At 40.3% G+C, this 144,179-nt stretch overlaps 1 non-coding gene across 1 annotated transcript; it reads right to left on the bottom strand.

Moving 5' to 3' along the window:
* Positions 1–104,362: 104,362 nt before the first annotated feature.
* Positions 104,363–104,469, bottom strand: LOC145103513 (small nucleolar RNA R71). The gene has a single exon (XR_013706600.1). It is a non-coding gene; the product is annotated as a small nucleolar RNA R71 (small nucleolar RNA).
* Positions 104,470–144,179: the final 39,710 nt, after the last annotated feature.

Here is a 144,179-nt window from a genome sequence, read left to right as displayed (position 1 = left end):
TCATCTCTTTCTGAAGCTGCCTTTCAGAAGATTGTTGATGCCTTCTCCAGGGCTCAGCATGATTCAGTCGCTTCTGCCACTGCCGCCATTGACGCCTCAACGAAAGCTTGTGAGGCTGCGACCGAAAAAGTCGATAAACTATTCTCTGATGCCTCTACCCTATTACAATCTTTACAGGAGAGTGCTGCTGCAACCAAGACAACGTTGGAACCAATTGTTCAACAGTTGGCCACGTTCGTCTCCACATAGTTGAAGTCCTTCGCCACCCTTCGTCAAACTTTAACAGACGACAACTCTGCCCTTTGGACCTCTATCGACGAGCGCATCTCTAAACTCCAAGAGGATCTAGCCTATGACAACTCGTTGATGGACGCTCTAGCAAGGAAGACCACTGCCCTAAAGGTCACGAGTGCTCAGCTTTCCAATTCTCAGCAACAAATTGACGCTCTTCGATCCGAACGGGAGGTAATCAAGACGTGTGTTTCGGATGTACACTAAGCTATATCCAACGTCCTTGAAGCACACAATCCGATACTGAACCATTTTGTGAGGCGAACCCTTGCAGAGAAACTCGCTCCTGCCCTGGACCTACTAAGTAAAATTGAAGGGCTACCTAGTTTCGTGTCCACTCTGAAACAAGGGGGAGAAAAGGAGTTCGGATCACAACCCCCTCATTCCTCGAAGGCAACTCACACAACCGAACCTCCTCCTACAGGCCAAGCCTCTGGTTCGGGTGTGAAGGACATAGGAAAGAAACTTGCTGATGATGAAGAGGAAGATGATCAAGAAACTATTGCCGACTTGCTGAAACGCAAAAGTCATCGCAATACTGAAGATGATAATATTCGTGTGGCGCGAGAAGCTGAAGAAGCTGAACGCAAACAAAAAGAAGCCCACGACTTACTCGAGAGCAGGAAGACTCTTTTCCCTGCTTGGACTCTCGAGAGGATGATTAAGGAGGCAATCGATACTCCGAATATCTTTTGGCTTGAACCGGTAATCTCCTTTGACTGCTACAATTCTGTCGACTCTCAGTTCGACATGCCCTTAACCCGAAAGGCGTTCATCTTTCACGCCTTCGCCAACGTTGCTGAGATTCCTCATCCTCATCCGGAGGTTGATCAGGAATTTATCGAGTTCTATCTGAAGGCCGCTCAACCCCAGTACCAAACCTGGAGCGCTCAGAAGATCATCAACGTTCGGTTTCTGAAGCCATACACTGTAGGGAGATTTATCAACGTTCGGTTCAAAGTGCTTAGAGGGTCTGCTAAAACCGAACATGCCATATCTTTAGCAGATCTACCGAACCTCAACCCCCATGACTGGATCGTTCCACACAACATCCTCTTGACTAATGAGGCTGAATATGGTCCGATAATTGACCATCTCAAAAGGATGTTGGTGTGCTATATCATGGAGGTCGCCCTGATGGATCAGGAGATTGCAAATGTCTTCAAAAAGAAACCGAAGATCTCTCCTGTTGGCTCGGCCAGTGATCTAAACCAGATGAAGATGGGAAAGATTGACCCAAGGCGAAACTCGGTCATGTTCACTAGGGCTGAAGGACATAAATGTCTCTTTGCCTTAGCGGATAAACATCTTTATACCACTGCTTGTCTTGAGCATGTGCTGGGGATCATCCACAGGTGTAAAGAAAATACAACGGATGATATCAAATACTTTGATGATATGATACAGTGGTACATCCGATTCAGACAGACAATCCTCGCCCTTATTTCGCGTCTGTTTGATACTGTAAAGAAGAAGGCTCCTGCTGCTGGCCCAAGTAAGAAGACAAAGTGATCTCGCTCCAATTGACGCAAAGGGGGAGATTGTTGGTGTTGGGCTGACGATTGTTTTTTTGTTGCGGCTTTTGGGCTTGTTAGTATTAGCCGTGTATACTCCGGTTTGGGCCTGTCCAACCGAGAGCCTTTTATGTATTGTATATAAGTTAATGCTTGCATGCATATTAGGTGAACAGCGAGATAGAGGTTTACGATTATAGAGATTTACGAATAGCAATTCATCTAGTGAACAGCAGGTTTCTTAATCGTTTTTGTAACCTTTGAATCCTCTACAGTTGATGTTCTTTGTAACATCCAAAATTTCAAAACAATTAAAACTTTTCAAAATCACCCATTTTATTAACGTTGTTACAAAAAGGTTTTCAATACATTATTAAACAGAGTAATTTCCCAGGTTCATATCATAAAACACCAACGCGAGGAACGGTACGATCACGCCTTTGCCTTGCCACAAACTCTTGAGAACCTGAAACATAAAACCACAACTGTAAGCCCGAAAGCTTAGTGAGATACCCCCAGAATACCAACCACATATACGCCTTTCCAGGCCCTGACCTTCCGGTCCATGTGTCTCAGGGGACTTCCGTCCCTGCTGGGTAAACCTTCCGGTCCTACCCACGCCGACCTTCCGGTCCATCACACAACATAATCTCCTTCCGGCCCATAACATATTGCCTTCCGGCCCATAACATATCGCCTTCCGGCCCATAAGCATATAATGCATATATAAAATAACAAACAATCATATAGCAGTTCATAGACAACAATCGATCAACAGATCACATATCATAGCATTACTCTAACAAGATACCGGTCTAGCCGGTCACTATCATAACATTACCCTATCAATCAGTCAACATACTAAATGCATACATACGCCTTTCCAGGCCATGACCTTCCGGTCCACATAGTAATGCCTTCCGGCCCATAACATATATTGCCTTCCGGCCCATAACATATAACAACTGACAACTACCCGGATTTCCATCCGCTAAAAGGGTTGGCATTGGTGCCATAAACCCTAGCGATATAGTGAGGATAACTCATCTCGAAACTGCCGACTGAACAGATAGCTCAAGCTGCTCCGATCACTGACACGATCTCCACCTCTGGATAGCCACCAATGCACTGAACTCAACGATAAACAACAATTACCAAAATACCCCTGGAACCACTGGTCCATCCTTGATCAAAGACAAGGTCAAAGTCAACCCCTGACTGACCCTACTCGCCGAGTCAACCCTATGACTCGCCGAGTCCCCATACTCAGAACTTCACTTAACCCGCGACCTAACTCGCCGAGTCACCCCAAGACTCGCCGAGTTCAACGACTCTGAGTCCACTCGCCCTTGACTCACCGATTCCTTAAGATTCCCTTTCTACACGTCGAGTATCCCCTTTTTACTCGACGAGTTCCTCCTGGAAGAATCGCGGGGCCACCCCGACTCAACTCGCCGAGTCTGAAGAACAACTCGACGAGTCCCAGTTATTCTTCAAGCTACTCGCCGAGTCTGTTCATCAGACTCGTCGAGTCCATGCGATGCAGTCGATCAAACTGCTTCCTGAGATAAGTATTGTCCCGAAATACACAAGCATGGGACCTTCTGGACCTCTAAGGTCCTAATACAGGGTTATAGTCGTTTGGGGAACTAGGGTAACACTTAATCTAATCACAAAGGGGTTCCATAAACCCTAAATCCATGCACACATCAACATAACAGAATAAGATCCGGAATATTACCTGAATAACGCACTCTCTATGTCCCCAAACCTCAGAACGTGACTCCCTTGCTGTTCTTGTAGCCAAGCCCTTCTCTTCCTTGCACCACAACCCTTCCAAGATCAACAATGGCCCTTAAACTTTGCTCCAGATGCACCCAATCGATTTAGGGTTCTTCTCAGAAGGCTAAAAGGAACAATGTCGGCCAATAAGTGCCTCTTATACATCCCAAACCTGAACGGTTAGGGTTTTCGCCAAACAGCGCAGACTCGCCGAGTCCAGTCGCGAACCCGCGACCCGGTCTGCGATCCTACTCGGCGAGTCTAGGCTCCAACTCGCCGAGTCTCTTCTTAAAACACCCCCAAATCATAATTATATCGATATTTGAAATTCCGGGCTGTTACAACTCTCCCCCACTAGAACTAGACTTCTCCCTCGAAGTCTCACTCTGAAAATAGCTCCGGATGCTGCTCCCGCATCTCACGTTCCAGCTCACCGGTCATTTCCGGCCCATCCGGTGCTGCCACCGAACTAATACTAGAGGTATCTCCTTATACCTCATAGCCTCGATTTTCCGATTTTTGATGACCACTGGTCTCTCCGCATAATTCAGGCTCGCATCCTCCTGAATATCCTCTAATGGAACCACTGCCGACTCATCGGCTATACACTTCCTCAGTTGCGACACATGAAAAGTGTCGTGGATCTGCCCCCACTCCGCTGGCAACTCAAATCGACAGGCTACCCGGCCTATCCTTGCAATCACCCGAAATGGCCCAATGTACCGGGGGCCCATCTTGCCCTTCTTCTTGAATCGAATCACTCCTCTCCGAAGAGAGGCCTTCGGGAGTACGAAGTCGCCGACCCGAAACTCAAGCTCGGATCGGTGGCTGTCTACATACTTTTCCTGTCGGCTCTGGGCGGTCAATAACCTCTGTCTCATCTGCTGAATCTGTTCAGTCGACTGAAGCCCGATCTCTGTACTGTCCATCGCTCTCTGTAACCGAAAATTACCCAAGATGCAACTCTGCTCCAAACCTCAACAATCACTCGACCCATAAGGGTTAGGAAACCATGAACCACCGGATCCCCGATCCAAAGCTCACTTTGTCCATTCCGGACCGACTGAGAGATCCATTCTCACTCTCAGAGCAACTCTCATAAGTTCTCCTCTTGCCATCACATACACATGCTGAACTAACCCCAACACCCGCAGGGTGGAAGACCCGATACACTGATGATATCCTCGAACATCTCCCCAAAATGAACCACTACATCCACCCTACACTCTGATCAGAATCACACTGAGAATTTAAGATTCTCTCTCCCCCTGCATCCCTTCTGAGCCTCAACAGACATCCCCAAACCGGATGGGTTCCTACTTCGCTGCCGCGAACACGATGCTCGAAGCCATACTCGAAATACTTTAACCATAACTCTGCTCTGTAGCATTCATTCTTGTGAACTTGCACTCCCCTTCGGAGTTACACACCTTTCTCTTTTCCTTCCAAGGGACCCTCTTGGCCATAATGCCACTCCCACCGGTGCCACGGTGCTTGCCCCAAGCGACACCACCCTTTTTCGTAACCGCTATTCACATACTCTGGTTATCATTGCAGGGGCTCTCAATCCCATGCACTCTCTTCACTCATCAAAATCACTGCCTCAGCTAAACAAGATTACTAACCCGGGGCCAGACCTTCCAATGCAATCACATTGCAACATACACAATCCGCAACCTCAAACTGATCCAGCAATACCAACAGAGTCTCCAGCATGACCGGACCGACTCTCATAACACATACTAGCCACTCGAGGCTATATCTCTATGGGTCCGTACACCCAAACTCTGCGAACCCTCAGGTTCTAACTCTGGGAACCTTCCGGTTCCGGCTCTAAAAACATGCACAACCTAATCCCGTGGGATTAATACAGTACAACCCATCACGTACCTCAAACATACTAATACTCTGATCGCATAACCTCGATTACTTACTCAAGCTTGATCCCGGCCTCCTCTCAGGCCTCCACAATCAAATGCCCTAGGTCTGTATCCCGCCCCGCATACCCGACACCCGCTCTCGTCGGCCTATACTCTGAGCTGACAAACACTGCTGAATCCCTAACAGCTAAGCACCCTCACATACTCATCGATCTCCTGGAGAATTCTCCAATTCTCCCCCACTATAGCACTGACTAACTGCCACCGATCGTCATTAATGACCTTTCAGAACAATCCTGCACAGAGAGAACATTTACACACTGACTGTTTCTCACAAGCATAAGCAACCCTTAACAAAACACATCTCCTCCCTGATCAGTCCACTCAAAGAATCCGATCTTTCAATTATCCACTCTACGACTGCAGATGCTACCCGACATTCAACCCAGTGCCGCATCTCCACTAACCACTCTCACGAACGATAACCAACGGAATTCCCAACAATAACCCGTAACCAAACCCACAACCTGCCAAAGGATGAATACCACATCGAAAACCGCATGAGGCTACCGGCACCACAACACCAAACTATAACCATACCAACCCATCAGAGAACAACGAATGCCAAAGCAAAAACCTGAAGCACCAATCCATAACCATGCCCAACCCGCGAAATAACGAATACCGCATCGAAATCCACACAAGATACCAGCACGAACAATACACCACAATCAACGCAAGGCAATCCAGACATCAAGAAAGCCTCATACCCGCAGCTGCCTCCGGCACTGCTCCGTCTCCCTCTGCCGCAAGCTAATAAGCACGACCCTGAGCCCTTGGGGCTCCACTCCATCCTGTCCTCCTCCTGAACTCCTCAAGGTGGCTGGTGCTAGAGCCTGCACCGGTCCTGCAGAAAGCTGTGGACAGTTGACCCTCAAATGTTCAACCTGCCGACACTGATAACAAATCCTCAAATCCCGAATTGGCACTGACTGCCGACAATCCCGTGCACCGTGCCCCTCCTTTCCGCACTTGCGGCATGCTCCACCGGACCAACAAGCTCCGGTGCCATCCCTCCCACACTTCCAACAAGTGTGGCCGCTCCGATTCTCCCATTCTAACATCTATGGTCCTGGACCGTTTCGGCGCCGACTGCGACTGCATCGGGGCCTGCCTCAGCTCACGCAATTGTAACTCAACCTCTAACTTATGCCACATGGCGGCCTCCTGCAACTCCAACAAGGTTTCACGAACTGTCTGATATCTCTCTTGAGCATACTCAGATATCAGGACATCTAAGCCTGCTCTGAAGCGAACTTCAGGGTAAAACATCGCCCTCTCGATAAACATCCTGGTGATCTCAGTCACCGACTCCAAATCCTGCTTCAGCTCAAGGAACTTCCGAGTCAATTTCTCCTTTTCATCCCGCGGAACATAGCGAGTACTGAACATCTCTCTGAATTGATCTCATGAAACCGCAGCCCTCTGCGCATCGGAAAAATGACCTCGTGGTCAATCTCCACCAATCCTTCGCCCCGAGCCTCAACCGGTTCATAGCACACCTCACCCTCTGGTCAGCAGGGCATAAACTCGTGGAGAAATACCCCTCCACGTCTGATAACCATCTCATAGCAACAATCGGGTCCTGAACCCTATCGAATGTGGGAGGCTTCTTATAATAGAAGTCCCGATACTGAAAACCCCGACTAGCTCCTCCCCTTGCCGCTGCTACAGTCGTTGTAGCCGCCGCGGCAACCGTCTCTGCGAGAGCCGCATATCGCTCGTCGAAATACTCAATCATGGCGGTCTTGATCGACGCAAACAACTCCGGCAACTCAGCCCGGAACAATGCAGCAACCCCATCACGCAGGATCTCATGAATCCTTGCATCCCGCTCGCTCGTGCTCGTCCGATCGATAACCTTCGACGGCACTGATCCACCCGGAACTCGCTCTCCATCTCCCGATCCTGATCCGGATCCGCTATCATCATGCCTCGAGATCTCCATAATGAAGACACCTTACCAATCCCAGACACTTCCCAAAATCCTGGGATCCAACTCTCGCAACCCTACCCTAGAGACCATGGTTTCCCTGATACGCGTATGGGTCCTGTGCTTTCAGTAGTACGGGCCCATACTACCTTCCACACCTACCCATATTTGTATGAAGTACTACCACAATACCCTAGGGAACATGCATAACAACTATCAACCCTCACCACTAGAGGAACACTGAGAACATCCCATAAGGGACCCTAGGCTACAGGCATCACATATCAGGCAACATTATCATGAATTCCTGAAGATCCCTAGCCTAACTCTAGCATGCTGTTCTATCAAGCTCAAATAAACAAATATCATGTATGGTATCTTGGGGTTACTTACTGGCTCTGGCTGATCGTACCTCCGCGTCCTCCTTTTACCAAATTTGAAAACCATTTTAATTTCTTATTTTAAAATCCTCCTCGATTTGAGACTGGAGTCACACGAGTGTTTCCCCAATTCACTCAAACCAAGGCTCTGATACCAACTTGTAACATCCAAAATTTCAAAACAATTAAAACTTTTCAAAATCACCCATTTTATTAACGTTGTTACAAAAAGGTTTTCAATACATTATTAAACAGAGTAATTTCCCAGGTTCATATCATAAAACACCAACGCGAGGAACGGTACGATCACGCCTTTGCCTTGCCACAGACTCTTGAGAACCTGAAACATAAAACCACAACTGTAAGCCCGAAAGCTTAGTGAGATACCCCCAGAATACCAACCACACATACGCCTTTCCAGGCCCTGACCTTCCGGTCCATGTGTCTCAGGGGACTTCCGTCCCTGCTGGGTAAACCTTCCGGTCCTACCCACGCCGACCTTCCGGTCCATCACACAACATAATCGCCTTCCGGCCCATAACATATTGCCTTCCGGCCCATAACATATCGCCTTCCGGCCCATAAGCATATAATGCATATATAAAATAACAAACCATCATATAGCAGTTCATAGACAACAATCGATCAACAGATCACATATCATAGCATTACTCTAACAAGATACCGGTCTAGCCGGTCACTATCATAACATTACCCTATGAATCAGTCAACATACTAAATGCATACATACGCCTTTCCAGGCCATGACCTTCCGGTCCACATAGTAATGCCTTCCGGCCCATAACATATATTGCCTTCCGGCCCATAACATATAACAACTGACAACTACCCGGATTTCCATCCGCTAAAAGGGTTGGCATTGGTGCCATAAACCCTAGCGATATAGTGAGGATAACTCACCTCGAAACTGCCGACTGAACAGATAGCTCAAGCTGCTCCGATCACTGACACGATCTCCACCTCTGGATAGCCACCAATGCACTGAACTCAACGATAAACAACAATTACCAAAATACCCCTGGAACCACTGGTCCATCCTTGATCAAAGACAAGGTCAAAGTCAACCCCTGACTGACCCTACTCGCCGAGTCAACCCTATGACTCGCCGAGTCCCCATACTCAGAACTTCACTTAACCCGCGACCTAACTCGCCGAGTCACCCCAAGACTCGCCGAGTTCAACGACTCTGAGTCCACTCGCCCTTGACTCACCGATTCCATAAGATTCCCTTTCTACACGTCGAGTATCCCCTTTTTACTCGACGAGTTCCTCCTGGAAGAATCGCGGGGCCACCCCGACTCAACTCGTCGAGTCTGAAGAACAACTCGACGAGTCCTAGTTATTCTTCAACCTACTCGCCGAGTCTGTTCATCAGACTCGTCGAGTCCATGCCATGCAGTCGATCAAACTGCTTCCTGAGATAAGTATTGTCCCGAAATACACAAGCATGGGACCTTCTGGACCTCTAAGGTCCTAATACAGGGTTATAGTCGTTTGGGGAACTAGGGTAACACTTAATCTAATCACAAAGGGGTTCCATAAACCCTAAATCCATGCACACATCAACATAACAGAATAAGATCCGGAATATTACCTGAATAACGCACTCTCTGTGTCCCCAAACCTCAGAACGTGACTCCCTTGCTGTTCCTTTAGCCAAGCCCTTCTCTTCCTTGCACCACAACCCTTCCAAGATCAACAATGGCCCTTAAAGTTTGCTCCAGATGCACCCAATCGATTTAGGGTTCTTCTCAGAAGGCTAAAATGAACAATGTCGGCCAATAAGTGCCTCTTATACGTCCCAAACCTGAACGGTTAGGGTTTTCGCCAAACAGCGCAGACTCGCCGAGTCCATATTTGGACTCGTCGAGTCCAGTCGCGAACCCGCGACCCGGTCTGCGATCCTACTCGGCGAGTCTAGGCTCCAACTCGCCGAGTCTCTTCTTAAAACACCCCCAAATCATAATTATATCGATATTTGAAATTCCGGGCTGTTACATTCTTAATCGAACTCTTCTGAGGATTATGTTTTAATCATTCGACTCGTTTGATTCAATCTTATCTTGTTCTTTTTATTGCGTTCTTACTGTTTTTATATTCATACACTTGTTCAAGATCTAATCGATCTTCATAGATTAAAAGTTATTTTAATCCCATCAATTGGTATCAGAGCAGGAGGCTGTGTAATCGATACACATCTTTTCTGTGAAAAAGATTTCCATTACGGTTTTCCGCAATCATCGATATTTATTGAGCCGTCATCTTAATTGACGTATCTTAATATTTATTGTTTTGCCCTAATCTGCTTTATTACAAGTCTGATCTTTGAACAGGTTTTTACGATCATAATGGACGCGACGCAATCAAACCCTATTAATATTTCCAGCAGCATCGGTTCGACGACAAAGATTCCAATCTTATACACCCATGACTATGAAGTATGGGCGCATCATTTTGAAGATTACGTGATTGGATCGGAGGACAATGGTTACCTCATATGGGAAGCCATCATCAATGGACCGTTTTCCCATTCTGCAACATCCAGAATCATCAAGACACAAAAAGAGTACAACGATCTGCTTAAGGATGTGAAGGATATTGCACAAGATGAAAAAGACAAATTCCAGTGCAATATAAAGGCGTTAAGGTTGATCAGATTCGCCCTTCAGTCAGACACATTCAGACTGGTCAGCTCATGTACTACGGCGAAGGAAGTATGGGATAGACTTCGCGAACTGTATTCCACAGACGAAGATCTTGAACATTCTATCCAAACCTTGCTTCTATCTGAGTTTGGAGAATTCAGGCAAGGGGCCGAAGAAACGGTGACCCAGACGTTTGATCGCTTCAATCATCTTCTCAGCAAGATGATCAAACACGACATCGAAAGGAAGCTTATCGAACAGAAGGTTACTTTCTTGAACGGACTGAGGTCTGAGTGGAGAGCAGTGGTTTCCACAGTCAAAGCCCATGAGCAGTTTAAATCATATTCTTTGGCGAAACTGGTGGGTATTCTAAAGTCCCAAGAGAAGATTGTGGTACAAGAGAAGAACGTTGTTACTAGTCTTGTTTCGTTGGCCCTCCTATCTAAAAGTAAAGCTGTGATGGAGGATGAAGAGCTCAACTTGGAGGAATATGACCTCACGTCTGAGGATTATGCCATGATGGTGTCCAATCCTAAGAGGTTCATAAAGAAGAGATTCCCCAACAACAAAAACCGAAACTGGCAGGGGAGTTACAACTCTGAAAAGGTGAATAATGAACTGAAGGCTGAGGAGCCCAAGAAGGAACCGAAGGCAGATGGCGATTCCGGAGTAAGCTGTTTCTACTGTGGTGGCAAGAACCACTATGCTAAGGACTGTGTTCTTAAGAAGATAGCCGAAAAGGACGATGGAAATGATGAGGAAGCCTTGCTGCAGAAGAGACTGGATGAGTTGAGAAAGAAGAAGTCTACCGCTAACCCTTCTATTAATGCTCTTATTGTGCAGGGTTCGGTTAATGACGATGAGTTCGGTAGCACAGAAGTTTGGTCTACTGACTCAGAAGACGAAGAAGTGAGGAAGCCTACCCATGGAAAGGCGTATGTGGCTAAGGAGGAAAGCAGTGGAGGAAAATGCTTCATGGTGACTGACGTATCTCAAATGAGGGGATACAACACCGATGGAGTAAGCGATGGACCGAAGGTACAGGAGGATATGTGCTTTACGGCCAACCCACTCAGCCGGCAGTTCAATGAGCTCGATGAACTGATAAAGAAGGTACAATCTGTTTTTATTTCATCTAAAGTACCACCATCCTCATATGAGAAAGAACTAAAAAATGTTAATACAAGAATTTCTCATTTAGATAGTAGCTTAACTCAAACTCGAGTCACCAATTCTAACCTGACTGATCAATTAAGCAGGGTGGCGTCGAAGAGTGAGGAGCGGCGAATGTGGATTGAGTTAAAAGAGTCGGAATTAGTTAAAGTTAAAGACGAAAACATTTATTTGCAGAGAGACAATTTAAAATTGTTAAAACAACGAAATGTTTTTTGTTTAATTGCTAAACGTTTATATTCCAATATTACTCAACTTCACTTGGACTGTGAGATAGGTCAAAAGATCCATCGCATGATTTTGCCCTTCCTAGAGTTTAAGGAGGATGAAATCGATGCCGAAGCCTACAATTGTGAGAGTGTGATATCGTCTGATGATGTCAATCCGACCTACATGTATGGACTGGACAAAATTGAGTCCTTCATTAAATCCAAAGACCACAAGGACATGCTCAAAAATCTTTTGGACGAAAATGACAGACTTAAACTGAGAACCGAAACCATGCAAAAATTTGACTCTCTAAACGCCAACGTAAGCTTAGAAAACAAAATCGATGTTGAAAATGCATCTGAGCTTAACGAGGACGAAAACATGAGTGAAATTTCTGTAGAGGATACGGTTGACTGCTCAGAATTTGTTAAAAGCGAAACTGAAAACCACAAAAATCTAATTTCTGAAAATTCTGTGGAGTTCGCTCGATTGTCCCAACAAAAGTCCCCGAAATTAGTAGAAAAAGCTGTTGTGTATCAAAAGGTCAGGACCACTCCGAATCAAGTATACAAGGTGACTGGAGTATCCGAACATCAAACAGCTGAACTCACAGCTATTGTTAACGAAGACAATGCTGATGGTTGTGATGAATACTTCTGGGAAGCTCCGATTGATAATGCAAACGAAACCGTTGGCTTGTCTGAAAGAACCTCCTGGATGAACAAAGGAAGATACATCCCTGAACCATTGAACAAGCCGGATAATTTCAATGAGACAAGCACCAGTGGTACGAAAGATATTCCTCAGGAGGATGATCGTTCAGCAAAAGAAGACATTCCCTCTACTCCAACAGCTCAAAGTGGAACTTCTTCAGATATTCCTTCTACTCCCTCAGTGCAAACTGGATCTTCTTCGGATATTCCCTCTGCTCCCTCGGTTCAAAGTAAAACTCCTGAAGTTCAAAAGGAACCAGCCAAGGAAACAACAAAAACAAAAGCGAACGTTCATCATCAACCTAAGCAGATGAGGGATAAGAAGATAGAAAGGAACCAAAGATACAGGAAAAACCTTTCTGAAAGGAAACAATTCTGGCACTCCCAGAATGCATACTACTCACACCAAGACAAGAATCTGAAGTATGAAAAAATTCCAGAAAGAAAGCCTGAAAGTTTGAACAACCGAAAGCCAAGGTTCGGTTCACAAGAAAATACCAACCGAAAGCCAAGGTTCGGTTCACAAGAAGATACCAACCGAAGGCAAAGGTTCGGTTCTGAAAAGAACTTCAACTGAAACCAAAGGTTCGGTTCCAGGAACAACTCCAACCGAACGCAGAGGTTCGGTTCTGAAGTCAAAAGAGAACAAGACTCTAAGGTCAGTCCCTCCAATGATCAAAAGCAAAAGGGTCACCTAGAGTCACCAGCCAGGAAGTCCTCTCCATCCAAATCCTCTCATTCTAACTCTTCTCGTTCTTCTAATTCTTATACATCCACCAATTCATCTCCATCTTGCTCTAAAGCTATTTCCGCTTGTTCTCAAAAACCTTATTCATCAGCTGAACAAAAGGGAAAGCAGAAGGTCAATGAATCCAAACCAGAGACCAAAACGAACACACCCAATCCTAACAAAATAAAAGTCTTTACCATTAAAAAGAAAGATGAAACAACTCTAATAAAACGAACATATCTAGTTGACATCTCTCTTACTATTCCCGTTCCCATGAAAAGCTCACATGGACCCAAGAAACTTTGGGTTCCTAAATCTGCTTAATTTTTGCAGGTTATAAGTGACGAGCAGTTTGACGAAGAATGGTACATCGATAGTGGCTGCTCGCGTCACATGACAGGGAGGAAAGAGGAGCTCAGGGAATACATATCTCTTGCAAATGGTGGCAACGTCAAGTTTGGCAATAACTCTTTCGGCACCATAAAGGGATATGGAATGATAACAAATGGAGACTTCACTATAAGGAAGGTGGCTTATGTAGAAGGACTCCAACACAACCTCATCAGTGTATCTCAGCTTGTTGGAGGTACAGGTCTCAAAGTCTCATTCGATGATGAAGGTTCTGAAATCATAGAGAAAAAGACAAAGAAAGTGATTCTAAAGTCAGAGCGAAAGGGTGAAATGTTTCCTCTGAACATGAAACCCATCAAAGGAAACCCAGCCATATGCCTGTTATCAAAAGCTCAATCCGACGAAAGCTGGTTGTGGCACAGAAGACTCTCTCATCTCAATTTCAAGGATATCAACCGACTTGTCACTGGAGGTCATGTTAGGGGTCTTCCATTGCTCAAGTTCGACAGAGAGCATCTGTGTGCTGCATGCGAAATGGGAAAGCAGAGTCGTCAAAGTCACCCATCTGTAATCAACACAAAAGTTGTTGAACCACTCGAATTGCTTCATATCGATTTGTGTGGTCCTTCATCTATCGAAAGCGTCGGTGGTAGCAAGTATATTCTTGTTATTGTTGATGACTTTTCACGATTTACATGGGTGTTCTTTCTAAAGCTCAAATCTGAAGTGACTCAAAAGCTGAAAGTGTTTATCAAGCAAATTGAAGTCCAGCTCAAGAAGGTCGTTCGCAACATCAGGAGCGACAATGGTCTTGAATTCAAGAACAGGGAGTTTGAAGAGTTTCTTGTAGAAAAGGGAATTAGTCACAATTTCTCAGCTCCCTACACACCACAACAGAACGGAATAGTCGAAAGACGAAACTGATCCTTGTGTGAAGCTGCCCGAACTATGCTAAGTTTCGCTTCCTTACCTCTTTATTTTTGGCCTGACGCTGTTTCTGCTGCTTGTTTTACACAGAACAGGTCATATCTCAATAAGCGCTTCACGCTCACACCATATGAGATAATAAACAACAGAAAGCCCAATGTGAAATTTTTCCATGTGTTTGGCTCAAGGTGTTTCATCTTTAACTCTAAAGAACACCGCAACAAGTTTGATGTCAAAGCCGACGAGGGAATCTTTCCGGGTTACTCACTCACATCCAAGGCGTACAGGGTCCTAAACAAACGTTCAAGAAGGATTGAAGAGACATACTATGTGACCTTTGACGATAGCTATGTCAAGAAGCTACAGGCCATAGAAGACACTGCCGGTGAAATCTTTCCTCAAACTGGCCAAGTCACAGTCTCGATCGCCAATTTATACGAGAAATTTCTGGAACTCTTTGACGAACCGGAAAAAGCTTCTCTCTCAGAAGCAAGTGCAGCTGACAACAAAGTTGATCATATGAAGCAAATTGTCGAAGATGCTGCAAGAAGAATGCATGAAGGAGCCAAGCTCTCATGGCGAGGGGGAGCCAAGTTCTCATGGCGAGGGGGAGCCAAGCTCACAAGTCCAGGGGAAGCCAAACTCTACGACTTCAACCGAAGGTCCTTCACCAACCGAAGGTGCCTCTCCAACCGAAGATACCCCTCCAAACGAAGGTGCTTCAACGCCTGAAAGTCAAGCACCACAAGAAACCCCTGAACCTCATGTTTCTCAAGACTCATCAATTGAGGGGGAGCATGATGATATGACGCTTGATTACGATAGCCAATCTGAGCCAGAAGAAATGATCGACGCTGAACTAGATCCAACCTTCGATCCGAATTACCCTCCTTTTACCAAATGGACCAGAGATCATCCTATCTCTCAAGTAGTTGGTGATGTCTCTGAAAAGGTTCTAACCCGATCTCAACTGAAGGCAAAACAGACATCCTTATTTTCAAAGGTTGAGTTTTGTATGTTTAACTCATTCGTATCAAAAGTTGAACCGAAGACAGTGAACACTGCCCTCGATCACTCTGATTGGGTTCAAGCAATGCAAGACAAACTGAACGAGTTTGAAAGGAACAGGGTCTGGCGCCTCATTCCAACTCCTCTAGATGCTTCAGTTGTTGGTCTCAAATGGGTTTTTAGGAACAAAATGGACAAGGAAGGTAATGTCATAAGGAACAAGGCTCGTCTGGTGGTCAAGGGATACTGTCAGGAGGAAGGAATAAATTACAAAGAGACGTTCGCTCCAGTAGCTAGGCTAGAATCTGTTAGAAAATTTCTGGCCTATGCTGCTCACAAAAACTTTGAGGTTTTCCAAATGGACGTCAAGTGTGCATTTCTCAATGGAGAACTCGAAGAAACTGTGTATGTGGAGCAACCTCCTGGGTTCGTGAACGAAAAGTATCCAAATCATTGCTATATTCTGGATAAAGCTGTGTACGGCCTCAAACAAGCTCCGAGAGCCTGGTATGAAACGCTTACAAAATTTTTAAAGATGTCCAAATTCAAACAAGGTTCGGTTGACCCAACCTTCTTTCGCAAAAAGGAAGGTAACCACCTTATGATAGTTCAAATTTATGTCGATGACATCATCTTTGGCTCCACGAATCCCAGCTTAACAGCTGAATTCAGAAAGTTGATGGAGACTAAGTTTGAAATGAGCTCAATGGGTCCTATTAATTTTTTCCTTGGTTTAAATATAAGACAGGGACCCGAAGGCATCTTTATAAATCAGGAAGCTTACACGAAGACTCTCCTAGCGAAGTTTGGAATGATGGGCGACTCAAAAGTGAAAGTCCCAATGGCATTCGGCACCAAGCTTACCCTATCTCTAGACAAACCAGCTGTCGATATCACGCTCTATCGTCAAATGATAGGCTCACTGATGTATCTAACTGCTAGCAGGCCTGATATCATGTTTTCTGTGTGTTATTGTGCTCGATTTCAGGCTAACCCTCGCGAACCTCACATGCTGGCAGTGAAGAACATCCTACGCTATCTCAAGCGAACCACCTCAATAGGTCTATGGTATCCATCCAATTCAGGCTTCTTCGTTCAAGCCTATTCTGATGCCGACCTTGGAGGATGTGGACTCGACCGTAAAAGCACAACTGGTGGCTGTCAATTCCTTGACGGGAAGTTGGTCAGCTGGCAATCCAAGAAACGAACGTGTGTGTCGCTGTCTACTGCTGAAGCGGAGTACATTGCCGCTGCATCCTGCACATCGCAAGTGATTTGGATCCAAAGTTAACTTCGAGACTATGGACTCAATATGAAGAAGATCCCACTATATTGTGACTCTGAAAGTGCAATTAGGATCTGTCATAACCCAGTGCAACACTCTAAAACCAAACACATAGCACTGAGGTATCACTTCATCAAAGATCATGTGGAAGATGGAAATGTCGAAGTTCACTTCGTAAGAACCACTGATCAACTGGCTGACGTCTTTACCAAAGCTCTTCGTGAAGCATCATTCAATAAAATATTGCAAGGGCTAGGTATGATGGAATCAGAGTCAGTACCTCACACTACCTCTCAACCTCAAACGTAAGAAGTGAAACCAACCGAACGTTCGGGTTCGGTTCAACCATCTGACTCGCTCATTACTTCAAAGGTAGTTTTTCTGAGTTGTATAATATTTGTACAAAATTTGTTTTTCTTTGTGTAAAAAGTTTTTCCAAATTGCATATCTAAACTCCTTGGTTTCTTAAAGTTTTCCAAAACCGAAACCTCCAAAAGGGTCGGCTTCGGTTTTCCAAAATTTTGTTGAACCGAAACCAACCGAAGGTTCGGGTTCGGTCTTTCAAAATTTTCCTGAACCGAAACCAACCGAAGGTTCGGGTTCGGTTTTTCAAAATTTTCCTGAACCGAAACCAACCGAACGCTCGGGTTCGGTTTTTCAACTTTTTCCCAACCGAAACCAACCGAACGTTCAGGTTCGGTTTTTCAATTTTTTTTCCAAAGTTTTTTTTAAATCGTATTTTTTTCTTTTAACTCTTTTATAATTTTTTAAGTCTTATTTTTTAATTTTTATTTTTATTTTTATTTTCAATTTCAAAAACTCCAAAAATATTTTATTTCTTTTTGTGTGCTCATTCGTTTATGGGGATATATTTGATGACTTACTTAAGTGTCCCTAGAAGCATGCTGCTGTATGTGTCCCAAGCCTCATAAGATTTTGAATAATAGCCTTCATGACCTGGTATACACAAACCTTGTCTTCCCAATAAGGCTAACACATTTATTCTAATCGTGAGCTACCTCATTCTCTTCTCACATGAGTTAAGAGTTTCCTGCTTGGTCCTTATGTTCGCAGCAGAGGTACTATGTTTTCTTACACCATCCCCATTACACTTCTCCATTACATTCGTTTCATCAACGTAACCCTTGAGACTCTCAGAAACTACCACTGAGGTTTATGGTTACACAACATCTGTGTTTATGATCTTAGTTTCGTGCCACTACGAGCTGAGTGAAACCCAAAATTCAACACCAACGAATTAACGGTGACCAATTAATTTGATCAAGTTTTCACCAATGAATTGACGAATGTACCTTCATGGAATCTCAATCTTTCTTTTGCGTGATTCCAATGAAATTGTTAAACACCATAACATTTCTTCCCAAGGGATCCAGTTTTAAATTTTTATCTGAGATTTCATATTAATCCAAGCCAAAACAAAATCAACTCCAACCTACTTGTTCAATAGACTACACCGGTCTCACAAGTACTTTGTTCACTTTCTTTCTTATATCAAGAATAGAATTGATGAATCAAAGCGAAACCACCCTTAATTAGCCTAATTAAAAGAAGCCTTTCAACATTTATTAATAAATATTTGATCGTAATTCAACGGGATTCCACACAAACACTTTGAGGTCTCTCTTGACCTTGAAGGAAGAGATTCGTGCCCGGGATCATCAGTTTCGTGTCATTATTGACATCACAGATTATCCTAAAAAGAGTTGATTTAATTCTTTTTCTTTTACACTCTTTGCACGAAAATCCTAGATTTTCAAAAATTCTGTTACTAATTATTTTACAGGCTGGATTATTACTGGATGGTTAATAATGAAGTTGTGGTCAAAAACTATCCACGTGGGTCATTTATTCTACAATGCCGTTTAAAAGGGGATAAGACGAAAGGTTGCTGACTCGGCGGGAGTTAAAAGAATAAAAAATTCAAACGACGGTAAAAAGGAGGGCGCGTGAATTTGAAACGGCCGCGCTTTTTCTGACACTTAAGGACGCGTGTGCGATATTGAAGCGTCATCACTCTAGCATTGAAGGCGCGTGTGGAAATGGAAACGGTTCCTTTCTCTGAACCGGCGCTTATTGGGCGGCGTAATCCTAGGAATCTGACACTCTCTCTCCTACGTGATCATCGCACGCCCCAACTGTCACCAATCAGTCACTCAAAAAAACCCGCTTCGTATTTCCATAAGAGATTTGAAACGATTTTTCTCTCTCCTATAACCCACTATAAAAAGCCGTCAACACCACCTTTTACCTCTTTACTGCCTCCATAATTTCCAAAGCACAAATACTCCCAAACACTCTCCTGTTTATCTTCTTCTCCAAACCTGCAATAATGGCTGACTCTTCTTCTGTTCATGCAACTTCATAGATTCTTCCCATCCGGCCCCAGCAATGTCTAGTCATTGATCTCAACCCACTGGCGTATGATTCCTACATGTCGCCGATCATAGAATGCTTGAAGTACTCCCAGCTTGCACCTGCACTATCCAGACTTGAAACTGTGCCTATGGTGGCTTTATCACAGGTCTACGCGACGACTTACTACGACAAGGCCGTCGACCGGGGATTTTTCGAAGTGGCAGAACACAAGACTTCGATTTCTCGCCCCCGTTTCTGCACTATGCTAGGGTTTGCTGCTGACCCATCGCGAGTTCACCCGGAGACGATTCCGTTTGGGATGTTGTACAGCATGTTTTACAACATGGGCTACACAGAGGTTCTCACCTCCGTCGCCAAGTTTAAGAAGTCCTGCCTACCGCCCCAGTGGAATGGTTTATTTACAGTTCTTTTCAAGGGACTGTCAGAGAGGAGCTCAGGATCTGACGTTGCAAGTCGTCTTTTCCTTTCAATAATGTATGGGGTGTACAATGGGATAAACCTGGACTATGGGTTTGTCCTATGGCAACAGCTGATTCAGAGCCTCTCTTCCTCATCCCGACACTCTGAGGTGTCGTTGGCCCGTTTCTGGATCTTGATAACAAGATGGGCCATGGACAAGTTTAATGTTCCAACTGCCGATGGTGCATCGATGTCTTCTATTGGTACGTTCCATACCAAGAAGATCATCGTATCCGATGCATCAAAATTTTCATTCATTGGCTCCATCCCGGAGTCGATGTATGCCGATGTGCCCGCCGATAGCAGACTGATCTGGACGATCAAGGAGTTTAGGCCAACTGGTCCAAGGGAACTGACACCGGACATGCTACGATCGATTCATGATGCCGACAAACCGGTGGCCAGGGGCAAAAAGGCAGAGAAGGGGAAGCAAGTGTCAAAAGCTCCAAAGGGACCTTCTCCCAAAATAAGGAAACAACCAAAGGCTGCTCAGTCCCCACAGCCGAAGAGGCGGAAGACCCAACAGAAGCGAAAGCTACTTATTCCCTCCTCTTCGAGCGAATCTGAAGGTGGAAGTTCGGACTATGAAGGATCACAAGGAGACGAATCTCCTCAACGAGGCAACACACCACCTCGGTCCCCAACCCCAGAGATGGAACTTCATCAATCACCAGTTCCTTCACCTCCACCAACAATTCCTATTTCCATTCCCACCATAAACCTCACTATTCCCCCAACCTCATACCCTATACCTCCACCCATATTCACCACATCAACCGAAACACCACCAGTTACCGAAACCCCTCTAGTAACCGAACCACCACAAACCGAACCTACCCATACACAACCACCACCCGAAACTAATCCAACACCCACTCAACCTGAACCCATAAAACCCACAACACCCCCAGCTTCACCACCACCTCCATCTCCAGAAGACGCCTCCGATGGCGACGATCAATACCTTGGTGGTGATCACATGAACTTCGATTCGGTCTACTATAGTCCGTTTCAAGTTCAGAGTGATGAGGAGGATGATGCTCCAGTGACAAAGAAGCATCTCCGCGAGCTTAACGAGAAGGTTGATCAACTTCTCGCCTCCTCTTCCAACCAGCAGTCATCTTTGTCTGAAGCTGCCCTTCAGAAGATCGTTGACGCCTTCTCCAGGGCTCAACATGATTCAGTGGCCTCAACAACTGCTGATATCAATGCCTCCACCCGTGCCTATGAGGCTGCGACCGAAAAAGTCGATAAACTATTCAACGACGCTTCCATCGTCCTGAAGTCCTTGCAGGAGAGCGCCGACGCCACAAAGACGACTCTGGAACCGATTGTTCAACAATTGGCCAATTTTGTCTCGACGGAGCTGTCTTCGTTCGCTACCCTCAGACAACATATTAGCGACGACAACTCGGCACTTCGTGCCTCCATCGATGCCCGCCTGGCAAAGCTACAAGAGGATCTTGCGGCTGAAAATTCTCTGATGGACGTCTTGGCGAGCAAGACTACCGCCCTTAAGGTCAAGAGCACGCAGCTTTCCAACTCCCAACAACAATTGGAAGCTCTTCGATCCGAAAGGAAGGTCATACAGACGTGTGTTTCGGATGTCCACGCAGCTCTATCAAACATCCTGGAAGCACACGACCCCATCCTAAACCATTCGGTGAGGCGCACCCTCGCTGAAAAACTCTCTCCGGCCATGGACCTTTTAAGCAAGATTGAAGGCCTACCGAGTTTCGTGTCCATTCCAAAACAAGGGGGAGATGAGAAGAAAGGATCGAAACCACCTCCTTCCTCCAAAGCTACTCACACAACCGAACCAACCCCAACTGGTCATGCCTCGGGTTCGGGTGTGAAGAACAAGGGCAAAAACATAGCTGAGGGAGGAAATGAAGATGAAGATGAAGATGAAGACAAGGAGACCATTGCCGACATGTTGAAAAGAAAGAATAGTCGCAATGCTGAAGACGATGCCAGTCGTGTGGCGCGTGAGGCTGAAGAAGCCGAACGAAAGCAAAAAGAAGCCCACGATCTCCTTGAGAGCCGAAAGTTGCTCTTCCCTGCCTGGACCAGGGATCGTATGATAAAAGAGGCCATAGAGACTCCAAGCATATTATGGCTCGAGCCGGTTATATCATTCAACTGCAACAACACTATTGATTCGCAGTTTGATATGCCGCTGACTCGAAAGGCGTTCATCTTCCACGCCTTCTCTAACATTTTTGAAGTCCCGCATCCGAACGATGAACTTGACAGGGAGCTCATTGACTTTTACCTGGAGGCCGCTCGCCCTCAATACCTTACCTGGAGCGCCCAAAAGATTGTTAGCGTTCGGGTGCTGAAGCCTTATGCCGTGGGGAAATTCACAAACGTTAAGTTCAAGCTCATTCGTGGATCAGCAAGAACTGCTCACATTATCTCCCTGGCGGATCTGCCCAATCTAAATCCTCATGATTGGATTGTCTTATACAATATCCTTCTGACAAATGAAGCCGAATATGGTCCCATCATAGACCATGTCAAAAGGATGTTGGCTTGCTACATCATGGAGGTTGCCCTAATGGATCAGGAGGTCGCCACAGTTTTTAAGAAGAAACTGAAAGTCGCACCTGTGGGATCGGCCAGTGATCTAAATCAAATGCAAATGGGCAAGATTGATCCGAGGCGAAACTCAGTGATGTTCACTAGAGCCGAAGGACAAAAATGTCTCTTCGCTTTAGCTGACAAGCACCTTTACACCACAGCTTGCTTGGAACACGTCTTATCAATTATCAAGCGGTGTAAGGAAAATTCCGCTGATGACATCAAGTACTTCAATGATATGATCAATTGGTACGTCCGGTTTAGACAGACCATCCTCTCCATAACCAAGTGTCTGTTTAACACCGTGAAGAAGAAGGTACCAGCTTCAGCTGCCGGCCCAAGTAAAAAGTGAAGGTCTCGCTCCAAATTGACGCAAAGGGGGAGATTGTTGGGCTGAAGATTGTTTTGTTGTTGCGTCTTTTGGGCTCGTTAGTATTAGCCGTGTATACTCCGGTTTGGGCCTGTCCAACCGAGAGCCTTTTATGTATTGTATATAAGTTAATGCTTGCATGCATATTAGGTGAACAGCGAGATAGAGGTTTACGATTATAGAGATTTACGAATAGCAATTCATCTAGTGAACATCAGGTTTCTTAATCGTTTTTGTAACCTTTCAATCCTCTACAGTTGATGTTCTTAATCGAACTCTTCTGAGGATTATGTTTTAATCATTCGACTCGTTTGATTCAATCTTGTCTTGTTCTTTTTATTGCGTTCTTACTGTTTTTATATTCATACACTTGTTCAAGATCTAATCGATCTTCATAGATTAAAAGTTATTTTAATCCCATCAGTTGGGTAGCAGATTTATTTTATGTTGCGTCATTGGGCTCGGTTAATAGTCCAAAGTTTTTTTTTTGCTCCGGTTTGGGCCTGTCCAACCGTGAGCTTGTAGGGTTTACTATATAATCATGTGCTTGCATGCATATTAGGTTAACGATCTGGAAGACGATAGCGATTACAATTGTTCTTAGAATATTTTCTTCATCGTTCTTGTAAGCCCTTTAATCCTCTACAGTAGAAGTTCTTTATCGAGCTCTTATGAGGATTGTTGATCAATCATTCGACATTATTCGATCCATTCTTGAGTTATTTACTGTTTTTGTGTTCTTTGTTTTACCTGTTTAAGATCTAATCGATCTTCAAGTTTAAGTTTTAAACTTAACACAGCGCAGACTCGCTGAGTCCACCAAGGCAACTCGCCGAGTCCGGGCATCAATCCGGGTGAAAAATTGCGTCTCAACTCGGCGAGTCTACGCACCAACTCGCCGAGTCCTTCCACAAAACTCAAAATAAAAAGAATAATTAATATACCTGAAATCCCGGATGTTACAGATAAATTAGCTAGGATCACATCTAGGGCATTGGAATGGATTTATCACACATATGGACCATTTATTGGAGTTTACGGCCGTAAACTCCCCCTCACACTAACTCATTGATGTTTGGGTTGTGACATCCCCAAAATCTCGGCCAGAAAAGACCGATTTTCATTTATGCTTTTAAATATTTTCAGAGTAAATCCTTTTGATTTCAAAGAGTTGCGGAATTTGTTCCCAAAAACAAAACATGATAAAACAATGTTTACCGAAGCATTTCATAAAAGAAATGTATTTTCATTATAATCAAAACTCGGGGTGTCATGTTCCGATACAGACCAATAAGCATAAACGAATACATTACAAGTCATATAACAAATATAAACATATGCAGACTTGTTAACAAAACAACTTGATGGTTCATCCATCTCATGCCCTTCCGCCACTTCCTGTAATACAATTTAAAACTGAGTGGGTCAGGCTTGGGAGCCTGGTGAGCATATAGGGTTTTCAACCCACAATAAATATCATATTTAATTTTCACCAACCAACAATAACCCAATTACCCATTCCCGTTATTCTCACTTTAATGTCCCTAAAACAACTAACATAAGGGACCTAGTCTAAGAATATTTCATCGGGGCGACAACACATGCTTCGGGGGTACCTCAGCAATATAAGTCAAATAAGGCAACCATGAGGGGAATGGAGTACAGCGAATGAACACCCAAGTTCATTAACACCTACAGGTGGCGAACCTGCTAATGTTTCCACAAGACTGTCTAGAATAGCCAGTGGTCGTCATCTAAACTCCGCTAGATGACTCAATCAAACAACAACGAGGCCTCTCATCTGTTTATTACACACCAACTGTCTACCCATGTTCTACCCAACATATTAGTAGATAAAAATATGCATTTGTATACATAGTTTAAAAACCTGTATAGCATGCTTTAATCAACACATATATATCACATAACAGATGAGGCACACACACACATAACATATATCTCATAGAGAAATAATCAGATCTATAAGATAGAAGAGAGTGAATACACATTCACACGTAACACAACCAAATATATAAACATAGCACGTATTTCATAAAAAATACTTCGTATTATTGTATTAGAAGAAAATAACTACACACTCAATTGATCAGAAGATGATCCGATAGCACTACGGTTTATAGAAGTAGTAATCCACAGCAGATCTGAAAGATCTTCACAAAAATCGAACTTCTCGCGGGCAGAGGTTCGACTCAGGAACCGCACTTCTCGGGATCTTCGGGATCTCGGATCTTGCTTCGGGACTAGAGTATGATACCGGGGCTTCGGGGTATTTCTGGCATGCAAATCGATGCAAAACGGGAGAGAGAAGAGAAGAAATGAACAAAACTCTCGGCTGCCTTCGGATCCCTTTTATAGAGGCTGGAGCCTCGGAGTACGCGAGGCGTACTGCAGTACGCAGCGCGTACTGCTTCCGAAATCGTCACTGCATGCGTCATCCGAAGTGTCGACACTATGCTGAGTACGCGGTAGCGTACCCTCGTACGCAGGGGGTACTCCGGATCACACCGGTGACTCGTCTTCGGATAAGGCTTCCGATTTTATAATTAAATTTAAATACAAAATGATTAATAAACTTCGGAAATTCATAACTTCTTCATACGAACTCCGTTTTCGACGTTCTTTATATCCACGGAAAGGTGAGACCACGCTCTACAACTTTCGTTTAGACTCCGTCGGCTAATTTTGAATTTATTTTTATTAATTATTTTTAATAGGCCGCGACAGAAACTTTCGTTATAAATTCATAACTTCTTCGTTTGACGTCCGTTCTCGCCTAAGTTTTTATCGCTTCGATACCAACAATGAGATCTTCGATTCTCATTTACATTGCTTCGGCTAAAAACCGCTCGATCTCAAATTGAGTATTTCAGGCTGCATACCGCTAAGCCGGAACTTCGATAAATCATAACTTCCTCATACGAAGTCAGATTTGGGCGTTCTATATATATTCGGAAACCTCGTTTCAATTACTACAACATTAACCAAAGATATTAAGTTTATTTTACACTTAAATTTTGACGCTTATTTTTATTCTTAATTAATCAAACCACAAAATTAAGCACTTAAGCACAAAACACATAATACTCAAATAATACAATCTCATTATTTCAAAACGGGTTACAAAGGTTAACCTAGACTATTATATTGCTACAAATGGCAAGCCCAGAAACACAGGCGTTACAATTCTCTCCACCTTAGAATGATTCCGTCCCCGGAATCACACATCGACAAACAAATGCGGATAGCGACTCAACATGTCACCCTCCGTCTCCCAGGTGAGATTCGGCCCATTCGCGTGTTTCCATCAGACAAGCACTAACCCGACCATTTTGCGTCGCAACTTCTTAGTCTTTCGGTCAACAATTTCCTCTGGTTCTTCAATCAACCTTTTGTTCTCATCAATTCTCAATTCAGAAATTGGAATTATATCGGGAACTTCTCCCGTGAACTTCCTCAAATAACACACATGAAAGGTGTTGTGAATTCCATTCAGTTCTTCGGGTAATTCGAGCTTGTAAGCTTGGTTCCCAATCCTCTGAAGGACTGTAAACGGTCCAATAAACCTTAGACTCAACTTTCCCCTTTTACCAAATCCTATAAGTCCCTTCCACGGCGAGACTTTAAGCAAAACCGAATCTCCAACCTCAAAAGTCATCGGTCTTCGCTTCTTGTCAGCATAGCTCTTTTGACGATCTTGAGCTGCTAACATTCTTTCCCTAATTATTTTCAACTTTTCAGCAGTTTGATGAACCATCTCCGGTCCCATAAACTACTTTTCCCCAGCCTCAAGCCAACAAGACGGCGTACGACACTTCTGTCCATACAAAGCTTGATAAGGTGCCATTTTAATGCTCGAGTGAAAACTATTATTATAGGAAAATTCTACCAACGGTAAATGTTCATCCCAATTACCCAGGAATTCCAAGGTACATGCTCTCAGCATATCTTCAAGTGTTTGTATTGTTCTTTCACTCTGACCATCAGTCTGCGGATGGTAAGCTGTGATTAAACATAACTTGGTACCCATTTCCTCTTGTAGACTTTTCCAAAACCTTGAGGTGAAACGGCTATCACGATCCGATACAATCGTTAACGGAATACCGTGAAGCCTCACAGTTTCCTTCACGTAAGAATTCGTAAGCTTTTCCATAGACCATTTCTCCCTGGCCGCTATGAAATGCGCACTCTTAGTGAATCGATCAACGACCACCCAAATCATGTCGTGACCATTCTTTGTTCTGGGCAGTTTAGTGACAAAATCCATAGCAATGTCTTCCCACTTACCCATAGGCACAGGCAATGGTTCTAAACTCCCGTAAGGTTTCTGATGTTGTGTCTTGACTCTCGCACAAGTCATACACTCGGCCACATACTTTGCAACATCAAGCTTCCTCGTCGGCCACCAGTAGTAGGGTTTCAGGTCCCTATACATTTTAGTGCTACCCGGATGAATTGAGTACATGGTTTTGTGAGCTTCTTCCATTAGAAGATCCCTAATTCCTCCTGACTTAGGTACCCAAATACGATCTTGGAATACCTTCAGTCCATGACCGTTAGTACCAAACACCAACGTTTTACCCAAACGTTCCTCCTTTCGGTCATTTTTCTCAGAAGCTTCCTCTTGAGCTTTCTTTATACTTTCCACAATGGTCGAGACAACTTCAATTCTCATCGCTCTTGGCCTCTTCCTTTCAAGATTGACCTTCCGACTGAGAGCATCAACAACAACATTAGCTTTACCGGGATGGTAAAGTATCTCGCAGTCGTAGTCTTTAAGTAATTCTAGCCAGCGTCGTTGCCTCATATTCAATTCTTTCTGATTAAAGAGGTATTGGAGACTCTTATGATCAGTGAAAAGTTTGCACTTCGTGCCATAGAGGTAATGCCTCCATATTTTCAGAGCGAAAACTACCGCTGCCAACTCCAAATCATGAGTCGGGTAATTCTTTTCATGCTCTTTCAGCTGTCGAGACGCATATGCTATATCACCTTTTCTCTTTGGGTCAAAACACAACCCAATCCAACACCAGAAGCATCGCTATAAACAGCGAAGTCTTCAACTCCATCGGGTAGAGAAAGTATCGGTGCCTCGCATAGCTTCTTCTTTAACTTCTCGAATGCTTCTTTAGGCTTCTCACTCCAAGCATAAGTAGCTCCTTTGTGGGTCAAAGCTGTCAATGGAGTAGCAATCGAAGAAAAGCCTTGGATAAACATGCGGTAATATCCGGCTAATCCCAAAAAGCTTCGAATCTCCGTGGGACTTTTCGGTTGTTCCCACTTCGTCACAGCTTCGTTCTTCGTTGGATCAACCATTATCCCTTCTTGGTTGACCACGTGACCCAAGAATTGGACCTCACGAATCCAAAAATCACATATGGAGAACTTCGCATAAAGCTTCTCCTTATTCAAAACTTCTAACACTTCTCGCAAGTGCCTGCCATGCTCCTCCTAGCTTTTCGAGTAAATCAGAATGTCGTCTATGAACACTATCACAGATTTATCAAGGAACGGGTTACAAACCCTATTCATCAAATCCATGAACGCTGCTGGAGCATTGGTTAGTCCAAACGACATAACCAAGAACTCGTAGTGTCCATATCTAGTTCTGAATGCAGTCTTCTCGATATCTTGCTCTCTTACTTTCAGCTGATGATATCCTGACCTAAGATCGATCTTCGAGAAATAGCTCGAACCTTGCAATTGATCAAACAGGTCATCAATCCTCGGCAACGGATATCTATTCTTTATTGTTGCCTTGTTCAGCTCTCTGTAATCGATGCACATTCTCATACTTCCATCTTTCTTCTTTACAAATAACACCGGAGCTCCCCAGGGCGATGAACTAGGTCTAATGAAACCTTTGTCCAATAACTCCTGAAGTTGCATCATCAGCTCCTTCATCTCCGTCGGTGCTAATCGATAAGGTGCTTTTGCTATTGGCGTGGTTCCTGGTAACAAGTCTATTCTGAACTCCACTTGTCTATCAGGTGGTAATCCAGGAAGATCCTCGGGGAACACTTCCGGAAAATCACACACCACTGGAATGCTCTGCATCACCTTCTTTTCCTTCTTAGCATCAATCACAAATGCTAAATATGATGTACATCCCTTGGTCAAACACTTTCTGGCTTTCATTAGAGAAATGATCCCAGAATTCACTCGTCGTTTGTCCCCATACACCATAAACGAATCTTTTCCAGGTGGGTTTACTTTAACTATCTTTTTCTTGCATAAAATTTCGGCATCATTGGCGCTAAGCCAATCCATTCCCGAGACGATGTCGAAACCATTAAGTTCGATAGGCAATAACGCCTCGTGAAACTTATTCCCATTAAGGTCGATCAAGACGTTTTTCATACGATGGCTAACAGGTACAAACTTGCCACTAGCTACTTCGACTAATAAAGCATCATCTAGTCTATCAATAGGCAAAGCTAGCTTTCTACCAAACTCATGCGAAATAAAGGAGTAGTTGGCTCCAGAATCAAACAATATATGAGCAGGTAATTCGTTTACGAGAAAGGTACCTGAAGCGACATCAGCTTCATCCTTCGCAGCCTCAAGTGTCATCTGGAAGGATCTCGCCTTCGGCTTTGGTGGAATGTTGGGCTTTGCTGCCTCCTTCTTCTTCGGACAATCTTTCAAAATGTGCCCCTCTTCATTACAACCAAAACACATCCTTTTGTTGTTCGGACATTCATTGGCAAAATGTCCAACCTTTCCACCCTTGTAGCAGGTCACATCCTCGCTACATTTCCCAAAGTGCTTTTTCTTACACTTATCACACCACTTTGCTTCGCCTCCTTTTCCTCCAAACTTTTTCGAATCAGATTTTGAAAATTTTCCTTTCTTACCGGAACTAGATGTTCCCTCAAACTTTCTTTTCTCACCAACATCAACCTTGTCGGTGGTTCTCCCCTTGATCATGTTCTCCACAGACTTGGCAGCCCAGATAGCTGCCTCTAGGGTAAGTGTCTGACGTACTGGCACCTCGTACTCCCATGGAAGTCCCTTCGCATACCGATCCACCTTTGTCAGCTCGTCTGGAACGATACGCAAGGAAAACTCCATCTTATCGGTGAAGTTATTGGTGTATTCATCAACTGACATGCTACCTTTAGTCAATGTCAGGAACTTGTTCTCCAACTCCAACAGATTTTGAGCCGAGCAGAACTTGCGCTTGAACTGCACCAAGAACTCTGCCCATGACAATTGCAGTGGCTCATTAGGTCTTAAGGTCTTCCCTAGAGTGTTCCACCAACGAACGGCTCCACCTCGGAATTGACGCACGGCATAGATAGTCTGCAATTTACCTCTGCAGCCACAAGTCATGAAGGCTAGCTCCATTTCGGAGATCCAATCCATAACCCCAATCGGATCCTCCTTTCCATTGAAGGTCGATGGTTTGTAAGTCAAAAAGTCCTTGTACTTGCATCCCATTCCATCATTCCTTCCTTCATGGTTATCTTGCCTAACTATCGGTGGGTTGGCTGGACCAACAGACCCACTGAAGTTTCCACCTTCCGAGTGCCCTTCATTCAATTCAGGCTCTTCCACACGAATCGACAGTTCTTCACGATTTTGCTGAAGCAACCGTCTAGTTTCATCCATCTGACGATCCAACATCGTATGAATCATCAATTGCACACCAGCCATGGTTATTGGCTCAGGTGTTGCTGCTACGACAGGTATTGGCCCAATCACTGGTGGTTGATTCCTATTTTCGTCAGCATTTCCAACTCCACTTCTTGTTCTCACCATTTTGATCTACACACCGAATAAGGTGAAATTGGATCCTCAATCATGATAGATAATCAAATCATCATTATCACTCCGAAACGTTTACATGCTAGTTCTAATATCGTAGACGTACGCTTAGAATAATACACACATAAGGTTTCTAGATCCGGTCGGCAACAGACCATAAATCTGAACAAATAATATCATATATGGCAACATATAACATTTAGCACATAAAGCATTTTAGGCAACTTTCCTAAAATAAACTAGTGCTTGTGTCTAAATCACAACAGACACACATCTCAAAATTTCACTTAGCATTCTAAGTTTAAGTCTAGAAATCCTACAAATCCCTAGTTCGCTTAAACTAATGCTCTGATACCAACTGTGACATCCCCAAAATCTCAGCCAGAAAAGACCGATTTTCATTTATGCTTTTAAATATTTTTAGAGTAAATCCTTTTGATTTGAAAGAGTTGCGGAATTTTTTCCCAAAAACAAAACATGATAAAACAATGTTCACCGAAGCATTTCATAAAAGAAATGTATTTTCATTATAATCAAAACTCGGGGTGTCATGTTCCGATACAGACCAATAAGCATAAACGAATACATTACAAGTCATATAACAAATATAAACATATGCAAACTTGTAAACAAAACAACTTGATGGTTCATCCATCTCATGCCCTTCCGCCACTTCCTGTAATACAATTTAAAACTGAGTGGGTCAGGCTTGGGAGCCTGGTGAGCATATAGGGTTTTCAACCCACAATAAATATCATATTTAATTTTCACCAACCAACAATAACCCAATTACCCATTCCCGTTATTCTCACTTTAATGTCCTTAAAACAACTAACATAAGGGACCTAGTCTAAGAATATTTCATCGGGGCGACAACACATGCTTCGGGGGTACCTCAATAATATAAGTCAAATAAGGCAACCATGAGGGGGATGGAGTACAGCGAATGAACACCCAAGTTCATTAACACCTACAGGTGGCGAACCTGCTAATGTTTCCACAAGACTGTCTAGAATAGCCAGTGGTCGTCATCTAAACTCCGCTAGATGACTCAATCAAACAACAACGAGGCCTCTCATCTATTTATTACACACCAACTGTCTACCCATGTTCTACCCAACATATTAGTAGATAAAAATATACATTTGTATACATAGTTTAAAAACCTGTATAGCATGCTTTAATCAACACATATATCACATAACAGATGAGGCACACACACACATAACACATATCTCATAGAGAAATAATCAGATCTATAAGATAGAAGAGAGTGAATACACATTCACATGTAACACAACCAAATATATACACATAGCACGTATCTCATATAAAATACTTTGTATTATTGTATTAGAAGAAAATAACTACACACTCACTTGATCAGAAGATGATCCGACAGCACTACGACTTATAGAAGTAGTAATCCACAGCAGATCTGGAAGATCTTCACAAAAATCGAACTTCTCGCGGGCAGAGGTTCGATTCGGGAACCGCACTTCTCGAGATCTTCGGGATCTCGGATCTTGCTTCGGGACTAGAGTATGATACCGCGGCTTCGGGGTATTTCTGGCATGCAAATCGATGCAAAATGGGAGAGAGAAGAGAAGAAATGAACAAAACTCTCGGCTGCCTTCGAATCCCTTTTATACAGGCTGGAGCCTCGGAGTACGCGGGGCGTACTGCAGTACGCAGCGCGTACTGCTTCCAAAATCGTCACTACATGCGTCATCCGAAGTGTCGAAACTATGCTGAGTATGCGGTAGCGTACCCTCGTATGCAGGGCGTACTCCGGATCACACCGGTGACTCGTCTTCGGATAAGGCTTCCGATTTTATAATTAAATTTAAATACAAAATGATTAATAAACTTCGGAAATTCATAACTTCTTCATACGAACTCCGTTTTCGACGTTCTTTATATCCACGGAAAGGTGAGACCACGCTCTACGACTTTCGTTTAGACTCCATCGGCTAATTTTGATTTTATTTTTATTAATTATTTTTAATAGGCCACGACAGAAACTTTCGTTATAAATTCATAACTTCTTCGTTTGACGTCCGTTCTCGCCTAAGTTTTTATCGCTTCGATACCAACAATGAGATCTTCGATTCTCATTTAGATTGCTTCGGTTAAAAACCGCTCGATCTCAAATCGAGTATTTCAGGTTGCATACCGCTAAGCCGGAACTTCGATAAATCATAACTTCCTCATACGAAGTCAGATTTGGGCGTTCTATATATATTCGGAAACCTCGTTTCAATTACTACAACATTAACCAAAGATATTAAGTTTATTTTACACTTAAATTTTGACGCTTATTTTTATTCTTAATTAATCAAACCACATAATTAAGCAATTAAGCACAAAACACATAATACTCAAATAATACAATCTTATTATTTCAAAACGGGTTACAAAGGTTAACCTAGACTATTATATTGCTACAAATGGCAAGCCCAGAAACACAGGTGTTACATGGGTGGTCCTTAATTAATCACAAGTGTTTTCAAGCTATTTTACAAGTCTAGGGGTAAAATTTGGGCACCATTTGACATAGTTTTAGGCGTTTACGGCCCAAGACTCCACCTTATCGCTATGAACTCCTTAGGGAGTTGTTTTCCTCATGATTTAGGCTCCTAATTCGTTTGTGATTGCTTCTAGATTTTTGTTCAAGGCTTAGGAGGTGTGTAAGTGGCAATTTAACACCTTAGAAGGAGTTTACTCTCCATATTAATGAGTTTACGGCCCAAGCATGTTCTTGGGCAGTAAACTCATGTTTACTCCTCTAAATTGATGTTCAAGGTGTTCCAAGTCGAATTCCATAATTCTATAAGCCATATCTAAGCCTCAATGGTGTTATGGAAGGGTTTAAAGGCATAAGAAAACCCCTTTAAGTGTGTTTACGGCCCAAGCATGCTCCAGGGCCGTAAACACATAAACATGGTCCTAAATCATAGATAAATCACGAATTTGAAGGCTAAGGATGATATAGTAGGAGTTGGGGAAGATACCTTGATCATTTGGGGCTTAAATTTGATGTTTTTAGACCTTAATCTTTAGTTAGAGGAGAGCGGTTAGAGAGAGAGTAGTGAGAGAGAGGAAAGGCTTCAAATGAAGTCTTTTGAACTTTAAATAGGTCCTAAGTTCGGAACACAGTGGAATTCTACCCGATACCGACGTTAAACGGGGCTTTTGGTCGCACCCGATTAAGTTATTGTAATCTGGCGGGATAGAATTTAGAATTTTTCAATTTAATTATTTTGGGCCATGTTCATGAGTTTTTAAGGGATTTGAACACTCATGAGATTATAATAAACATATAAGTTTAAATAACTCACTCCAAAAACGAGATCGAATGAATCGCTATAGACGGGTTGTTCGGACGAAATGGGTTTTGGTGATGGACAACTTCAGGTTGTCACACGGAGTGTATTTTCTATTCTAATTAGTAGTTCAAAGTCTAATTAGATAGAATTATGTATCTCTTCATATTACATAGGAACCTCGTACGTGTTCAAGCCATGAACTGACACTTAACATCCTAGCCGACACAATTATCGACTGGTGAGTTCATACCCCTATACCTTTTTCCGTGTTTTTCAATGTTTTTAGGGGGTGAATACAAGCAAAAGTACAAGGAAATCTTGTACTCATACTTATTCTTTCTTTTGAAATGTTTCACATTCCGTATGCATTTAACACTGAAACTGTATTGATCAACCATTTAACTTGCAGACTTAGCTTTCAGATTAATTGTAGATCTCATTATAAAATGTTATGATCTATGTTATATTTTATAATTGATGAAGGATTCATGCAAATCATAAATTAGGATTATTACTAATAAAACACGCCTTTGGATAGTACCAGAACTTTGAAAATACGTCTGAAACACGCCTTTGGATGTCACCAGAATTTCGAAAATACAGCTAGTGTACGTCTTTGAGTGTCACCAGAGTTTCAAAAGTAAGTCTAAAGTACACCTTTGGATGTCACCAGAACTTCGAAAATACAGCTAATGTACGTCTTTGAGTGTCACCAGAGTTTCGGAAATACGTCTAAAACACACCTTTGGATGTCACCAGAATTTCGAAAATACATCTACTGTACATCTCAGAGTGTCATCAAAGTTTCGAAAATAAAATTTTGGATAAGTATAGTAGATATTCGACAATCTTTTTTTAGGATAACCAGACTTTCAGAATACTTATCTAATACTACAAGTATGGTAGATACTAGTACATTGAATTCCCAACCAAGAACCAACCACACCTTTTAGGAAAATAAGGGTTTCTCCTGGGATAACATAACTGCTCTTAAACAAACTATGTAACAAATGGATAAATAAACTTTCCTTATAAGAAAATATGGTATTTTCTTGGATATCAACTTTTTCAGAAAACCAAAGGAAACTTGCTCTTTTACGAAAACAACCCGCTTATGAACTCACCAGCTTTATGCTAATTTTCAAACAGCTTGTATTCTCAGGTCCGCATTAGACAAGTACCCCGCGATCTTTTGGAGAAGACGGAGCATTTTAGCAGTCTCGTCTTTACTTTTGTTCAGTTTGGATGTATATATCTATAATCATGTATCACTTTACTTTCAAACAAATGTAAATACTTCTATGTAATGTAATGGTTGTGCTTACTACGCTTACTATGTACATTGGTTGTGATACTTTACCTGACGTCCTCACCCCACGGAATGTTTCCACCATCAGTTTCGGGGTGTGACAGATTAGTATCAGAGCCCTTGTTTATAGTGAACTAAGTATGCCAAACCTTACATGGTATAAGACTATAAACACTAAGGGGCCGAAGCGCTCTGAACTGAAAGTATATTTTAAAATATAAGTATTTTTCAAAAAGTATACAAGTATACCTAACCGCCGGAATCCGTAACTACGAGTAGAACAAAACATAAGTAATTGGCTGCTGTACGCTGCAGTTAAAGCTGGGCAGTTATGTAGTTGTGTCTAGCTTCAATATAGCGTGATCAACTATATTCATTCGAGGCACGGCCAACATGTGCTTGGGAGTGACTGTGGTGTGCAGCATGCCTAAAACTTACCTAATACCCAAACAATGAGTCGTCGTCGCAGCGAAGCATAAAATACTATGGGAGTATTTTAGCCAGATACCGAATACATTGTAGAAATTCATTACGAGTATTTCTACTCGTTCTGTAACGCCTGTGTTTCCGGGCTTGCCACTTTTAGCAATGTAATAGTCTAGGTTAACCTTTGTAACCCGTTTTGAAATAATAATAATGTATTATTTGAGTATTATGTGTTTTGTGCTTAATTGCTTAATTATGTGGTTTGATTAATTAAGAATAAAAATAAGCGTCAAAAATTTAAGTGTAAAATAAACTTAATATCTTTGGTTAATGTTGTAGTAATTGAAACGAGGTTTCCGAATATATATAGAACGCCTAAATCTGACTTCGTATGAGGAAGTTATGATTTATCGAAGTTCCGGCTTAGCGGTATACAGCCTGTTTTACTCGATTTGAGATCGAGCGGTTGTTAGCCGAAGCAATCTAAATGAGAATCGAAGATCTCATTGTTGGTATTGAAACGATAAAAAGTTAGGCGAGAACGGACGTCAAACGAAGAAGTTATGAATTTATAACGAAAGTTTCTGTCCCGGCCTATTAAAAATAATTAATAAAAATAAAGTCAAAATTAGTCGACGGAGTCTAAACGAAAGTCGTAGAGCGTGGTCTCACCTTTCCATGGATATAAAGAACGTCGAAAACGGAGTTCGTATGAAGAAGTTATGAATTTCCGAAGTTTATTAATCATTTTGTAATTAAAATTAATTCAAAAATCGGGGGTATTATCCGAAGCCGAGTCACCCGTCTGATCCGAGGTACGCCCCGCGTACGCGAGAACGCCCCGCGTACTCCGATAGTGTCGACACTTCGGATGACGCATGCAATCACGATTTCGGAGCCCTGTACGCCCCGCGTACGGGCGTACGCCCCGCGTACTCCGAGGCTCCAGCCTCTATATAAAGGAATCCGAAGACAGCCATATTCTTGTTCATTTTCTTCTCTTCTCTCTAGTCTTTTGCATCGTTTTTCGTGCCGAAGCTATCCCAAAGTCCCGGTATCATACTCTAGCCCCGAGGCAAGTCCCGAGATCCCGAAGATCCCGAAAAGTGCGGTTCCCGAGTCGAAGCTCTGCCCGCGAGAAGTTCGATTTTCGAGAAGATCTTCCAGATCTGCTAAGGAATACTACTTCTATAAGCCGTAGTGCTGTCGGATCGTCTTCTGATCAAGTGAGTGTGTAGTTATTTCTTCTAATACAATAATACGAAGTATTTTATATAAAAATACGTGTTATGTGTATATATTTGGTTGTGTTATGTGTGAATGAGTATTCACTCTCTTCTATCTTATAGATCTGCTCATTTCTTTATGAGATATGTGTTATGTGTGTGTGTGCCTCATTTGTTTTATGATATATGTGTTAATTAAAGCATGCTATACATGTTTTCTTTAAACTATGTATACAAATGTATATTTTTATCTACTAATATGTTGGTTAGAACATGGGTAGATAGTTGGTGTGTAATAAACAGATGAGAGGCCTCGTTGTTGTTTGATTGAGTCATCTAGCAGAGTTTAGATGACGACCACTGGCTATTCTAGATAGTCATGTGGAAACATTAGCAGGTTCGCCACCTGTAGGTGTTAATGAACTTGGGTGTTCATTCGATGTACTCCATCCTCCTCATGGTTGCCTTATTTGACTTATATTGCTGAGGTACCCCCGAAGCATGTGTTGTCACCCCGATGAAATATTCTTAGACTAGGTCCCTTATGTTAGTTGTTTTAGGGACATTAAAGTGAGAATAACGGGAATGGGTAATTGGGTTATTGTTGGTTGGTGAAAATTAAATATGATATTTATTGTGGGTTGAAAACCCTATATGCTCACCAGGCTCCCAAGCCTGACCCACTCAGTTTTAAATTGTATTACAGGTAGTGGCGGAAGGGCATGAGATGGATGAACCATCAAGTTGTTTTGTTTACAAGTTTGCATATGTTTATATTTGTTATATGACTTGTAATGTATTCGTTTATGCTTATTGGTCTGTATCGGAACATGACACCCCGAGTTTTGATTATAATGAAAATACATTTCTTTTATGAAATGCTTCGGTAAACAATGTTTTATCATGTTTTGTTTTTGGGAACAAATTCCGCAACTCGTTCAAATCAAAAGGATTTACTCTAAAAATATATAAAAGCATAAATGAAAATCGGTCTTTTCTGGCCGAGATTTTGGGGATGTCATAGTTGGTATCAGAGCATTAGTTTAAGCGAACTAGGAATTTGTTGGATTTCTAGACTTAAACTTAGAATGCTAAGTGAAGTTTTGAGATGCGTGTCTGTTGTGATTTAGACACGAGCACTAGTTTATTTTAGGAAAGTTGCCTAAAATGCTTTATGTGCTAAATGTTATATGTTGCCATATATGATATTATTTGTTCGGATCTATGGTCTGTTGCCGACCGGATCTAGAAACCTTATGTGTGTAGGATTCTAAGCGTACGTCTACGATATTAGAACTAGCATGTAAACGTTTCGGAGTGATAAGGATGATTCGAATATCTATCATGATTGAGGATCTAATTTCACCTTATTCGGTGTGTAGATCAAAATGGTGAGAACAAGAAGTGGAGTTGGAAATGCTGACGAAAACAGGAATCAACCACCATTGATTGAGCCAATACCTGTCGTAGCAGCAGCACCTGAGCCAATAACCATGGCTGGTGTGCAATTGATGATTCAGACGATGTTGGATCGTCAGATGGATGAAACTAGACGGTTGCTTCAGCAAAATCGTGAAGAACTGTCGATTCGTGTGGAAGAGCCTGAATTAAATGAAGGGCACTCAGAAGGAGGAAACTTCAGTGGGTCTGGTGGTCCAGCCAACCCACCGATAGTTAGGCAAGATAACCATGAAGGAAGGAATGATGGAATGGGATGCAAGTACAAGGACTTTTTGACTTGCAAACCATTGACCTTCAATGGAAAGGAGGATCCGATTGGGGTTATGGATTAGATCTCCGAAATGGAGCTAGCCTTCATGACGTGTGGCTGCAGAGGTAAGTTGCAAACTATCTATGCCGTGCGTCAATTCCGAGGTGGAGCCGTTCATTGGTGGAACACTCTAGGGAAGACCTTAAGCCCTAATGAGCCACTGCAATTGTCATGGGCAGAGTTCTTGGTGCAGTTCAAGCACAAGTTCTGCTCGGCTCAAAATCTGTTGGAGTTGGAGAATAAGTTTTTGACATTGACGAAGGGTAGCATGTCAGTTGATGAATACACCAATAACTTCACCGATAAGATGGAGTTTGCCTTGCGTATCGTTCCAGACGAGCTGACAAAGGTGGATCGGTATGCGAAGGGACTTCCATGGGAGTACGAGGTGCCAGTACGTCAGGCACTTACTCTAGAGGCAGCTATCTGGGCTGCCAAGTCTGTGGAGAACATGATCAAGGGGAGAACCACTGTCAAGGTTGAGGTTGGTGAGAAAAGGAAGTTTGAAGGAACATCTAGTTCCAGTAAGAAGAGCAAATTTTCGAAATTTGATTCGAAAAAGTTTGGAGGAAAAGGAGGCGATGCAAAGTGGTGTGATAAGTGTAGGAAAAAGCACTTTGGGAAATGTAGCGAGGATGTGACCTGCTACAAGTGTGGAAAGGTTGGACATTTTGCCAATGAATGTCCGAGCAACAAAAGGATGTGTTTTGGTTGCAATGAATAGGGGCATATTTTGAAAGACTGTCCGAAGAAGAAGGAGGCAGCTAGGCCCAACATTCCACCAAAGCCGAAGGCGAGAGCCTTCCAGATGACACTTGAGGCTGCGAAAGATGAAGCTGATGTCGCTTCAGGTACCTTTCTCGTAAACGAATTACCTGCTCATATATTTTTTGATTCTGGAGCCAACTACTCCTTTATTTCGCATGAGTTTGGTAGAAAGCTAGCTTTGCCTATTGATAGACTAGATAATGCTTTATTAGTCGAAGTAGCTAGTGGCAAGTTTGTACCTGTTAGCCATCGTATGAAAAACATCTTGATCGACCTTAATGGGAATAAGTTTCACGAGGCGTTATTGCCTATCGAACTTAATGGTTTTGACATCGTCTTGGGAATGGATTGGCTTAGCGCCAATGACGCCAAAATTTCGTGCAAGAAAAAGATAGTTAAAGTAAACCCACCTGGAAAAGATTCATTTATGGTGTATGGGGACAAACGGCGAGTGAATTCTGGGATCATTTCTCTAATGAAAGCCAGAAAGTGTTTGACCAAGGGATGTACATCATATTTAGCATTTGTGATTGATGCTAAGAAAGAAAAGAAGGTGATGCAGAGCATTCCAGTGGTGTGTGATTATCCGGAAGTATTTCCCGAAGATCTTCCTGGATTACCACCTGATAGACAAGTGGAGTTCAGAATAGACTTGTTACCAGGAACCACGCCAATAGCAAAAGCACTTTATCGATTAGCACCGACGGAGATGAAGGAGCTGATGATGCAACTTCGGGAGTTATTGGACAAAGGTTTCATTAGACCTAGTTCATCGCCCTAGGGAGCTCCGGTGTTATTTGTGAAGAAGAAAGATGGAAGTATGAGAATGTGCATCGATTACAGAGAGCTGAACAAGGCAACAATAAAGAATAGATATCCGTTGCTGAGGATTGATGACCTGTTTGATCAATTGCAAGGTTCGAGCTATTTCTCGAAGATCGATCTTAGGTCAGGATATCATCAGCTGAAAGTAAGAGAGCAAGATATCGAGAAGACTGCATTTAGAACTAGATATGGATACTACGAGTTCTTGGTTATGTCGTTTGGACTAACCAATGCTCCAGCAGCGTTCATGGATTTGATGAATAGGGTTTGTAATCCTTTCCTTGATAAATCCGTGATAGTGTTCATAGACGACATTCTGATCTACTCGAAAAGCCAGGAGGAGCATGGCAGACACTTGCGAGAAGTGTTAGAAGTTTTGAAGAAGGAGAAGCTTTATGCGAAGTTCTCCAAATGTGATTTTTGGATTCGTGAGGTCCAATTCTTGGGTCACGTGGTCAACCAAGAAGGGATAATGGTTGATCCAGCGAAGATCGAAGTTGTGACGAAGTGGGAACAACCGAGAAGTCCCACGGAGGTTCGAAGCTTTTTAGAATTAGCCGGATATTACCGAAGGTTTATCCAGGGCTTTTCTTCGATTGCTACTCCATTAACAGCTTTGACCCACAAAGGAGCTACTTATGCTTGGAGTGATAAGCATACAGAAGCATTCGAGAAGTTAAAGAAGAAGCTATGCGAGGCACCGATACTTTCTCTACCCGATGGAGTTGAAGACTTCGCTGTTTATAGCGATGCGTCTGGTGTTGGATTGGGTTGTGTTTTGACCCAAAAAGAAAAGGTGATAGCATATGCGTCTCGACAGCTGAAAGAGCATGAAAAGAATTACCCGACTCATGATTTGGAGTTGGCAGCGGTAGTTTTTGCTCTGAAAATATGGAGGCATTACCTCTATGGCACAAAGTGCAAACTTTTCACTGATCATAAGAGTCTCCAATACCTCTTTAATCAGAAAGAATTGAATATGAGGCAACGACGCTAGCTAGAATTACTTAAAGACTACGACTGCGAGATACTTTACCACCCCGGTAAAGCTAATGTTGTTGCTGATGCTCTCAGTCGGAAAGTCAATCTTGAAAGGAAGAGGCCAAGAGTGTTGAAAATTGAAGTTGTCTCGACTATTGTGGAAAGTATAAAGAAAGCTCAAGAGGAAGCTTCTGAGAAAAATGACCGAAAGGAGGAACGTTTGGGTAAAACGTTGGTGTTTGGAACTAACGGTCGTGGACTGAAGGTATTCCAAGATCGTATTTGGGTACCTAAGTCAGGAGGAATTAGGGATCTTCTGATGGAAGAAGCTCACAAGACCATGTACTCGATTCATCCGGGTAGCACTAAAATGTATAGGGACCTGAAACCCTACTACTGGTGGCCGACGATGAAGCTTGATGTTGCAAAGTATGTGGCCGAGTATGTGACTTGTGCGAGAGTCAAGACACAACATCAGAAACCTTATGGGAGTTTAGAACCATTGCCTGTGCCTATGGGTAAGTGGGAAGACATTGCTATGGATTTTGTCACTAAACTGCCCAGAACAAAGAATGGTCACGACATGATTTGGGTGGTCGTTGATCGATTCACTAAGAGTGCGCATTTCATAGCGGCCAGGGAGAAATGGTCTATGGAAAAGCTTGCGAATTCTTACGTGAAGGAAATTGTGAGGCTTCACGGTGTTCCGTTAACGATTGTATCGGATCGTGATAGCCGTTTCACCTCAAGGTTTTGGAAAAGTCTACAAGGGGAAATGGGTACCAAGTTATGTTTAAGCACACCTTACCATCCGCAGACTGATGGTCAGAGTGAAAGAACAATACAAACACTTGAAGATATGCTGAGAGCATGTACCTTGGAATTCCTAGGTAATTGGGATGAACATTTACCGTTGGTAGAATTTTCCTATAATAATAGTTTTCATTCGAGCATTAAGATGGCACCTTATCAAGCTTTGTATGGACAGAAGTGTCGTACGCCGTCTTGTTGGCTTGAGGCTGGGGAAAAGCAGTTTATGGGACCAGAGTTGGTTCATCAAACTGCTGAAAAGTTGAAAATAATTAGGGAAAGAATGTTAGCAGCTCAAGATCGTCAACAGAGCTATGCTGACAAGAAGCGAAGACCGATAACTTTTGAGGTTGGAGATTCGGTTTTGCTTAAAGTCTCGCCGTGGAAGGGACTTATAAGATTTGGTAAAAGGGCAAAGTTGAGTCCAAGGTTTATTGGACCGTTTAAAGTCCTTCAAAGGATTGGGAACCAAGCTTACAAGCTCGAATTACCCGAAGAGCTGAATGGAATTCACAACACCTTTCATGTGTGTTATTTGAGGAAGTTCACGGGAGAAGTTCCCGATATAATTCCAATTTCTGAATTGAGAATTGATGAGAACAAAAGGTTGATTGAAGAACCAAAGGCAATTGTTGACCGAAAGACTAAGAAGTTGCGACACAAAATGGTTGGGTTAGTGCTTGTCCGATGGAAACACACGAATGGGCCGAATCTCACCTGGGAGACGGAGAGTGACATGTTGAGTCGCTATCCGCATTTCTTTGTTGATGTGTGATTCCGGGGACGGAATCATTCTAAGGTGGAGAGAATTGTAACGCCTGTGTTTCTGGGCTTGCCACTTTTAGCAATGTAATAGTCTAGGTTAACCTTTGTAACCCGTTTTGAAATAATAATAATGTATTATTTGAGTATTATGTGTTTTGTGCTTAATTGCTTAATTATGTGGTTTGATTAATTAAGAATAAAAATAAGCGTAAAAAATTTAAGTGTAAAATAAACTTAATATCTTTGGTTAATGTTGTAGTAATTGAAACGAGGTTTCCGAATATATATAGAACGCCCAAATCTGACTTCGTATGAGGAAGTTATGATTTATCGAAGTTCCGGCTTAGTGGTATACAGCCTGTTTTACTCGATTTGAGATCGAGCGGTTGTTAGCCGAAGCAATCTAAATGAGAATCGAAGATCTCATTGTTGGTATTGAAACGATAAAAAGTTAGGCGAGAACGGACATCAAACGAAGAAGTTATGAATTTATAACGAAAGTTTCTGTCCCGGCCTATTAAAAATAATTAATAAAAATAAAGTCAAAATTAGCCGACGGATTCTAAACGAAAGTCGTAGAGCGTGGTCTCACCTTTCCGTGGATATAAAGAACGTCGAAAACGGAGTTCGTATGAAGAAGTTATGAATTTCCGAAGTTTATTAATCATTTTGTAATTAAAATTAATTCAAAAATCGGAGGTATTATCCGAAGCCGAGTCACCCGTCTGATCCGAGGTACGCCCCGCGTACGCGAGAACGCCCCGCGTACTCCGATAGTGTCGACACTTCGGATGACGCATGCAATCACGATTTCGGAGCCCTGTACGCCCCGCGTACGGGCGTACGCCCCGCGTACTCCGAGGCTCCAGCCTCTATATAAAGGAATCCGAAGACAGCCATATTCTTGTTCATTTTCTTCTCTTCTCTCTAGTCTTTTGCATCGTTTTTCGTGCCGAAGCTATCCCGAAGTCCCGGTATCATACTCTAGCCCCGAGGCAAGTCCCGAGATCCCGAAGATCCCAAAAAGTGCGGTTCCCGAGTCGAAGCTCTGCCCGCGAGAAGTTCGATTTTCGAGAAGATCTTCCAGATCTGCTAAGGAATACTACTTCTATAAGCCGTAGTGCTGTCGGATCGTCTTCTGATCAAGTGAGTGTGTAGTTATTTCTTCTAATACTATAATACAAAGTATTTTATATAAAAATACGTGTTATGTGTATATATTTGGTTGTGTTATGTGTGAATGAGTATTCACTCTCTTCTATCTTATAGATCTGCTCATTTCTTTATGAGATATGTGTTATGTGTGTGTGTGCCTCATTTGTTTTATGATATATGTGTTAATTAAAGCATGCTATACATGTTTTCTTTAAACTATGTATACAAATGTATATTTTTATCTACTAATATGTTGGGTAGAACATGGGTAGATAGTTGGTGTGTAATAAACAGATGAGAGGCCTCGTTGTTGTTTGATTGAGTCATCTAGCAGAGTTTAGATGACGACCACTGGCTATTCTAGATAGTCGTGTGGAAACATTAGCAGGTTCGCCACCTGTAGGTGTTAATGAACTTGGGTGTTCATTCGCTGTACTCCATCCTCCTCATGGTTGCCTTATTTGACTTATATTGCTGAGGTACCCCCGAAGCATGTGTTGTCGCCCCGATGAAATATTCTTAGACTAGGTCCCTTATGTTAGTTGTTTTAGGGACATTAAAGTGAGAATAACGGGAATGGGTAAATGGGTTATTGTTGGTTGGTGAAAATTAAATATGATATTTATTATGGGTTGAAAACCCTATATGCTCACCAGGCTCCCAAGCCTGACCCACTCAGTTTTAAATTGTATTACAGGTAGTGGCGGAAGGGCATGAGATGGATGAACCATCAAGTTGTTTTGTTTACAAGTCTGCATATGTTTATATTTGTTATATGACTTGTAATGTATTCGTTTATGCTTATTGGTCTGTATCGGAACATGACACCCCGAGTTTTGATTATAATGAAAATACATTTCTTTTATGAAATGCTTCGGTAAACAATGTTTTATCATGTTTTGTTTTTGGGAACAAATTCCGCAACTCGTTCAAATCAAAAGGATTTACTCTGAAAATATTTAAAAGCATAAATGAAAATCGGCCTTTTCTGGCCGAGATTTTGGGGATGTCACACGTTCCTTCTTTAGCGATAGTTCATCTGCTTTGATAACTCTTTCCTGCTTATCGCTTATAGAACCCTATGTCTGTCATAATGAGATATCTATTGTTCCATATCTCTTGATCCAATTCACAGAACTTATGATCCTCTCTTTCCTGCCTATTTTAGATCAAGATGCCTCTAACGAAAAGACCCAGCTCAAAGAATTACAATCCTCCTCTGCCGCTGTAACAACCCAAAATTTGTATCACTGCTTGTAACCCTTTTCGTAACTCATTTCGATAATCCAATTGCCGCTTCCAATTTCGTTTCTGATTCCATCATTTAATTAAGTCATTAATGTGTATTTTATATTATGACTTAATTGGTGCCCTAATGCCTTTAGAACTTATTCTAACACCTCATATTAGTGATCAGAACATTTCTAGAATCAACCATATCGAGTTACGACAACTTGATCGGGTGCGACCAAAAGCCCCGTCTAACGCCGGTATCGGGTAGAATTCCACCGTGTCCCGAACTTGGACACTATTTAAAGGAATCTAAGCTTCCATTTGAATCTTTTTCCCTCTCTCCCAACTCTCTCTCTAGCCTCTCTCCTCAAACAAGATTCAAGGTCCAAAAACATAAAATTAAGGCCCCAAATCTTTAAGGTAACTTCCGTAACTTGTTATACAACCCCTCTAGCCTTCAAATTCGAGTTTAAACCATGGATTAGGACCATTATCATGATTTTACAGCCCTAGAACAGTCCTAGGACTTAAACTCATATAAATGGGGTTTTTGAGCAACAAAACCCTTCCAAACCACAATTAGACCTTAGATATGGCCAGATGACTTAATGGAATGGACTTAGAATGCCTTAAACATGGATTTTGAAGAGTAAACATGAGTTTACTGCCCAAGAGCATGCTTGGGCCATAAACTCCTCATTCATGGGGAGTAAACTCTTTTTCTAGTGTTAAAAATCCATGTAAACCCACCAATAGCCTTGGAATAAATCCTAGAACCAACCAAAATTAGTTTGGGGACCTTAAACACAATGAAATCCTTCCATTTGAGTGTTTACGGCCATGACTCCCCAAGAACAAGTTCCAGGACCATAAACTCCTTTATATAGGTCAAATGGTGCCTAAAATTCATCCCAAGGCTTGGAAAAATAATTTGAATCACATGTCATTAATCTAAGGCCATTAAATCATCAATCTATGGGGATATAGGAGCTTACGGCTGTAAACTCCATGTTTAGGGCCGTAAACTCACTTAAGTGTTATTAACCATTTTAGCACCATAAAGCACCCAAACATGAGTTCACGGCCGTGAACTCATGTGTGTATGGTATAAGAGGCCGAAAACTCCTTAAGGAGTTTAGTCTTGAAGAGTAAACTCATTTCCCTAGTCCCACACGTCCGTAAATGTCACCCGGGTCACTCCAAACACTTGTTTTGAAGTGTTTTCGCTCATTGGAGTGTATTATCATATCTAATTAGTGTTTTAAAATCTAATTAGATACATTTGGATACCATTTCATATTACATAAGAACCTCGCGTGTAATCAAACCCCGAACCAACGCTTAGCATCCAAAACGTTATGTTTTCTCGTCTGGTGAGTTCATACCCCTACCCTTTTTCAATGGTTTTTAAATGTTTTCATGGGGGAATACAAGCAAAAGTACAAGAATATTTTGTAATTAAATTCATTATTTCATTTAAATGGTTTCATAATTCGTACACTTTTAAGAATTGAAAACTTACTAACAAACTGTTTTTAACTTGCAGAGTTGTTTGTTCAAACGATTTCAATTCTTATTAATTACTGTTATGTTTCACAATTGATTGTTCACACTTATATTGATAGAGATCATAAAATATTTGTAATGTTTGTAATAAAACACCCTAGGCTCGAGTGTAAAAGACAGACACCATTAGAAAACATAAAACATTTGTAATGTCCTTAGTAAAACACCCTAGGCTCGAGTGTAAAGGACAAAAACCATTAGAAAACATAAAACATTTGTAATGTCCTTAATAAAACACCTAGGCACGAGTGTAAAGGACAGATGCCATTAGAAAACATAAAACATTTGTAATGTCCTTAATAAAACACCTAGGCACGAGTGTAAAGGACAGATGCCATTAGAAAACATAAAACATTTGTAATGTCCATAATAAAACACCTAGGCACGAGTGTAAAGGACAGACACCATTAGAACTTAACTAGTTATAGATACTACTTCCCCAAGGCACGAGAAGTAAAGAGTAATCTTAAAGATTGGAGACACGTCCTCTGTAACACTTCCTTGGCACGAGAGAGTGGAGGACTACCCATGTAACCAGAATCTCCGATCAGAGGAGAGTGTGACTTGAGTGTATAGATCTATACGGGACTGACAATCCCGCACCTGGCTGCTAGCTACAGCCAAACCGAAAGGTTCAAGGGTGACGAAAGTCATAAAAAGGATATTGCCCCGACCCGAGTCATATCTAGTCCGAAGTATGGTTAGGGACTCGCAATCAAGATTATGAACACTTTACACTTAATTATTAGTTTTATATATGTGTTAAAGCTAATGTACATATAAGGATAAATAGACTTTCAGGAGAATTCACACACACACATTCAGGAAAATATGGGGTTTTCCTGAGGATAACATTGAACATAATCAGAATCGGTAACAATTCACACACACACAAACACAGGTAGGAAAATATGGGATTTTCCTGGGGATAACATTGAACTTAATTAGAATTGGTAACAATTCACACACACACACAAGTAGGAAAATATAGGATTTTCCTGGGTAACAGTAGTACATAGCCAGAAAGTGTAACAATTTGGATACCTAAACTTTATAATTCACAAGAACAATTATGATTTCAGTGTACATCTTTTACATTACTTTTTGGATTTGGTAAACATTACTTTTAAGAAAATATGGGATTTTCTTGGATAACCGCATTTTCAGGAAACCAAAGGAACTCGTACATTTATAGAATACTAACCGCTTATGAACTCACCAGCTTTATGCTAATTTTCAAACCGTTTGTATTCTCAGGTCCGCATTCGACAGGTACCCGACAATCTCTTTTGGCGAAGACGGAGTGCGTAGAAGACTCATCTCATTTTGTTCATATATACTATTTATCACACTTGTACAAGTTACTTTTGAAACAAATGTAAACTTTTATATGTGTAATGTAATGGTTGTCTACTTTGCTTACTATGTGCATTGGATTTGATACTCAACATGGAGTCCGCCCCGGAAATGTTTCCGCCTTTGGTTTTTGGGGTGTGACAGATTGGTATCAGAGCCCTTGTTTATAGTGAACTAAGTGCTCTGAACTAAAAGTATCCTTCTAAGTATAAGTATTTTCAAAAGTATACAAGTATACCTAACCATCGAGATCCGAAACTAGAAGTAGAACAAAACATAAGTAAATGGGTGTTGTATACTGTGGTTAAACCTGGGCAGTTATGTAGTCGTGTCTAGGATCAATATTGTCACACCCCAAAACCGACAACGGCGGAAACGTTCTGGGGCGGAGGACGTCATGTATGCATCACAACAAATGTAAAGTAGTAAACAAGCAACAACATCATCCATTGCATTAATAGTATAATTTTGGTTACAAGTGTTTTCTTTCATAGTACAAGACAGAATGATAACTGATCAAAATAAAAGACGAGTCTTGACTGCTCCGTCTTCTCTAAACCTTGCATCGACACCTGTCTATTTGTAACCTGAGAATACAAGTTATTTTGAAAGAGTAGATCAGCATTTAAGCTGGTGAGTTCATAAGTATTTAATGTCATTGCTTTGATTAGTTGATATGAAAGACTGGTAAATGAATGATGAAACACTTAGTATAAGTATGAAAAGCTCTAGAAAATCCCATATTTCCTACTAGTATAAAAGTAGTCTTCTACCAAGACTCGAATGTTTTGAAAGTAGTCTTTTACCTAGACCTGACTGTTTTGAAAGTACGCATCTCTTGAAAATGTGATGGTTTTTCCTTGTTTAACTCTTATTAGTAGTCTCTTAAGTATACCTGAAATGGTATCAACCTAGAACATCCGTAGACTGTTCATTTACCTCTGTTGCTAACAGTCGGGTTTAGGAATAGTTAGTCCCTTATGTATACCCACGATGGTATCAACCTAAAACATCCGTAGATTGTTCATTTACCTCTGTAGCTAGCAGTGGTTGTCGGAATGGTTAGTCCCTCAAAGTATGATGTGGTACTAGGAGATAAAGTCCCAGTCTATCTCGTCGATGATGTGATTGAATCACAAGGTAAAGATAGAAAGGCGAACAATATAACCGTATCTAGACATATAACATGTAATAGTAATTTGCCATATAATGTCTATGTAAAAGTATTCATGTATAAGTATTCATGTAAGAGTATTCCTTCATATAACATGTAGTAGTAATTTGTCATATAATGTCTACGTAAAAGTATTCATGTATAAGTATTCATGTAAGAGTATTCCTTCATATAACATGTAGTACTAATTTGCCATATAATGTCTATGTAAAAGTATTCATGTATAAGTATTCATGTAAGAGTATTCCTTCACATAACATGTAGTTTAGACTCATGAATGAACTGACTCTGGTGTAATTTCTTGTAGTAGGGAAACTGTTTTGTTTACTCTAAACTATTCCTATAATAGTTTACTAGAATGTAATTGATGAGTGTCCAAGTAGGTTTATACACTCTTGCTACCCAAGAGTATCGGAACTAAATTAACTGATGGAACATTTATGACCATATATGTATACATAATATATAACTAATATTTAAACGACCTTCGAAGGAGTACCCGATATCCCACCAGACCACATCCAAATCGAGGAAAAGGAAATAGGGTGGACAGCCCTCCTAAGTCTTTTAAACATTTCTTATATAACTATACATATAGAGGCATGCAATTTATAATATAAAAGCATAAAGAAGTTTTGTAAATCCGTTGAAAAGTCTAATAAAGATTTTGTGACTTGATGTCAGTTTATAAAATGATTGAAAGTGTTTTGTTTGATAAGACAGTTTAAGTACACGGAAAACCACTGTTTGAAAACACCTTTGTAGCCGAGTTTGAAAGGAAGCTAACAGTGTGTAAGACATTTTGATAAAGACCTTTAATCATGTAAAAACGTTTAAGAAAGTCATTTGAAGAAATATGTTTAGTAAAACTGTTAAACTTGTAGTAAATCCATTTGTATACTAGTTATAAATCCCATATGATTGATTTATTAACAACAAGTATCTCAAAATATTAATGTTTTTCGTGCCAAAATAATCGTATGTTTGTAGTACCAAAGATGGACACATATACATACAATATAAGCAGAGTGTTTGATTTATATATATATATATATATATATATATATATATATATATATATATATATATATATATATATATATATAACAACACTTTTCATTTCAAAAGCTATGATGTTATCGTGATACATTTTGTATACAAAAGTTTGCTACAAAGTTTATAATATCACATATGATTTCGTTGATAAAAAGCGTAAAATGAACTTTATTATATAACACACGACAATAATCGAGTATTTAACTTGTATTCCCCCCCTTAAAAGCATATTAAAGTATTTATAAAACATTTAAAAGTGTAGTTTATAGGGGTATGAACTCACTTGATTGATTGAAGAATGTGTGACGAAAACCGAGCAGAACTTCTACTCGAGAAAGCGGATCTCTCGAGATTCTCGGGAAATCTCGGGAGTCTCGGGAGTGTAAAACTTTCTTCCCACCTTGGATATGAAAACCGGGCCTTTGGGATGATTCCGAGGGTTGAAACGCAGAGCTTCGGCGCGAGAAAGGAAGGAAATTAGCAATTTTGGCCGGCACCCTCGCATCCTTTTTATAGGGGTCTGAGAGGTTGCGTTACGTGGGGCGTACTAGAGTACGCGCTGCGTACTCATGCGTCATGCATGAGCGCATCCTCGGTCGAAGCATTGGAGCGACGTGGACGAACCGGAGCCTAGCATCCGAGTACGTTGGGCGTACGACGGTACGCTGGGCGTACGAGGGATCGGACCGGTGACTCCTTCTTTGGATAATACCGGGCTTTAATTTAATTTATATTTAAATTAATTAACAAACTTCAAAAATTCATATCTTTCTCATACGAACTCCGTTTTCGACGTTCTTTATATCCACGCGAAGGTGAGACTACGATCTACAACTTTCGTTTAGACTCCGTCGGCTAGTTTTGAATTTATTTTTAATATTATATTTTTAATAGGTCGGGACAGGAAAAGTCCGTTAAAGTTCCATAACTTCTTCATCCAACGTCCGTTTTCGTCAGACTTTTTACTGTTGCGCTAGTATTGTTGAGCCCTTCGATTCTCATTTAGATTGTGTCGGCCAAAAGTCTCTCGATCTCTATTTCGAGTTTTTAGCTGTCTACTGTTATATCTGTAACTTAGAAAAATCACAACTTCCTCATACGAAGTCAGATTTGGACGTTCTTTTTATGTACGTTTACAGTTTGATGATATCTAAAACGTTCATTTAGATACCTAAGGCCAAAAACTATTGTATTGAAACTTCGCGTTTTACGTTTATCAGTATTGCCGGTTTTTGCCGAGAATCTTCGGTTGGTCATAACTTCTTCATTATAACTCGGATTTTAGGGATCTTTATATGTATGAAAACCTTGACATGATTCCTACTACTTTATTTAACCCAAATAAGTTTTTTTTTTTTGGAAAGTTAAATTTTGACCTAAATTTGACTTGCGTTCCATCATATTGCCTCGAAATATCGGGTTGTCACAAATATAGCCTGGTCAACTATATTCATTCGAGACATGGCCAACATGTGCTTGGGAGTGACTGTGGTATGCGGCATGCCTAAAACTTACCTTGATGCCACAAACATCGAGCCAGTGTCGTAACGAATCATGAAATACTATGGGAGTATTTCTGTAGACAATCCTTGCTAGAAATCCTCGGTCATGCATTGTTCTTTGATCATTCCCTTAGCGATAATTTTCTTGCTTTGATAACTCTTTCCTGCTTTATCGCTTATTCGAAATATGTATCTGTCATATCTCTTAATTCAATCCAGAGGACTCGCCATCCTCTCTTTCCTGATCTTATTAGATCAAGATGCCTCCAAGAAAGAGACCCAGCTCAAAGACCAATAACCCTCCGCCACCACCTTCTCCTCAAATTGACCTCGCAACGCTTGAAACAGTCATTACTACAGCAGTGACAGCCGCCATGTCACAAAGAAACCCTGGTAGTTCAGGAGGTGGTCCCCAGCCCCAGATCCTAGAAGATAGTCAGGGACACCGAAGAGGGGGTTCCTATAAATACTTCATGAACGCAAAACCTACGTCCTTTGATGGCACTGGAGGTGTCATTTCCCTCACCCGATGGTTCGAGAAGATCGAATCCATCTTTGAAATTTGTGCCTACTCAGAATCTGATAAAGTGAAGTACGCTGCCTGCACCTTCATCGACAAAGCTCTGACTTGGTGGAACGGCCGAGTCAAATCCCTAACCTTACCTATAGCCAACGCCATAGGTTGGGAAGCCATGAAGGAACTTCTTCTGGCTGAGTACTGCCCTTGGGGCGAAATGCAGAAGTTAGAACACGAACTCTAGAACCTAAAGGTGAAGGGTTCTGATATCATCGCTTACACTTCCAGGTTCGATGACCTAGCGCTACTCTGTCCGGGAATGGTTACCCCGGAGAGTAAGAAGATAGAGAGATTCATCTGGGGGCTGACCCAGCCAACAAAAGGTAATGTCATAGCTGCAAGACCAGACACATACGACAGCGCCAAATGTTTAGCACGAATCCTAATAGACCATAGTGATGACTTCGAAGAAGCAGCTGCCACTCCTGAACCGATAGAGAGGAGTGGCGAGAAAAGAAAAATTGGGAAGAAGAAGGAAAGTCAGACATCGCAGGAGTCTTCGAAGAGGCAGCAAACGATGGCAGTTCATGCTGCCACTTCCCCTGCCGTCGTTTCTGTTGTTGGATCCTTAGCTCGAAAACCTGCCAGTAGGTATGCTGGCACCCTTCCTAGTTGTGACAAGTGCAACTATCATCACCTCCCTTCCAGTCCATGTATAGAGGTGTTTTGCAACAGTTGTAACATAAAGGGTCACACGGCGAAAAACTGTAAGACACCAACCCAATCAACCATTCAAGCTTCCGGAGCGGGCATTTGTCGGGCCTGCTATGGTTGTGGAGAAGTTGGACATTACAAGCGAAACTGCCCCAAGGCAGTAACATCTGGCAACACCGGAAGAGTTCTAGCGATAGGGCCAGAGGAGACAGCCACTGATCCCACCGTTGCCATAGGTATATTTCCCCTCGATAAATCTTATGCCTATGATTCTTTTCGATTCTAATGCTGAAAGAAATTTGTTAACCACCCATTCAAACATCTTTTTAAATTTTGTCGTTCGTTAGTAATCGAAAACGTGTACCGTCGAAATGATTAACAAGTGAGAAGGAGAACGCTAACTCCATATCCATAGATTATATCCTCAATCCGGACAATTACTCTTTTCCATTCAATCTAATGGAAAACTTTTCATGAAATGCTTTGATGCCATCTTTGGCATGAAATGACCGAGCCTCATTCATGCTATTATTCTTGGTTTTGAGAAATCTATTTGTCTTAACTTTTCTTTGATCCGAATCTCATGATCTTCGTGCATCAAAGTTTAAAAAGTTATCCCATGTATTCCTCGTCCGTGTGATCATCGAGAAACGAGAAGTCTACAACTCTTTCCCCGATGCCTTTTCCGAAGAATTCTTGAGAATTCTTTCCAAACGTGTAGTCAAGTATCACATCGACCTAATCCCTGCAATAATATCGTAACCAAAACCTTAGTGAGGACGATGTGTCCAAGACAGCAACCAGGGCTTGATATGATCACTACGAGGTAGTAGTGGTGCCCTTCAGTCAAACCATTTTCCTGGTCATGTAAATAAGCAAAGCAGTCATATTCATGGACCTTTCCAAAAGCTAAGGCAATAAAGAATTAGTCGACACCGGAGGTACCCATAGAAACCCGTTAAATCTTGGGTTACGCTGACTATTATTGCAAACCCGCCTAGAAATTTCCTTAGAACCATCGAACCCTTAGCTACTCTGCCACATGAAGATGTGCCCTCTTGTTGGAAGTCTCACTCTGGAAAGACATTGTATGCCTTGAGAAGTGCGGAAAACTTGACTCGAGGAACATCAGACCCTTCGAAATCCTCGTTAGGAATTGATTACGTTGCCCTCTCCGAGCTATCTTCAAAACTCAGCAGCAACTATTTGGAATTCCACGTCGTTATTCATAAGGAGTGCCGACCTGACAAAACCCTAGTAATCCCTTTGCTGAGATCGAAATTATCGGAAGTACAAACCTCCATGAATGAAATAATGGAAATCATGAATTGATAAGTTGACCGTACGAAACAAAGCCGCATCCCGACAGTGAAGGTTCGCTGGAATGTCAATCGGAGACCTGAAGCAGTAGATTCATCCTCATATCTCTTTTCACTTCGTGATCTATGTTCAAATCTTTGAATTTCGGGACGAAATTCCCTCTAACGGTGGGATAATGTAACAACCCGAAATTTGTATCACTGCTTGTAACCCTTTTCGTAACTCATTTCGATAATCGAATCGCCGCATCCAATTTCGTTTCCGATTCCATCATTTAATTAAGTCATTAATGTGTATTTTATATTATGACTTAATGGGTTCCCTAATGCCTTTATAACTCATTCTAACACCTCATATTAGTGATCAGAACATTTCTAGAATCAACCATATCGAGTTACGACAACTTGATCGGGTGCGACCAAAAGCCCCGTCTAACGCCGGTATCGGGTAGAATTCCACCGTGTCCCGAACTTGGACACTATTTAAAGGAATCTAAGCTTCCATTTGAATCTTTTTCCCTCTCTCCCAACTCTCTCTCTCTCTCTCTGACCTCTCTCCTCAAACAAGATTCAAGGTCCAAAAACATAGAATTAAGGCCCCAAATCTTTGAGGTAACTTCCCTAACTTGTTATACAACCCCTCTAGCCTTAAAATTCGAGTTTAAACCATGGATCAGGACCATTATCATGAGTTTATGGCCCTAGAACAGTCCTAGGCTGTAAACTCATATAAATGGGGTTTTTGAGCAACAAAACCCTTCCAAACCACAATTAGACCTTAGATATGGCCAGATGACTTAATGGAATGGACTTAGAATGCCTTAAACATGGATTTTGAAGAGTAAACATGAGTTTACTGCCCAAGAGCATGCTTGGGCCATAAACTCCTCATTCATGGGGAGTAAACTCTTTTTCTAGTGTTAAAAATCCATGTAAACCCACCAATAGCCTTGGAATAAATCCTAGAACCAACCAAAATTAGTTTGGGGACCTTAAACACAATGAAATCCTTCCATTTGAGTGTTTACGGCCATGAATCCCCAAGAACAAGTTCCAGGACCATAAACTCCTTTATATAGGTCAAATGGTGCCTAAAATTCATCCCAAGGCTTGGAAAAATAATTTGAATCACATGTCATTAATCTAAGGCCATTAAATCATCAATCTATGGGGATATAGGAGCTTACGGCCGTAAACTCCATGTTTAGGGCCGTAAACTCCCTTAAATCATATTCTTGGTGATTTAATTCCCTCCAAAGCCTTAGATAAATTCATCCCAATCATCCCTCAAGTGTTATTGAGCATTTTAGCACTATAAAGCACCCAAACATGAGTTCACGGCCGTGAAATCATGTGTGTATGGTATAAGAGGCCAAAAACTCCGTAAGGAGTTTACTCTTGAAGAGTAAACTCATTTCCCTAGTCCCACATGTCCGTAAATGTCACCCGGGTCACTCCAAACACTTGTTTTGAAGTGTTTTCGCTCATTGGAGTGTATTATCATATCTAATTAGTGTTTTAAAGTCTAATTAGATACATTTGGATACCATTTCATATTACATAGGAACCTCGCATGTAATCAACCCCCGAACCAACGCTTAGCATCCGAAACGTCGCGTTTTCTCGTCTGGTGAGTTCATCCCAACAATCTGTTTTGGCCAAGACGGAGTCCATAGAAGACTCGTCTCATTTTGTTCATATATACTATGTATCACACTTGTACAAGTTACTTTTGAAACAAATGTAAACTTTTATATATGTAATGTAATTGTTGTCTGCTTTGCTTACTATGTGCATTGGATTTGATACTCAACATGGAGTCCATCCCGGAAATGTTTCCGCCTTTGGTTTTCGGGGTGTGACAGCCACCACCTCCTCCACCATTTCATCCAGCCATGTTCCAAGCAGCTATTGCTGCAACTATGGCAGTTGTCATGTCGCAAATTAACCTCGGTGGCTCAGGCGGGCAAGGAGGTGGTACTCATCCCCAAAATCAGGAAGGTAGTCAGGGACACCAGAAGGAGTGTTACTACAAGGACTTTATGAACACGAAACCCATGCCCTTCGATGGCACAGGAGGTGTTATTACCCTAACTCGGTGGTTAAAGAAAATCGAATTTATTTTCAAAATTTGTCCCTGTTCATAATCTAACATGGTGAAATTCGCCACCTGCACGTTCACCGATAAAGCTCTGACTTGGTGGAACGGCCGATTCAAATCCTTAACCCTACCTGTAGCCAATGCTATGGGTTGGTAGATCATGAAGGAACTTCTACTTGCGGAGTACTGCCCTCGGAGCGAAATGCAGAAGATGAAGCATGAACTCTGGAACCTGAAGATGAAGGGTTCCGATATCGCCGCTCACACTTCCAGATTCGATGATTTGGTGCTACTCTATCCGGGTATGGTTACCTCGGAAAGCAAAAAGATTGAGAGGTTCATCTGGGGGTTGACCCAGCCAACCAAGGGTAATGTCTTGGCTGCAAAGCCAGACACCTACGACAGCGCCAAATGCCTAGCGCAAACCTTGATCGACCATAGTGATGACCTAGAGGAAGCAGCCACCACTCCTGAACCGAAAAAGATAAGTGGTGAGAAAAGAAAATTTTGGAAGAAGAAGAAGAGTCAGTCTTCACAGGAGTCCTCGAAGAAACAACAAACAGTGGCAGTCCACACTGCTACAACCCCTGATGTTGTTTCTGTCGTCGGTTCCTCAACTCAAGAACCTACCACTGGATATGCTGGTATTCTCCCATGGTGCAACAGGTGTAGTTACCACCATCGTATCCCTGGCCCATGTCGTGAGAAGTTTTGTAAAAACTGTGTCCAGGAGGGTCACCTTGCGCGAAGCTACAGAACACCAACCCAATCAACCAATCAAGCTTCCGGAGTGGGTATCAGTCAGGCCTGCTACAGTTGCAGTGAAGTCGGGCATTTCAAGCGAGACTGCCCCAAGGCAGCAACAACTGGCAATACCGGGAGAGTTTTAACTATGGGACGAGATGAGGCAGCCACCGATCCCACCGTTGCTACAGGTATGATCCTCCTCGACAGCTCTTATGCTTGCAATCCTTTTCGATTCTAGTGCTGAAAGAAAATCTGTTAGCCATTCATTCAAACAACTTTTAATCATAGTCCACAATTAGTAACTGAAGCATTTAACGTCGAGATAGCAAACGGTGAGAAAGAGAACATTAGCGATATATTCATAGGTTGTACCCTTACCCTCGGGGATCAGTCTTTTCCCATCGATCTTATGTCGGTTTTTCAATAAAGAGCTTTTATGTTATAATTGGCATGGAGTAGTTGAGCCTCAATCGTGCTGACATCCTTTGTTACGAGAAATCTATCCATCTCAACCTTCCCTCTGGTCAAACCCTCGTAATCTACAACGATAAACTTAGTTTCAGCCTTCGCATCATTTCATGCATCAAAGCTCGAAAGCTTCCCCGAAAGGAGTACCATGAATTCCTAGCCTATGTGATCAACGAGCAACAGGAAGTTAAAGAACTCGAGAGCATCCCCGAAGTCTGCAATTTTCCTGATGTCTTTTCCGAAGAGCTCCCGGGAATTCCTCCTGAACGTCAAGTTGAGTTTCGCATCGACCTAATTCCTGGAGCAAATCCTACAACCAAATCTTCCTATCGCTTAGCGCCAGCAGAAATGCAGGAGTTATCCAGTCAGCTTAATGAGCTACTCCGCAATGGGTTCATCAGACCGAGTTCCTCACCCTAAGGAGCCCCGATATTGTTTGTTCCTTTCGAATGTGTATAGACTACCACGAGTTGAACAACTAAACCATTAAAAACCAATATCCTCTTCCTCGAATAGATGACCTCTTCGATCAACTTTAGGGAGCAAGCTACTTCTCGAAGATAGACCTTAGATCAGGGTACCATCGGATACGAGTTCACGAGAATGATGTTTCCAAGACGGCATTCAAGACTCGATATGATCACTACAAGATCGTAATGATGCCCTTCGGTCTAACTACTTTCCTTGGTTACGTGGTAAGCGAGGAAGGCATACACGTGGACCCGTCCAAAAATCCAGGTGATAGAGAATTAGTCAGCACCGAAGACACCCACTGAAATCCGTCAATTCTTGGCTATTGCTGGCTACTATCGCAGGTTCATCCAGAATTCATCCAGAATCGCCTAACCCCTAACCACTTCGACACAGAAAGGTGTACGCTTTTTGTTGCAAATTGTGTCCTGTTGAAGGTCTTACCCCGAAAAGGCATGATACGCTTTAGAAAGCACGACAACCTTCAGAACTTAGCAACATTCACCCTGTCTTCCACGTCTCTATTCTTAAGAAGTGCCTATGAAACCCTAGTAATCCCTTTGATGAGACCGAAATCAACGAAAGTCTAAACCTCATGGAAGAAACAATCGAAATCATAGATCGAGAGATTAAACGTATGAAAAAAAGCCGTATCCCAATAACGAAGGTTCGCTGGAATGCCATGCGAGGACCCGAGTTCACTTGGGAGCGCAAAGATTCGATGAAGCAGCAGTATCCGTATCTCTTTCCAAATCCATGATTTGTATCTAAAGTTTGAATTTCGGGACGAAATTCCCTCTAACGGGGGGATAATGTGACAATCTGAAAAATTTTCCGTCACGGTATCCCGTTCCCATCAGTAAAACCCGTTTGTCTTGCAATTTTTCCGTTAACATATTAGATTAGGTCATTTAATTTAAGAATTTTATTATGACCTTGTGAGTATCCAAACCCGTTAGAAAAACATGAAAACATCCAAGATTATTATTTAGAAAATTTTTAGTTTCGACCTCGTCAGCTTACAACAACTAAATCGGGTACGACCATAAGCCTCGTTTAACGTCAGTATCGGGTAGATTTCCACCGGGTCTCAAACTCAAATCATATATAAAGTTGATTGGACCTCATTTGAGACTTTTCCACTCTCTCTCTCTCTACTCTCTCTCTCATCAAATCCAAGTTTTGATCCAAAATCATCCATTTCAAGCTCCAATTTGGTAAGAAATCCATCCTAGCTCATAGTATAACATGTTTGGCTTTCAAATTAGTGTTTAAATCATGAAATAGGACCAAGAACTTGTGTTTACGGCCCAGGAACTATCGCAAATCGTAAAAACACATAAATGGGGTTTTGGAGCCCCAAAACCCTTCAAAACCACTTCTGGAGCCTAGATATGACTTAGGGGCTTACAAGATTGGACTTAGAACACCAAAACCTTAACATTTGAGGGGTAAACATGAGTTTACAGCCCAAGAACATTCTTGGAATATAAACACCCTTTCCTAGGCCGCAAACACCTTTTAAGGTGTTAAGATGCCCCTTAAACACCTCCTAAGCCTTGGAATAATGTCTAGAACCATCCACCTTTGTGTTAGGGACCTTAAAAATGAAATAAACCATCCCTTTAGGAGATTACAGCCGTAAACCCCCCAAGGAATGGTTCCTGGGCCATAAACTCCTATAAGGTGGTCAAATGGTGCCCTAACTTCCTTCTATGGCTTGTACTTTGGACTAGAAACACTTGTACTTGACCTAGGATCAACAAAACACATAAGGAGAGAGCACTTGAGAGTTTATGACCTTAGAACTCCTAGTTTACTGTTTTAAACTCCATAAATGGTCCATATGTTGATCAAATCCCCATCCAATGCCTTAGAACTAAGCCTATCATCATCCCACAAGTGTTGTAAGACTATTTAGCAACCAAGAACCCACCACCCATGAGTTTACAGCCGTATACTCATGGGGATATGGTCTTAGGGCCGTAATCTCCATTAGCAGTTTACTCTTGAAGAGCAAACTCCATATTTAGGTCGTACACACCCTTACATGTTATCCAGATCACTCCTAACATTTGAAATGAAGTGTTTTCGTGCCTCAGAGTGTATATTCTATTCTAAATAGTAGTTCAAAGTATAATTAGATACAATTATGTATCTCTTCATATTACATAGGAACCTCGCACGTGTTCAAGCCCTGAACTAACACTTAGCATCCTAGCCGACGCAATTCTCGACTGGTAAGTTCATACCCCTATACCTTTTTCCGTGTTTTTCAAAGTTTGCAGGGGAATACAAGCAAAAGTACAAGGAAATGTTGTACATAAACTTATTATTTCTTTTGAAATGTTTCATATTCCGTAAGAATTTAACATTGAAACCGTATTGATCAACCATTTAACTTGCAGAGTTAGCTTTCATATTAATTGTAGATCTCATTATAAAATGTTATAATCTATGTTATATTTTATAATTTACGAAGGATTCATGCTAATCATAAATTAGGATTATTACTAATAAAACACGTCTTTGGATAGTACCAGAACTTCGAAAATACGTCTAACACACGCCTTTGGATGTCACCAGAATTTCGAAAATACAGCTAGTGTACATCTTTGAGTGTCACCAGAGTTTTGGAAGTAAGTCTAGAGTACACCTTTGGATGTCACCAGAACTTCGAAAATACAGCTAATGTACGCCTTTGAGTTTCACCAGACTTTCGGAAATACGTCTAACACACGCCTTTGGATGTCACCAGAATTTCGAAAATACAGCTAGTGTACGTCTCTGAGTGTCATCAAAGTTTCGGAAAAAAAAATTGGATAAGTATAGTAGATATTCGACATTCATATATAGGATAACCAGGCTTTCAGAATACTTATCTAATACTACAAGTATGGTAGATACTAGTACATTGCCTTCTGAATCAAGAACCAACCACAACTTTCAGGAAAATAAGGGTTTTTCCTGGGATAACATAACTGCTCTTAACCAAACTGTGTAACAAATGGATAACTAAACTTCCCTTATAAGAAAATATGGGATTTTCTTGGATATCAACTTTTTCAGAAAACCAAAGGAAACTTGCTCTTTTATGAAAACAAACTGCTTATGAACTTACCAGCTTTATGCTGATTTTCAAACTTCTTGTATTCTTAGGTCAGCATTAGATAGGTACCCCGCGATATTTTGGAGAAGACGGAGCATTTTAGCAGTCTTGTCTTTACTTTTCTTCAGTTTGGATGTATGTATCTATAATCATGTATAACTTTACTTTCAAACAAATGTAAATACTTCTATGTAATGTAATGGTTGTGTTTACTACGCTTACTATATACATTGGTTGTGATACTTTACATGACGTCCTCCGCCCTGGAACGTTTCCGCCATCGGTTTCAGGGTGTGACACGGAGATAGTCCATCAGACTGCCGAAAAGCTTAAAATAATCAGGGAAAGAATGTTAGCTGCTCAGGATCGTCAAAAGAGCTATGCTGACAAGAAAAGACGACCGGTAAGTTTTGAAGTTTGGGATTGGGTCTTACTTAAAGTCTCGCCGTGGAAGGGACTTAAAAGGTTTGGGAAAAGGGGAAAGTTAAGTCCAAGGTTTATTGGACCATTTAAAGTTATTCTGAGAATAGGGAACCAAGCTTACAAGCTCGAACTACCAGAAGAACTGAATGGGATTAAAAACACATTTCACATGTGTTATTTGAGAAAGTTCACGAAAGAGGTTCCCGATATGATTCCACTTTCGGAGTTAAGAATTGATGAAAACAAGAGGTTAATTGAAGAACCAGAGGCAATCGTTGACCGAAAGACTAAGAAGTTTGTTATAACAAAGTTCTATTAGGATCGTATGATTCTAAGCAAGATTTAAAATAAGAACATAATAAGAACACAAGTATTGCGCTGAATGTGTCGAATGATTAATGCAACAACACCTCAAAAGAGCTTGATAAAGAGCTTCAATCTGTAGAGGCGTTTAGGGTTACAAAAATCAACGTAATGAAAAACTTATTAAAATACGCATACATGCATGCATATATATAGTATAACCCTAGCAATCAATCTAGATAACTATGTAACTAATCTAGATAGACACGGATGGACAGGCACAATCCGGATTACAAAACACTTAGCCCAAGACGCAACACAAATATACTCTACAATCTCCCCCTTTGTGTCCTTGGAGAAGAAACTTCATTCCCTCTTAACAACAGAAGGCTTCTACATGGTTTTAAACACTTTCGGTATAATGGCCAGAATATGATGTCGAAACGTAATATACCACTGAAGCATGTCTGTGAAGTTCTTCTTGTCAGCCACTGAGTTCTACTTGCATCGATGAATGATATTTATGATATGCTCCAAGCAATTTGTTGAAAATAGATGCTTATCGACCAAAGCGAACAGAAACTTGTGTCTATCACCTTTAGTGAACATAACTGTCAGATTTGTTGAATCAATTTGCCCCAATTTCATTTTGTTCACATCACTAGGCTTAGACGTCGACTTCACAATAGGCTTTCTGTTCATAACCTTATTTATCTCCTTATCCATGGTTGCTAGCTCATGAATATAGGAGGCCAACATTCTTTTAAGGTGTTCAAGAATCGGCTCATACTCCCTGGGATTAGAGAGAAGAATGTTGTATAGCAGAATCCAATCGTGTGGATTAAGGTTCGGAAGATCTGCCAGAGAGATAAAAGACTCTGTGTTTGCTGAACCACGATTGATCTTGAAATTGACATTGATAAATCTCCCTGTAGATAAAGGTTTCAGTACCTTGACTTTAGTAATTTTCTGTGCGCTCCATGTCAAGTACTGCGGTTGACCATTCTTCAAATAAAAATCTATCAGCTCTCTGTCAACCTTAGAATGTAGATATGGGACCTCAGCAGTTGCCTCAAAGCAATGGAAAGTGAATGCTTTTCTGGTTATGGGCATGTCAAACTGCGAGTCTCTAGAGTTTTCACAGTCAAACGAAGCAACTGGTTCCAACCAATAGACAAATGGAAACTCAATCGCCTGATTGATAAGTGTATCTCTGTCCCATTTCGGAAAAAGAGCCTTCTTACACTGCAAGGCCTCTTCGACTTCCTTATTCTTCTTCTCTCTTTCTTCAACTTCTCTGGCCACTTTCATGGTTTCATCCAACTCTCTGTCTCTCTTCTTCCTCTTGAGAGCATCTGCAATAGTCTCTTCTTCTGTATCACTATCAGTTGGAATATGAATCTCTTGCTGTTTCAGCTTTTGCTCAAAAACCGAAGCTAAATTAACCTTTGGTTCTGTTTTTACCTATTGTGCACCACCCTCTCCCCCTTGTTTTGTAGGTATGAACCCCTCCGAAACACCCTTCATCTCGCTAAGTATGGAAATGGCAGGTAGGAGTTTGGATTGAAGATGTTTTCGAATTGTCAACGTTAGGATAGGATCATGAGCTTCCAGCAAGTTGGTCAGCATATCCTTAACATCTCCTGCACAACTTTTGTACACCGCCCTTTGAGTTTTTAACAGAGAGATTTCCTTTTCTGCCTGAGCGAGCTGCACCTTCTGTATGTCAATAGTGGCCTGCGGTTTGACTAGATCCTCCTTCAGGGCACTCTCACTTGCTAGATTCGCAGTTAGAGCATCAAACCGAGAGTCCACAGAGTGTAAAAAGGAGGTGGTTTCTATTTGAAGCTCAGTTCGAACAACTTGAAATTTGTCAATTTCTTCACGAAGAGACTTGGAGACGGAATCCACTGAAGCTTGATATTTTGCTGCATTGGTGTCAGAATGAGATTTTAAAGAGTCAACGAAAATCTGAGTTGTATAAACAAGCTCAGAAACATCCTTGGTGGACTTCTGACAAGTAGAAGAACACTCATCCACAGCCGCTGTAGATTTATCAATGGCATCCGTGTACTGTTGAAGAGCCGTCTCCAGAAAAGCTTTAATAACCACTCCACCATAAGCTTTGCTATCAGCAAGCAGTTTATCCAGCTTTTCATGAATGTCTTGGATCTGCTGACTTGTGACAGAAGCATCAGCTGTATCTTTAGATGGAATTCGATAAGGGTTGTAGTAGGTAGAATCAAAATCCTGATCATCTCCCCCAAGAGTGGCTATAGAATCGGAGGATTGGGTTGGTGAAGGTGGTAAGTTGATGACTAGAGGTTCAGTCACAGTAGTAGCCCCTGTAGCAGATACATTGACTTCTACTGTGGGTTTGGGAATGGTAGTTGTGGTAGATTCGGTTACAAGTGGAGTTGATAATGGTATAGTTGAGATAGGAACAGAAGCACTTGGTGATGAAGGTGGCATAGTGATTGTTGGAATGATAACTGGTGGAGTATCAGCAGGAGCAGAGAGGTCAACTTTCTGTTGTGGTGATGGAGGAGGAGTTGGAAGTGTTGTTTGTTGTGGAGATTCTGGTGGAGTTGGGGAGCGTGGAGGAGTGAGCTCTAGGGGCGAGCCATGATGTACTTCCTCTTCCTCAGGTTTTTTAGCATCAGGTTCTGTTCTTGGAGAAGTGCGTTGTCTTGGCCTACGAGCCATCTTCTTTATCTTCTTCTTTTGCGGTTTAGAAGAGTCCCCTTCATCTGATTTTCGCTTAAAGGACTTGGCCTTTGGTTCCTCAGGTTCCTCTTTCTTTGTAGATTTCTTGCCTCGGTTGATTCGTTTCTCCAATGCGTCTAGGGCAGCTTGCTGCTCTGGAGTTAGAACCCTCGGTCCAAGAGGAGGTAGTTTTCTATAATCGGCCAAGATGATGCTCTATTCTAAAACACATCTATACATTGTTTCAGGAATCATTCCATAGTGAAGAAACTTACTTGGATCTGAAATAATAATTTTCTTCGTATGGAAGGTTGCGATTGTAGCAAGGAGAGCATCCTTCATGATTGGAATCTCCAATGAATCGATAGCCTTCTTAGTAATCAGAGTCCAAAAACAACCACAAGAGATTTCAGAATGACGCGTCGAAGTGTTTAGACTCTACACCACTTGAGACCAGATGATGGAGCCGTAATCGAGATTGATCCCATTATAGAGACCATAAAGAAGAGTAAGAAACCCCTTGCTGTGGTATTGGAACCACCACTTCGTTCGGCCAAACCCTTAATTAACAGGGTTAATAAACCATTCCATTGGGATGGTAAACAGGATATCTTCACCTTTGTTATCGTTGTAAGCACATCCGTGTACCCCATTTCGTACATCATGGAGAACAGTTGGGACGTCGTGATGAAATCTGGTGAGATAATAAAGGAGTCAACTCTAAGGCCCAGGAGTGAACAAAACTTCACTTTTGAAATTGAATATTTCTTGTTGTGGATGGTGAAGTAGATGTGATCCTTGTTCTTGTTATATGTCGCCGAAGAATAAACTTGTGATAAGAGCGACATTGGAATGGCTTCAACCTGGGTTAGGGCTAAAACCAGGGGGAATATTTCAAGCATTCCACAACCTGTAACATGTATGGATCATATAAGAACGGAGTAAGTTCAATGATCATGTTTTGGTTAGGTTTTATGGTGAGCAAAGAGGATGATGCGGTCTAATCATGTGCAGATGAAGAAGTCGCCATTGATGAATGAAGAAGAAGATGAACAATGTTTACTTGTTGTTTACGTTGAGAGAATTGAGACTGGTAAATGACAAATAACCCATTCAACCCTTTATATACCGTTGCCTGGAGAGAGAAAATCATGATGATGAGGTTACTAAAACGTCGCCTGAAAAAGCGCGATGTGTGATAGTATGGTTATTCCCAGGACTACGTCAGCGCGCATGAGTTTAGAAACGGATCAAATTCACGCGCCTAAATCTTATCTTTAATTGGCGCTTGAAATTCCATATATCTCCTTGTTTGGTTACGATGGATAACCAAAACTCATACCAAACAGTACCTAGAATGTTGGAAAATAAAATTTTCGTGCATAAGTGTGATAAAGAGAAAGAATAAATTAAATGTGTATAGGATGTGAGTGATGTCTGTGAGACATAAAGCAGAGGATTCCAGGCAAGAATCACTTCCTTCAAAGTCAAGATAGACTTGAAGTGCTTGTCTGGTTTCCCGAAAAATACGATCAACTGTTTGTCAAGAAACATTGAAAGGCTTCTTTTAATAATAGGTTCAGGGTAGCTTGTGTTCAAGCGAACTTCGAGTTTTAACATAAAACCGATCGTTGGAAGAAGTACCTGTGAGACCGATGTGGTCTGTTGAACACGTAGGTTGGATATTTTATTTTAGTGACTATATTGGAATCGGAAATCTCAAAAAAAAAATAAACTGGATCTTTTTGGGAAGAAAAGCCTTGGTTGTAGAAAATTTCATAAAGGTCTCTCAAAAATAAAAATAGATTTCCTTTGGTAAGCAGTAAAATCTTGAATGTATAATTCACCGTCAATTCATTTTTGGTGTTGGATTTGGGTTTCACTCAGCACATGGTATATGTATCTAAGATCATAAACACAGATGTTGTGTAACCATAAACCTCAGTGGCAAAGACCAAAAGTCTCCAGGGTTATGTCGGTGAACCGAAAGTAGATGGAGAATGTAAAGAGGTGGCTTAAGGACCGAATGTACCTTCTGCTAGATAATCCTGACAGAGTAGAGAAACTCTTAACTCATATGAGAAGAGTAAGGTAGCTCTAGACCGACTAGCATAAACTAGACTGAATTGGAAGAAACGATAGGTATAGATCGAATCATTAAGGCCTACTGAAGATCGCAGAGGCTTAAGACGACACGCAGCAGCATGCTTTAAGGGACCCTTAACTAGTTCATGTTGAAATTAAATCATACCTGCCTTAGATCCACAGTCGGTTGTTCTTGTTACTCATTTAGCCTAAGAAAAATAAAGAGAAACACCAAACAAACAATCGAGATAAATAAAGTAATACTAAAACAAAAAATATAAAATGTTTTTGGATTTTTGAAATTTTCTGAAAAAGAATAAAAATAGAAAGATAAAATATTTTTGGATTTTTGAAATTTTCTGAAAAAGAATAAAAACAGAAAGATAAAATATTTTTGGATTTTTGAAAATTTCTGAAAAAGAATAAAAACAGAAAGATAAAATATTTAAAGTTCAAAGCAAACAAAAGATATGCACAAAATATCCAACCGAAACCTTATCCGAGAGAAGCGAAATAGATCGACCATTCAGTTTATTTTTGTTCCAGAAAATCACGGAGCAGAGATAGGCAGATCGGTGTGTCCATTTCTGTTCCCTAAAATTCGAGAGCCGAAATAGACCGAGCGGTCTGTCCATTTCGGTTGTCTAATTTTTAGTGAGAGATTTGAAGATTCGGTACCGACTCTCCTTCCATCATGCCCAAGCCTTGTAAGATTTTGTTAAAGGTTGCTTCGGGTAAGGCTTTAGTAAAGATGTCAGCTAGTTGATCAGCAGATCGAACAAAGTGAACTTCCACATTTCCGTCTTCTACATGATCCTTGATGAAATGATACCTAAGTGCAACGTGCTTAGTTTTTGAGTGTTGCACTGGATTATGACAAATCCTTATTGCACTTTCAGAGTCGCAGTAGAGAGGAATCTTTTTCATACTTAATCCATAGTCCCTTAATTGACTTTGAATCCAAACCACTTGTGAGGTACAAGATGCAGAAGCGATGTATTCAGCTTCGGCTGTGGACAATCAAACACAGGTTTGTTTCTTGGATTGCCAACTCACAAGTTTTCCATCAAGAAATTGGCATCCACCTGTAGTACTTTTTCTGTCCAGTCCACATCCTCCTAAATCAGCATCAGAAAAGGCTTGAATGAAGAATCCTGATTTAGCAGGGTACCAAAGACCAAGAGATGAAGTTTTCTTCAGATATCGAAAAATATTCTTCACAGCAAGCATATGAGGTTCTCTTGGATTGGCTTGAAACCTGGCACAATAACAAACAGAAAACATAATATCTGGTCTACTAGCTGTCAGATACATAAGAGACCCTATCATTTGTCGATAAAGTGTTATGTCCACAACAGGTTTCTCTAGAGATGGGGTTAGTTTAGTGCCGAATGCCATAGGAACTTTCACTTTTGAATCACCCTTCATTCCAAATTTCTTTATTAAGTTCTTGGTGTATGCCTCCTGGTTTATAAAAATACCTTCTGGTCCCTATCTAATATTTAAACCAAGGAAAAAGTTAATTGGACCCATTGCGCTCATTTCAAATTTAGTCTCCATCAACTTCTTGAATTCAACTGTTAAGCTAGGATTCGTGGAGCCGAAGATGATATCATCAACATAAATCTGAACAATCATCAAATGTTCGCCTTCCTTCTTACGAAAGAAGGTTGGGTCAACCGAACCTTGTTTAAATTTTGACATGTTTAAGAAGCGAGTTAGTGTTTCATAGCAGGCTCTCGGTGCTTGTTTTAGCCCATAGACAGCTTTATCCAGCACATAGCAGTGATCGGGGTATCATTCATTCACAAAACCAGGCGGTTGTTCAACATATACAGTTTCTTCTAATTCTCCATTCAAGAAAGCGCAATTGACATCCATTTAGAAGACTTCGAAGTTCTTGTGAGCAGCATATGCAAGAAAGATTCTAACAAATTCCAACCTTGCTACTGGAGTAAAGGTTTCTTCATAATCTATCCCTTCTTCTTGACAATAACCTTTTACTACCAACCGAGCCTTGTTACGAATGACATTCCCCTCCTTGTCCAGCTTATTTCTAAACACCCATTTTAGGCCGACAATAGAGGCATCTTTCGGTGTGGAAATCAACCTCCAAACTCTGTTGCGTTCAAACTCATTGAGCTCATCCTGCATTGCTTGAACCCAATCAGAATGATCAAGTGCAACATTTACAGTTTTCGGCTCTATCTTGGAGATAAACGAATTAAACATACAAAATTCCATTTTAGAGAATAATGCAGTTTGTTTCGCCTTTAGTTGAGACCGAGTAAGAACATTTTCTGAAGTTTCACCAATAATTTGCTCTTTGGGATGGTCCTTTGTCCATTTTACTAATGGAGGATAGCTTGGATCATATTCTGGATGTAATTCAGCTTCTACTTCTATTTCAACATCTAACGGATCACCTTCGCCTTCGTCAGTAGAACTATCACTTACTTTTTCCTTCTCCCCCTCGACTGGCGAAGTGAAGTTTCTATAATCATCAGATTTCGTATTGCTTGTTGAAGTAGGTGTTCCCCCCTCGATTGGATTTTCATTTGTGAGTTTTGGATCAGTTGTATCTTTATCATCGATACTTTTAGATGTTGGGGATGAACTTGGATTCTCCCCCTCAACAGAAACTTCAGTTGTCTTTGGAGCGGTTGAGCTCTCCCCCTGGAACATTGAAGCTTTACTTGGAGAGCCTTTGGATGACTTAGGACTTGGTGGTTCGATTTCCATCTCTTTAGTGGCTTCGTCTATGACCTTCTTGAGATTATCTACTTTGTTGTCTGCTGATGTTGCCTCCGAATGAATTGCTTTTTCTGGTTCATCGGACAGCCAAATGTATTCCTCAAACAGGTTGGATATTAGAACCGAGACCTGTCCAGATTCTGGGAATATGTCTCCTAAAGCATTGTCAGTCCTTGGAACCTTCTTCATATAATTGTCATCAAAAGCAACATAAAGTTTTTTCAATTTTTCTGGAACTCTTATTCAGCACCCTATATGCTTTTGATGACAAAGAGTAACCCATAAATATGCCTTCATCAGCTTTAACATCAAACTTATTTCGGTTCTCTTTAGAGTTAAAAATAAAGCATCGTGATCCGAAAATATGGAAAAATTTGACGTTCGGTTTTCTATTATTTAAGATCTCATAAGGAGTTATGGAGAATGTCTTGTTGAGCAGAGAACGATTCTGAGTATAACAAGCAGCAGCGATGGCATCAGCCCAGAAGTATAAAGGTAGAGAAGCATAACTGAGCATGGTTCTGGCTGCTTCACATAGAGAATGGTTTCGTCTTTCAACGATCCCATTCTACTGCGGTGTATAGGGGGCCAAAAAATTGTGAGTTATCCCCTTATCAGCCAGAAAGTCTTCAAAGTCCTTGTTCTTGAATTCTAGTCCATTATCACTTCTGATGTTTCTGAGTATCTTCCTTAATTGCATTTCCACTTGCTTGATGAACACCTTTAGCTTGGGATTTGCATCTGATTTCTTTTTAAGAAAGAAAACCCAAGTGAAGCGGGAAAAGTCATCTACAATAACAAGAATGTACTTACTTCCACCGATGCTCTCTATAGTAGAAGGTCCACACAAATCAATGTGTAACAGTTCAAGTGCTTCCACTATCTTAGTATTGATGCGTGTTGGGTGGCTTTTTCGGCTTTGCTTACCCATTTGACATGCTGCACATAAATGCTCCTTATCGAACTTGAGAAGAGGAAGGCCTCGAACATGATCTCCAATCACCAATTTGTTGATATCTTTGAAATTTAGGTGTGATAGTCGTCGACGCCATAACTAGCTTTCATCAGTGTTTGCCTTTGATAGAAGACAGATAGCTGGTGTCCCTCGTATTGGATTAATATTTAAAGGGTATATCTTTCCCTTCCGTGCAGATTTCAAGAGAACCTTCTTAGATTGTTTTTCGATTATCTCAGACCCCTCATCATCGAATGATACCTTCAAACCTGTGCCCACTACTAATTGCGATACACTGATGAGATTGTGTTGTAATCCTTCCACATAAGCCACCTTTCTGATTGAGAAATCTCCATTAGTTATCATGTTGTATCCTTTGATTGTCCCATAGGAATTATTTCCAAACTTCACAGACCCACCATCTTTCAGGGACCGAAACTCCCTTAGCTCCTCCTTCCTTCCTATCATGTGATGCTAGCATCCACTGTCTATGTACCATTCTTCGCCAAACTGCTCGTCACTGATTACCTGTAAATTCAAGCAGATTTAGGAACCCAAAGTTTCTTGGGTCCTTGTGAGTTTTTCACAAAGACAGGAATTACAATAGAAGCATCAACCAAATAAGTTCGTTTAATTAGAGTTGTTTGATCTTTTCTTTTAATGGTATACACCTTGATTTTTGATTTATCTTCTTTAAATTTTAGTGTATCATTTGGTGTTGCTTTTGATGGTTTAGTGTTTTTCGTTTGATTCCTAGGTTTAGTAGAGGGTTTCTTATTTTCCTTCTCAGAATCTGATACCAGCTTTCCTTTTCCTTTGATGTCCTTTAAAGAATTTGTTTTATCTTGGGACTTGGAGGTTCCACAACTAGGATTAGAATCGAATCTGGTTTTAGGACCGAATCTGCACCGAGGACCGAAAGTGGGTCGAGGACCGAAAGTGGGTTCAGGACCGAGACTAGACTTTCGGTTTTGGGATTTAGAATAATAGGAATTTGGACTAAAGTTTTCCTTCATCTTTTCCTTTCCCTTGTCCATGGATTCTTTCCTGGGAATCTCATAGTTGGGATTTTGAGAATTCCAATGCCTTTTACGTTCATTCAGATTCGTGGCATATCTTCGATTTCTCAGGCGTTTCTGTTCAGCCAGCTCCTTCTGAGATTTGTGATTATTGAAGCTTGCCTTTGCTTTCTGTTTCTGGTGAGTTGCAGGTGACTTAGTTTGAACTTTCGGTGCTTCCTCTCTCTTGAGCAGAACATTTGGTTCTTCCCTCTTGATAGGAACATCAGGTTCAACCATCGGTTCTTTAGGAACATCTTTGGTTCCACTTGTGGTTGGAATATCGAAACTAGAGGTTTTGTTGAGAGGTTCTGGTATGTATCTACCCTTAACTCTCCATGTGGTTTTCTCTGATAGTCCCACAGTTTCATCTGCGTTATCAATAGGAGCAGACCAGAAATAGTCTTCGCAACCTGCAACATTATCTTCGTCAACTATTACTCTTAATTCTGCTGTCTGCTTTTGAGTGACTCCAGTCGTAGCATAAACCTGATTTGGCACGGTGTGGACCTTTTGATAAACCAAAGCTTTTTCCTTGAGTTTTAGATTCTGTTCTTTTGACAGACGAGCAACTTCAACCGAATTTTCTGATATTAGAGGTTTTTCACTCTCGGTTTCATTTTTCATAAACTTAGAACAATCAACCTCATCTTCTACTGAGATTTCACTCATCTCGCTTTCCGCATCAAATTCAGACGAATTATCTAAGTTTAGTTTATTATCCTTAACAATTTTAGCATTTGACAAGTTGAATGTATGTATAGTTTCAGTTTTAATCTTTAGCCTATCATTTTCATCTAAGATATCTTTTAACATACTTTTATGTTCCTTAGAATCGATGAAAGTTTCTATCTTATCCAAACCTAGCCTATACGACATTGACGTTTCTTCAGAGGACACTTCTGATTCACATTCTGCTATAACTTCATTTTCTTTAAGTTCAAGAAAGGGTAAAATCATCTTATGAATTTTCTTACCAATTTCACAATTTAAATGTAATTGAGCAATATTAGTATAAAGACGATTAGCAATCAAACAAAAAACATTTCTTTGTTTTAATAACTTTAAATTGTCTCTTTGCAAATAAATACTTTCATCCCTAGCCCTAACTAACTCTACTTCCTTCAGCTCAATCCAGATTCTCCTTTCCTCACTTTTTGAAGAAACCCTGCCGAGTTGGTCAATTAGGTTAGAATTTGCTAAGCGGGTTTGCATGAGGCTACTACTTAGGTTAGAGAATTTAGAGTTTAATTCATTTAATTCTTCTTGATAATCAGTTTTTGAAATTTTAAGAGACTCAGGAATAGAATGTACCTTTTTGATCAATCGATCGCAATCGTTGATCTTCTCACTCACTGGCTTGGCCGCAAAACACTTATTTTCAGTCAGGTTCGGTTCCGAATCTGCACTCTCGGTTGATGGACCAGCAGTGACGATAAAACATTTTCCACCCGAACCTTCATTCTTTGCCACATTCGCCTTTCCATGAGTGGGTCTTCTAACCTCTTCGTCTTCAGATTCGTTGACCATACTTCTACGCCACCGAACTCATCTTCCTCAGCGTTCTCATGTACGATTAAGGCATTCATTGAGCTGTTGGACGCCTTTTTCTTTTTGACTTCTAATTTGCGCATATAATACGCTTCGTCATCTTCACCCTCTCTCTTCTCAGCCATCTTTCTCAACATGCAATCTTTGGCAAAATGGTTTTTGCCATGACAATAGTTGCAGTCGTATCTAGAGTCTCCTGCAAGTGTCTTCTCCTTTTTCTCTTCATCCTTTTGAGAGGAGACTTTCGGTTCATCCTTCATCTTCTCAGTACTGTAGCTTCCCTGCCAGTTTCGGTTCTTGTTGGCGGGAAATTTTCTCCTTGCGAATTTCTTTGGATTTGTGATCATCAAGGCATATTCATCACTTGCGAGCTCGCACTCTGACATGTCTGACTCTTCTTCTTCTTTTTCAGCAGTACTTTTTCCTTTAGAAACAAGAGCCAACGATCCCATACCAGAGACCACTTTTGCTTCCTTAGTTACAACACGTTCATGGGACTTCAGTATCCCTACTAGTTTCGCCAGCGAGTACGATTTGAATTTTTCATGCGCCTTCACAGTGGAAACGACCGCCATCTATTCTGGTCTTAGCCCATTCATGAACGTTACTTTCTACTCGATCAGCTTCCTCTCTATCCTATGCTTGATCATCTTACTTAAGAGATGATTGAACCGATCAAAGGTCTGTACAAGCTTCTCTTCAGGTTTCTGTTCGAAAACTCCAAATTCTGATAGTAACAGAGTTTGAATAGAGTGTTCCAGATCTTCATCAGTTGAGTAAAGTTCCTTTAGCCTATCCCAGATCTCTTTAGCAGTTGTTCATCAACCTACAAGCCGAAAGGTGTCAAATTGCAGGGCAAATCTTATCATCCACATGGCTTTTACGTTACACAAGAACTTGTAATCTTTTTGCGTCTTAACGATTGTGTTTGTCTCCGAATGTACAGATGGTCCAAGAGTGATAGCTTCCCAGATGAGATAGCCATTGTCTTCCGATCCAACCACGTAATCTTCAAAGTGATGAGCCCATACTTCGTAGTCTTGAGTATAAAGTATGGGTACTCTTGTTGTTGATCCGATGTTGTTTGAGATGTTAATTAGGTTTGTATGTGAATCTTCTTGAGACATGGTGAGCTGCTCAGAATCAAACCTGTAAACTTGAGATTAGGGTTTTATCAAAAATAGAGTTGTCGTCGATATGAAGACGACGGATTCTATTTATATGATAAAAGCAGAAACCCTAAAGAATTACGTATACAGAAGGAATGTGTATTGATCACACAGTCTCCTGCTCTGATACCAATTGTTAGAACAAAGTTCTATTAGGATCGTATGATTATAAGCAAGATTTAAAATAAGAACACAAGTATTGTGCTGAATGTGTCGAATGATTAATGCAATAACACCTCAGAATAGCTCGATAAAGAACTTCAATCTGTAGAGGCGTTTAGGGTTACAAAAATCAACGTAATGAAAAACTTATTAATATACGCATACATGCATGCATATATATACTATAACCCTAGCAATCAATCTAGATAACTACGTAACTAATCTAGATAGACACGGATGGACAGGCCCAATTCGGATTACAAAACACTTAGCCCAAGACGCAACACAAATATACTCTACAAAGTTGTGATGCAAGATGGTCAAGTTAGTGCTTGTCTGATGGAAACATCCACCATCACCTCCGGTCGTAGCCACAATGGAAGCCCGCATCCATCGCTATTATTTAGCCATCGTAGCGACACCACTACCGGGGAAGTGGCAAGCATCCGACAGGTCCACTGAAGTCGGAGGAGTTGAACTTCATGGTTGTCGTTCGCTACTGGTACGCTGTAAAGAATCACTATGACAGGCGATTGGGCACCAGATGGGGGAAAGTGTCGTTGTGTTTGGACCGTAGCACCACCATAAACATCGTCGCTGCATCTATTTCGTGACCGTTGAAGGATGCCCTTTGTCATCGGAGCAGTAGGTAGTTCGTGGGGTGTGATTGTTGTCGTTTCTATTCACCAATTGGGATCACGACTCCCACCCCGCTTTTCCTTCCGTTCGTTGTCACTGCCTATGCAATGCATTGCTGCTTCGGTCACCACGGGTGGGTGGCTGGGGTCATTTTGTAATACATTAGGTGGTTGTATCTTCACTAGTAGTTCTTGGGTTAGGTGTTTTTTTGGCCGGAAAATGGAGAAGAGAACCACCATGGCCACCAGCCACGATGGCTGCCACCTCTTACCACCACCGGCCACCACAAGAGTGGTTGTGTGTGTGCGAGTGCTATTATTAGGGTCTGTGTGTATGTGTATTATCGACATGTACATTGTAACGGTTCCAAAACAATAATAGAAATCTCAAACCACCACCGTAGGGTGGTGGATGCCGCCTCTTGCCGCCACCGTACGCCGTGTCGGGTGGTGGTGTGCTTGCCTCGTTGAGTTTGATTCATTTAGGGTGCTTGAAACCCTAATGGGCCTTGTAAGCCCTAATGGACCCTACTAGACCTAATAAAAACCTAATAGGCTTAATGATATTCTAGTAGGCCTAATAGGCCAAATAAAGTTCAAAATGACCTAAAAGCTCAACAAATTGATAAATGGGCTAGTATTTGGGTTGGAAACCCTAATGCCAATAAAACCCTAATTTTGAGAATTTATCGGGACACACATGGGAATTATTTAATAACTTGAAATATTAAATAATAACCATTGGAAGAAATTAATCTAAGCAATATTGGACTTAGTGGATTAAGTTCTTGGTGGATTAAGTCCTTAGTGGGTTAAGCCCTTAATTGGTTAAATGAGAAACACTTAACTCCAATCGCCATTTTATGTGAAACCTTAATTTCACTTGGGTTTATTGTTGGGCCTTTTATTTTTCCTTAATGATTGGGTTATTAATGGGCCATCCAAGATCAAGAAAATGGACTAGAATAATTAATGGACTTTGGGCTAAGGCCCATATGAGGATTTGGGCCCAATTTGGAAAATTGGGCCATAGTTGGGCCTTAATAATTATGTGATATTGGACCATTAGACTATCAAAGGGTTGATTGGAATAAATGGTTGGTCCTTATGGTAAGACCTTGTAAAGTTTTGGGCCCAATTTTGAAAAATGGGCCATATGTTGGGCTTTGACTCATAGTTGACTTTTGGGCCTTGGGCTTAAATAAAGCTAAGTTAGGGGTAAATTAGTATTTACCCCCAAGTATGTATTTATGGTTATGTGTTGGAACCTAATTATTAATTGGGTGTTATTTTGATGTTGACAGATCGGGAATCTATCATCGAGCAGCTTGGGTTGTGTCTGCGGGACTTCAACAGTGTGAGGTGAGTTACCTTCCAGTAGGGGTGGGTCTAAGGCCACAATGCCGGCCTACCAACATGAGTAATTAGTAGATAATTGTATTTGTGATAATTATCTTGGTATGCTTATGTGATATGCTTATGAGATATGCTTATGTGATATGCTTATGAGATATGCTTATGTGATATGCTATGTGTGTTAGTGGTAGTACCAGGAATAACTTTTCCTTGACTCAGTCGTTAGGACCGAACGATAGGTCAGTACCCCAGATATGCCTGATCATATGATTATATTTTGTTATTTTATGATAGACGTAGGGGTGAAATTGTCCCCATTGCCGGTTGAGATAGACCGGAGGGTAGTCGGCACCCCAGAACAGCTTGACATTGGTACGTCAGCACCCAAGAATCGCTTGAGATGGGTAGGTCAGCACCCCAGAATGGCTTAACATGGGTAGGTCTGGCACCCGCAAAATTGCCTGGCAGTACGTACGTTGTTTGGTATGTGGTATGATGGGGGAACTCACTAAGCTTTGTGCTTATGGTTTTAGTTTTGGTTTCAGGTACCTCGTTTTCAAAGGGAAGGAGCCGGCTTGATCGCATTGCATCACACCATGTTTTCCGCACACGGGATCCCTGGGATTACACTCTAATATGGTTTTATGATTTTATCTTTTTATTATTGACACTCTGGTTTTGATATGAGATATTATTATGAACATTTTTATACTGGTGGTTTTATGTAATAACTTAATTGAAAACGAAATTTTTGGCTTGTATTTTTGGGATGTTACAAGTTGGTATCAGAGCCTTGGTTTGAGGGTTTCGGGCACACTTTCAAGTGTGTCTGAACTCAAACTAAGGACTTGGTATGAAAATTTTCAATAGTAAAACCCTTTTATATAAAGAAATTTGAAAAGAGTAAAGAGCTTTGAAAAGAAGAAGGTGTGTGATGCGTGCTGTCAGCCGAGTTCACATAAGTTTTCCCTAATATACGCATACATGTTATGTTATGATATGATATGATTATGAGAACTGCATGCTAGATTAAGGCTGAGGATCTAGGAAGCTTCAGGGAGGAGTTTGTGACCTGGTTTGAGGGACAAAGGATGTTCTAGTTATTGTAGCTTAGCCATTGCCAAGTGAGCTAGCGAGCGTAACAGGCTGTCAGACCTTGAGGGATATGATTTCTAAGAAGTTACAGATGCAAGCTCGATTTGGAGCACTTTGAGAATAGGGTTTCGTGCTAGGTGCGTATCGGAATGGGTCCCTGGAAGAGACCCATGATTCCTGATCATCAGGTGAAAGGCCAGCAGGGCCGGAGTCAGTGTTACATGTACGGGAAAGTGCCCAAGGGAGTTTATCGCTCCAAGGGTTTAGGCTGCTACAGGTGTGGTAGGGTCGGTCATGTCAACAAAAGGTGGTAAGGATTCTTCGGTATATTTGGATCCTTGGAATGTCAGTTCGGTATGGTGTTAAGTACCCAAGATCCAAACTCAGATTTGGGTTCCGGCTCAGGAGCAGGGTCTGAACCAGTCAATACGCGCTGACACAAGTTCATCTCATCGGAGATGACTTGCGGAGTTATGGAAATGGACATTAGTAGTCTTTTGTTCAGCCAAGGAAGGGACAGTTAGGGGTTCATTTAAAACTGAAGGTCTTTGGATTCATAGAATCCTTTGGGAAGTCAGATCCTATAGTTGGTGTCACACCCCCAAACCAGAACGGCGGAGTCGTTCGAGGGCGGATGCCTTCATGTAGTATCATAATAGTTGAATAAATAGTAAAGAAATCAAACACATCCATCATAAATATAATTTAAAAATTTACATCGTTGATTGTATTACATGTTTCAAAAGAAATTACATTATGATTATACAATAAGTTTGAAATTGATGCATTAGCGTCCCTTCCCAAAAGCAGTTGTTACTTGTATTACTGAATACATGATAAATACAAGTAGTTTTGAAAAAGTGTCAACAATTAAGTTGGTGAGTTCATAAGCGTTTTTGTATAAGAATTGTATGCCTTTTTGTATAAAGTAACTGAGTTTGTTTCTATAAAATCCAATATTTTCCATAAATGAATAGTAGTTTTATAAGTTTCTAAAAACCGGAATGTATAAGTATTTTCCACACCTAAAATAGTGTAAGTAGATTTATATATGTATATATAACCACTAAGGCGTTTGATAGCCTCGTAAATCAAATGTTTCAATACTTCATGCGATTTTTATAACCATACTATTGACCCAGACTGCCTGTTACAACGTGCTTCAGGTGTTGGAATGATATGATGTGTGTCATTCCAGACCTGCTGGTCCAACTATAGCTAACAGTTTAGGTGTGGGCTTGTCTATCCCGTATAGATCTATACACAAGTATCACGCTCTCCCTACAGGAGTTCATGGTTTATAACACAAGAGTTGAAATGCGTACTTGAATGTACGTTGTCACACCCCGCTAAAGCGGAAATGCAAGATATGACAGCGATAACAGTTTCATTGCAAAAGATAAAGATACATCACCATAATAGTATTTAAAAGTGTACAACCCATAGCTTAAAAAGAAACAAAGTACAAGTTTTCCAAAATAACATTGTTCATGTTGGGTTGAAGATTTGTTCAAGGGTTGCGTCTTTGGGCTCAGCTATTTGTTTATTTAATTTGTATTCCGGTTCGGGCCTGTCCAACCGAGAGCCCATTATGTTTATTATATAAGTATATGCTTGCATGCATATTAGGTTAAGGATTAATCTAGAGCATAACGATAGTATTTACACATTTCTTTGATCCTTCTTGTAAACCTACCAATCCTCTACAGTTGATGTTCTTAATCGAGCTCTTCTGAGGATTTTGTTTTAATCATTCGACACGTTTGATTCACTCTTGCCTTGTTCTTATTTTCGTGTTCTTGCTGTTTTATATTTAACTGTTTAAGATCTAATCTATCTTCAAAGATTATAGTTTTAATCTCATCAATTGGTATCAGAGCAGGAGGCTGTGTAATCGATACACATCTTTTCCGTGAAAAGATTTCAATTAGGGTTTTTCCGCAACTACCGATATTTATTGAGCCGTCATCTCATTATTGACGTATCTTGATATTTATTGTTTTGCCTTAATCTGCTTTATTACAAGTCTGATCTTTGAACAGGTTTTTCGATCATAATGGATGAGTCGCAATCAAATCCTATCAATATTTCCAACAGCATCGGTTCAACCACGAAGATTCCAATCCTATATACCCATGACTATGAAGTCTGGGCGCATCACTTCGAAGACTACGTGATAGGATCTGAGGATAATGGATAACTCATATGGGAAGCTATCATTAATGGACCTTTTTCTCATTCTGCAATGTCCAGGATTATCAAAACTCAAAAGGAGTACAATGATCTGCTGAAGGATGTTAAAGATATTGCACAAGATGAAAAGGATAAATTCCAGTGCAATATCAAGGCGTTAAGATTGATAAGATTCGCCCTTCAGTCCGACACCTTCAGGTTGGTCAGCTCATGCACGACGGCAAAGGAAGTTTGGGATAGACTTCGCGAACTGTACTCTACAGACGAGGATCTTGAACATTCTATCCAAACCTTGCTCTTATCTGAGTTTGGAGAATTCAGGCAAGGAGCAGAAGAAACAGTGACCCAGACGTTCGATCGCTTTAATCATCTTCTCAGCAGGATGATCAAACATGACATCGAAAGGAAGCTTATCGAGCAGAAGGTTACATTCTTAAATGGTCTGAGGTCTGAATGGAGAGCAGTGGTGTCTACAGTCAAAGCCCATGAGCAGTTTAAATCATATTCTTTGGCGAAACTGGTGGGTATTCTCAAGTCCCAGGAGAAGATTGTACTGCAGGAGAAGAACGTTGTTTCAAGCCTTGGTTCGCTGGCCCACCTGTCAAAAAGTAAAGCTGTGATGGAGGATGAAGACCTTAACTTGGAGGAGTATGACCTCACGTCTGAGGATTATGCTATGATGGTGTCTAACCCCAAGAGGTTCATAAAGAAGAGACTCCCCAGCAATAAAAACCGAAACTGGTAGGGGAGTTATAGTTCAGAAAAAGTTAACAATGAACCGAAGGTTGAAGAGCCCAAGAAGGAACCGAAGGCGGATGGTGATTCTAGAGTAAGTTGTTACTACTGTGGTGGGAAAAACCACTATGCTAAAGATTGTGTCCTTAAAAAGATGGCTGAAAAGGATGATGAAAAGGATGAGGAACCTGTGCTGCAGAAAAGGCTCGATGAGATGAGAAAGAAGAAGTCTACCGCTAACCCTTCCATGAATGCTCTTATTGTGCAGGGTTCGGTTGCTGATGACGAGTTCGGTAGCGTGGAAGTTTGGTCTACCGACTCAGAAGACGATGAAGTGAGGAAGCCTACTCATGGAAAGGCTTATGTGGCAAAGGAGGAGAGTAGTGGAGGAAGATGCTTCATGGTGTCTGATGAATCTCAGATGAGGGGATACAACACTGATGGTGGAAGCAATGAACCGAAGGGGCAGGAGGACATGTGCTTTACGGCCAAACCACTCAGCCAGCAGTTCAATGAGCTTGATGAACTGATAAAGAAGGTACAATCGGTTTTCATTTCATTTAAAGTACCACAATCCTCATATGAGAAAGAACTAAAAAATGTTAATACAAGAATTTCTCATCTAGATAGTAGCTTAACTCAAACTCGAGTCACCAATTCTAACCTAACTGATCAATTAAGCAGGGTGTCTTCGAAGAGTGAGGAGCGGCGCATGTGGATCGAGTTGAAGGAGTCTGAATTAGTTAAACTTATAGACGGAAATATTTATTTACAAAGAGACAATTTAAAGTTGTTAAAATAGCGGAATGTTTTTTGTTTAATTGCAAAACGTCTTTATTCTAATATTACTCAGCTTCACTTGGACTGTGAAATAGGCCAAAAGATCCATCGCATGATTTTGCCCTTCCTTGAGTTTAAGGAGGATGAAATTGATGCCGAAGCTTATAACTGTGAGAGTGTGATATCATCTGACGATGTCAATCCGACCTACATGTATGGACTGGACAAAATTGAGTCCTTCATTAAATCCAAGGACCACAAGGACATGCTTAAAAACCTTTTGGATGAAAATGATAGACTTAAACTGAGAACCGAAACCATACAAAAATTTGACTCTTTAAACGCCAACGTAAGCTCAGAAAACAAAATTGATGTTGAAAATGCATCTGAGCTTAACGAGGACGACAACATGAGTGAAATTTCTGTAGAGGACACAGTTGACTGCTCAGAATTTGTAAAAAGCGAACCTAAAAACCACAAGAATCTAATTTCTGAAAATTTAGTGGAGTTCGCTCGATTGTCCCAACAAAAGTCCCCAATCTTAGCAGAGAAAGCAGTTGTGTATCAAAAGGTGAGGACCACTCCAAATCAAGTATACAAGGTCACTGGAGTAACCGAACATCAGACGGCTGAACTCACAGCTATTGTAAACGAAGACAATGCTGATGGCTGTGATGAGTACTTCTGGTCAGCTCCAATAGATAATGCAAACGAAACGGTAGGCTTATCAGAAAGAACCTCTTGGATGAGTAAAGGTAGATACATACCTGAACCCTTGAACAAGCCAGATAATTTCGATGAGCCAAGCACCAGTGGTACGAAAGACATTCCTCAGGAGAATGAAAGTTCGGCAAAAGAAGACGTTCCCTCTACTTCCTCAGTTCAAACTGAAACTCCTACAGTTCAAAATGAACCAGCCAAGGAGAAACCGAAAATGAAAGCTAATATTCATCATCAACCGAAGCAGATGAGGAATAAGAAACGTGAAAGGAACCAAAGATACAGGAAGAATCTCTCTGAAAGGAGGCAATTCTGGCAATCCCAGAATGCATACTTCTCACATCAAGACAAGAATCTGAAGTATGAAAACAATCCTGTCGGAAAGCCTGAGAGCCACAACAACCGAAAGCAAAGGTTCGGTTCTGAGAATGACTTCAACCGAAAGCAAAGGTTCGGTTCAAAGAACGATTCCAACCGAAAGCAAAGGTTCGGTTCTGAAGTCAAAAGAGATCAAAACTCTAAGGTCAGTCCCTCCAATGATCAAAAGCAAAAGGGTCACCTAGAGTCTCCAGCCAAGAAGTCCTCTCAATCGAAACCCACTCCTTCTAGTTCATCTAATTCTTATACTTCCACCAATTCATCTCCATTTTGCTCTAAAGCTCATTCTGTTCATTCTCAAAAATCTCATTCATCGGCTGAACAAAAGGGCAAACAGAAGGTTTCTACATCCACACCAGAGTCTAAACCGACCGCACCCAATCCTAATAAAATAAAAGTTTTTACCATTAAAAAGAAAGATGAGACAACACTTATAAAACGAACATATCTTGTTGACATCTCTCTTACTGTTCCTATTCCCATGAAAAGCTCACGTGGACCCAAGAAACTTTGGGTTCCTAAATCTGCTTAATTTTTGCAGGTTATAAGTGACGAGCAGTTTGACGAAGAATGGTACATCGATAGTGGCTGCTCACGTCACATGACAGGGAGGAAAGAGGAGCTCAGGGAATACAGATCTCTTACAAATGGTGGCAATGTCAAGTTTGGAAACAATTCTTTCAGCACCATAAAGGGATACGGAATGATAACTAATGGTGATTTCACTATAAGGAAGGTGGCTTATGTGGAAGGACTCCAACACAACCTCATCAGTGTATCTCAGCTTGTTGGAGGTACAGGTCTCAAAGTCTCATTCGATGATGAAGGTTCTGAAATTATTGAGAAAAAGACAAAGAAAGTAATTCTCAAGTCGGAGCGAAAGGGTGAAATGTTTCCTCTAAACCTTAAACCCATCAAAGGAAACCCAGCTATATGCTTGTTATCAAAAGCTCAATCCGACGAAAGTTGGTTGTGGCACCGAAGACTCTCTCATCTCAACTTTAAAGATATCAACCGACTTGTCACTAGAGGTCATGTTAGGGGTCTTCCATTGCTCAAGTTCGATAGAGATCATTTGTGTGCTGCATGCGAAATGAGGAAGCAGAGTCGTCAAAGTCATCCATCTGTAATTAACACAAAAGTTGTTGAACCACTCGAATTACTTCATATTGATTTGTGTGGTCCTTCATCTATCGAAAGCATCGGTGGTAGCAAGTATATTCTTGTTATTGTTGATGACTTTTCATGATTTACATGGGTGTTCTTTCTAAAGCTCAAATTTGAAGCGACTCATAAGCTGAAAATGTTTATCAAGCAAATTGAAGTACAGCTCAAGAAGGTCATTCGCAACATCAGGAGCGACAATGGTCTGTAATTCAAAAACAGGGAATTTGAAGAATTTCTAGTAGAAAAGGGAATAAGTCACAACTTCTCAGCTCCTTACACACCTCAACAGAACGGAATAGTCGAAAGACGAAACCGATCTTTGTGTGAAGCTGCCCGAACTATGCTAAGTTTTTCTTCCTTACCTCTTTATTTTTGGGCTGATGCTATTTCTGCTGCTTGTTTTACACAGAACAGGTCCTATCTCAACAAGCGATTCACGCTCACACCTTATGAGATACTAAACAACAGAAAGCCCAATGTGAAATTTTTCCATGTATTCGGCTCACGGTGTTTCATCTTTGACTCTAAAGAACAGCGCAACAAGTTCGATGTCAAAGCCGACGAGGGAATCTTTCTGGGCTACTCTCTCACATCCAAAGCATACAGAGTCCTAAACAAGCGTTCGAGAAAAATTGAAGAGACATATTAGTGACCTTTGACAATAGCTATGTCAAAAAGCTACAAGCCAAAGAAGACACTGCTGGGGAAATCTTTCCTCAAACTGGCCAAGTCACAGTCTCGATCGCTAATCTATACGAGAAATTTCTAGAGCTCGTTGACGAACCAGAGAAAGCTTCTCTCTCAGAAGCAGGTGCAGCAGACAACAAGGTAGACCACATGAAGCAAATTGTCGAAGAAGCTGCCAGGAGAATGAATGAAGGAGGATCGACTTCTGATGAACCTCCATCCAACGATGCTTCAGTCGAGGGGGAGCCAAGCTCACAAGTCGAGGGGGAGCCAAGCTCTACAACTGCAACCGAAAGTGCTTCTCCAACCGAAGGTGCATCAACGCCTGCAAGTCCAGCATCACAAGAAACCTCTGAACCTCAAGTTTCTCAAAGCTCATCAATCGAGGGGGAGCATGATGATATGACGCTTGACTACGATAGCAAGTCCGAGCTAGAAGAAATGATCAATGCTGAACTAGACCCAACCTTTGATCCAAATTATCCTCCTCTTACCAAATGGACCAGAGATCATCCTATCTCTCAAGTGGTTGGTGATGTCTCTGAAAAGGTTCTGACCGGATCACAACTGAAGGCAAAACAGACATCCTTATTTTCAAAGGTTGAGTTTTGTATGTTTAACTCATTCGTATCAAAAGTTGAACTGAAGACAGTCAACGCTGCCCTTGATCACTCTGATTGAGTTCAAGCAATGCAAGACGAACTGAACGAATTTGAAAGGAACAAAGTCTGGCGCCTCATTCCAACTCCTCCAGATGCTTCGGTTGTTGGTCTCAAATGGGTCTTTAAGGGAATGTTATAAGGAACAAAGCTCGTCTGGTAGTAAAGGGATACTGTCAGGAGGAAGGGATTGATTATGAAGAGACTTTCGCTCCTGTAGCTAGGCTGGAATCTGTAAGAATATTTCTTGCTTATGCTGCCCACAAAAACTTTGAAGTTTTCCAAATGGACGTCAAGTGTGCATTTCTTAATGGAGAACTCGAAGAAACCGTGTATGTGGAGCAACCTCCTGGGTTCGTGAACGAAAAGTATCCAAACCATTGCTATATTCTGGATAAAGCTGTGTATGGCCTTAAACAAGCTCTGAGAGCCTGGTATGAAACGCTAACTAAATTCTTAAAGATGTCTAAATTCAAACAAGGTTCGGTTGACCCAACCTTCTTTCGCAAAAAGGAAGGTAACCACCTTATGATAGTTCAAATTTATGTCGATGACATTATCTTTGGCTCTACGAATCCCAGCTTAACAGCTGAATTCAGAAAGTTGATGGAGACTAAATTTGAAATAAGCTCAATGGGTCCTATTAACTTTTTCCTTGGTTTAAATATTAGACAGGGACCCGAAGGCATCTTTATCAATCAGGAAGCTTACACGAAGACTCTCCTAGCAAAATTTGGTATGATGGGAGACTCCAAAGTCAAAGTCCCAATGGCATTCGGCACCAAGCTAACTCCATCCCTAGACAAACCGGCTGTCGATATCACGCTCTATCGTCAAATGATAGGCTCACTAATGTATCTTACTGCTAGCAGGCGTGACATCATGTTTTCTGTGTGTTATTGTGCTCAATTTCAGGCAAACCCACGCGAACCTCACATGCTTGCAGTGAAGAACATTTTACGCTATCTCAAGCGAACCACCTCCTTAGGTCTATGGTATCCTTCCAACTCAGGCTTCTTCGTTCAAGCCTATTCTGATGCTGACCTTGGAGGATGTGGACTCGACAGAAAAAGCACTACTGGTGGCTGTCAATTCCTTGACGGGAAGTTGGTCAGCTGGCAATCCAAGAAACAAAAGTGTGTGTCGTTGTCTACTGCCGAAGCGGAATACATATCCGCTGCTTCCTGCACCTCACAAGTAATTTGGATCCAGAGTCAACTTCGAGACTATGGACTCAATATGAAGAAGATCCCACTATATTGTGACTCTGAAAGTGCAATTAGGATCTGTCATAACCCAGTGCAACACTCTAAAACCAAACACATAGCACTAAGGTATCACTTCATCAAAGATCACATGGAAGATGGAAACGTCGAAGTTCACTTCGTAAGAACCACTGATCAACTGGCTGACGTCTTTACCAAAGCTCTTCCTGAAGCATCATTCAACAGAATATTGCAAGGGCTAGGTATGATGGAATCAGAGTCAGTACCTCACACTACCTCTCAACCTCCAACGTAAGAAGCGAAACCAACCGAACGTTCGGGTTCGGTTAAACCATCTGACTCGCTCATCACTTCAAAGGTAGTTTTTCTTGGTTGTATATTTCTTGTACAAAATTGTTTTTTTTAGTGTTGAAAGTATTTTCCAATTGCATGTCTAAATTCCTTGGTTTCTTAAAATTTTCCAAAACCGAAACCTACCGAAGGTTCGGGTTCGGTTTCTCAAAATTTTCCAAAACCGAAACCTACCGAAGGTTCGGGTTCGGTTTTTCAAAATCTTGTTGAACCGAAACCAACCGAACGCTCGGGTTCGGTTTTTCAAAATTTTCTGGAACCGAAACCAACCGAACGCTCGGGTTCGGTTTTTCAAAATTTTCTGGAACCGAAACCAACCGAACGCTCGGGTTCGGTTTTTCAATCTTTTCCAAACCGAAACCAACCGAACGTTCGGGTTCGGTTTTTCATTTTTTTCAAAGTTTTTTTTTTAAGTCTTATTTTTTTTCTTACTTATTTTTTTACTTATTTTTTTATTTTTTCTTATTTTCTTTTATTTTTATTTATCTTTTTTCTTCTTTAATAAATCTCAAAAACTCCAAAAATATTTTTTTTTATTTTTCTTGTTGTATGTTCGTTCGTTTATGGGGGTATAAATGTTGGATTAATTAAGTGTCCCTAGAAGCATGCTGCTGTATGTATCCCAAGTCTCATAAGATTTTGAATAATAGCCTTCATGACCTGGTATAAACAAACCATGTCTTCCCAATAAGGCTACCACATTTATTCTCATCATGAGCTACCTCACTCTTTTCTCACATGAGTTAAGAGTTTTTCTGCTTGGTCCTTATTTTCGCAGCAGAGGTACTTTATCTTCTTACACCCTCTCCATTACACTTCTTCATTACATTCGTTTCATCAACGTAACCCTTGAGACTCTCAGCAATTACCACTGAGGTTTATGGTTACACAACATCTGTGTTAATGATCTTAGTCTCGTATCACTACGAGCTGAGTGAAACCCAAAATTCAACACCAAATCTGAATTGACGGTGATCAATCAATTTGCTCAAGTTTTCACCAAAGAATTAACGGATGTACCTTCATGAAATCTCATATTTTATTTTGTCTGATTCCTATGAAATTGTTAAACACCATAACATTTCTTCCCTTGGGATCCAGTTTATAATTTTAAAATTTTTATTGAGATTTTATATTTTCGAAGCCAATTTAATATTAATTCCCTCCTACTTGTTCAACAGACTACACCGGTCTCACAAGTACTTTGATCACTTTCTTTCTTATTTCAAGATTAGAATTGATGCATCAAAGCGAAAGCCACCCTAAAGTAGCCTAATTAAAAGAAGCCTTTCAACATTTCTTAAAAAGTGATTGATCGTAATTCAACGGGAATCCACATTAACACTTTAAGGTCTCTCTTGACCTTGAAGGAAGAGATTCGTGCCCGGGATCATCAGTTTCGTGTCATTATTGACATCACAGTAAATCCTAAAAAGAGTTGCTTTATTTCTTTTCTTTTTACACTCTTTGCACGAAAATCTTTGATTTTCCAAACTTCCGTTACTAATTAATATCAGGCTGATTTGTTGCATTGGTGGTTAATAATTAAGACGTGGTCAACAATCCTCCACGTGGGCAGTTTATTCAAAAGATGCCATTCAAAACGATAAGACGAAGGGTTGCTGACTCAGGTGGGAAATTAAAAGGATTGAATTTCAACTGGTGGTAAAAAGGGGCGCGTGTGAATTTGAAACGTCCACTCTTTTACTGACAAAGTGGACGCGTGTGCGAAATCCAAGCGACATCCCTCTGGCACTTAAAGGCGCGTGAGGATTTGAAACGGTTTTCTTCTGAAACGGCGCTTGTTGGGCGGCGTGATCCTAGGAATCTGACACTCTCTCTCCTACGTGATCATCGCACGCCTCAACTGTCACGCATCTGTCATTCAGGAAACCTTTTCGTATTTCCATAGAAGATTTGAAAACATTTTTCTCTCTCCTTTCACCCACTATAAAAGGCAGTCTTCACCACGATTTACCTCTTTACTGCTTCAAAATTTACAAGAGAGCCAAAACTTGAAAAAGCTTCACTGTTCATCTTCTTCTTCCTACCTTCAACAATGGCAGAATCATCTTCCGTCCATGCTACCTCACAAATCCTTCCTATTCGTCCACAACAATGCCTGGTGATCGACCTAAACCCTCTGGCGTACGACTCTTACATGTCGCCGATCATCGAGTGCCTGAAGTACTCCCAAATCGCTCCAGCTCTCTCCAGGATTGAGTCTGTGCCAATGGTGGTTCTCTCGCAAGTGTATGCGACTGCCTATTACGACAAAGCAGTCGAGCGGGTGTTCTTCGAGGTTGCTGATCACAAAACCTCTATTTCTTGACAGCGATTTGGCACTTTGATTGGTTTGGCTGCTGACCCATCGCGAATTAATCCGGAGACGATTCCGATTGGGCATCTTTACAACATGTTCTATAACATGGGGTACACGGAGGCGCTCGTCTCTGTCGCAAAGTTCAAGAAGTCCTGCTTGCTGCCGCAGTGGAACGGCATGTTCATAGTTCTCTTCAAGGGCTTGTCTGAACGGAGCTTAGGATCTGATGGTGCTAGTCGACTGTTCTTGTCGATTATGTATGCAGTTTACAACGACGTCAACCTCAACTTTGGGTTGGTCCTCTGGCAACAGCTCATCCAGAGCCTTTCTTCTTCATCACGACATTCTGAGGTGTCGCTTGCCCGGTTCTGGATTCTTATCACCAAATGGGCGATGGATAAGCTGGATATACCTACTGCTGCTGGTGCGGTGATGTCTTCGGTCGGTACTTTTCATACCACCAAGATAATCGTTTCTGATGCATCCAGGTTCTCTTTCATTGTCTCTATTCCGGAGACAATGTATGGCGACATCCCATCCGACAGCAGGATCATCCGGACGATCAAAGAGTTCAAGGCATCTGGTCCTAGGGAACTTACACCGGAAATGCTAAAGTCCATCCATGATGCTGACAAACCGGTGCCCAGGGGCAAAAAGGCGGACAAAGGGATGCAAGCGACCAAAGCTCCTAAGGGTCCTTCTCCCAAGAAGAGGAAACAGACAAAAGCTGCACAGTCCCCATAGCCGAAGAGGAGGAAGACTCAACTGAAGCGCAAGCTTGTTATTCCCTCTTCTTCGAGTGACTCTGAAGGCGAGAGTTCGGACTCGGACGGCTCTCAAAGAGGCGAAACCCCTCCAGGAGGCAACACCCCACCCCGATCTCCTACCCCAGATATGGAAATCCACAACTCACCCATTCCTTCACCCACTCAAACCATTCCTACTTCCATTCCCACCATAAACCCCACTACCACTATTCCTCCAACCTCTTTCCCTATACCACCACCCATTTTCACAACTGCAACCGAAACACCACTTGTAACCGAAACCCCACCCGTAACCAAACCACCTCAAACCGAAACCCATACAAGCAAACCTACCCACACTCAACCACCACCCGAAACTACCCCACCCCACACTCAACCTGAATCCACAAAACCCACAACACCCCCAGCTTCACCACCCCAACCATCTCCAGATCACACCTCTGATGGAGATAACCCGTTCCTTGGCGGTGATAACATGACCTTCGATTCGGTCTATTTTAGTCTGTTTCAGGTTCAGAGTGATGAAGAGGATGATGCTCCAGTGACAAAGAAGCATCTTAAGGAGCTCAACGAGAAGGTTGACTTACTTCTCACCTCATCTTCCAACCAACAGTCCTCTCTATCTGAAGCTGCACTTCAGAAGATTGTTGATGCCTTCTCCAGGGCTCAGCATGATTCAGTAGCCTCAACCACTGCCGCCATCGACGCCTCTACCAAAGCCTGTGAGGCTGCGACCGCAAAAGTCGATAAACTATTCAACGACGCCTCATCCCTGTTTAAGTCCTTACAGGAGAGTGCAGATTCTACCAAGACAACTTTGGAACCGATTGTTCAGCAATTGACAAAGTTCGTCTCAACGGAGTTGACCTCGTTCGCCAACCTTCACCAATCAATATGCGACGACAACTCGGCCCTTCGTGCCTCCATTGATGAGCGCCTAGCTAAGCTTCAGGAGGATCTCGCAGCTGAGAACTCATTGATGGACGTTCTGGCAAGCAAAACCACCGCCCTAAAGGTCAAGAGCACTCAGCTATCAAACTCTCAACAACAGCTTGAAGCTCTTCGATCCGAAAGGGAGGTCATCAAGACATGTGTTTCGGATGTACACGCTGCCTTATCAAACATCCTAGAAGCACACGATCCAATTCTAAACCATTCGGTGAGGCGAACCCTTGCTGAAAAGCTTTCTCCTGCCATGGACCTTCTCAGCAAAATCGAAGGCTTACCTAGTTTCGTGTCCAATCCGAAACAAGGGGGAGAAGAGACGAAGACTGGTTCGACACCACCTCCTTCCTCCAAAGCTACTCACACAACCGAACCACCTCCGACTGGTCAAGCTTCGGGTTCGGGTGTGAAAGACAAAGGGAAAAACATAGCTGAGGAAGAAGATGAAGATGAAGATAAAGAAACCATTGCTGACATGTTGAAACGAAAGAACAGTCGCAATGCTGATGAAGATGTTAATCGTGTGGCGCGAGAGGCTGAAGAAGCCGAACGCAAGCAGAAGGAAGCCAACGATCTACTCGAGAGCAGGAAGAATCTCTTCCCTGCCTGGACTCGGGAGTGAATGATCAAAGAGGCCATAGACACTCCCAGCATCTTATGGCTCGAGCCGGTGATTTTATTCGACTGCAATAATTCTGTCGATTCGCAGTTCGACATGCCGTTGACTCGAAAGGCGTTTATCTTCCACGCCTTCTCAAATATTTATGAAGTCCCTCATCCGAACCCTGAGGTTGATAGGGAGCTCATCGACTTCTATCTGAAGGCTGCTCGTCCTCAGTATCTAACTTGGAGCGCCCAGAAGATAGTGAACGTCCGGGTACTGAAGCCTTACACCGAAGGTAGATTCATTAATGTTCGGTTCAAGGTGATTCGAGGATCTGCAAGAACTGGACATCATATCTCCCTGGCAGATCTACCGAACTTAAATCCTCATGATTGGATTGTTTTGCATAACATCCTCTTGACAAATGAAGTTAAATATGGTCCGATCATAGACTATCTCAAGAGGATGATTGTCTGTTATATCATGGAGGTAGCCCTTATGGATCAGGAGGTAGCCACTGTCTTTAAGAAGAAACCGAAGATAGCTCCTATGGGATCGGAAAGTGATCTCAATCAGATGAAAATGGGCAAGATCGACCCGAGACACAATTCGGTTATGTTCACTAGAGCAGAAGGACAGAAATGTCTCTTTGCTTTAGCTGACAAACATCTTTACACCACTGCTTGTCTAGAGCATGTGTTGTCAATCATCCAAAGGTGTAAAGAGAATACAGCGGATGATGTTAAGTACTTCAATGACATGATCCAGTGGTACATCAGGTTTAGGCAGACGATTCTGGCTCTTATCTCTCGTCTGTTTAACACCGTGAAGAAGAAGGTACCTGCCTCTGCTGCTGGCCCAAGTAACAAGTGAAGATCTCGCTCCAATTGACGCAAAGGGGGAGATTGTTGGGTTGAAGATTTGTTCAAGGGTTGCGTCTTTGGGCTCAGCTATTTGTTTATTTAATTTGTATTCCGGTTTGGGCCTGTCCAACCGAGAGCCCATTATGTTTATTATATAAGTATATGCTTGCATGCGTATTAGGTTAAGGATTAATCTAGAGCATAACGATAGTATTTACACATTTCTTTGATCCTTCTTGTAAACCTACCAATCCTCTACAGTTGATGTTCTTAATCGAGCTCTTCTGAGGATTTTGTTTTAATCATTCGACACGTTTGATTCACTCTTGCCTTGTTCTTATTTTCGTGTTCTTGCTGTTTTATATTTACCTGTTTAAGATCTAATCGATCTTCAAAGATTATAGTTTTAATCTCATCAGTTCATAATATAACTTCATAGTAGCTTCAACACGATGCATCATGCTCTATGATGATAAATCTTTATATCCACTTACTAATTATTTCCTGAAAAAGCATGTAAAACGAGCGTCAACTATGAAAATAGTTGGTGAGTTCACAAGTTTATAAAATCGAGCTTGAAATAAGGCTTTTCGTAAATACAAGTACATTGCTTTAATAAGAAACAAAGTTGATTGCTATAATTGATAAACGAGTTCATTGCCATAATAAATAACAAGTTTATTGCTATAATGAGTAACAAGTTTCGTTGCTAAAATAAGTATTCAAGTTTCATTGCTAAAATAAGTATACAAGTTTCATTGCTAAAATAAGTATACAAGTTTCATTGCTAAAATAAGTATACAAGTGTCGTTGCTAACATGGGAATAGAAGTTTCGTATGTGCATAAAGAATAGTATGTGCATCAAGTTTCCATTCATGAGTTCACAAACCAAGCCTAATGACCGAATCGTGCCCTATTGACTACTATGTGTATCACAAACATAGTGTATAAAATGGAAAAATTCACTCAAGCGAATCGTGCGAGTGAGGAGTTGTCTACCTCCTGATAGCGCTATCAATAATAACCATAGACTCAAAAGAGTTAATGATTTGTGTCTAGATATTCCAGGGACTTAACCGCGATACAGTCCTCAAGAATTAAAGTAACATACGCATACGTACAAAATATAGCAACCAAGTTTCATAAAAGTCAAAATAAATACAACAAACATAAAAATAGTTTAGGACATGCTTTTCCACCCCAAAACATTTAAAAACCGAAAATAGGGGAGTGTGTGAATACTCACAATGTTTCGAGTAGATACAAGTAGTGCCTCGGAATGCACCAACGTCTTACTACCGGGATCCTACGACATCAAACACACACTAGTGAGTTTCCATGTCGAAATCTAATGCTAATATACTAAACTCTACATATAGTGAAATACCAATTTATGTTTTAGTTTTGGATTTTATATTAATTGGTTACACTTTTTCTGAAATAATGAAATTCTACAAATCATGCGATTAATTACATCTTTGGAATATTAATTTTCCAGATTTATTAATATAAATTAAAGGTATTTCTAAAAATTTAAAAGTGTTTTATATTCCTAAAAATGTAAAATATTATCAAACTGTTTCCAAAAATTGTCAAACCTTGTATTTTCGTTGTAAATACAATAGAGGTTTTCCAGAAAATTTTCCTTGAACTTTTAATATGGTTAACTATTTTTCAAATTTGTAAGTCTTCTTAACACCATAAATTCACAAAAAACAGCATTCAAAGGATAAAAATTCTCAAACTTTTTATTATACTTTTATTACACAATAATAAGCTGGGAAAAATATAAAAATGGATTTCCAAGCTGTTTAATTATGTTTTATGATTTTTGAGCATTTATTCCAATAAAAATTGAAATAAATAGAAAAAAGTTTCCAAAATTACCCAAACTTTTTATTTAACTATTATTAGACATAACTAGGATGGGAAAAATATAAAATATATTTTGCAGTGGGTATGTCTATTTTTCCTTGTTTTATTCCATTAAACAATCATTAATTGAAGAAATAATATTAAACAGTTAAAATAAATTACCAAAACTTTTTGTAACATCATTTACAGTATAAATAACCTGGGAAAAATTTCAAAAGTGGTTTTCATATTGTATAATCCGGTTTTGGGTATTTATGTGTATTTAAGTGTATTTACGTGTAATTAACATTACAAATTAAGAGAAAAATAGTTTACTGTGGAGAAAAATTCTCAAAATTTTTATATAACCTCCTACTGTACAACATTATGTTCGGGTAAGTTTTCATGAATTTTGGATAATCAGAACTATTTTTCCTATTTTTAGACCATTATAATTACCAAAAATTAGGAAATATATTAAGGCATGATACAAAATGTTGCAATTCTTTCTCTGAGTTACCCATCACAGGTAAGGTATGCGAAAATTGTTAGATAAAATTTTCAGACTTTCTAAAGTGGTTTTGTGATTTATTATATCCTAACAAAAGAAAATCGGAAATCATACCAAACAGCAACAAAAATTGATAAATATTAGTGAGGGGTCATTATTCACCATACGAGTTATCCATGAATTTATTACCGATTTATAGACCTCTGGAAGTATTTTATGTGATTTATGCCCTTGGTTTCTAACAATAATTTTAATAAATCAAAGAAATAATAAAGCTTTCGGTATTTTACAGATTATAACATGCATGTGAGTGCTTTCAAAAGGAAAAATGTTCAAAATTTATTCAGAAGGGAAGTAGGGGTATTGAACCTAAACATGTTAAGAAATGTTGCATGCAATGGTGCATGAGATGTAAATGTGGCTGAAGTTCATGAATTTGTGTAGCCCATTCAATGGGGTTTTAAGCCACGAAATTTCAGCCATCATTCACTGGATATGTTAAGTTTCTAAAGTATTTTTCCCCAGATTTATGGTTGGGTTTAAGGTCATTCATCATGCAAGGCAAAAATGGTGATCACAGAAAAAGAGCTGTTTGCGCAACCATTTTGTAAATATTGCCAAAAATCCGATATTTAATATTTACAGTGAGACCAGTTGGGTATGAAAGTTAACTTGTGGAACTATCCGATACAAAAAGAATATCAGGATTTGGTTTAGAAATGACCGAGTTATGGCCGTTCAAAGCTGAACAATGTAGTCTGGCAGATTGCATGTTTGCTTTGAGTGCATTCTTAGGATATTTTGACAAGAACATCATGCATGCCTTTGTTAAGGTCCGATTTCTAGCACATGCATGGAGTGAATGAGCGTCCAAGATGTACTAGAAATGGTTTAAATGCTTTTGATCATCCAAGAACACAAAAGAAATGGAGAAGAAGATGTAATACTCGGTTTTGAAGTCACATGAACATATGTGCATCTTTTTCACTCCCTTCATGGGTTTTATCCCGGATTTTCACCATCTCAAACACATGCATTGTGTTATGGTGAGAATCTACAAACCACAAGGGAAAAATAAGGATGTATAGCCATGGAAAGGCATAGAATCCGAAAAGAAGAGAAAACTATGAAGAAGAGGAAGTAAAATCATGAAACTATGATAGAGGATTGTGTTGTTTACCTTGGTCTTGATCTTGAGAGAAGCAAGAACACCTCAAGGATTCCTTAATCTCGAAATTATGGCAGAGAATGGAGGATTTTATGATGCGTAGGAGTGGTCTTGGAAGTGGGAGAGTTTTCTTGGAGAAGGAGTGTGAGATGGAGTGTGTAGGTGGTTCAAATGAGGTGTAATGATGGGTTTTAAGGCATGGGGGAGAGGGAAAAGCCTAATGGACGAAAATTTAAGAGGGATATGGTATTTTTATTGGCATTTGATCAAATAATAATAGCCTCCCTTGAACTTTTATAAATCTAGATTTTAAATTTTATAAAACTCAAACATTTTCATAATCTCCTAAGGTTTTAATTATTGGGTTTTGTTGAGGTATTTACACCTGGTAATGACTTCCAAAAATTATATTTGTTGAACTAATTTATATAATGATAACCTATCATTTTTTTTATAAAAGAATCAATTTATCACAATTCAACAATTTTAACAAGGATTCATAATATGTGCTTGTAAGAATTTGATATTCATGGATTTTACTTTTGGTTCGCATTTCGAATCATGAAGTGTATGAATTTGCCATCAACTTTATAGTTGGTTCATATTATGATCTAATTTTTGTTCATATTAGCTTGTGATACTTAACCTTGTTAAGCATCAATTTGTTCCAATATGAAATTTTTAGGGTTTTCGGAATATTGTTTGATATTCACCATCACATTGAAGCATAATTAGAATACTTTAATTTATTTTTAGGGTTTTATACCCTTTTTCAATTGTAACAAAGTTTGAAGTTTCATTCTAATTATAGCATTGGCATTTCCTATTGTAGTTAAGCAACTTACTAGAATCGTAAGTGTCAAGTATATTAGTCCTAGATCTTAGTTGGATCCTAGTTTATGCAAGGTTTTGACCTAATCTATACTACTAGGCCGTGGCATGTGGTGCATGAATGGTTTTTATAAAGATGCATGAGTCCGAGAATGACCTGAATTGACAGTTGTCACAGTATCCCCCACTTAAAAAGAATTTTGTCCCGAAATTCATTCTATGTCATCGCTTGTCATCGCATGGGAAAAGTTGTGGATACTTTTCCTTCATGAAGTCCTCACGCTCCCAGGTGTACTCCTGCCCGCGTTTTGAGTTCCATCCAACTTTCACAATCAGGATCTTACTCCGCTTAAGTTGTTTAACCTCCCTGTGAAGGATTTCTATTGGTTCCGCAATGAAGTTTAGCTTATCATTGATCTTAATTTCCTCCAGGCGTACTATCAATGCTTCGTCGGCTAGACATTTCTTAAGATTGGAGACGTGGAATGTGTGACAACCCGATATTTCGAGTCAATGTAATGTAAAACCGATCAAATTTAGGTCAAAATGCAACCTTCCTAAAATCTTATTCGGATTAAATAAAGTAGTAGGAATCATATCAAGGTTTGCGTATATAAAAAGAACGTCCAAATCTGACCTCGGATGAGGAAGTTATGAATTTTTGAAGAAATTCCTTAATCACGTCATTTTAATAAATAAATAATAAAAATAATTTCGGAATTTGTCAACGAAATCTAAACGAAAGTTGTAGATCATGGTCTCACCTTCGCGTGGATATAAAGAACATCAAAAACGGAGTTCGTATGAGGGAGATATGAATTTTTGAAGTTTATTTAAAATAAATATGAATTTAATTATAAATTCCCGGTAATATCCGAAGGGGAGTCATCGGATTGGACCGAAGTACGCCCTGCATACCTTCGTACGCCCCGCGTACTGAGATCGAGGGTCTCGGATCGTCCACGTCGCACTATCCGAAGAAATCTAACCCGTCCGACCCATCCGAAGCTCCGACCCGTCCGACCCGCCGTCCCATCCGACCCGCGTACCCAGCAACCCGTCCCATCCGAACCGAGGCAGTCGAGGCTTCGGTCATGCATGACGTACGCGTACGCGCTGTGTACGAGCGTACGCCCCGCGTACCGAGGCGATTCAGCCTTCCTATAAATAGGATGCGAGGCTTTCCGAAAATGTTGCTCATTTATGTCCTCTCTCTCACAACCTTGCCTTGTTTTCCGTGCCCGTTATAACCCGAAGCTCTGGTCTTTTTGCTCAAGTCCCGAGGGTCGATTTTACTCCCGTGATTCCCGAGAATCCCGAGAAAAATCCGTTTTGCGAGACGAAACTCTGCCCGGTTTTCCATCTCACTTTCTTCAATCAATCAAGTGAGTTTCATACCCCTTAATCAACCTTTTTAAATATTCTAAATGGTTTTATATGCTTTCAAGGGGGGGAATACAAGTTAAATACTTATAATTGTTGTTTCAATCACATGTGATTGCATTAATCACATGTGATTAATAACTAGGGAAACCAGTGATTTTATCACTATTCAAACTATCTATCAAACTGTTTTACTTCTAAATGTTTTCCAAACCCATTTACTTTTCGAATTTACACTGCAACTGTGATTTAAACAAATGTTCCTTATACTTAATCTGTTTTAATCAAATCTACGCCTTCAAATTGTTTTATAGATTGACATCAAGTCAATCTTTCTTTAAAAATAATACTTATGTTTCAAATGTCTTATAAATACTTATTTATGTTTTTATATTATAAATTGCATGCCCATATATGTATAGACGTATAAATAATGTTTAAAGGGCTTAGGAAGACCATCCACCCTATTTCCTTTTCCTCGATTTGGATGTGGTCTGGTGGGATTTTGGGTGACCATCCAAAGGTCGTTTCCATGTTAATTATATATCAAATATACATATATAGACATAAAAGTACCTCCATAATCATACGTACTGGACGCACCGTTAACAAGTTACCATCGAGGTAACACAGAACCATACTATTACAACTGCTAGATCAATGAGTCAGTTCATTCATGAGTCTATACTAGGAAGAGAATATATACAACTATATTATGAGAACATATACAACTATACTAAAACAAGAAACATTTCATCACATATGCAAGAACACGATAACAAATGTGATCCACTATATCGGAGCATGCCTTAAATGTCATGGCCCGAGTTGTAGCCAGAATTCTCTTGGAGGGAGAGCGTTGAGTTTGCGTATAGATCTATACTGGATTGACTATCCTACACCTTGCTGCTAGCTACAGCCGGACCTGCAGGTCTGCGGGTGCCAAACGTCATTCCGTTATTACGACCGTTCTTTGTGTCGTTGTTATCAGTCGATAGTATGGTGCAATTATCACATTATACCTTAATATAAATCCGGTTTAAGGTAGTAGTAATTAGTACAACAGTAGTTCCTATATTACAAAGCTACAGTACTACAATGATTTACCCATTTCATATTTTGGTGATAATCTCACTTAAGCATTAATGTACAAACTATATTTTATCAAATGATAGTTATACTTGGGTAATTACACACTTTTACAACAGACGAATTTACAAAACAGTTTAGCCTTGGTAGAAGGTTACTTTTATACTAGTAGAAAATATAGGATTTTCTGAGAGATTCAAACTTTTACAAACTTATACATTGAGACAGGTTCAAACGTTTTTGGCAACAAACATTGACACTAAAATACTTATGAACTCACCAGCTTAATGCTGATAAACTCTTTCAAAATAACTTGTATTCTCAGGTCATCAGTAGACAGGTACCGATGCCAGCTTTTGAGATGATGGAGCGTACTCAAGACTCATCATTTTATTATTTTGATTTACGTTATATTTTTGGTGTCTAAAAACTGTACAGAACACGCATGTATTAAATTTATGTATTTAATGCAATGGATGATGTTGTTTGCCTATTTACATTTACTGTGTTGTGATTACCTTACATGACGTCCTCCGCCCTAGAACGTTTCCGCCGTTCTTGGTTTTGGGGTGTGACAGATTGGTATCAGAGCATTGTTTATAGTGAATTGAGTATATCAACCCATAAAAGATATACTAAACTATAAACCTAATAGGGATTAAACTCTGACCTCCATCGAATTCTAAAACAGGATTTCCATCGAATTCGTCTAGCAGTGTCAGCAGCCTCCATCGAATTCTAAAACAGGATTTCCATCCTTGTCAAGACTTCATCCAAAACTTCCCAATGCCCAGCTATCACAGCGAGACTATGACGTAGGCCCGCTGCCATCGACTGCAATCTCCGGGACTCCTCTGGGGTCATACCTGGCTGCCTGACAGGTATCCCTATGACTCGCTGTGGTGAGGGTGCTCTCGGTCCTGCAACGCTAGGTCCTACCCTGCTAGGTCCTGCCATGCCAAGTCCTGCTATGTTGGTGGCTATCCTTCCTAGAATGGGAACACTCTTCCTCGCCGTCCTCCGAATGTGAAGCCCATAAAGCGGTGGCTGAGGCAACACCGATGAAGGCGATGCCTCACGTCGTCGACTCGGGGCGTTGTCATTGCTGATCTCCACTGAGTTCCCTGTATCTTATGTGTCCTCCAATGGGTCTTCTTCTACCGAGGCGGGGGGATTACGTCGAGGGATAACAGTGATGTAGCTTGACTCATCGGCTGAGGCGGTAGCGCGGGAAGATGACGATGTTAACATAGTGGACTGAGACATAGTTTCAATGAGATATGAAATAAATGACAATGTATGCCTATAACATGCAATGCTTACACACATCAAAATTAACCTTTTGAATTTTTGAAATAAAGTTTTCTCAAATATTTTTTTGTTGAACATATTCCCATTATAATTAGCTCAGCCTTTGTATAAATCTTTCCTTAATTAAATATAGGTGATCAGGCTATGTTTAATCAAGGTCCAATGGTACAACTCCCGACCTAATTATACTAGTAATATGTTTGATGTAAAAAGAATTTCTTTGTAAGTTTTAGTTATAGGTTGTGTTTTCTTAAAGAAAAACCGATGTTCTCTATAACTTTAGCTCTGATACCACTTCTGTCACACCCCGCTAAAGCGGAAACGCAAGATATGACAGTGATAACGGTTTCATTGCAAAAGATAAAGATACATCACCATAACAGTATTTAAAAGTTTACAACCCATAGCTTAAAAAGAAACAAAGTACAAGTTTTCCAAGATAACATTGTTCATAATATAACTTCATAATAGCTTCAACACGATGCAGCATGCTCTAAGATGATGAATCTTTATATCCACTTACTAATTATTTCCTGAAAAAGCATGTAAAACGAGCGTCAACTATGAAAATAGTTAGTGAGTTCACAAGTTTATAAAATCGAGCTTGAAATAAGGCTTTTCGTAAATACAAGTACATTTCTTTAATAAGAAACAAAGTTGATTGCTATAATTGATAAACGAGTTCATTGCCATAATAAATAACAAGTTTATTGCTATAATGAGTAACAAGTTTTGTTGCTAAAATAACTATTCAAGTTTCATTGCTAAAATAAGTATTCAAGTTTCATTGCTAAAATAAGTATACAAGTTTCATTGCTAAAATAAGTATACAAGTGTCGTTGCTAACATGGAAATACAAGTTTCGTATGTGCATAAAGAATAGTATGTGCATCAAGTTTCCATTCATGAGTTCACAACCCAAGCCTAATGACCGAATCGTGCCCTATTGACTACTATGTGTATCGCAAACATAGTGTACAAAATGGTAAAATGCACTCAATCGAAATCGTGCGAGTGAGGAGTTGTCTACCTCCTGATAGCGCTATCCATAATAACCATAGGCTCAAAAGAGTTAATAAGTTGTGTCTAGAGATTCCAGGGACTTAACCGCGATACAGTCCTCATGAATTAAAGTAACATACGCATACATACGAAATATAGCAACCAAGTTTCATACAAGTCAAAATAAATACAACAAACATAAAAATAATTCAGGACATGCTTTTCCACCCCAAAACATTTAAAAACCGAAAATAGGGGAGTGTGTGAATACTCACAATGTTTCGAGTAGATACAAGTAGTGCCTCGAAATGCACCAACATCTTACTACCGGGATCCTAAGACATCAAATTCTAAAACAGGATTTGCCATCAACTTTATAGTTGGTTCATATTATGATCTAATTTTTGTTCATATTAGCTTGTGATACTTAACCTTGTTAAGCATCAATTTGTTCCAATATGAAATTTTTAGGGTTTTCGGAATATTGTTTGATATTCACCATCACATTGAAGCATAATTAGAATACTTTAATTTATTTTTAGGGTTTTATACCCTTTTTCAATTGTAACAAAGTTTGAAGTTTCATTCTAATTATAGCATTGGCATTTCCTATTGTAGTTAAGCAACTTACTAGAATCGTAAGTGTCAAGTATATTAGTCCTAGATCTTAGTTGGATCCTAGTTTATGCAAGGTTTTGACCTAATCTATACTACTAGGCCATGGCATGTGGTGCATGAATGGTTTTTATAAAGATGCATGAGTCCGAGAATGACCTGAATTGACAGTTGTCACATACGTGAAGTTAAATGTCTCATAAAAGTTTGTATCAAGTAGATATACGTATGAAAAGTCCATTTTTATTGTAAATGTAAGTGTTTCCTTTCAATAGTGTTCATAGAGTTTAAAATATCATGAATATCTCGTAAACTATAACTATTATAGTTTTTCAAAAGTGTGTTTCATTTTAATGAGAAAACTTAGTGTGTTACTAACTTTGTATGTAAAGTATAACATTTGCAATAATGTCATTTTACGTTTTTAACATTTATACACAAAAATGTAGATAAAGTATTTGAAACTGTATGTAACGATTTGCATTTTAACATAAGTTTTTCTTGTGTTTCCATTGTATTTCTCCCCCCCCCCTCCCCCCGAAAATATACTAAATACATGAAAATAAAGGGGTATGAACTCACCTGGAAAGATTGATGATTTCAAGAAAACGAGAATTTTCTCGGGCAGCACTTCGACCGAAAATGGGTATGAACTCACCTTGAAGAATCATTTGTTCTTTCACGTTTTAAAGGTCAGAGGTGACATATTTTTGTATTCAAATCTTTCTCACATATCAGGTGTAAGTTTTCTAGTTATTCAGTGATATATACTCGAAAATTTCTATATCTACATCAAATCTGAATGAATTGTGAAGAAACATTCTAGATCGGAAGGGGTTTTTGAATATTTTTTCTAGATCAGTTTTTTTCTCACATCAAATCTACATTCATTCTCTTCTCAATCTGTTTTTATTGAAGATACAATGTTAGATCTACGTTTTTTTGATGCTTCATTTTCTCTTTGTGAAAACATTTTCCTGATGCATGGCACCTTCAAGGATTTCATGAGTTTGAAACATTTACTGTTAATGAAATATACCATCTCATGAAGAATGGTTTGATTACTAAGGAAGTATGTGTAAAAGAGATGTCTGAAAAGTGTCATCCTATGAAGAGTGATACAGTTGTGATAAATGAACTGGATGTAATCCATTTGATAGTGAAATAGAAAGAGTCACAAGAAATAAAAATGCAACAGAAAAACAAAGTTGTTAAAGCTGCTCTAACTTCAAATGAAGATCCCTAAGTAAAAATGGTTGAAGAATCCCCAGAAAAAGAGAAAGAGAAAGATATTGTTGATGAATCATGTTCTCCAAATGTTGTTGTAGATCCCAGCACCAATGTTTATGATGTTTTACTTGAAAAGAAAGAAGATATTATTAAGGTTCATCATATTAGTGATACCTCAAAGAGAAAACCTCTTGGTATTTCATCTAGATCAAATAATTCTTTTGATGGGATCAAACCATTTAGAAAACCAATGATTTATGTAGACAAGGTGTACCACAATCGAAAATCATGGGTATCTAGGCGATGTGAGAACCACTTCAGAAAGCCATATATGTCTTCACGGACAGGAAAACAAAAGTCGTTTTGTATCTTGTCTTAAACACTGTTTTATGTTTCTTCTTAAGTTTAATTTTATTTTATTAATTGTTCTTAAGTAACATGGACTAACAAAACTAGAACACCCCCCCTCTCTCTAATCTCTTGTTTAAATTGGTTAACTCTAGAAGATATTTAAGCTTTTAATCATTATTGTTCCTTGTGTTCGATATCCGACTTACCTGAACTATTTTATTGCTCGATTAGGTACATTACCTATTGCGTATTAGCTAGTCTAGATTTTTTTTTTATTATAAATAAAACAACTAGAATATAAATTATGTATCAAGTTTTTGGCGCCGTTGTCGTGAATTGAGTTTGTTATAGTTAAATTTATCTTCTATCTATCGATCCTTTTGTGGAACTCATTCCATAAGAAGTTAAGTTTTTGTTTAACTAATTGAAGTTTTTATTTTATGTTCTTATAGTGGCCACATAATGGACTATGTTGGCCATAGCGTGGAAGCTGTTCAGACACTTTCTATTTTTTTATCGTTTTTGTTCGTTTTACGCATTTTTTTTGTTTTATTGCAGTTAGTATATGAAATGAGAATCTTCATCTAGAACAGAACCTAGTTTGAAGAATCTCAAGTGAATTTTATGCAAAAGCAACAAGGAGAACAAAGAATAAAAAGACGAGTCAAAGAAAGTGGTGATTTCTCCATTTAAAAGGAAACCAGACAAGAATGAGAGCAAATACGAACTCGAGACTGAATCGGAGGAGGAACGTGAACAAGGAAGTGAACCAGAAGATGAGATGACCAACATTGTGGACAAGACCATGGAAGAGTACAACCTCTGCATGCAAAATGACAACGGTCCTAATCTTGTGCCACCCGAGATTTCAACTACTACAAACATTAAAATTAAGGGGGCACATCCTCACCATGCTTGTGGACATCCCATTTTTGGGAAGGATCGTGAAGATGCGTACAAACACATTGATGAAGTGTTGGATACTACAGATTATGTTAGCATTCCTAATGTGACAAAAGATGCGGTAATGTTGCGACTACTCCTAGTAACTCTTAAGGATACGACGAAAGATTGCCTTATGTCACTACCTCTTGGGGCGATCACTACATGGGAAAATTTAGGAACCGATTTCATTCGAAATTTTATTCCACTTTCATAGGTTTCTAAGTTGAAGAAGAAGATCATGAACTTCTAAAAACACAATGGGGAATCCTTGTACGAAGCTTGGGAGAGATACATGGGAATAATATGAAATTGACCTCAACATGACCTTAATGTGCAACAAGAGTTATAAATCTTCTATGATTGTATCAACATGACCAAAAGACAACTTCTTGACTCCCAAGGACCATTTACAAAAAAAGAACTAACAACTAACAAGGCTCTCACTAAATAATTCGCCAAACATTCAAGAGAATACCACAACTCGAAAGAGGAGGTCACAAGAAGTAGGGTGAGTGTAAGCTGGGGAAGTGATAATTTAGCTTTGGTTCTTGTAACGCTCGACACTATGAATCATATGATTACTAAGATGGGTAAATCAATATATGCGATTCAAGAGGGTTTTGGTAATTAAACACGACCACATTTGACCAAGGATTGCAATTTAGATGAAAATATAAGCCTAAAGGCTCAAGCTTATTATTCGAGTGGGGACAAGTATGATGAAGATTGGAGGAAACCTAAGAAATAGTGGAAACCATATGACGAATACACCAAAGATAAAGAAGAAATTATAGGCAAAATGGTTGTGGATTTGATCAAAAATAGCAATCGAAGCCCGAGAAGAAAACCAACTTTTAATCCATGTAAGCCCGATTCACAGCCTCCTTGAGAAAATACATGATGCCACCAATGCTACACTTAGAAATTAGCAAGCCTTGATCCACAACACCAAACAACAAATTGGGAAACCTTATAGGCTATTCAATGAGTGTTTATCGGGAACACTTCCAACTCGAACAACTGAGATTTGTTTGGTACGAATAAGCGTAGGTTGTTGATCCCGTGGTGCTTTGGCAATGGACACACTAGCTCAGATGGTTAAGAATAAGGGACATCGCTTTGCCACAAGTTTTAAGATGGGAACAGATAAATGATATGGGGATAGGGAAATAGTTGATCCTTATCTAACGAAATTTTTGTGGAAGATGGGGTTCGTGTTACATGTACCAGATGGAGAAAACTCTTTCGAGTCCAAGAACCAGCCTATCAAGAGTTGAGTGTGGAGTCTTCTCTATAGTTTGTTTCAAAAAAGTGGATGATGTTCATGATCCTGCAAACTTCATTTTCTATTTAGGGGGAGAAGGATGCAATGTAGTTTAGTTGACTTGACATGGGGGTTGGATCTTTACAACCATTTTGAAGCTCTTACTGAGGGGTTTGATACCTTTCTAGATCATTGTCATAAGCATTTATCAAGGCATGTGGGATATTTCCTGATTCGTTGACTACAGTAACTAATGCGGTTTATGTACCGGAGACTACTCCCGAGGGAAATATTAGGAAGATTGTTCATCGGTTCATCCATAAGATCATTACGTTCTCCATTAATCAGAAAAAGGAAGGAGATAGGGTACCTATTGATTTGTTTTTTTTGTAGTGTATTATTACACAAAATGTATTATGCAACCTCCCCTATTGCATGGCATATTTTCTAATAGACGGGCTAAAAAGAGAAGATAGTGATCCCGTATTTATCGGGGTATGTTGATTATGAAGTTGACCCATTCTTTTGGAATTTTTGAGCACCCTGAGGCAACACTTCTGACAATGATTGATGGGTTTCTTATGAACCCGTGCTTATTTAAGGTGTCACACATTATTATAGATTTAAGAAATGACAACTATTTAGTACCTTTGGATGATGCAGTTGAAGCACTAGGAGGACATCAACCCAAGAATGTGAAAAGGAGAGCTGATGACCCAATTCTTGAGTCTGATCGTCATATGTAGATAGAAGATGGTTAACCATTGATCCTTACCATGTGCTGTCGAGACAATATGAGTGATGGGTTTTGATAACCAAAAATGAGCAAATTTGTAAAATAATTTTAAGAGCAACAACAGAAGACTTTTCTAATAAGTAGTTTATTTGAAAATCATTTTAACAAAACCACCAAAAGGATCCAAATACATGAACTAGAAAGATAATAAAAACCATAGGATGTCTAAGAGATAACCTTTGAAGCCTTTGAACCTACATGGTTTTGGTTTGTTGATGAAGACAGAAAACCAATGAGTATGATTTTCTCTACTAGTATCCACCATCAAGATTAAGGCACTTGGAATGCTAGTTTCTTCTTGTATTCTTGAGTGTCTCAGGCCTTTAAAACTTAACTCATATAAGCACTAAAGGAGACCACTCAGTAGGGCTTCTAATCACCAAACTAGCTTCAAAAGAGAGAGAGGTAGGGAGTGGAAGAAATTTTCGGCCACAAGAGAGAAGTATAAAAAACTACCCAAAAAATATATGCACATGCATCCTTTTTATACTCCCATGCAAGACATACCTTTAGATTATAATAGCATAAAGTATTGGTAGCCTTTTAGAAGCATGGGGGACATAAGAAGAAAGTTGACAAGCAACCTATTCTCTTACAAAAATTGTTTTGGCTATACTTAAGAAAAAGAAAAAAATTATCTAACTAGTTTATTAACAATGGTATGTTAACTCATTAACTTAATCATGGTTAACCAAAGTGTCGAAAACTTTGTACATGACTTATTAAATCATAACATATGATATTAAAACTAGTTATACTCCCTTTAATTGTTATTTTCAGAAAAAAATTATTATTCCTAAATAAATACAAGAAATGATATTATTTATTAATAATCATATTACTAATAAATATAAAAAATGTTCCAACTTGATAAAGGTGTGACCATAGGATCAGATATCATTAGCAATATCATTGAAAATGATTCTTGGACATATAGATTCAATAATATGTCACATTCACAAGATTCATTACAAACTAACATAAACAATAATTGGCGTCTAGCAACGGGCTACTTCCCCTAATGACATATGAAGGGTGTGATCTTATCGTCACCCAATTCTAGGAGCTCTAAGCTACATTTGTTACTAAAGGTGTGGTATCTGTTATTTCTTTGTCTCAGAAATCATGTTGAACATGAGATATGGATTGACATCAATATTATTTAGTGTTCAACTTTTAGTAAGGCCTTAAATGTTTACCTCTCAACAAATAAGAGGGAACAAATCCCATCTTGACTACATATGCCTATCATGTAGTTCATGTAATACCCAATGATGTCCCTTATAACTGCCTTTTACAAAACAACGTTAGACCATGTCAAAGCATAACAATTCCTACACTTCAATGCCCAAATATGTATCTCATGTCTAAGAATACAAAGATATAACCTTGATCAAAACATCATTCATGAATATGATCCTTAAAGTGATTTTGATGTAGGTCCGGTCCAATAGTTATTGTCCTAGTCAAGTACCTATAATGTTGTTAGCAGGTGTTGCTATTCTCATCTCCATGAGAATCACCAAATCCACTCATATTAGTCTTACCTCATAGATGCTCCCACAACTATGAACAACTATGAGCATTTAAAATAACCTAGTTATTCAAGGATTAAACATGCTAATATAGAACACAACAATTACTAAATGAAAGACTTATATCCAATATATCAACTCATTACAATATATGTAGCATGTACTGTTGCAATATCCAAATACTTAAGTTTAATCAGATAGAACTAATTATATCAACAAGGCCTTATAGCACCAGCTTGACTTTCATTCTTTAGCTAATGAAGGAGCGTTGTTAAGTAGATTTGAAAAAATTGATTTGTTTAAATGTTGTGAACACAAACATTTTCAGTTTTATATATACAACTCATATATAGAGAAAACTATTGAGAACGTATTAAATGCTTGAATATGAATTAGATACCAATACTTACATAATGGAATTACTCATTGTCATAATGAACTATACAATAAGGATCTTATTATGTGCTTCTCCAAATAATAGTGTACTCAAAATATGATGTGTAACTATAATTAAAATCTACATGGAACTACTATCCATGTAATTTCTATTAATTCACAATGAGAACACACACGGTTGTGATTGTGAGTCATATCAATCCTTTTGAAAGTTTATCATATGTGTAACAACTTAAGCATATGTTTTTTTAAACACTCTATAGATGAGGAATATTTCTCTAGTTGCCATAAGTTCTGTTGAATGTTTCTATAATTCATACCATGATTTCTTCTTGGATTATACTGGTATCATTCAAGATGCTCTAAATATATGAAATATCTAACCTTCATGCATAGGCATGACATACATGATTAATCTAATTGTAGCAGCATATGGAATACAATCATATTATCTAGTTCAAAAAATTGGATTAGGATTTTGAGGAGTGCTCAAAATTATGTCTTGTGGTATTTGACAAGATAAATCTCTCAGAGTCCTTTATCTTAAGCTATTTTAGATCCTCGAAAATTAATGCAATTTCACTTAATCTTTTAAGTTGTCATGATCTATATGTATAGATAATTATTCCAAGAATTAGTATGTCAATCACATATAAGACTAGGAATGTTACTACGCTCCCACTAGCTTTGTAGAAAAACATAAGAGTCATCATTATTTATAATTAGACCACACTATGTAATTATCATTTCAGAAGGAAAATTCTTTCTTTGAGATGCTAACTTTAATATGAAAAGGTATTCATTCATGTATGTTTTCTCTTTTGAAAACTCTCTTACTCTTTATATTCGCAATATATGAAGGAATATTAATAAAGCTCATACTTCAAAATCATACATGAATGCATTTTTATATGTTTTATTAGTTTCTGATCAACTATTGATCAGACTCGACAATAGTTGAAGAACTTGCTAGTTATTAACTACAATATATCTCTCTATCACTACAACCATGGGTTTGGTTGCTTTCAAAACTATTTTTAAGTACAAAATTACTTATTTAACGTAACAGTTTGGTTTTCAAGGATATTGAAAGGTTTATTACAAATACGGTTTTTAAGTATGGATTTACTTATACAAAGATACAATTTGGCTTTTAAAGACTCATTGAAAACACTGTTTCAACTATTGTTATTCATAAAAAAGATAAAACCTTTTGGACTTATTAAAAGTATTGTTGTTGTTAGTAGAAAACCTGTAACGCTCAACAACCTTGTGTTGACCCTCAAAACTACATGTATTCTTAGGAAATCTTTAAACAGACATTCAAGACGAATTGGATTATAAGTGACCTAGTTTACTTATTGTTGTATCATCTGCCTATTAGTTAAGGTAATTCACGTATTATTATTACTAATATTTGTAAAAACCTTGTATTTAAACATCAAGATGGAATGTAAATGCTATTTTTTTATTGGCGTACTGGTGTTATATATTAAATTTGCATGTGATCCATGAACTTAGTCGCACAACCTGTCATGTTCTGTCATCTCGGCCGGGGGTTTGACAAGTGACAACATCGAAAAGGCTCTGAGTGGATATGGGAGCCGGAGACGGAGATGCGGGAGCATTATCCTGAATTATTTACAGCATTGGACTTTGAGGATGAAGTCTAGTTCAAGTGGGGAAGAATTGTGACATCCCAATGATGTGGTCACATCAATTTTGACCCTATGTTTAAAGAGATATTACATTTTGACCCTTGTGCATGAGAAAACTTCCAAAATTGCCTATAGTGGCATTTTGGTAATTTCGATCGAAACTTAGTATATTGGGTGTACACACTCAAGGCATACATGCACGGGATTTGTACGATGGGCATACATCACGTACGCAGGGCGTACGTGTGAGAATTTCAAACCCTAAAATTTAGGGTTTGAACCATATTTAAATAACCTTATGTCCCTAAGACCTTCACCCTTATCAGCCTCCACCTGAAATACGTCCCACTTTCTAACCCTAAGTGAGAAGAGTGCATTTTGAGCTCATTTATGTGTGTTTGTGGTATTCTTGAAAAAGAAGGTGGTAGAAGGACATTGGATATTGGAAGAAGCTTGGATATAGGATTCTCTACTTGCTAGCAACCTCTAGGAGGTAAAAAGCTCCTAGCTTGATCATCTTATCTTATATATCTAGTTATTTCTTCATTTAGAGCACTTATGGTCCCAAATATGGTGATTCTTGTGCATGACATGCTCTTGATCAAATAAGTCGTCCTTTAAGACCCAATGAGGGGTATTGCATCATAAAAATGAGAAGTTGATGCTTAGTTTTTCCCCATGCATGCTATAGAAGGTCTTTAGGTGTTAAGAAGTTAAGTGGGTTGGCATTAAACACCTAATAGGCATGCAGAGTAATAAAGTTGGAAACTTTATGACTTTAAGTGGTATTTTGGCCATGGATTTTCATTTCGACGTAAAAAGTCAAAGAATTAAGCTCTTAAGTGGTTAAGAATTAAGATTGTTGCGTATGTTGGGTGTACCAAATGGTATATTGCGCGTACACAGGATGATCCCTGATACATCGGACCATGAGAACACCTCGCGTACACTCAAAGTATGCTCTACGTACGAGGCCTGAGTTGACTCGGCTGGGTTGACTCAGTTGACTTGTCGATTTTGACCAGTTTTGACTAAGGGTATTTTGGGAAAAATATTATTAACTTAGAATAGGAAATGTTTTGATGTTTATGAGTAGGGTTGAGCCAGTTGTCGGAGCATAAATTTATTCAGACTACATTCAGATTGAGAGGTGAGTTTTCCTTACTGTACACATGGGTCAAAGGCACCAATGTCGGCCCCCTAGATTATATATCCTGATTATGATGGTATTATGCTAGTTTATAGTTGTTTAGTAGATCTGCATGATTATCTGTAATTGTTGGTTATATGTTATCTTTATCTAATATATATGTCGACATATTGTGTTGGGTTAAGGTAGCACTGCCTTGTGCGGTTGCCAACAAGAATGGGAGTAATCCACATATGAGATGAGGGGCCGAATGGTATGCCAGACTTATATTGTGGGCTCGGTGGAAATCTTGACCTATGCTGAGGACCTTGTAGGGGTATTCCGGACATAGGCTGTGGACAAGGCAAACGCTTTTATATGTTGTGTGTGTGTTGGTACTTTGGAGGAACTCACTAAGTTGTGGCTTACTATTTTAGTTTATTGTTTTAGGTACTTATGAGGATGGTGGTAAGGTGTCACACCCCAAAACCGAGAACAGCGGAATACATTCTGGGGTGGAGGACGTCATGTCAAGTATCACAACATATGAAGTATAGTAATCAAAGTACAACAACCATTGCATTAGTAGTAATAATTTTACATAGGTTACATTTCATAGCAACATCAAAGTAAATACAGAGAATAACATAGATGCAGCTTGGTACTAGGCTGACTTCGCAAAAGTTCTCGAGATGTACCTGTCTATCGATGACCTGAGAATACAAGTTATTTTGAAAGCGAGTATCAACATTTTTATAATGCTGGTGAATTCATAATTATTTAATGACATTAGTATAAATACACATTTTCTATTCAAAATAACCTCATGAAAGATGGTGGTTTAGAATCTACAGAGTGTTTAGAATTCTTTCCAGAAAATCCTATATTTTCTAAATAAAAGCAGTCTTCTACCAAGACCCAATTGTTTTATGTTTAAGGAGTAATTTCCCAAAAAGTACTATCATTATGAAAATATAGTTTTTACTCTAAAGGAATTGTGAGAAAAGCCTCAAGCAAAAATAATTAGGGAAAATCATATTTTTCCTTAGCACAAACACTGCTGGCTAAAAGTAAATAAAACCTAGACTCTAGGTGGGACGCCTCATAGAGCTTAAACGTAAATAAATCATAGACTTCAGGTGGAACACCTTGCAAAGTCTAAAAATAAGTAAAACATAGATTCCAGGAGGGTATCGAATGAACAATATGCCTGGCTCAGTCTAAAGGTAAATAAGACATAGACTCCAGGAGGGTATTGCATAGATAATACGCCTGGCTCAGTATAAAACAAGGAAACACAGACTCCAGACAATATCGAATGAACGATGTAGCTAGTAAAGTCTAAAACAAGGAAGTACTGACTCCAGATAGTATCGAATGAACGATACAGCTAGCAAAGTCTAAAACAAAGAAATATTGTCTCCAGATAGTATCGAATGAACGATACAGCTAGAAAAGTCTAAAACAAGGGAATGGATAATAAAAAGGGTTGAATGTGAACTCGTATGTAACCATGCTGATTGATGATCGAATCCTTGATGACCCTCCAGGTCATGCAATGTACAGTGACATTATGTCACCCATGGGCCTTACCGGCTCGGATTATAGCTACCAGTCAGGATACGGGAGTGTGCGTCCCGTATAGATCTATACACACGATGTCCGCTCTCCCTCCAGAAGACTCTGGTTACACGGCGATGGCGCTAGGAAGCGTCGTATCGGGAAACAGTACGTCACATTCTATTTAAAGTATTAAAGTACTAGTATAGACTCACGAATGAACTGACTCTTGTGGAATTCTTCATACTAGAAAGAGTAAATAGAATCTCCTAACTATTCCTATAATAGTTACTAATGTTTCAGGTATATGAATAATGGAAGGATGCCTTTGCTACCTAAAGGAAATGAACTGGCTGATGTAAACCTTTATGACTATATATGTATACATGATATATAACTAATGATTAAACGACCTTCGGACGGATAAACAATAACCTAGACCCACATCCAAACAAGGAAAAGGAGGAAGGGCGAGCTAGCCTTGCTATGTCCTTTAAACATTACTTATATAACTATACTGATACAGACATGCATTTTACAATGTAAAAGCATAAAAGAATGCTCTATAAAAACCTTTGGAAAAGTTTTGAATAAGGACTTATGACTTGATGTCAGTTTGTAAAACAAGCTTTGAAAACCTTTGGAAAACTTTTGATAATCGAAAAGAGTAATTCATACTTTAAAAAAAGATTTGAAAACGAGATTTGAAAAACCTTCAGCTGGATAAAGCAATTTGATAAGCAAAAATCTATGTTTCTATACAGTTATTAATCACATGTGATTGATATAATAACTCTATAGTCCAACTTGTATTCCCCCCATAAAAGCATTTAAAATCATTTAAAAGTTTAAGTCAGGGGTATGAACTCACCTGACGTGGGTTATTCGGATGAACGGACGATATAGGATGCTATGTGTCAATTGAGGACTTGGACACACACTCGGATCCTATTTAACAAGTAGTGATACATTTAAGTATCCAATTAGTCATTTAATAACTAATTTAAGCAAGTAAGGATGTCATAATACATTAAAACAATTTGCTACAAGTGTTAGGTGTACCAAGGGTTGCGTATAAGGAGAGTATGGACTCACATTGGAGTTTAGTCTTCAAATGATGGCCTTTAGGGGTGTTTACGATTTCTGGACCATAATCCCCCTGAGTTTTCAGCCGTAAACTCATGGTAGTGGTGCCATGGGGTGTTTAAAGGTCTCATCTCACTCAAGGAATTATGCTAGACTCGAATCAAGGGCTATAGAAGTGATTAGGGCTCAAAGTGGACACTTTATGGAGTTTACGGTCCTTGGACCACTCCCTAGGGTGTTTACAGTCGTAAACACATGGTTTTACGGCCGTAAACCCATGGTTGTCCATTTCTTTCGTGCTTTGGTGTTTCTAGGTTGTGCATGCAAGATTCTAGTCACTTATACTAGCATTGGAAAGTGTTAAGGGAACTTAAACACCCTTAGAAGGTGTTTACGGTTTTGGGAGGTCTCCCCAAACTGTAAACTCATGTTTCTTGGTGTTCTTCAAGGCTTTGACATGTATTCTAAGCAAACAACTAGCTAGGAAAAGTATGCTTATATATAGGAAACTTGAATGGGTGTTTGGAGCCCAAGAACAGTAGTGTATGTTCTTAGTGTTTTGAAGAACACTTGAAGATCTAGTTAAAAATCGAAAATCCATGGATGAAGTGTTGTAAAAACACTAGATTAAGTGTTATATGAACAAATCTAGGCAAGAAACACTTACATTTTGGTGGATTTGACGGGAAAGAATTATGATACTTGAGAGGATTTCATGGGTGTTCTTGGAGTTGGAAGTGAAAATGAGAGAAAAATAACTAAGTGTCATGTTTATACTCTCAGGGGTTTGCGGTCGTAAAGTCGAAATTTTTGGAGTTTCGCGACTTACGTGATACATGGTAAACTCTAAATTATATTTCCTTATTTTTGTTTCGCTTGACGAATATAATATAAAATATTAAAACGTGCTAAATCCGGCCAAAAATGTTTTGAGATGAATTTGGCTAATTTTTGAAGTGCTTAAATGCGGAGTTTATACAAATAAAAATTTCGGGTTGTCACATCACCCCCCCGTTAGAGGGAATTTCGTCCCGAAATTAGAGTTTAGGTAAGGAAGTAGGCATGAACAATCGAGTAAAGAGATGAGGGTACTTCCTATTCAGTTGGTCCTCCAGCTCCCAAGTGAACTCCGGTCTTCGCTTGGCGTTCCATGAACCTTCACTAACGGGATGCAGATTCTTTTCGGTCGCTTGGCCTCTTAGTCCATGATTTCTACAGGTTCTTCTACGAAGTTGGGGTTCTTAATGATTTCTATCTCGACGAGTGGGATTATATGGGTCACGTCGGACAAGCACTTTGTCCACATTGGGGACGTGAATAGATTAGGGTGAAATTTGTGGAATTCCAAAAGTAGTCGAGGCCTGACGAGGGTTGGACCAATTCTTATAAAGAATCTCGGATGGTCCTAAGCTCTCAGAAAGATAGAGCTTTTCAGTACTTACACCATAAAGTACTTATATGGTGAGATCATCACTGGCGTGATCGCCATTTTGAAGTTCCAAGAGTTCTCTTTTACTAAGGATGTAGTTCCCGGGTTGGTTCTTAGAAGGATCATGTCTTCGGATTCGCATTTCCTACTAATGCGCTTTCAGAGGTTTTCTGGATCATCGAATGTATTGGCTATACACTGGCATCTATTGGTTACGAGACATCTATCTCGATTCAGTGCAAAAATGGACCTGCACTTCTGACTCTCAAGGTCTTTCTTTCGGAAAATCTCAAAATCAGTGAGATAGGGTTTTACCATATGATGTTTAGAGAGTTTTAGTTTTCATCATCGTCTAACAGATGCTTTCACAGTATGATTCCTAACTGGAAAGAATCATGCTCTTACTCGCTCCGCTGTTTCGTGGATATCAGTCTCTGATCTGGGCTAATTTAGCATTTAGAGATTTTCTGAAGTGTTGGACTATTTTTGGAGGCGGTTCTATTATCTCTGTAGGGATAGTATTCCTTGGAACATTAAGTAGCCCAACGAATCTCTAAGACATCCCTATTCTCTAAGGTGTCGGCTCCTTCTAGTTAATGGGAAATGCGTGTACTTGTTCAACCCATCAACTAACACCTAGACCGGTGTCTAGTTTACAATCTCTTTTCGATCTGGTTTATAAGGCTTAACGCAACATACCACTTTACTTTATTCAAGTATTCTGGGTTGAAGTTGTGATCATGTGGCTCCTAGGGTCCTAGTATTAACTTTGTAGAATGCAGTCTATCGTCTACAGGGCGACGGTGACTTTTCTCACATGAGGAGGTGATGTGTCCTAAGCACTACTCGCCGGTAATGGGATGGGCGAAGTGCCTGAGTAGTGCGAGTATCCCTTGCAACTACTCTTCCGGTGTTTCAGATTTCCTCGATCTAGATTAAGTTTAGAGAGTATAGGGCTCCGTCACTCGGAACTTCTAATTTCTTCATCCACTCATCTCAGAGTTTATCCTATCGCAGCATCCAGGTTTTCCCGGAATCTCTGCTGAGATACTTAATTTGTGGGATTTAATTGTGAATGGATGGTCGTAGTCAATGTTCTTGACTCTTACGACTTGCGTTACTTTTCTAACTGAGGGTGTTAGCTACTATGTTGGCTTAACCGGGATGACAACAAATTTCGTATTTGTGGTCACTTTAGTAGCTCAACCAACAGTGGTTCTCTTGACTCCATCTCCTATTCTATGGGATAGGATGAAGATTTTTTACTTCAAGTTCGTGGTAGACCTCATACTCGGGTTAATCACTAATACTTGGTGTATGCAAATCGTATATAATTGGGATCGATGGGATGTTCAGTTGTGTGGCCCCACCCCAAACCCACAACCCAACAAGGAACAGGGAGTAGGGAGGGATCACACATCTTAAATCTTATTGATCTGAATCATAACCACTCTAATGCATATACTTAGTAGCAGTATGTTAATCCCATGAGTTCTTTCTCTTGATTTCACGAACCTGGTTGTGTGGTGCTAAGGGTCTTTCTGGGGGACCTACTTAGTAGGTTTCGGGTGGTTGTTGTCTCATGGGATACCTGCAGTGTCTTTCGCTTCTGGTTCCATCTGTCTAAGGAGGGGTTGGTTAACAACTTGCGGTACCCTTCTCCTGGGTACTTCATAAGGTTTTAGATAAGAGAGACGACTGACGGATCGCATTAGGTTTTATTATTAGGTTCGGAAGAACCTTTATTTGATGAATTGGATATGGTGAAAGTTCTCTTTACACAACACTAAGTCGAACCATGATTGACGGCAGTGTAGAATTTAACAAACATCAACATGATATGGAATGAAGATTGACCGGACCATGTGCTGAATGGGCACAAAAGTTCTTGGCATCTCGGGTTTCGTCCATGGTATCATTGTCACTAATACTTGGACCGATGGAATCGACGCGGAACTCTACGGGGTCCTGATGTTTCGAAATAATGTACTTTTCATGAATGAATTTCTCACGAGGCCTCTCTATAATCGCCTAGTATACACTAGTCAGGTATAATTAAGGTTGAATGGACTGTTGACTGAGCGACTCCGCCCTAAATCCACAACCAAACGAGGAACAGGAGATGAGGCAGCATCACTCACTCGAGGTCTATCAATTCTTAATTATAAATGGCCTTAACGTATATACTTCTCCATCATAGCTTTACCTGATGGGTTTTTTTTGTGAATTTTTCAACAGTGCTGCGACTTTTGCCTTAACGAGAGAGAGTAATTACAATTAGAATTTATCATTTAATGTATTCGGTTAACTACTCGGGATTGAGAGAGACGTACCAAAATTCTACCGGGTTCCTTGATGCTTCTCTCTAGGTATTAGGGTTAGACTCCTCCTGCGCCCTTATCGTTTCCTTCAGTTGGGCAGTCCCTCTTGAAGTGTCCAATTTCACCACATAGGTGGCATACCAGACTAGTCCTCCCATTGGTGGTTGATGTAATGAACTCAACCGGGGCTCTGCAGGTACGAGAGGTATGCCCCTTCCTGTTGCATCGGACACAAAGGAATTCTCGACAGGTACCATGATGATGGTAGCAACACTTGCTGCAGCGGGGAAGGCTTCTTAGGTATGGTATTCTAGGTGTCGGGATGGAAGGGTTGGCAGGGGTATTGACTGCCTCAGCTCGTTGCCCTTCGGAAGGTCCTTGAGCCGAGGTACTTTCCTCCTCGTTCTTGAACTTTCTCTTTAGTGGAGTTGGTTGGGGTTCTTGGGTGGCTGGGTACACATGTGTTGGTTTCTGTTGTCCATTGCTAGGATCGGAAATCTCGATAGGGCTCCTGCTAACCTTGGCGTTATTAGTATTCAGATGAGTCATGACAGCTGCTACGACTGCAGCTTTGAACATAGCTTCATCGAATAGGAGAGTCGGTTTCTTGCCAGCGGATTGGTTACGTTTCTTCGGAGGCATGGTTTTTCCAACACCAAAAGGAACACAAGTTGATGAGAGACGATGGTTAACTCTAGAATTATCTATCCTTACTATTATAGGCATAAATTTTTCCCGCGCCTCGGATTATGGTTATCTGAGTGTTGACCTACATCCCTATGATGCAGTCCGGGTAACAACGTAGGAGTAAGTGTATCGGAAAGCCATAAAATGGGAGTCATTCTTACTAAGCTATCTTTATACTGGAGAGCTTCACTCCCCGGCTTTGAAAATATTTGAGGGATGTTCGGAACGAAGATCACAGAAGAAAGGCTCATGAAAACTTATGGCTAAACCCACTCAATCGAGGTTTTGAGCTCCGATCTATTCGTATTACTTGCGACGGGAAAGGCGATTTATCTAACACATAGTGTGAGTAGTGTAATCACTAAATCACTAAATTGTATTATTTTATGGATTTATTAGCATGATGATAAAGAGGAAAAGACACTTCTCGGGTTCCATGTATTGGTTCCCTCTATCCACCTCTTATCCCTGACTGGAAGCAACATTGGTTTCCTTCAGGTACTTACCTAGGGTTCTCTGTTCTTGTAGACATATTGAATTTCTACTCCACCTTACTTCCGGTTCCGACTCTGAGTGTCATCACTTTATGATGGATGAATGGAATCTCGATAGTTCAGGCGGATTTCTCACTGCTATCCCTAAAAGGTATAGGCACATAGTGGTTTCAACAGTCTCCTCCTGGTTCATCTATTTCCTAATAGGAAATTTTCTCAATGAACCTCTTCTAGGTCTGATTTGACTATTCTGCCGATCATTGAAGTGGATAGGGTTCTCTAATGGGTTTGTGCGAGAATGGAAATGTCTAAAGAATCCAAAGAGATTATTAAAACGTTTCACTGGGTGATCCATATCGGGTCATGCTGCAATTACACAATGTACACAAATCATATATAACTTAGATCCGATAAGCCTTAGAATATGTGGTACTACTCTATATCCACATCCAAACAAGGAAAAGGAAGTAGAGCGAAACCACACATTCTTAGCCTATGAGATCCTTACTATATATAACCTTGGAAGTATACACTCTATAATCATAGGTCTATCAATAGGGATCTCTTTGGTTTTCACGCAAGTTTATCGATGGTTCCTAAAATACCCCTATGGTATTTTAATCACATGTTTTATTCCTTAACTTCTGAATATGCTTCTAGGTTTATTGTAAGTCTTTTAGTATCTTACAATACTCCTATAGTATTTTAAACTTCATGTTTGGCTCTAGAATTTCTATTTGGTAAGTTTCAGATTCATTGCAACACCACTATCACTCCTAAGCACACGTTAGTCGCATCTCGAATAAATATAGTTGATCAGGTTATATTTATTCCAGCTTACGATTACATAACTACCCAGGCTTGACGATAATGTTCAACATCCAAAGACTTTTATTCTTATTCTTCTTGTGATACTTTGTTCGGGTGTTTAGATTCTGGATGTTCTTATACTTTTGTAAAATATGGTTATATTTTAAAGTATAATTCTTGGTCAGAGTGTTTTATCCCAAATGTATTTATAGGTTGTATATCTTTTATGATTTGATAAAATGTGCTCATTATAAACAATGCTCTGATACCAATCTATCATAACCCAAAACCGAGAACGGTGGAATACGTTCTGCGGTAGAGGACGTCATGTCAAGTATCACAACATATGCAGTATAGTAATCAAAGTACAACAACCATTTCAATAATAGTAATAATTTTACATAGGTTACATTTCATAGCAACATCAAAGTAAATACAGAGAATAACATAGATGCGGCTTGGTACTAGGCTGACTTCGCAAAAGCTCCAGGGATGTACCTGTCTATCGATGACCTGAGAATACAAGTTCTTTTAAAAGCGAGTATCAGCATTTTTATAATGCTGGTAAATTCATAAGTATTTAATGAGATTAGTATAAATACACATTTTTGTTATTCAAAATAACCTCATGAAAGATGGTGGTTTAGAATCTACAGAGTGTTTAGAATTCTTTCCAGAAAATCCTATATTTTCTAAATAAAAGCAGACTTCTACGAAGACCCAATTGTTTTATGTTTAAGGAGTAATTTCCCAAAAAGTACTATCATTATGAAAATATAGTTTTTACTCTAAAGGAATTGTGAGAAAAGCCTCAAGTAAAAATAATAAGGGAAAATCATATTTTTCCTCAGCACAAACACTGTTGGCTAAAAGTAAATAAAACCTAGACTCTAGGTGGGATGCCTCACAGAGCTTAAAAGTAAATAAATCATAGACTTCAGGTGGGACACCTTGCAAAGTCTAAAAATATGTAAAACATAGATTCCAGGAGGGTATTGAATGAACAATACGCTTGGCTCAGTCGAAATGTAAATAAGACATAGACTCCAGGAGGGTATTGCATGGACAATACGCCTGGCTCAGTCTAAAACAAGGAAACACAGACTCCAAACAATATCGAGTGAATGATGTAGCTAGTAAAGTCTAAAACAAGAACGTACTAACTCCAGACAGTATCGAATGAACGATACATCTAGCAAAATCTAAAACAAAGAAATACAGACTCCAGACAGTATCGAATGAACGATACAGCTAGCAAAGTCTAAAACAAATAAATATACACTCCAGACAGTATCAAATGAACGATACAGCTAGAAAAGTCTAAAACAAGGGAATGGATAATAAAAAGGGTTGAATGTGAACTCGTATGTAACCATGCTGATTGATGATCGAATCCTTGATGACCCTCCAGGTCATGCAATGTATAGTGACATTATGTCACCCATGGGCCTTAACGGCTCGGACTATAGCTAGCAGTCAGGATGCGGGAGTCTCCGTCATGTATAGATCTATACACACGATGTCCGCTCTCCCTCTAGAAGACTCCTCTTACACGGCGATGGCGCTAGGAAGCGTCGTATCGGGAAATAGTACGTCACATTCTATTTAAAGTATTAAAATACTAGTATAGACTCACGAATGAACTGACTCTTGTGGAATTCTTCATACTAGAAAGAGTAAATAGAATCTCCTAACTGTTCATATAATAGTTACTAATGTTTCAGGTATATGAATAATGGAAGGATGCCTTTGCTACCTAAAGGAAATGAACTGGCTGATGTAAACCTTTATGACTATATATGTATACATGATATATAACTAATGATTAAACGAACTTCGGACGGATAACCAATAACCTAGACCCACATCCAAACAAGGAAAAGGAGGAAGGGCGAGCTAGCCTTGCTATGTCCTTTAAACATTACTTATATAACTATACAGATACAGACATGCATGTTACAATGTAAAAGCATAAAAGAATGCTCTATAAAAACCTTTGGAAAAGTTTTGAATAAGAACTTATGACTTGATGTCAGTTTATAAAACAAGCTTTGAAAACCTTTGGAAAACTTTTGATCATATAAAAGGGTAATTCATACTTTAAAACAAGATTTGAAAACGAGATTTGAAAAACCTTCAGCTGGATAAAGCAGTTTGATAAGCAAAAATCTATTTTGTTATACAGTTATTAATCACATGTGACTGATATAATAACTTTATAGTTCAACTTGTATTCCCCCCATAAAAGCAGTTAAATTCATGTAAAAGGTTAAGTCAGGGGTATGAACTCACCTGACGTGGGTGATTCGGATGAAACGGACGGTATAGGATGCTATGTGTCAATTGAGGACTTAAACACACACTCGGATCCTATTTAACAAGTAGTGATACATTTAAGTATCCAGTTAGTCATTTAATAACTAATTTAAGCAAGTAAGGATGTCCTAATACATGAAAACACTTTGCTACAAGTGTTAGGTGTACCAAGGGTTGCATATAAGGCTAGTATGGACTCACATTGGAGTTTACTCTTCAAATGATGGCCCTTAGGGGTGTTTACGGTTTCTGGAACATAACCCCCATAAATTTATGGCCGTAAACTCATGGTAGTGATCAAATGGGGTGTTTAAAGCTCTTATCTCACTCAAGGATTTATGTTAGACTCGTATCATGGGCTATGGAAGTGATTAGGGCTTAAAGTGGACACTTTATGGAGTTTACGGTCCTTCGACCACTCCCTTGGGTGTTTATGGTCGTAAACACATGGGTTTACGGTTTTAAACCCATGTTTGTCCATTTCTTTTGTGCTTTGGTGTTTCTAGGCTATGCATGCAAGGTTCTAGTCACTTATACAAGCATTGGATGGTGTTAAGGGCACTTAAACTCCCTTAGAAGGTGTTTACGGTTTTGGGAGGTCTCCCCAAACCATAAACTCATGTTTCTTGGTGTTCTTCAAGGCTTTGACGTGTATTCTAAGAAAACAACTAGCTAGGAGAAGTATACTTACATATAGGAAGCCTGAATGGGTGTTTGGAGTCCAAGAACACTAGTGTGTGTTCTTGGTGTTTTGAAGAACACTTGAAGATCTAGTTAAACATCGAAAATCCATGGATGAAGTGTTGTAAAAACACTAGATTAATTGTTATATGAACAAATCTAGGGAGGAAACACTTACATTTTGACGGATTTGACGGGAAAGAATTATGATACTTGAGAGGTTTTTTGGGTGTTCTTGGAGTTGGAAGTGAAAAATGAGAGAAAAATGACTAAGTGTCATATTTATAATCTCGGGGGTTTGCGGTCGTAAACTCCGAGTTTACGTCCGTAAACTCCAAATTTTTGGAGTTTCGCGACTTACTTGATACACGACAAACTCTATATTATATTTCCTTATTTTTGTTTCGCTTGACGAATATAATATAAAATATTCAAATGGGCTTAAATCCGGCCAAAAATGTTTTGAGATGAATTCGGCTATTCTTTGAAGTGCTTAAATGAGAAGTTTATACAAATAAAAATTTCAGGTTTTCACATAAGGCAAAGGCGTAATCATACATAAATTCCTATTTTATGCCACCGGGTATTTGGAAAACTCTAATTTGAAATAATGCTTTTGAAACAATGACACTTTTTGTAAACAATGTTGATCTATGGTTGTTTTCTGAAAATTCTAAATTTATTGTGATTTTTGGAGTGTTACGAACCAACAAGGCAGATAATGTCTTGACTATTGCTAGCTTGAGGTCCCCTGTGTTTTGTATAAGTTAAACATTTTGATTTCGTTCTTCTTTCTTTTTTACTTTCTTTCTCTTCATGCTAATATATATATATATATATATATATATATATATATATATATATATTGGAATTACATATCTATCTTTTAGACATTCATATATATATATATATATATATATATATATATATATATATATGTTGTTGTTGTTGTTGGTTTCTTGCTTGGAGATAGAGTCCATATTGGTGAGGTAAATTTACCTTTTGATCCTTGTGTACTCACATAATGTGTGAACCTCAGTAGAAAGACATGCATACTTATTAATAAAAACTAGTTTAAAATCTATATGTGATATACCTACCAAAAACAAATTCATATATTCTTTATGCTTATATATTAGGTCTTTGAGTTTTGTCCACAAAAACTTTGAGAGGTTCCACGACTTATTCATGTAATAAACACTAATATAACAAAAAATGGAATTCAATAAATTTGTTACTAAAAGAGATTAAGAACACCTATTTGAAAGATGAATTCCCTTAAGTGAACTAATTAGGTTCTTGTAAAAGATAAGTTTGATGCTGCGAGATTTTCATTGTAAAAAATCTAAGAGAAGAAGATTATATTACTAGTTTGTGAGATTTTGGCTTTTCTTATGTGACTCTTTTTAGATGAAATATTACATTTTTCCATAATATTTTTTTATGTATTTTGTTACTTCCTACATGTTACAATTTAGTTATTTATGTTGTTTCATATTATAGATCAAAGTTATGTAGATATATAGCCTAAATTATAGAATCTCATAAGTATTTATCGACACATTTTTTATGCCACAAAATATTTTTTGTATTGTGGCAAATAAAATAGTGTCACTAAAATCTTAAAATGTAGAAAATTAGTATGCTTTTTGAATCAAATGAACATTCAATGACATAAAATATGTCCTACAAAAAACTTTTCTTCTATTGTGACAAATAATAAATCTAACTAAGGTGCTCTTTGTTTTTTTGGTGCAAAAATCCATAAAGTTTTCGGAGCACCTGTGCAACCCTTTGTAGTAGAAGATGTTGACCAAATAGTTGCAGACTGTAATAAGAAGCGTGTTTGTTTTTTTAACATCTTCATGCTACTGTAGATATTAAAAAAATAGAATAAACTGATTTTATGAACCGAAAATAGTTTTTTAATACCAAAAATTTAATCATGTATAACATTTCGGCAAAAATTTATAATAATTCAGTAAAAAATCATGATATTTTAACAAAAAAATAAATATATTTTAAAATAAAATAATGATATTTTATCAACAAATTATTATTATTCAATATAAAAAAAAAGAAAAAAAATTCACTAAGAATAAACCAGAAAAAATGAAAAAAAAATATGAAATAAGATTTAAGCAATATATAATCAATATTTTAGCAACAAAAAAAGAAGAAGAAAAGGTTTCAAGTGGTAGGAAGAGACAAAACAAGTGTTGTGCAAAGAAGAACACGCACATAAGTTTTTTAATCCGAAGACTTCTGAAAAACAAACAGCTGCGACATGAAAAGTGTTGCGAGATGAAAAACAAACACTCGTTTCACCCTAAACCAACACCGTCAAACCTACAACAAGAAACAAGCAAGGAAATCACCATCTATAACCCCCTGCCCCTAATTGTTTTTCTGATAATCTCCATATCTATTCAAATTTGCTGATTTCACCAGATTTGAAAATGTTCAAAGTTGCTTATTTGAAAGAGGTTGCAAGAAAGTTTATTCAAGATTTGGGTATGGATGATTTCTGATTTAGTCTATTTACGCCATCCAGAAGCGAAGCAAAGATCGGGATAGACCTGCACACAAGGTTGGAGCATCGATTGGGGGTCGGTCTCATTGAGGTGTATCTGTGGATCAATTCAAAACCAGGAGCGATTCAGAAGGAGGATCGGCGACTTGGAAGAAGCAACAGAGACCAGCCAACCGAAAAGAAGAAACAACGCCTGACGAACGCCGAAGAAGCATCATCGATTCTTGTATGAAGACTAGGAATCGGCGTTTATTTTGGGAAGAGAATTAGCGTTAGGACGAACCGGTGTTTGGGATGTTTCTATTTTGTCATATTTTTGAAAAATAGAAAAAGGGCAAAAATGTCAAAATACCCTAATTTCAAGTGGATAAATAATTTACTGCAGTATAATTATTAGGACCCAAAAAGGAATAACGGTAATTCTTCAATAGTAATTGATCATAATAGTATTTCTTCAAGAGTAATTGGTCATAATGGTAATTGTTGATTGGTTTTTCCTTGTTTAATTAACTTTCCTAATTGTTTATGGTGGACACGTAAATCTATCTTTAATTGGTTTTCTTTTATAATTTTGAACCGTTTAGTTGATTGGTTTCCTTGTTGATTAGTTTATACATAAGGAACAAAGTAACTAACGTCAAATTTAATGCCACATTTTAGTATTTTTAAAATATTTAATTCCTTAAATTCATTTTATAACATCTATAAGTACCCAACATAGATTTCTTAAACTCATACACATTTTTTTTTGTTTTTACTCCCTAATATTGATTGATATATTTTGAACAATCATGAAGACTTTCGGTTTTCTTGTTATTGTGATGGTAATGCTCACATTGCTTCCTCATAAAGTATATCCACAATCTATACATTGCAACATTCATGATATTCCAGATTGTTTTTCAGCAATAGAAGACCCTAATTTACCACCAACCGGAAAATGTTGTGATGAACTCAAACAACATAACCATTGTTTTTGTGTTTATCAAGAACGCCACTTCTCATTCGTATATGTTGTTCATGCATGTCATTTGGAATACCAATATGTTTGTCCCGCATTATCTAAATAGTTATTATTTTAATTAAATATAATTTATCATTTACAAGAAATTTGGATATGATTCTATTTTATATTCAAAAGATTGTGTGTTCACATATTCTCTTTAATTTTGTTTTGTTTTATAATATTCATTCTTGTGGCCTTTAGTTTCTACTTTTCATATCATACCTGTGTCTCAAGAATAATAACATGTGCACAAGCATCCACACAAACATCATCTTTTATATTTAAGAAAGATCAACAAGCAAAACCTAAAAAGAACGTTTCGAGAACCCAATTTGAAGAAAAAAAAACCTTGATTTCCCTATATATAATTCAAACTTTCTCTAAAACACATCTTTATCTTGATCAATCATTTTGACGATGTTTACATAACAAAAACATATATCTTTTTGGGAAAAATATTACGTACTGTTTAAATGGAATTGCGAAGACCAAACTGAAAATTCAGATTAAAACTAAATTACTTTTCTTTTCGTATTCAATATACATAAATTAAAGCAGGTGGGTTTTTATTTGAAAATCGTAATTCATGAATCTATTGGTAGTCTTAAAGGATTAAAAAACAATGAATCCTTAATGTTTAATTATGAGTTTATTGTTTTTAAACATTCAACACAATAGATGCAATCCTCCGATCTATTTCTGATTCGATCAACTTTCTCTCCATCATGAAGAATCAACTGTTTCAGAATCTTTCAAATGATTGGATTGCTACCTATCCTAATCTGAAATAATCCTAATCAGTTTATAGTTCTAGAGGGGTGTTCTGGGAATGGGTTACCTTTTTTTTTTCTTTCTGGAGTAAGAGGTTCTTACGGACCTCAATAAAATTCCTTGCTGACTCTTGTTTAGTGGTTAACATGTGGATTTTGTACAACATTGCGGGTAAAGTTAGTATATATACTTGGATGATGCCATGTAAAAATCGCATTTGGTGTTGTGTCGCTTAATGGATTTTGATTTTGTTTGGGGTTAGGTTATAATTAAATACTTTGGGCGTGTTCAGCACGGAGGGTTTGGAAGCGTTTGAGAACTTTTAGCTTCTAGCGTTCAACAAAATGCTCCGTTTTGAAGAAAAAAAAGGTATTGTTTGGCATTACAAGCTTGTAGCGTTTAGTTTAAACAAAATGCTCCAAATCCAAATGTTACATCATGTAGCATTTAACAAAATGCTACAAGTTACATGCTACCGGTTAACAACTAATTTTGACGAACACGCTCTTTGTTTCTTTGTGCCAACTCCCCACTGGCTCTTGTTTTCTTATTTATTTTTTTTATTATTATAAACACTACTAAAATATCAGTCTAGCAAAAGCCAGAATGATATTTTTTTTGAACAAAATTTATGCCGAAATACAGCCACCAGCCCACCACCACGCTTCTCCGTCAGATTACACACCACCACATGTTCTATATATGTTTATTTTAATTTTTGTATGTAGAATGTGTATTTTGTAATTTTATGTGTATTTGTATGTATATTTTGTATGTATACATGTGTTTCTATATGTGTATTATGTATTTGTGTAATAGTATGTGTATCATGTATGTATATGTATTATATATGCATGTATATGTTTTTGTATGTGTATTATGTATATATTTGTGTATGTATGTATGTGTTTTTGGTTATATGTTTTTATAACGTTTTTTATATTTTTATAACAGTTTTTATAATGTTATAACGTTTGTTTTGTATATGGAAAGAATGTTTTAAAGAAAAAACTAAAAAAGAGAAAACTACAATTAGCGGCGATGGTAAGAATTAGCGGCCACAGTTAGGGTATTAGCAACGAGCCAACAGTGGCGACCCTTTAGCGGCGACAGGTAGCCACTAAAGGTATTAGCGGCGACATTCAGGAGATTTAGCGGTGACGCCCGCCGCCACTAATGGTCATTATTCTTGTAGTGCTACCCATGTTCTACCCAACAAATTTGTAGAAAAATCATACATATATAGTGTTAAGATCTAAAGAAAAAGTTTACATCTGAAAAGAAAATACATATACAGTTCAGATATGAAGAAAAAGTTTAGATCTAAAAAGAAAATACATATACGGTTCTGATCTAGAAAAAAGGTCTAGATCTGAAAAGAAAATACATATACGGTTCAGATCTGAAGAAAAAAGTTCTAGATTTGAAAAATGAGGTTTAAATCTTTAATTCATTATAGATCTAAAGTTATAAAATACATATATAGTTTGGATTTGAAAAACAAGGTTTAAATCTGATCTCAAGTAAACAGATAATATGCACACATAGCACGTAAAATATATAAAATAATTCATATCTATGTGAAAGTTGAAAGTAACTATGCACTCACTTGATAAGGTTGTGATTCCAATGTGGACAAGGCTTCGCTTCGACGAAACCGGGAGATTTGCTTGAAAACCGGGCTCTATGGGGGTAGAGCTTCCGAACCGAAAAACACATTTTCTTGAAGCCTTCGGGTGCTTCGGGGCTTTCTCTTAGTGCTAGGGAATTTTCTTACGCTTTTGGGGGTGTTTTGGGAGGTTTAGAGAGTGAGTCGAGAGAAGAAGAATTGGATTTTGGTATGAAAAATGAAGGAAATCTCGGAGGGTATATATAGGCTGAAAATGGGTGAACTTGTCGAGTTCTTGTTCCAAGTCATCGAGTTGGTGCCACATTTCGTCATTAGATTGCGCCACGTCACCCATTTCGCTGCAGCACCCTTTTGACTTCTAAACCCCGTAAGTTTTGCATAAGAGCTCTGTTTTCGACGTTATTTATATCCACACATAGGTATTGACAAGGTCTACAATTCTCCTTTTGACTATATTGGCTAGTTCTTGACCGATTTTAAATTTAACAGTATGAGAAGATTACAATGTTTAACGACCATGTACAAATCCTAACTTCTACATACAGACTCCGTTTTTGACTGTGTTTTTATTGTTGAGCTCCTATTAATGAGATATTCAATTCTCATTCATGTTGTTTTGGCTAAAAATCGATTGAACTAAAATTTGAATTTCGGGCTGTACACTGTTATGCCAAATCTTACAAAATTCATAACTTCCTCATACGAAGTCAGATTTGAACGTTCCTTTGATGCACGCTCTCGGTTTAACGTGTACAACGACTTTCATTTGGATTGCTAAGGCTAAAAAGCACTTTATAGTAAACTAACTTTTTACGTAACACAGTGTTGTGCCGATTTTGTTGCGAAACTTCTACAGGTCATAATTTCTTCGTTATAACTAGGAATTTCGGCGTTCTTTATATCTTCAGAATCCTTGTCAAGACCACTATAATTTTCTTCATAGATATCGGTGTAACACCCTGTTTATTTAATAAATAAATAGATAAAAATTATTAAAGAGTAGTATCCCTAAAATCTATAATATTCAGTGAGATGTTGGTTTTGGGAGCTAAATGTTATAACTTTATGAAGACATGCATGGGCTCTGTGGTAATTATTTGTATTTAATTTAAAAGGAAATGAGGTAGAAGGGCTGATTATGTAATAATTAAGATATTGGGGGTTGTTTGGTAAATGTTGTACCTAAGGTGCACAGGATTTTAATGCTAAGGGCTTAAATGGTCATTATCATATTTAATTTGAAGAAGATTTCCAAGGCTAGGGTAGAAAGGGTAAATATTGGATTAAAATTTAAGAGATATTATGGGGAGGGACCAATTCAACCATTATGGCAATATGTTTATGGTGTTGGGTATATAACCCATAAGGGAACCCTAACCCTAGCGGAAGAAATAGCCATCAACTTTCCTTCTCATATCCTCTACAACCTCCACTCTCCTTAGCCCTCCCATCACCTTCGGTCGTAGCCACAATGCAAGCTCGCATCCGTCGCCGTTATTTAGCCATCATAGCAACACCACTGCCAGGGAAGTAGCAAGCATCCGTGAGGTCCACTGAAGCCGGAAGAGCTAAACTTCGTGGCCGTCGTTCGCTGCTGGTACGCTGCCAAGAACCACTGTGACATGTGATTGGGCACCAGATGGGGGAAACTGTCATTGTCTTTGGACCGTAGCACCACCAGAAACGTCGCCGCTGCATCTATTTCGTGACCATTGAAGGATGCCCTTGGTTATCGGCGCAGTGTGCAGTTCGTGGGGCGTGATTATTGCCATTTCTGTTCACCATTCGGGGTTACGACTCCCACCCCCCTATCCTTCCGTTCGCTATCACTGCCTATGTAATGCATTGCTGCTTCGGTCACCACGGGTGGGTGGCTGGGGTCATTTTGTAAGACATTTGGTGTATGGTTGTATCTTCACTAGTAGTTCTTGTGTTGGGTGTTTTGTTGGCCGGAAAATGGAGAAGAGAACCACCAAGGCCGCCAGCCATGGTGGCTGCCACCACTTACCACCATCGGCCACCACAAGAGTGGTTTTGTGTGTACCTGTGTGTTATTATTAGTGTCTGTGTGTGTGTATTATTGACTTGTACATCGTAATGGTTCCAAAATAATAATAGAAATCTCAAACCACCACTGTAGGGTGGTGGATGTCGCCACCGACCGCCGTGTCGGGTGGCGGTGTGCTTGCCTCGTTGAGTTTGATTCGTTTAGGGTGCTTGAAACCCTAATGTGCCTTGTAAGCCCTAATGGACCCTAATTGACCCAATAAAACCCTAATAAGCTTAATGATATTCTAGTGGGCCTAATAGGCCCAATAAAGCCCAAATTGAACAAAAAGCCCAACAAATTGATAAATGGGCTAGTATTTGGGTTGGAAACCCTAATTAGGGTTTTGAAAACCCTAATGAAAATAAAACCCTAATTTTGAGAATTTATCAGGACACACACGGGAATTATTTAATAACTTGAAATATTAAATAATAATCATTGGAAGAAATTAATCTAAGCAATATTGGACTTAGTGGATTAAGTCCTTGGTGGATTAAGTACTTAGTGGGTTAAGTCCTTAATGGTTTAAGTAAGAAACACTTAACTCTAATCGTCATTTTATGTGAAACCCTAAATTTACTTGGGTTTATTGTTGGGCCTTTTATTAGGCCTTGATGATTGCGTTAATAATGGGCCATCCAAGATCAAGAAAATGGATTAGAATAATTAATGGACTTTAGGCTAACGCCCATATGAGGAGTTGGGCCCAATTTCGAAAATCAGGCCATAGTTGGGCCTTAATGATTATATGATATTGTACCATTAGACTATCAAAGGGTTGACTGGAATAAATGGTTGGGACTTATGGCAAGACCTTGTAAAGACTTGGGCCCAATTTGGAAAATTGGGCCATATGTTAGGCTTTGACTCATAGTTGACTTTTGGGCCTTTGGATTGGGCCTTGGGTGTTATTTTGATGTTGACAGATCGGGAATCTGTCTTCCAGCAGCTGGGGTTGTGTTTGCTGGACTTCAGCAGTGTGAGGTGAGTTACCATCCAGTAGGGGTGGCTCTAAGACCACAATGTTGGCCCACCAACAGGAGTAATTAGTAGATAATTGTCTTTGTGATAATTATCCATGTATACTTATTTGATATGCTTATGAGATATGGTTATGTGAAATACTTATGAGATATGCTTATGTGATATGTTGTGTGTGTTAGTGGTGGTAGCAAGGAATAGCTTTTCCCTGACTCGGTCGATAGGACCAAAGGGTAGGTCAGTACCCTAGATATGAATGATCGTATGATTATATTTTGTTATTGTATGATAGAGGTAGGGGTGAAATTGTCCCCGTTGCCAGTTGAGATAGACGGAGAGTAGCCGGCACCCCAAAACGGACTGACATGGGTAAGTCAACACCAATGAATCGCTTGACATGGGTAGGTCAGCACCCCAGAATGCGTTGACATGGGTACGTCGGGCACCCCAAAATTGCCTGACAGTACGTATGTTGTTTGGTATGTGGTATGTGTAACACTGTAAATTTCAAAACAAAATTTTCAAATTTTATAACACATAATTCACTTAATATTCATAAAACAACCATATTTGAACATTCAATCAAAGTAATACAAAAATCCCAAGATCTCAAAATCATAAATCCCATGCGTGTGTACTGATCAAGCCGGCGCCTCCCCACGGTCGTCACTAGTACCTGAAATAAATAACACCAAACACTGTAAGCACAAAGCTTAGTGAGTTACCCAAAATACCACATATAACACATATTAGCCACTCGAGGCTATAACTCTGTGGGTCCATGCACCCAAACTCTGTGAACCCTCAGGTTCTAACTCTGTAAACATGCACAACATAAATCACAAAGAATAATGCAGCGCAACACATAACATATAAATATAGCATACAAGCACTGTATCACATAACTCTATTAACCTACTCAAGGTAAAGTATAGTGAGAAGACTCACCTCGCGTATCTTGGTAATTCGTAAATCCCTAAAATCACTAGTGCTCGATCTCCCGAGCTATAGTCCTCCTATAACACAATACATCTCTAATTAACACTTTCCCAACTAAGGTTGACTATCCCTTAACAAGTCAACATACGTCAACATTGGTCAATGGTCAACCTTCAACTTTGATCGGACTCGGCGAGTGCACTATAGCGACTCGACGAGTCTATACGTATACACTGATTTCCCTGGGATCCTCACTTGACACGACGAGTATTCTCCTAGCTCGACGAGTTCCACCTGGCATGAGTTGTGGGGCCTCCACGACTCAACTCGCCGAGTCTCAAGAACAACTCGGCGAGTCCCAGCTTGACTCAGTCCACCTGTCAACCCACTATGACTCTCCCTGACTCACTGAGTCAATCCCTCAACTCGGCAAGACCACTCGTTGAGTGGTGCTGGGCAATCTTCATGCTACTCGCCGAGTCTGTTCTTCGGACTCGGCGAGTCCATGCCATGCAACGACTCAATCTCACTCCTGAGGTCAGATCTATTCCACTAACTCATAGATCCAGTCCTTCCAAGCTTATTTATCACGTAAAGTCGCTATCTTGATGTACATACAACATCTATATGACCGTATATGATGATTTAGCCCCAATTACCACAACTCAAGGTCATAACCTCCATTTCTCTTCATAAAGCTTGATGAGTGAGGCTCTCTGGACCTCTATGGATCTAGATCCAAAGCTTCATCGCTAGAAAGGGACTATTTGGGCATCAAATCAACCCAACAAAGGCCACAAGAAACCCTAAATCCAAATATACTTCATAAAACAGAAGATGAGCTTAATTAATACCTCAAGTGCGATGATCTAAGCTTCAAATCCACAATATAGCAACCTCCTTTGCTTCCTCTTGGTTAGGACCTCCTTCTTCTTGCTAAACAACACAACAAAGGTCAAGAATGGCTTCCTTTCTCTCTGAAAACGCTCAAGCACTCTAGGGTTTCTCTCTATGGATTGGTGAGCACAAATGACGGCCATAATGCCCTTTAAATAGGTCTCAAACCCTGGGAATTAGGGTTTCATTTTACAGCGTGGACTCACCGAGTCCACTCTTGGACTCGACGAGTCCAGACGCAAACCCGCGTCCAAAATCACGATCCTACTCGGCGAGTTAGAGCTCCAACTCGCCGAGTCCACTCACAATTCTCCAAAAATACACCAATAATAAATACTTGGAAATTCTGGGCTGTTACAATTCTCCCCCACTAGAACTAGACTTCGCCCTCGAAGTCTCGCTCTGCAAATAACTCCGGATGCTGCTCGCGCATCTCACGCTCCGGTTCCCAAGTCATCTCGGACCCCTTCCGATGCTGCCACTTAACCAAAACCAAAGGTACCTCCTTGTTCCTCAGAAATTTGATTTTCCAATCTGTGATTGCCACTGGTCTCTCAGCATAATTCAGGTTCGTATCCACCTGAATATCATCTAATGGAACAACTGCCTACTCATCGGCTATACACTTCCGCAATTGCGACACATGGAAAGTGTCGTGAATCTGCCCCAACTCTGTTGGCAAATCCAACGATAGGCTACCTTGCCTACCCTCGCGACTACCCGAAATGGTCCGATATATCGGGGCCCCAACTTGCCCTTCTTCCTGAATCGGATCACTTCTTTCCAAGGAGAGATCTTCAGGAGCAGAAAGTCGCTGACCTGGAACTCAAGTTCGGACCGACGTCTGTCCGCATAACTCTTCTGTCGACTCTGAGTAGTCAGTAACCTCTGTCTGACCTGCTGGATCTGCTCTGTCGTCTGAAGTACGATCTCAGTGTTGCCCATAATGGGCTGTCCGACTTCTCCCCAGCAAATGGGGGTCCGACACCTCCTCCCATACAACAGCTCAAAGTGTGGCATACCGATGCTCGAATGATGGCTGTTGTTGTAAGAAAACTCGGCCAAGGGCAAATACGTATCCCAACATCCCCTGAAATCCAATACACATGCTCGGACCATGTCCTCGAGCGTCTGAATCATCTGCTCACTTTGTCCGTCTGTCTGGGGGTGATATGCGGTACTAAAATGCAGCCTAGTACCCAGATCCTCATGAAAGTTCTTCCAGAATCTGGAAGTGAAACGTACATCCCGGTCTGAGACAATCGAGATCGGCACCCCATGCCGAGATACCACTTCCCTCACAAACATCTCGGCTAACTTCTCTGTGGAAGAACTCTCGTTGATAGCAAGGAAGTGAGCGCTCTTCGTCAACCTGTCCACAATCACCCAAATTGCATCAACTCCCAGAGCAGTCCTTGGCAATTTGGTGATGAAATCCATGGTGATCTATTCCCACTTCCATTCAGGAACCTCCAATAGCTGCAACTTACCATGCGGTCTCTGGTGTTCAGCCTTAACCCTACGGCAGGTTAAGCACCTCTCAACAAACCACACAACATCCCTCTTCATACAGGGCCACCAATACTCCCTCCTCAAATCCAAATACATCTTAGTGGGCCCAGGATGGATCGAGAATTTCGACCGATGAGCCTCTTCCATCAAAATGGTACGCGTTCCTCCCACAAACGGTACCCAAATACGCCCCTGAAAAGTCATAAGCCCCCGACCATCGGTAACGAAATCCGATACCAACCCAACAACTCGCTCTCTCTTCTGGTTTTCCGACCTCACTGCCTCAGCCTGTGCTCCTCGAATGGTGTCCAACACCGGAGTCATCATGGTCAATCGCAAACATACATCTCGCAACGGGGCGCTCTCCGCCCTGTGACTCAGGGCGTCGGCTACCACATTAGCCTTGCCCGGATAGTACAGGATCTCACAATCGTAATCCTTAACCACATCCAACCACCTCCTCTGCCGCATATTTAGGTTGGGCTAATCCATTAAATACTTCAGACTCTTATGGTTCGTGTATATCGTACACCGAACCCCATACAAATAGTGGTGCGAAATCTTGAGGGCGAACACCACTGCCCCCAACTCTAGGTCATGGGTGGGATACCTCGTCTCATGAGGCTTCAACTGCCTCGATGCATATGCTAGCACATGCCCTCTCTGCATCAGCACCGCTCCCAACCCTAAGATCGATGCATCACAGTATACAAAAAAGTCCTCCATTCCCTCAGGGAGGGCTAACACCGAGGCCTCGCATAACCTTTGGCGAAGCGTCTCAAAGGAGGCATCCTGCTCGGGGCCCCATGAAAAAGCGTCCCCCTTCCGGGTCAACCTAGTGAGTGGCATTGCGATCTTAGAGAAATCCCTGATAAATCTCCGATAATAACTGGCCAGCCCTAGAAAACTCCTGATCTCGAAGGGTGACCTCGGCACCTCCCAAATCATCACCGCCTCAACTTTGGCCAGATCGACCAATATCCCTTCCTGGTTAACAAGATGTCCTAGGAACTGGACCTCTCGCAACCAGAAATCACACTTGGAGAATTTGGCATAAAGCCTCTCCGATCTCAGAACTCCGAGGATCTCCCTCAAATGCTCCTCATGCTGCTCTCTAGATCTCGAATATACCAAAATGTCATCAATGAATACAATCACCGACCGATCCAACATCGGCCTGCACACCCGGTTCATGAGATCCATGAACACTGTCGGGGCATTAGTGAGTCCGAAAGGCATCACCACAAACTCATAATGCCCATGACGCGTCCTAAATGCTGTCTTCTGGACGTCCTCATCTCGCACCCTCACCTGATGGTATCCAGACCTCAAATTGATCTTGGAGAACCAAGATGCTCCCTGTAACTGGTCGAGCAAATCGTCGATCCTTGGTAACGGGTAACGGTTCTTGACCGTCAGCTTGTTCAACTCCCGGTAATCAATGCACATCCAGTGTGAACCATCCTTCTTCTTAACAAACAGAATAGGCGCTCCCCACGGCGAGCTGCTCGGCCGAATAAACCCTTTCCCCAGCAGCTCCTGAAGCTGCTAGGATAACTCTTGCATCTCTGGAGGTGCAAGACGATAAGGCACCTTAGCGATAGGCACGGCGCCCGGGACCAAATCAATACCGAACTCTACTTGCCTCACGGGAGGCACACCCGACAACTCCTCTGGAAAGACATTTGGGAACTCACGCACTATAGAAACCTCCTCCACCGACCTCGCCCTCTTGGAATCAACCCGCATATCCGACACGTATGCCACAAAACCCTTACAGCCCTACTGTAAAACACTGCCTCACCCTAGCGGCCGAACAAAACGTTGATCCAAAACGGGTACCCTCACCGTACAATGTAAGAACTCCCCCACTAGGGTCTCGTATGGTCACTAGCTGTCGCTCGCAGTCGATAACCGCACCGAACCTGCTCAACCATTCCATGCCCACAATGCCACAGAGATCCCCCATGGCAATAGGAATCAAATCAATCAGGAACTCAATATCGAAAATCTCGAGTATGCACCCACAGATCACCTCCGTGGCATATCTCACCTTCTCGTCAACTATGGAAACTCTCAAAGGCCGACTCAGTGCCTCGTGACTAACACTGATGTGCTGACTAAAAGCATAAGATACGAAAGACCGACTCGCACCCGAGTCAAATAATACCAAGGCAGGTATAGAATTCACAAGAAAAATACCTACGCATAACATAATATAAGCATAATATCTCAACATTACAATAAATACACGAAAGAATACATACCAGCCACGACATCGGGCGCCGTGCGGACCTCCTCCACGGTCAACTGAAACGCTCTCCCACGTGCCCTCGGCGTCTCGGCCTTCATTGGCCGACTCTCAGTAGCTCTGATGGCGGCAGGGGCAGATCCCTGAAGTGCTCCCTGAGCTGATCCCCGCAACTGCGGACATTCCGCCTTCCGGTGTCCGGTCTGGTTGCAGTGAAAACATACTGCAAACCCTTTGGGGCAGTCCTTGGCCATATGCCCCTCCTTGCCACATTTGTAGCAAGATCCAGCTCTACATACTCCATCATGACCCTTGCCGCACTTTCCACAAGTGCGACCCTTCTGGCTCCCTGATTTGGGATCAGCGGGCTTGGCCTGCTTGGCTGCCGGCTGGAATTGTGCCGGTCACCGATCCCTCCCCTGAGACTCAGCCTCCTCCTTAGCCTGAGTCTCCAGTTCGATCTCCCTCTTCCGGGAATTTGCCTGAAGCTCAGCAAATGTCCGGTATGAGGAGTTCACCACGAACTCCCGAATGTCTCGCCTCAAGATACTCAAATACCGGCTCATATGTGCCTGCTCAGTGGACACGTGCTCAGGGCAGAACATCGCCCTCTCGTGAAACATCCTGGTAATCACCGTAACAGACTCAGTGCCCTGCTTGAGGGTCAGAAACTCCTAGGCCAAATGCTCCCTCTCCACCTGGGGAACGTACTCATCTCGGAACATGGCAGTGAACCTCTCCCAGGTTACTGCCGCAAGCTCAGCAGGCGAAAAGTGTGCTGTCACAAACTTCCACCAGTCCTTCGCTCCCAAGCGAAGCTGGTGCAGCGCGAACCGTACTCTCAAATGCTCAGGAGATGAGTAAGTGAAGAAACACCCCTCTATGTCAGAAATCCATCTCATAGCCACCACTAGGTCATGGGTCCCATCAAACACTGGTGGTTTCATGTTGCTGAACTCCCGGAACAGCAACGCATCACCACCCTGCGGCCTCGCAGCAGCAACAACTGCGGTGGCCGCCGCAACAGCAGCCTCAGAAAGAGCAGGATAACGCTCGTCGAAAGTCTCCTCATCACTAGCCCCGACGCCCTCTGGCATATGATGTGTCCTCACCATGATCAACCACTGAAATACAACATGTGATAAATTAGAATCCACTCGAGCATACTCATACTCGACAACTCATCCCTCCTTGATCCTTGGCATTCCGAAGATTCTTACTCGGACCATACACCTCCCCGATGCTTTCAGTAGTGGGCCCAATACTACTGTCCACACCGTTTCAGTATACACCCCCAATCCTCCTCTTCGAATCCTAATTTCCAAGTACTCTATCACTTTCTAACAGATCTCTCATAAGCTCCTCGCTGCTACCTATTCTCTCTCAAGCATCTCATAGCAGCTCACATCTCCCTAGGCTAAGGCATCACAAATCAGGGCACTTTAGTCCTAATAGGAATACCTAGCCTACTTTAGCAAGAGAATACATCATAACAATCTCATAAGCATATAATATAAGGGTATTTTGGGAAATCACCGTTCGGGCGCTGACTGATCGTACACACGTTTCTCCTCTGAATTTCTCTAGAAATCTTTTACGTTTAGAAAATTTGGTTTTCTTTTTGAAAATATTTTCCAAATCCTTAGTTTGAGTTCAAATACTCCCGAAGGTGTACCCGAATCCCTCAAACCAAGGCTCTGATACCAACTTGTAACACCGTAAATTTCAAAACAAAATTTTCAAATTTTATAAAACATAATTCACTTAATATTCATAAAACAACCATATTTGAACATTCAATACAAGTAATACAAAAATCCCAAGATCTCAAAATCATAAATCCCATGTGTGTGTACTGATCAAGCCGGCGCCTTCCCACGGTCGTCACTAGTACCTGAAACAAATAACACCAAACACTGTAAGCACAAAGCTTAGTGAGTTCCCCAAAATACCACATATAACACATATTAGCCACTCGAGGTTATAACTCTGTGGGTCCGTGCTCCCAAACTCTGTGAACCCTCATGTTCTAACTCTGTAAACATGCACAACATAAATCACAAAGAATAATGCAGCGCACCACATAACATATAAATATAGCATACAAGCACTGTATCACATAACTCTATTTACCTACTCAAGGTAAAGTATAGTGAGAAGACTCACCTCGCGTATCTCGGTAATTCGTAAATCCCTGAAATCACTAGTGCTCGATCTCCCGAGCTATAGTCCTCCTATAACACAATACATCTCTAATTAACACTTTCCCAACTAAGGTTCACTATCCCTTAACAACTCAAAATAGGTCAACACTGGTCAATGGTCAACGTTCAACTTTGACCGGACTCAGCGAGTGCACTATAGCGACTCGGCGAGTCTATACGCATACACTGATTTCCCTGGGATCCTCACTTGACACGACGAGTATTCTCCTAACTCGACGAGTTCCACCTGGCATGAGTTGTGGGGCCTCCACGACTCAACTCGCCGAGTCTTAAGAACAACTCGGCGAGTCCCAGCTTGACTCAGTCCACCTGTCAACCCACTCTGACTCTCCCTGGCTCACTGAGTCAATCCCTCAACTCGGCAAGACCACTCGCTGAGTGGTGCTGGGCAATCTTCATGCTACTCGCCGAGTCTGTTCTTCGGACTCGGCGAGTCCATGCCATGCAACGACTCAAACTCACTCCAGAGGTCAGATCTGTTCCACTAACTCATAGATCCAGTCCTTCCAAGATTATTTATCACGTAAAGTCGCTATCTTGATGTACATACAACATCTATATGACCATATATGATGATTTAGCCCCAAATACCACAACTCAAGGTCATAACCTCCATTGCTCTTCATAAAGCTTGATGAGTGAGGCTCTCGGGACCTCTATGGATCTAGATCCAAAGCCTCATCACTAGAAAGGGACTATTTGGGCATCAAATCAACCAAACAAAGGCCACAAGAAACCCTAAATCCAAATATACTTCATAAAACAGAAGATGAGTTGAATTATTACCTCAAGTGCGATGATCTAAGCTTCAAATCCACAGTATAGCAACCTCCTTTGCTTCCTCTTGGTTAGGACCTCCTTCTTCTTGCTAAACAACACCATAAAGGTCAAGAATGGCTTCCTTTCTCTCTCAAAAAGCTCAAGCACTCTAGAGTTTCTTTCTATGGATTGGTGAGCACAAATGACAGCCATAAGGCCCTTTAAATAGGTTTCAAACCCTAGGAATTAGGGTTTCATTACACAGCGTGGACTCGCCAAGTCCATTCTTGGACTCGCTGAGTCCAGACGCGAACCCGCATCCAAAATCGCGATCCTACTCGGCGAGTTTGAGCTCCAACTCGCCGAGTCCACTCACAATTCTCCAAAAATACACCAATAATAAATACCTAGAAATTCCAGGCTGTTACAATATGATGGGGGAACTCACTAAGCTTTATGCTTACGGTTTTAGTTTTGGTTTCAGGTACCTCGTATTAAAAGGGAAGGAGCCGGCTTGATTGCATTGCATCACACCATGTTTTCGCACACGGGATCCCTGGGATTACACTCTGATATGATTTTATGATTTTATGTTTTAGTTATTAACACTCTTGTTTTGATATGAGATTGATAAGTTATAATTCAAACATGAAGATCGATTAGATCTCTGTAACAGGTATTGCGATGAACACAAAACAATAAATAAGACATGAGTGGATCAAAATATGTCGAATGATTAGATCAAACAATCTTTAGCAGAGCTCGACTAAGAACTTCTGCTGTAGAGGATTTAGGGTTACAAGAACGATAATAATGAACTTCTGAATAATGCTCTGATCGTTCTATACTATCATTAACCTAAGATGCATGCAAGCACCTATATTTATATTAAACCCTACTAAACTCACGGATGGACAGGCCCATACCGGAGATACAAAAATGGACTAGCTAATGAGCCCAATAGACGCAACATATTATACAAAACACTACCCAACAATCTCCCCCTTTGCGTCAAATTGGAGCGAGACTACTTCTTCTTCTTGCTTGGGCCAGCAGCGGGAACTTTCTTCATAGTATCAAACAGATGAGAGATTAGTGCGAGAATAGTCTGTCTGAACCGAATGTACCATTGAATCATGTCATCGAAGTACTTGACATCATCCGCTGTGTTCTGCTTGCATCTGTGGATGATCCCCAAAACATGCTCTAAACAAGCAGTGGTGTAGAGGTGTTTGTCAGCCAAGGCGAAAAGACATTTCTGTCCTTCATTCCTGGTGAACATGACCGAATTCCTTCTCGAGTCAATTTTACCCATCTGCATTTGGTTGAGATCACTGGCAGAGCCAACAAGAGATATTGTTGGTTTCTTCTTAAATACGCTCGCAATCTCCTAATCCATCAGTGCAACTTCCATGATGTAGCACACGAGCATCCTCTTGAAATGGTCGATGATCGGACCGTATTCAACTTCGTTGGTGAGTAGGATGTTGTGCAAGATAATCCAATCATGGGGATTAAGGTTGGGAAGATCTGCAAGGGAAATAGCATGTTCGGTTTTGGCAGATCCCCGAAGTACCTTGAACCGAATTTTGATGAAGTTCCCTTCACTATACAGCTTCAAGACCCGAACGTTGACAATTTTTTGAGCGTTCCAAGTCTAATACTGAGGTTGAGCAGCCTTCAGATAAAAATTGATTAAGTCCCGATCAACCTGTGGATGAGGATGAGGGAACTCTGCAACGTTGGAGAAGGCATGAAAGATGAACGCCTTTCGGGTCAGTGGCATGTCGAACTGTGAGTCGACAGAGTTGGAACAATCAAGAGAGATTACAGGTTCCAGCCACAAGATACTCGGTGTGTCAATGGCTTCTTTTATCATCCTCTCGAGAGTCCAGGCAGGAAAAAGAGTTTTCCTACTCTCAAGAAGGTCGTGGGCTTCCTTCTGTTTTCGTTCTGCTTCTTCAGCCTCTCTAGCCACACGAGCACTGATATCAGCCTCATCGTTTTGACTTTTTTGCTTCAACAATTCAGCGATTGTCTCTTTATCTTCATCTTATCCTCCTCAACAATCTTTTTGCCTTTGTCTTTCACACCAGAACCGGAGGCTTGGCCTACTGGAGGACGTTCGGTTGTGTGAGTTGCCTTTGAGGTATGAGGTGCTTGGGACATTGATTCCTTCTCTCCCCCTTGTTTCTGAATGGACACGAAATCAAGTAGCCCTTCGATTTTGCTGAGCAGGGCAAGGGCGGGAGCGAGCTTCTCTGCAAGGTCACGCCTCACAGTATAGTTAAGAATAGGATCATGTGCTTCGAGGATGTTGGAGATGGCAGAGTGGACATCCGAAACACACGACTTTTCACCTCCCTTTCGGACCGAAGAGAGTCAATCTCCTGTTGAGAGTTGGAGAGTTGAACGCTCTTGACCTTCTGAGCGGTGGTCTTCCTGGCTAGAACATCCATAAGAGAGTTCTCGGCAGCCAAATCTTCTTATAGCTTCGAGAGACGCTCGTCAATGGTTGTGCGAAAGGCTGAGTTGTCGTCTGAAAGCGTTTGACGAAAAGAAGCGAAGGACTTCAACTCAGTGGAGACTGACGTTGCCAGCTGGTGAACAATGGGTTCCAACGCAGTCTTGGCAGCATTTGCACTCTCCTGTAAAGACTTTAACAGGGAACAGGCATCAGATAATAGTTTATCGACTTTTTCGGTCGCAGCCTGACAGGCTTTTGTTGAGGCATCTATGGCGGAGGTTGCAGAAGCAATGGAATCTTGCTGAGCTTTGGAGAAAGCGTCAACAATCTTCTAAACTGCATCTTCAGAAAGGGATGACTGAGAAGTGGAAGAGGAGGCGATGAGGAAGTCAATCTTGTCATGGAGCTCCTTGAGATGTCTTTTTGTGACAGGAGCGTCGTCATCGTCATCACTCTGTACTTGAAACGGACTATAGTAGACCGAGTCAAACGTCATATCCTCCCCGCCAAGGAGTGGTTCTTCTCCCTCTGAAGCATGACCAGGAGAAGGTGGTGGTGGTGAAGCTGGTGGTGCAGTAGTATGGGTAGGTTCGGGTTGGGTTGTTTCGGGTGTTGGTGTAGGTTCGGGTGCTTTTGTGGTTTCGGGTGCTGGACTGGTTTCGGGTGCATCAGTATGAACCCCCGTATCAGATACGTTGGCTCTAACATCTGCAGTGGATGTTGTGGTTGCGTCGGTGAATATTGGCGTTGGTATTGGGATGGAAGTGGGTGGTATTGAAGTAGTGGAAGTTATGGGGGGAGTAGAAATAGGAATGGTTTTAGGTGGAGAGGAAATTGGAGAATTAGATGCATGAACTTCTGGGGTAGGCGATCTGGGTGGAGTGTTGCCACATGGAGAGTCATCAGAATCTGAACTCTCACCCTCAGACTCGCTTGAGGAGGATGCGATAATCAGCTTTTGCTTCGGCTGAGTTTTTCTTCTCTTCTGCTGTGCAGACTGAGCAGGCTTGGTGGGTTTCCTCTTCTTTGGAGATGGGCCTTTTGCTCCTTTTGCCACCTGTTTCCCCTTATCAGCCTTTTTGCCTCTTGGAGCAGGCTTGTCGGCGTCATGTATTGACTTCAACATCTCCGGAGTAAGATCCCTCGGACCAGAACGCCTGAATTCCTTGTATGTCCTGATAATCCGACTATCAGCAGGAACATCCCCATACATGGTTTCCGGAATGGAACCGTTGAACGGAAACTTTGAAGCGTCCGACACAATGATCTTCGTGGTATGGAAGGTACCAATCGAAGAAATTGGATCACCAGCGACAATGGGGACGTGGTACTTGTCCATCACCCATTTCGTGATAAGAGTCCAGAACGTAGCATACGAAATCTCTGAATGCCTGGAAGTAGAGGAGAGACTCTGGATGAGTTGTTGCCATAGAGCAGACCCATAATCCATGTTGATGCCATTGTAGATATCATACATTATGGAGAGAAATAAACGGCTGGAACCATCAAATCCAGCACTTCTTTCGGATAACCCCTTGAAGAGAACTGTGAACATCCCATTCCACTGTGGAGGTAGGCACCACTTCTTGAACTTCGTGACCGTAGTAAGCACCTATGTATAACCCATGTTATAGAACATGTTGAACAAGTGACCCATTGGAATCGTTTCAGGGTTAACCCTCGAAGAATCAGGTTCAAACCCTAACAGCGAGCAAAACCTTTGCTTTGAAATTGACGCCTTGTGCTCAAAGACATCAAAAAAGATTATGTCAACGACCTTGTCGTAGTGAGCGGTCACAAAGATCTGTGACAAGAACTCCATCGGAACAGTTTCAGCCCTGGTAAGTGCAGGAG

This window comes from Lactuca serriola, chromosome 4 (genome assembly GCF_051521515.1).
Source record: "Lactuca serriola cultivar US96UC23 chromosome 4, Lser_US96UC23_V15, whole genome shotgun sequence".
Lineage (NCBI taxonomy): Eukaryota > Viridiplantae > Streptophyta > Magnoliopsida > Asterales > Asteraceae > Lactuca > Lactuca serriola.
This window is presented reverse-complemented; position numbering and strand designations above follow the sequence as displayed.